Source organism: Oryctolagus cuniculus, chromosome 14 (assembly GCF_051225735.1).
Source record: "Oryctolagus cuniculus isolate XC-2025 breed Fujian yellow rabbit chromosome 14, ASM5122573v1, whole genome shotgun sequence".
Lineage (NCBI taxonomy): Eukaryota > Metazoa > Chordata > Mammalia > Lagomorpha > Leporidae > Oryctolagus > Oryctolagus cuniculus.
Genome location: NC_142880.1, coordinates 77633966 through 77778144, shown reverse-complemented (window position 1 = coordinate 77778144; position 144179 = coordinate 77633966). Strand labels below are relative to the sequence as shown.

The 144179-nt window shown below is 42.2% G+C and overlaps 1 protein-coding gene and 1 long non-coding RNA gene across 7 annotated transcripts; both read right to left on the bottom strand.

Annotated features, from left to right (window-relative positions):
* Positions 1 to 49351: 49351 nt before the first annotated feature.
* Positions 49352 to 56663, bottom strand: LOC149122394 (uncharacterized). Its single transcript, XR_016220753.1, has 2 exons — positions 56579 to 56663; positions 49352 to 50759 (listed from the first exon to the last, which is right to left on the bottom strand). It is a non-coding gene; the product is annotated as an uncharacterized LOC149122394 (long non-coding RNA).
* A 3781-nt stretch (positions 56664 to 60444) lies between these two features.
* Positions 60445 to 140077, bottom strand: GPBP1 (GC-rich promoter binding protein 1). Of its 6 annotated transcripts, none has more exons than XM_008262232.5 (13): positions 139951 to 140077; positions 137745 to 138706; positions 106023 to 106142; positions 91321 to 91444; positions 90971 to 91194; positions 87200 to 87266; positions 86140 to 86199; positions 72511 to 72695; positions 70836 to 70976; positions 68828 to 68995; positions 68123 to 68310; positions 64786 to 64888; positions 60445 to 61426 (listed from the first exon to the last, which is right to left on the bottom strand). In XM_008262232.5, exons 3-13 carry the CDS (start codon positions 106083 to 106085, stop codon positions 61268 to 61270), a joined length of 1482 nt encoding a protein of 493 aa, XP_008260454.1. In that variant the 5' UTR covers positions 106086 to 106142; positions 137745 to 138706; positions 139951 to 140077; the 3' UTR covers positions 60445 to 61267. The 6 variants fall into 6 exon arrangements, with proteins under 6 accessions (XP_008260454.1, XP_008260453.1, XP_069912824.1 ...); XM_008262231.5 differs by having other exon boundaries at positions 137760 to 138706; XM_070056723.2 differs by lacking the exon at positions 86140 to 86199.
* Between the last annotated feature and the right edge of the window lie 4102 nt (positions 140078 to 144179).

Below are 144179 nucleotides of genomic sequence, written 5' to 3'. Positions count from 1 at the left end.
ATGTCTGCTATTTTGGGACTGTTTTGACATCTCCCAGGGATTGTAAATGTCCTTCTTTGTAGCAAACTGCACCCAAGGTAGTAGCAAAATATAAGGCACAGCTAAGCAATTATGCTACTGTGAGAATATGCTCTCAGCAGGTGAGAAAGTAAATGTGGGCAAGGTAATTAGGAAAGAAAGCTAGCAATGAGGGGAAACCTGCCTCTGAAACAAGGTGAGGAAATGCAGACTTCAAGTAGACACCGCTTAGTTCTCATGCAGAGAATAAATAGTGAGAGGTACATGATAAGATTAGCTGTCTTCTTACCTGGAGCTGACCTTGTTACAACCTTGACTCAAAGATCTACTTCACTTACTTTGTATTGAGAGAGAATGAGGAGAGTTTCTTTGTTTCTGAGAGTTCAAAGTGAATCAGTTGATCTTTTACTTTACTGGAATGAGAAACAGTGAACTACCAAGTGCCTTTTGCTGCCTCTGCAAATGGTTAAGTGATTAATAAAGCAGGTCTACAGGTGATCTCCCAGCACGGCATCATTTGGAAGCTTTCGCCCTGTGCACTCCCAAGGGTCATCACATCTTAAATTCTACCTGTAGAGCCACGTGGGGAAACTGCTGCTTCTTTTCAGGGGTTCCTGCTTTAAAATGCAAAGGTCAGGTTTCAAGTCTCAACTCAAACACAATCTGCAGGAAGGTAGCTTCTTTGAATCCACTCCAAGCCTCACCCGCCATACTGACTGCCCTGGGCTATAACATATAACCCTTTCTTGTTGTTCTCATGGCTCTTACAAGAAAGAGTGACCCTACCTCCCCCTTTTCACCATTCTGCTGTAATTTCAACACCTCATTTCATTCTCTAAAATATCCAAATTTGGATTAAAATTTCTGTCCACTTACTTATTCATTCTTGCCCTCTGCCCGCAGCACAAGGCCTTGAACTTGCCACTAGAACACAAGGACAGAGCCTATGTGGTCTTTCTTCTCTTCCAGTGACTGGAAACACTTGGCATGTGGCATATGTCAATCATTTTGTCAGGTAAGAAGTTAGAAATTAGCCTATATGAGGCCAGCACTGTGGTGTAGCAGGTAACGTGTGGCACCAACATCCCTTATGGGTACCAGTTGAGTCCTGGCTGCTCCACTTCTGATCCAGCTCCTTGCTGATGTGCCTGGGAAAGCAGCAGAAGATGGCCCAAGTCCTTGGGCCCCTGTACCCACATGGGAGACCTGGAAGAATCTCCTGGCTTCAGTCTGGCCCAGCCCTGACCATTAAGGTTATTTCATGAATGAACAAGCAGATGGAAGATTTCTCTTTCTCTCTTTCTCTCTCTCTCTCTCTCTCTCCCTCCCTCCCTCCCTCCCTCCCTCTCTTTCTTTAACTTTCAAATAAATACAACAAATCTTAAGAAAGGGAGGGAGGGAGGGAGAGAGGGAGGAGGGAGGGAGGGAAGGACGAAGAAATTAGCCTATGTGCATGAGAGGGGCCTACGGAAAAAAGGCACTGTGGAAGGGACAGCAATGTGGCAGCCTTTAGCAGCCTCAGAAGCATACCCTGGAAGCCGCCCAGTATCTTACACTACAGGGTCTGGCCCAAACCCCACAACTTCACAGGTGGTCCCGGTCTTCCTTCAGGGAATGCAACCTAGGGGAATCCTCCCTACCCAGCTCCCAATGGGCTCCCCAGTCTAACCCTGGGAAGAACTGTACTGAACTCACACCCAGCAAACCCTTTGTCCAGGAAGAGGAGGAGGAGGGGAAGGAGAAATGGTGGGAAGAACTGGACCCTATGCCCTTATATGCCCCAGTCTGAACACAGACTGTGCACTCAGCTCTCAGCTCTCCCCTGAGCTGCCCGGGCCAGCCTATCAGGTGTATTCTCTCCACTAAACTATGTAACCTTGATTTCTCCAGTCTGAAGGACTGGGCACTCTCTCAGATTCTGTCTGGAGAGGTGTCCATCTGGTCTGACAGATGCCCTACCCCATTACACCTTGCTACCTTGCTACCTTGCTTCCCACTCCTCTGTGTCTCACATCTGAATTCTTTCTCTTTTTTTTTTTTTATTTTTGACAGGCAGAGTGGACAGCAAGAGAGAGAGACAGAGAGAAAGGTCTTCCTTTGCTGTTGGTTCACCCTCCAATGGCCGCCGCGGCCAGCGCGCTGCGGCCGGCGCACCACACTGATCCAATGGCAGGAGCCAGGTACTTCTCCTGGTCTCCCATGGGGTGCAGGGCCCAAGCACTTGGGCCATCCTCCACTGCACTCCCTGGCCACAGCAGAGAGCTGGCCTGGAAGAGGGGCAACTGGGACAGAATCCGGCGCCCTGACCCGGACTAGAACCTGGTGTGCCGGCGCCACAAGGCGGAGGATTAGCCTAGTGAGCCGCGGCACCAGCCTGAATTCTTTCTCACACAAAGACAAGAACCTATCTCACTCATCTCCACTAACAGTTTGTCTTGTTGAACTTAACTAAACTGAATTGAATTGTCATTAACCACCTACTGCCCAATCACTGCTCACAGAAAGGAGGGGTCCCCGACATCAGAACACTAGGCCACGTAGGGTAGAAGAGCCCACAAACACCGGCAAGCACTGAGGACGGCTGTGCCTTTTGCACCTCCCAGCCTGCCAGGCAGTCCTTCCCCATCCACCAGCTGGGCAGCAAACTCCCAGGCCCTTCTGTAAGGATCCCCTTCTCAAGCACTCTAGGTCCAGAGATCACATGTGGCCACCAGATTCAGGTTCTGAAGGTTCCTTTTCCCTCTCTTTTTTAGATGGTTACTGTCCTGTTCAATTGCTTCTCTTCCTGACACTGTGCTTCTTGGTCTCTGTGATTAGATTAAATTTAGTCGCCCCTGATTGCTAGCATTTAAACCATGTAGGGCAGGTGTCCAGCATATCAGTAAGCTGCCAATTATGATACCTGCATCCCACATTGGAATACTTGGATTTGACATCCAGCTTTGGCTTCCTGCTAATGTGGACCCTGGAAGGCAACAGTGATGGTTTAAGTGGTTGGTTCCTACCACCTATGTGGAAGACCTGGTTGTGTCCCCAGATTTTTGTTTTTGTTTTTTGACAGGCAGAGTTAAACAGTGAGAGAGACAGAAGAGAGAAAGGTTTTCCCTCTGTTGATTCACCCCCCAAATGGCCGCCGCGGCCAGTGTGCTGTGGCTGGCACGCTGCGCCAATCTGAAGCCAGGAGCCAGGTGCCCCATCCTGGTCTCCCATGTGGGTGCAGGGCCAAGGACCTGAGCCATCCTCCACTGCCCTCTGGGGCCACAGCAGAGAGCTGGACTGCAAGAGGAGCAACCAGGACAGAATCCAGCGCCCCAACTGGGACTAGAACCCAGGGTGCTGGTACCACAGGCAGAGGATTAGCCTAGTGAGCCACAGCGCTGGCCCCAGATCTTGGCTTCAGCCTTAACCCAGTTCCAACCCTCAGAGGCATTCAGTGAGTGAAACAGCAAATAGGAAATCTCTCTCCCTCTCTCTAAAATAAATTGGGGGCTAGCATTTGAATCATATTTAACATGCTGTTTGGGTCTCCTGCATCCTGTATCAGAGTGCATTTGAGTTCCAGAGCAGCTTTGAGTCCTGGCTCTGTTTTCAATTCCAGCTTCTTGCTGATGCACATGCTAGGAGGCAGCAGGTGATGGCTCAAGTACTTGGGTCCCTGGTATGCATGTCGGAGGGCCAGATCAGTTCCAGGATCCTGGCTTCAACCTGATCCAGCCCTGGATGTGATGGACATCTGGGGGATGAACCAACACTTGAAAGCTCTTTCAAATGATTTTTTTAAAAAAGGTGAATTCAATCAAACTAAAAATATAAGAGAAAGAAGAAAAAAGCATTCATTTCCCAAAGCATAAGTAAAGATCTGTCCTCAAGAGGAAAGTGACTCTGCAATAGTTATGGGTTCTCAAACTGCCTCTCTACACAACTGGAGATGGAAAACCTACAGGTGGCATGTCCTGAATGAGAGGGGGGAGGAGGGAGGGAGAGGAAGGGGTGTGAGAGGAATGAGCTGCTTCTCCTGATTTCTGAACGTAACAGTGTTCTTATCGTAAACAGCAGAGCACCCATGAAATCCCTGCAATGCTTCAGGAAATCCCAACATACAACAAAAACACAGCCCTGAATTACCCAGTCAATGAGTATTACATGAGCAGGTTCTATATGGGTCACAGCCCTGAACTGGTTGGTGAGAGACACCAAGAGAGTAAATTACAGCTCCCACCATCAAGAGACTCGCAAGTGGCTAAACATTGCAATAGATTAGGGATTTCCAAAGTGTGATCCAAAAGCTAGCAGCATCACATGGCAACTTGTAAGAAATGCCCACTCTCAGGCCCCAGCCCAGACCTACTGAATCAGGAACTCAGTGTGGGTCAGCAATCTACTGCAGTAAACTGGCCTACAATTATCTTGCATGCTTTAGTTTGAAAGCCAGTGGAGTAGACATAGGGAAGAAGTTCAGAACTGATTGTGCAGACCAACAATTTGTGTCACATAGCAGTGTAGAAGTAGCCACTTGCTTTGCCTGAGCTCCAGCTCAAGTCTGGAGAGGGCATTATGTTCCCTCCTCTTTGCCACCAGGGCCTTTCCTGACACTGCTCAGGCTTGGAATTGGGGCACCAGAGTGAGACTGCAGTAGTGTACTGCTAATAGTATACTGTGCTCGATAATATACAGGATGGTGGAATTTAAGGGAGCTTACTGCTGTAGTCTAAGGAAAGGTACTTATAAAAAAAGTGGAGAGAGTGCCATTTCAGGGAAGTCTTAGGAAGCAAACTGCAGAGTAAACTTCCCAAAAATTAGAAGGACACTGCAGACCTATGTGGGGGTGTCCAGGTGCACAACTCAGGACCCCAGCAGCCCAGAGCCTCAGCACCAGCCTAGGAGAGTGAGGTGAGACCATTCTGCAGCAGCCCAAGCCACTGGCAATAAAGCGGTGGGAAGAGCCTGGCATGAGCCTAGCTTGAAGCCCAGTGGGAGACAGTGTACTCACCAAACTAGAGGAGAATAAAAGGTGGCATATTTCTCTCTCCCTGACCACCTTGCATTTGCATCCTATAACAAGCCAAGAGGTGATGGGCACAATTTTGGACAGACATAACAGCTGCCCCAGCTCATGTCCATGTGCCCAGCAACCATGCAAGAGGAGATGCCTGAGTCTGGCTGGGAGAACTGAAAAAGGCTGGGTACTCATAACTATGAGAGAATTGTGCACCAGGACTGTGAAAACACTGTGGCTGGGTGGGAGGGCACAGGATGTGGCTGGTACTTTGGGCAGTGACTGTGGATGCTCTCATATGTTCAGGGCTCCCTGATACACAGGTGAGGGACATTGCTGTGCAATCTGTATTCAAACCAATGACTGCACAGATCCTTTGTGTGGTTCTTGGGCCAGATGGAAGAATATTATACCCACTGGAGCTAGCACCCAGATACTGGTCTACTTTGAGGAGATGAGGTAAGTATGAGACAAGGCCAACAGAGTAGAAAAATCCCTTCTGATTTAAAGAAAAAAAAGAAATTTACCACATCCAACCTGGGTATCACCTTGGATACTCCCTTTACTCTGGAGCACTGAACAGAGCTCCTTGGCCCCACCCACCACACATCAACTGTAATTGACCAAAAAAGTGGATACTCCACTAAGCCACAAAGGCATAGTACAAAGATAAAAGCCATCATAGAGGAAAAAAAAAAGCAAAACAAAAAGTATCTCTATAAATGTCAAATAATAAATGCAGCAATTCAAGAAACAAGAATAAGGAAGACAATATTATGCCCCCAAAAGAACACAATGCCTCAATACTAGAATGTGAAGAAGACGACATTGAAAAATGCCAGAAATGGAATTCAAAAACTTGATCATATGACTTCTTAAAAGTTATCAGGAGCAAATACATGAACTAATGAAATCCATACATGAAAGAAAATTTTCCCCCCCATGAAATTGAAATCTTAAAAAGAAATCAAAATGAAATCTTGGAAAAGAAGAATTCAATAGAACAAATAAAGAATGCAATGGAAACCCTTAACAACAGACTCAGAGAAGGAGAAGAAAGAATATCAAATTAGAAGACAAATCTGTGGAAATTTTACAGTCAGGCCAAAAACAAAAAGAAGAAATTAGAAAACTAAAAAAACGGTTGGAGATTTATGGTATACTATCCAAGAACCCAACATATGGGTCTTAGGGTCCTGAAAGTGTGGAAAGAGAGAATGGATTAGAAGGCCTTTTGGTGAAACTACAAAAAATTTCCCTAATTTGGAGAAAGAGACATTTAAGTACAGGAAGCACATAGAACTCCTAACAGACATGACCAGAAAAGATCTTCAATATGACCCATTGTCTCCACAGTTAAAAAAAAAAAAGGTTCTAAAATGTGACCAGAGAAACATCAGATTATTTTCAGAGGATCTCCAATTGGACTCACAGCTGACTTCTCATCAGAAACCCTAAAGGCTAGGAGAGCATGGTGAGATATATTACATCTTAAGACAAAAAATACTGTCAACCCAGAATACTGTACCCTGGAAAACTCACATTTATGAATAAAGGTAAAATAAATACCTTCTGTAACTAACAGAAATTAAAAGAATTTTTTACCACCCGTTCAGCCTTATAGAATATTCTTAAGGATGTGCTACACACAGAAACATTGTCATCACTATGAAAGACGGTGAAGGCGGCCGGCGCCGTGGCTCAATAGGCTAATCCTCCACCTTGCAGCGCCGGCACACGGGGTTCTAGTCCCAGTTGGGGCGCCAGATTCTGTCCCAGTTGCCCCTCTTCCAGGCCAGCTCTCTGCTATGGCCCGGGAGTGCAGTGGAGGATGGCCCAAGTCCTTGGGCCCTGCACCCGCATGGGAGACCAGGAGAAGCACCTGGATCCTGGCTTCAGATCAGTGCGATGTGCTAGCCACAGCCTCGGCGGCCATTGGAGGGTGAACCAACGGCAAAAAAAAAAAAAAAAGGAAGACCTTTCTCTCTGTCTCTCTCTCTCTCTCTCTCTCACTGTCCACTCTGCCTGTCAAAAAAAAAAAAAAAAGGTAAAGGCAAAAAAAATCTCTCAGTAACAGTAGAAAGGAAATCCAAAGTTAACAATAGGAATATTTATTGGGAAAATGCAGGGCCAACTCATTACCTACCAAAAATCACCTTTGATGTAAATGTTCAACTCTCCAGCCAAAACACACACTGGCTGAATGGATTTAAAAAACAAAATCCATCCATTTTCTGCCTACAAGAAACACATCTCATCAAGAAAAATACACAGACTGAAAGTGAAAGGATAGAAAAAGATATTCCATGCTAGCAGAAACCAAAACAGAACTGGTGTAGTCATCCTAATATCAGACAATTAGACCTTAACACAAAAACTGTTAAAAGAGACAAAGAAGAGCACTATGTAATGATTAAGAATTCAATTCAACCGATGGAGTAAATAAAGGGGAGAGTGATCCAACATGGGAAGTGAGATACTCAGCAGACTCATAGAATGGCAGATGTCCTAAATAGCACTCTGGCCTCAGAATCAGCCCTAAAGGCATTCGGAGCTGGCTGAAAAGCTCATGAGAGTATTTCAGGCATGGAAAGCCAAGACACTCTGGCAAAAGATCTCTGCGAGTGAGATCCCAGTGGAAAGAACAGGTCATCAAAGAAGGAGGTACCTTTCTCTGAAGGGAGGAGAGAACCTCCACTTTGACTATGACCGTGTCTAAACAAGATAAGAGTCGGAGAACTCAGAGGGTTTCCATAGCCTTGGAAACTCATGACTGGAGCATAGGGAGATTACTGATGCCATAGACAGGAGTGTCAATTGGTAAAGTCAACAACAGGAGTCACTGTGCACTTACTCCTCATGTAGGATCTCTATCCTTAATGTGCTGTACATTGAGATTTAATGCTATAACGAGTACTCAAACAATATATTTCACTTTGTGTTTCTATGGGGGTGCAAACTGTTGAAATCCTTACTTAATGCATACTAAACTGATCCTCTGTAAAAAAAAAAAAAGAAAAAAAAAAAAGAAATTATCAATTCCCAACTTGACTCTCACTGGGATTAAACATGACAATAGGTCTGCTCTGATTTCATCATCATTTAAAAAAAATCATCTATTATTTTTCACTTTATGTTTCTGTGTGGGAGCAAACTGTTGAAATCCATACTTGATGTATACTAAGCTGATCTTCTGTATATTAAGATAATCAAAAATGAATCTTGATGTGAATGGAAGGGGAGAGGGAGTGGGAAAGGGGAGGGTTGTGGGTGGGAGGGACGGTATGGGGGGGAAGCCATTGTAATCCATAAGTCGTACTTTGGAAATTTATATGCATTAAATAAAAGTTTAAAAAAAAAAAAAATGAATTCAATTCAACTGGAAGATGTGACTATTGAAAACATATATCGGCCGGCGCCGCGGCTCAATAGGCTAATCCTCCGTCTTGTGGTACCAGCACACTGGGTTCTAGTCCCGGTCAGGGCGCCGGATTCTGTCCCGGTTGCCCCTCTTCCAGGCCAGCTCTCTGCTGTGGCCAGGGAAGGCAGTGGAGGATGGCCCAAGTGCTTGGGCCCTGCACCCCATGGGAGACCAGGAGAAGCACCTGGCTTCTGCCTTCGGATCAGCGCGGTATGCCGGCCGCAGCGTGCTGGCTGCAGTGGCCATTGGAGGGTAAACCAATGGCAAAGGAAGACCTTTCTCTCTGTCTCTCTCTCTCACTGTCCACTCTGCCTCTCAAAAAAAAAAAAAAAGAAAGAAAGAAAACATATATGCACCTAATTACAAAGCACCTGGCTATTTAAAAGAAATATTAATGGATCTAAAGGGACACATAGACTCCAATACAATAGTAATGGGGGAGTTTAATACCCTACTTTCAGCAATGAACAGATCAACCAGACAGAAAATCAGCATGGAAACAAGAGTTAGTCGACACTATAGACCAAATGGACCTAGCAGATATCTACAGAACTTTCCATCCTACAAATGCAGAATACACATTCTTCTCACCAATGCATGGAACTTTCACTAGGATTGACCACAGGCTAGGCCACAAAGCAAGTCAACAAATTCAAAAAAATCAAAATCATACCATGCATCTTCTCTGACCACAATGGAATGAAGCTGGAAATTAACAACTCAGGAATCTCTAGAACATATACAAACACATGGAGACTTAACTGCTCCTGAATGAACAATGGATCAATGGAGAAATCAAAATTTTCTGTAAATAAATGAATATGAGATTACAACATATCAAAACTTATGGGATACAGAAAAAGTTCTGTTAAGAAGAAAGTTTGTTGGCCGGCGCCGCGGCTCACTAGGCTAATCCTCCGCCTAGCGGCGCCGGCACACCGGGTTCTTGTCCCAGTCAGGGCACCGGATTCTGTCCCGGTTGCCCCTCTTCCAGGCCAGCTCTCTGCTGTGGCCAGGGAGTGCAGTGGAGGATGGCCCAGGTGCTTGGGCCCTGCACCCCATGGGAGAACAGGAAAAGCACCTGGCTCCTGGCTCCTGCCATCGGATCAGCGTGGTGCGCCGGCCGCGGCGGCCATTGGAGGGTGAACCAACGGCAAAGGAAGACCCTTCTCTCTGTCTCTCTCTCTCACTGTCCACTCTGCCTGTCAGAAAATTAAAAAAAAAATAAAAATAAAAAAATAAAAAAAAGAAGAAAGTTTGTAGCAATTGGTGCCTATATCCAGAAATTGGAAAGGCATCAAATAAATGAGCCATTAGGCAAGCAAAGAAAATTAAAGGGATACAAACTGGGAAGGTTGACGTCAAACTATCCTTATTTATAGATGACATGATTCTATATATAGGAGATCCAAAATACTCCACTAAAAGACTATTGGAACTCATACAAGAGTTCAGTAAGGTGGCAGGATATAAAATCAATACACAAAAATCAACAGCCTTTGTATACACAGACAATGCCATAATGAGGAAGAACTTCTAAGATCAATCCCATTCACAACAGCTACAAAAAAAAATCAAATACCTTGGAATAAATTCAACCAAGAATTTCAGAGATCTCTAAAATGAGATTTACAAAATATTAAAGAAAAAATAGAAGAAAATAAAAAATGAAAAAATCTTCCATGTTCATGAATTGGAAGAATCAATATCATCAAAATGTCCATTGTTCTGAAAGCAACTTAGAGATTCAACATGAGCCTTGTGGCGCCGGCACACCGGGTTCTAGTCCCAGTCGGGGCGCCGGATTCTTTCCCGGTTGCCCCTCTTCCAGGCCAGCTCTCTGCTGTGGCCAGGGAGCGCAGTGGAGGATGGCCCAAGTGCTTGGGCCCTGCACCCCATGGGAGACCAGGAAAAGCACCTGGCTCCTGGCTCCTGCCATCGGATCAGCGCGGTGCGCCGGCCGCAGCGCGCCAGCCGCGGCGGCCATTGGAGGGTGAACCAACGGCAAAGGAAGACCTTTCTCTCTGTCTCTCTCTCACTGTCCACTCTGCCTGTCAAAAAAAAAAGAGAGAGAGAGAGAGAGAGAGAGAGAGAGAAATTCAACATGATACAAATCAAAATACCAAGGACATTCTTCTCAGGTATTAAAAAAAATGATGCTGAAATTCATATGGAAACACAAGAAACCCCAAATAACTAAAGCAATGTTATGCAACAAAAACAAAGCCAGAGGCATCATAATACCAGATTTCAAGACATACTACAGGGCAGATATAACCAAATAGCCCAATACTGGTACAAAAGCAGATGGATAGACCAATGGAATAGAATAGAAATGCCAGAAATTGACCCATGCATCTACAACCAACTTATATTTGACAAAGAACTAAAATCAATCCCTGGAGCAAGGACAGTCCTTTCAACAAATGGTGCTGGGAAAACTGGATCTCCATATGAAGAAGTAGTAAGTACAACCCCTACCTTAACCTTACACAAAAATCCACTCAAAATTGATTAAAAACCTAAACCTATGACCCAATATTATCAAATTATTAGAGAACATTGGGGAAACCCTGCAAGACATTGGCATAGGCAAAGAATTCATGCAAAAGATTCCAGAGGCACTGGCAATCAAAGGCAAAATTGACAGATGGGCTTACATCAAATTGAGAAGCTTCTGCACTGCAAAAAAACATTCAGCAAAGTGAAGAGGCAACCAACAGAATGGGAGAATTTATTTGTAAACTATGCAACTGATAAAGGATTCATAACCATAATATATAAATAGATCAACAAACTCAACAATAACAAAACAAACAATTCAGTCAAGAAATGGGCAAAGGACTTATCAACAAACTCAACAAGAAAATAACTCAGTCAAGAAATGGGCAAAAGACTTAAACAGGCACTTTTCAAAAGAGGAAATCCAAATGGCCAACAGACACATTAAAAAAAATGCTCAAGATCACTAGCCATCAAAATGCAAATCAAAACCACAATGAGGCTTCACCTCACCCCTGTTAGAATCAACAAAAAAACAACAACCAACAAATGCTGGTGAGGATTTTTGGGAAAAGGTACCCTAATCCACTATTGGTGGGAATGCAAACTGGTAAAACCACTATGGAGACAGTATGAAGATCTCAGAAATCAGAATACAGACCTACCATAGGACCTAGGCATCCCTCTCCTGATAATTTACCCAAGGGAAGTGAAATCAGCATATGAAAGAGTTATCTGTACACCCATGTTTATTACAGCTCAATTCACAATAGCTAAGATATGGAATCAATTTAAATGGCCATCAACTTAAGACTGGATAAAGAAATTATGGCATATGTAAACATACTAAACAAAATGAAATCCAGTCATTTGCAACAAAGTGGATGAAACTTGAAAGTATCATATTAAGTGAAAAAAGCTAGTCCCCAAAGGGTAAATATCATAAGTTCTCCCTGACCTGTGATAACTAACAGAGCACCTAAAAGGTAATCTATAGAAGTACAATTGACACTTGAGAAGCAATAACTTTGAATAGCCTTTGTCTTGACTACTGAGGAACAGTTTGTTTTTCTTAAACCCTTTACTTAAAATAGAGTTAATCATATATATATAAGGTTAATTGAAAATATGGGACATGTACTCTATAGAATACTATACAGCAGTCAAAAACAATGAAATCCGGTCATTTGCAACAAAATGGAGGAATCTGGAAAACATCATGCTGAATGAATTAAGCCAGTCCCAAAGAGACAAATATCATATGTTCTCCCTGATCGGTGACAACTAACCAACTACAAAAAAGGAAACCTGGTGAAGTGAAAGGGACACTATGAGAAACAGTGACTTGATCAGCCCTTGTCCTGACTGTTGATGTACAATTTAATGCTTTATCCCTTTTAGTATTTTTTGTTCTAGTTAATACTATTGGTTGAACTCTGTAATTAACACACAATTATTCTTAGGTGTTGAAATTTAACTGAAAAGTGATCCCTGTTAAATATGAGTAGGAATAAGAGAGGGAGGAGATGTATAATTTGGGACATGCTCAATCAGACTTGCCCCAAATGGTGGAGTTAGAAATGTGCCAGGGAATTCCAATACAATCCCATCAAGGTTGCATGTACCAATGCCATCTCACTAGTCAAAGTGAACAATTTCAGTTCACAATTGATCACACTGATAGGTCTAAGAGTCAAAGGGATCACACAAACAAGACTAGTGTCTGCTAATACTAACTGATAGAATAAAAAAGGGAGAGAACAATCCAACATGGGAAGCGGGATACACAGCAGACATGGCAGATGTCCTAAACAGCACTCTGGCCTCAGAATCAGCCCTTAAGGCATTCAGATCTGGCTGAAGAGCCCATGAGAGTATTTTAGGCATGGAAAGACAAGACACTCTGGAAAAAAAAAAAAAAAAAAAAAAACACAACAAACCACAAACCTAAATGAAAGATCTGCGAGTGAGATCCCAGTGGAAAGAATGGGCCATCAAAGAAGGGGGTACCTTTCTCTGAAGGAAGGAGAGAACTTCCACTTTGACTATGGCCTTGTCTAAATAAGATTGGAGTTGGCGAACTCAAGAGGCTTCCATAGCCTTGGCAACTCATGACTAGAGCCTAGGTTGATTACTGACGCCATAAACAAGAGTGTCAAATTGTTAAGTCAACAACAGGAGTCACTGTGTACTTACTTCTCAGGTGGGATCTCTGTCCTTAATGTGTTGTCCAATGTGAAGTAATGCTATATGTAGTACTGAAACAGTATTTTATACTTTGTGTTTCTGTGTGGGTGCAAACTGATGAAATCTTTACTTGATATATACTAAATCGGTCCTCTGTATATAAAGATAATTGAAAATGAATCTTGATGTGAATGGAATGGGAGAGGGAGCGGGAGATGGGAGGGGTGCGGGTGGAAGGGAAGTTATGGGGGGAAAAAGCCATTGTAATCCATAAACTGTACTTTGGAAAATTATATTTACTAAATAAAAGTTAAAAAAATAAAAAATAAAGTTAATTGAAAATAGATCTTAGTAACAAGCAATAATGGGAATAGGAGGAAGAGGGGTAGGAGAGTGGATGGGAGGGGGTGTATGGTGGAAACAATCACCATGTTCTTAAAGCTGTGATTATGGAATGTATGAAGTTTATATTCCTTAAATAAGAGTTTTCTGGAGGAAAAAGAGAAAAAAACTACAAAAATAAATCTTATAAATTAAAATAATAATAATATACTCTGTTCCTGCAAGATTTCTAGGCAGCAGTGAAAGTATGCACAGTTGGGCTCTGGTGGGCTACGCCTAATGTGCTTAAAGAGATGATACCAATACTAAACCATTTCAGCAAAAAACTGGGGGAAAAAAAAAAAACAGAAAGTCATGTTGCATACGTGAAAAGCAAACAGTTAGGGCCGGCATTGTGGCACAGTATGTTAACCCTCCATCTGTGATGCCAGCATCCCGTCTCAAAGCACAGGTTTGAGTCCCAGTTGTTCTGCTCTCCTTACAGGTCCCCACTGATGCACCTGAGAACACAGCAGAAGATGACCCACGTACTTGGCTCCCTGCCCGCCACATTGGACACTTAGATGGAATTCCTGGCTCCTGTTGCAGCCATCTGTGGAGTGAATCAGCAAATGGAAGTTCTCTCTCTCTCTCTCTCTCTCTCTCTCTGTCATTCAAATAAATAAAACAAAAATCTTTAAAAAAAAATTGAACCTCAGAAGTTTAAAAAAAAAAAAAAAGAACCAAAATCAGAAATAGTGTCCTGGAGGGCTGGCACTGTGGTGTACAGATAAAGCCGCTGCCTGCAGTGTCGGCATCCCATATGGCGCCGACTCAAGTCCCAGCTGCTCCACTTCTGATCCAGCTCTCTGCTGTGGCCTAGGAAAGCAGTAGAAGATGGCCCAAGTCCTTGGCCCCTGCAACCTTATGGGAGACCTGGAAGAAGCTCCTGGCTCCTGGCTTCAGATGGGCATAGCACTGACTGTTGTGGCCATCTGGGAAGTAAACCAGCAGTTGGAAGACCTCTCTACCTCTCTACCTCTCTACCTCTCTCTCTCTCTCTCTCTCTACCCCCGCCTCTGCCTCTCTGTAACTCTGCCTTTCAAATCAATAAATCTTTTAAAAATAGTGTCCTGGATTATCAGCAGATTGGAGAAAGCTAAGCAATGATTTAATGAACTGAGATATATCAGAAGGAATGCAAGACATAGTAAGGATGGATCAGAGACATGAAGGACTCAGTAGGAAGATCAAACATGTTTAATTGAAGACCCAGACAAGAGGAGTGAGAATCAGCAAGAAGCAAATACACCCAGGTGACTCCCCTTTCTGTCATGTGGAATGACTGCCCATGGGCTCTTGAAAGTGATTCTACATGCTACCACTTAGTAGCAGACACCGTGCCTGAGGGGGTTGGAGAGAGACCCATCACATTGATCTGTTTCAAATAAATACTTTTTTAATCAATACAATTTAAATAGTTCAAATATGTAAATCATTTCCTGATGGCTGCTTCAAGTAAAAAAAAATCAACATCAGTGATGAGTTACTGCATTATCCCAAAAGGAATACTCTAATGAAGTTCATCAAACACATTTATATAAGAGTGTTTCAAAAAGTTCATGCAAATAGAATTTAAAATAAATTTATTTTTGATGCAACAGAGTCTTGAATCTATGCATGGTTTTTCATATGTATTTTCCATGAGCTTTCTGGAGACTCCCATATAGTATGAGCAAGCAAATCTAGAAAACTGGGGGAAATGTTGTATGGGAGTTGATGTGGACATATTAATTGGCTGTGCCTGAAGGGAAAAACAAGGAGGGGCCCACAGCACAGTCTGCCCACATGGTCCCCACAAACAGGCCCACAGGGCTCAGGGCTGCCCCATTCTGAGACGGCCTCTGGGCAGAAGCCGAAGAAACTGCAGACCGCTGTGGTTCACACGGAACAGATGTGAGCTCAGAGTTGGTGGTAGGGCAGCCCCCAGTTCATCGTGGAGCCTTTGTTGGCAACTACTCAGTCAGGGCTTTAAGGAACGGAGCAGTCAGTCAGCAACTCAGGAAAAGCAAGCAGAGAGAAGACTTAGGCACACCTTCTAGGAGATGGTCTGCACAGAGCCGGGGCCCTTGGGAAGCAGGCGCCTCCAGCCTTGGCAACGAGCAGACCACCCTGTGGATGGTAAGTGTCGTTCATCTAGCATCTTCATAACTCATGAGCAGCTGAGTGCTTGCAATACACACATGAGAGACTCGGGAGTCACCATAGAAAAAATGCCAACACCATGGCTTGTGTTACTGTTTATTTACTTGTTTATTTATTTATTTACTTGTTTATTCTGCAGGTATAGACAAAGGTCAACTGTTCATCCAACTCACTTTTCCCTCCAGGATTGAATGGGACATTGAAACAGAAACACTGCACAGCCTTTATTCTATGCTCAAATCAAAACACTGTAAAAGACAACTCCTAAACAAAGCAGAAGCTGGTAGATGAGTGGATTCTCAATGTAAACAGAAATTTCTCACCGGGTATTTTGCTATATTTGAGGAAAAGGCCAGTGCAGCCCTGAGGCCAGGTTCCAATGGAATATAGTGAAATGGTCGTGTTTATCACGTCTGTGCCGTAGGTTTCAGCTGGAGGCTGATGACTCAATAAGAATGATGCACTAATCTTTAGAACATGTGAAGACCCAAAACGTGACCAGAAACAAGATGACGCATCCCAGTGATAAGGAACAGTGCTCGCAGTCCAAGAGAAAACCTGGGGTTTCCAAAAAGGAAAAGGCAGTGGATTAAACGAGTCCTTGGTTGTTTTTTAGTTTTGACAAAACAGTTTATTCTAGATGTAAACAACCCCCTGCCATGATGTGAGCCTAAAAATTTTTGTATATTTTAACTAGAAAGAGAAACTAACCAGAAATGAAGAAGATAAACAGATTGGTTCAATAGATTGTCATTTTCTATGCAAACCCACAGGCGAACTGTAATAAGCCAGAAAAAGCAGTTCCAACAGCCCTGCCTCATCTCAATGAGTATCTAGAAGGAAAGGAGTATCTTCTTATCTAGTGAGAAGAGCACGAGGCAGATGGCTCAAAATCCTACCTTCACTCCTTGCCTGCCTGCTGTGCCAGTGGTGCACACAGCCTCCGACACCATGGGCTGGTTGTAAATTGGGTCTGATCTCAATGGGCTCACATCTTAGTAACAACAGTGAAGGGCAAGAGGTGCACACTACCACCCACTTAATCCTCACTGCAGCTCTGGGAAGAGGGCACTGTTCTGCTGGTCAGAGAGTGGGCTCCCTGCCACCGGGTGTTGGTGGAAGACCCAGAGCTGGGGGCTGCCAGCTCACCAAGTCCCTCAGAGCAGTGCTTCCCAGCATGTGGCCCACACATGGGACCCTGGGTGAGAACTGTCAAACAGCTATTTGGTGCAGCCATTGAAAGGAAACCTTCTGAAACTTCGATAGCGATTTGATCTTACTACAGTATCTGTTAAAATGGCATAGTGTTCTAAATCAGATATGTATTGGGTTTTTTTCATTTCATTGTTTATAAAGGTCAAACTTCGTTTTGGCACAAGGACCAGTGTGTGATGGGTTGAGACGTTCTTTAAGCTGGTCCTCCACCATAAAGAGTGTGGGGGACCACAGGGTCCCACCTGGCTTCTGGAGCACTTGCTGCTGGGGGCAGAGCCTGGGTCCTGAGAAGGAGCCACCTCCCCACTGCGAAGGATCCAGGTTAGCCTCCTGTTTGGGTATCATTAGACTAGGAAGAAAAGGTGCTTCTGCTTCTTGCAGCACTTTCATTAGCATGCAAACGCTAAAAGGGCCTGCACACGGTCATACACTGCCTGCGCTTCCCTTTGGGGAGAGAAATGTGAGGAGCACCACATTCCCTGGGAACCACAGCAGCCTGCCATGTGCATCTCCAGGCCCAAATTGCCTCTCCCAAGAAATAAGCTGTCTGTGCCCCATCCTCTTGTAAAACAGGACCCAAGTGCACCAACCCCTCTCCTCCCTCCAGAAAGGAAGAACGGAGCATGGAAAAGGACCCTCAACATCCGAGGCAGGAAAGGCTTGACTAAAGGCCTGAGACAGGGCCGTGCAAGTCCCCAGCCCCGCAGGGAAGGGACGAGGAGGACACAGCCAGGGCGGCATTCTCCAGACTCTGCTGTGTTTCCTTAGAGAGTCAATCCCAAATAAACCAAGGCGGAGCTTTTGCATCTCTGAAGACACAGAGCACCACAGAACCTGACATTTACAGAGAAGGCAAACAACTGTGATGGGGAAGGTGTCCGCTGAGGGGCTTTGGACCACAGTGCACATTTTCTTAGGGGACAAGAGGGACATCGGTGAAAGGAGGTTTGGAGCGGAGTTGGCTGAGGCCGAGAACATACAAATGTGGCTAGGATGGTTCACAGGAAGGGATCAGCAGAAAACCTGAGCGGTCATTCACCAGGCACAAACCCAAACCAATCTAGTCTGTTGCAACCTTAAACAGTAGGAGCCTAAGGGGGAAAATCTGCCCCCTCCCACTTGCTTGAGCAGTGAGAGAAACAGGGCAAGATTAATCTGAAGGTCATGGCTCTTATCCTTAGCATCACCCCAGGAAATAATCTCCCCCTGAAAAGTAGCAATTAGCAAAGGTGAAGAAAGTTAACACATTTTGCCAATCCTCTTTACCAAGACTGTCCCGCCAGTAGGTGGCAGAGCAGTGACTGGCACTAGGACTTCCCTGTTTCCAAGGCACTTTGCAAATCCGTGATTTGATTCAATGTCACCCATTCTCTAGGTTCCCATGTCCTGCAGGTCTCATTCTGTCACCTGCTCTCATTCTGTCAACTACTATCAGTCTTTGAGATTTCAAAAATAAACAAGGGCATTAATATAACCTAACAAAGCACCTATTACCTAACTGGTTCATGCTATAGATTGTGTGTGTGTGTGTGTGTGTTTGCTATTGTCCATATAACTTTCTTGGCAATTTTTTTTTACCAGTTCATAATCCAAAATGGACTTATAAAGACTTTACATCATCATGCTTTTCATAAGTTTTTGGTGAATAAGTGAACGGATGTCAGAAGGTACCCTAGCAATGATCTGCTAATATTCTGGGGAGCAAACAGAATCAGCTGGCATGGATTGAATATCCTTCTTCCCACTCCCATGGTGAATACATTCCAGGGGCCCACTTCTAGAAATTCCACCCTGGAGGAGGAGATGGAGCCTGGGGGTCTGCTACCTTCAAGGCAGAATCAAGTACACTTCTGATTCAAGTCACTGCCTAGGCCAACTTCTTCATCTTTACAAATAAGGAAACAGAGGTTGTGTGACCTGTTGAGGTCACTTAGCTCATGGGAGAATGATACCACATCCCAGAATTCCAAGTTCCAGTGGTGCCTCCACTAGAAGCACCTACCAGAAAACATCACCAGGAACCAAGACCCGATGAGTCCTGGCTGAAAAGCTCCATCCTCACACCAATAATAATTATCTTTGGCCACTTTATACAGTCAAAATACAGCACATCCTCTTTTTTATTATGGAAATTTTGCAAAGACATCTGAGATAATAATTCCCAGAATTAGCAGAGCGAACTAGGGTGATTCAGAATAAAATATCTAGGCAAGAACCAGTTAGCATTAGTCTACACTGAAGGCCCCCCTGGACAGAGCAAGGTCAGCCCCGTCAACAGCCTCCCCTGAATAAGACTCCCTGAGTCCTTCCACCACCTGGGGAGGCAGGTCTCAGTAGAAGCTGGACTCACTTAGAGACCCGGTAGGTAGAAACCTCAAGAAGCAGGAGATGAACTGTTCACAGGGCCACTTCCCAGGGAAGGCAGCAGGACCTCAGAGGGCCAGCACTAGCAGTCTGTGGGGGAGTGAGGAGGGCTCCCCGGAAGCAGCTCTTTGTGTGAAATTGAGGGTTGTAGGCGAATGTGCTTCACCAGAAGCCACAGGGATATCAGGCTAACGCTGAGGAAAACACTGAAGAACAGACAGGCTGAGGAAAACACTGAAGAACAGACAGCACAAAGATTAAAACTGTCATTCAGGTAAATGCACCTCTGACTTCAGGGCAGCCCCTTTTAGTACTTACTTAATAAACCAACCATGTTTCTAGGAAAACAACCTTTTGGCCTTTACTTGTGCACCTCTTTTAAATGGTGGTTTGCTGCCCCCTTGTGTCCATTTTCTTTTATTAGAAAAGACATTGTCAAATGCTGATGGAATCCTTTCCCTAACCTCCCATCTTCTCTGAAGAAAACCATTTTCATTGCAATCGCCAAATTAAATCATAAATCATGAAAATTACAGACAAGGGTCTTTTTACCAACACATAACATGGAATTCCAAGATGGCAGAGTCGGGGGTGGGGGAGGCTTACTGTTCTAGTCTAGGAGAAGATAGTTTAAAAAAGTGGAGAGTGCAGTCTTGGAAGAGTTATGGAGAAAATGGCAGAGGAAATTCTACACAAATTAGAGGGATAGAGTGGACCTACATGAAGGGCGTGGACACCCACTCTCAGGAACACAGCAGCTGAGAGCCTCCACAACAGTGTTGGAAAATGAAGTGAGACCAGACTACAGCAGCCCAAGCCACTGGTGATTAGGCTGCAGGAAGAGTCTAGAGGGAACACAGCTTGGAGTTCTGTGGGGGATAGAGTACATGCCAAATTAGAGGAGAAAAAAAGTGAGGAGCACATTTCTCACTCCTCAATCACCCTGCAATGGCATCCTGTAACAAGCCGATATAGCGGGAGCCCAGGACTGGATGGTTTTACTGCTGAATTCCACCAGACTTTTAAAGAACTAACTCCAATTCTTCTCAAGTTATTCAAAACACTTGAAAGGGAGGTAATTTTCCAAAATTCTTTCTATGAAGCCAGTATCACCTTAATTCCTAAACCTGAAAAAGTTGCAACAGAGAAAGAGAATTACAGACCAATTTCCCTGATGAATATAGACTCAAAAATCCTCAACAAAATTCTAGCCAATCAAAACCAACAACACATTGAAAGATCATCCACCCAGACCAAGTGGGATTTGTCCCTGGTATGCAGGGATGGTTCAACGTTTGTAAATCAATAAATGTGATACACCACATTAACAAACTGCTGAACAAAAACCATATGCTTATCTCAATAGATGCAGAGAAAGCATTTGATAAAATACAACACCCTTTCATGATGAAAACTCTAAGCAAATTGGGTATAGAAGGAACATTCCTCAACACAATCAATGTAATTTATGACAAATCCACAGCCAACATTCTATTGAATGGGGAAAAATTGGAAACATTCCCATTGAGATCTGGTACCAGACAAGGATGCCAACTCTCATCATTGCTATTCAGTATACTCCTGGAACTTTTAGCCAGAGCCAATTTTTTCTTTTTTTTTTTTTTCTTTATTTGACAGATAGAGTTAGATAGTGAGAGAGACAGAGAGAAAGGTCTTTCTTCCATTGGTTCACCCCCCAAATGGCTGCTATGGCTGGAACTACGCCAATCCGAAGCCAGGAGCCAGGTGCTTCCTCATGGTCTCCCATGCTGGTGCAGGTGTCCAAGCACTTGAGCCATCCTCCACTGCCCTTCCAGGCCACAGCAGAGAGCTGGACTGGAAGAAGAGCAGCTGAGACTAGAACCCAGCACCCATATGGAATGCCAGCACCACAGGTGGAGGATTAACCAAGTGAGTCATGGCGCCAGCCCCAGCCAGAGCCATTATGTAAGAAATAGAAATCAAAGGGATATAAATTGGGAAGGAGGAAGTCAAAATATCCCTATTTGCAGATTACATGATTCTATATATAGGGAATCCAAAAGATTCCAAGAAATTATTGGAACTCATAGAAGAGTTTGGTAAAGTAGCTGGATATAAAATCAATACACAAAAAATCAGCCTTTATATACAGAGAAAATGCCACAATGATAATGAACTTCTAAGATCAATCTCATTCACAATAGCTACAAAAGAAATCATACACCTTGGAATAAATGTAACCAAGATCTCTACAGTGAGAATTATAAAACATTAAATAAAGAAATAGAAGATACAAAAAATGGAAAAATCTTCCATGTTCATGGATTAGAAGAATCAATATCATCAAAATGTCCATTGTTCTGAAAGCAATTTACAGATTCAATGTGATACCTATCAAAATACCAGACATTCTTCTCAGATTTAGAAAAATGATACCGAAATTCATATGTAAACACAGGAGACCTCGAATAGCTAAAGCAATCTTACACAACAAAAACCAGGCCTGAGGCTTCATAATATTTTCAAGATATACTACAGGGCAGTTACAATCAGAACAGCCTAATACTGGTACAAAAACAGAAGGAAAGACCAATGGAATAGAATAGAAACACCATAAATCAATCCAAGCATCTACAACCAACTTATATTTGACCAAGGAGCTAAAACTAATTCCTGGAGAAAGGACAATCTCCAACAAATGGTGCTGGGAAAACTGGATTTCCACATTCAGAAGTATGAAGCAAGACCTCTACCTTACACCTAACACAAAAATTCACTCAACATGGATTAAAGATCTAAATCTACAACCCGACACCATCAAATTATTAGAGAACATTGGGGAAACCCTGCAAGACATTGGCACAGGCAAAGACTTCTTGAAAAAGGCCCCAGAGCACAGGCAATCAAATTCAAAATTAACAAATGGATTACTTCAAAATGAGACTTTTTGTATGCATAAAAAACAGTAAGGAAAGTGAAGAGACAACTGACAGAATGGGAGAAATTATTTGCAAACTATGCAACCGATAAAGGGTTAATAACCAGAATCTACAAAGAATTCAAGAAACTCCACAACAACAAAACAAACAACCCAGTGAAAAAATGGCAAAAGACTTAAACAGACAATTTTCAAAAGAGGAAATCCAAATAACCAACAGACACATGAAAAAATGTTCAGGATCACTGGCCATCAGGAAAATGCAAATCAAAACCACAATGAGGTTTCACTTCAACGCAGTTAGAATGGCTCATACAGAAATCAACAAACAACAAATGCTGGCAAGGATCTGGGGGAAACGTACCCTAATCCACTGCTGGTGGGATTGTAAACTTTTTTTTTATAGGCAGAGTGGATAGTGAGAGAGAGAGACAGAGAGAAAGGTCTTCCTTTTGCCGTTGGTTCACCCTCCAATGGCCGCCACAGCTGGCGTGCTGCGGCTGGCACACCACGCTGATCCGAAGGCAGGAGCCAGGTACTTCTCCTGTTCTCCCATGGGGTGCAGGGCCCAAGCACTTGGGCCATCCTCCACTGCACTCCCGGGCCACAGCAGAGAGCTGGCCTGGAAGAGGGGCAACCGGGAAAGAATCCGGCGCCCCGACCAGGACTAGAACCTGGTGTGCCGGCGCTACTAGGTGAAGGATTAGCCTATTGAGCTGCGGCGCCGGCCTGGATTGTAAACTATTAAAACTACTATTGAAGATAGTATGGAGATACCTCAGAAATCTGAATATAGACCTACCATATGACCCAGCCATCCCATTCCTGGGAATTTACCTAAGGGAAATTAAATCAGTAAATAAAAGAGTTATCTGCCCTCCATGTTTATTGCAGCTCAATACACAATAGCTAAGACATGAAATCAATATAAATGTATTATAAAGAAATTGGATAAAGAAATTATAGGAGGGGATAAAGAACTGGATAAAGACTGGATAAAGAAATTATAGGAGGGGCCGGCACTGTGGCACAGCAGGTTAATGCCCTGGCCTTAAGCACTAGCATCCCATATGAGTGCCAGTTCAAGACCTAGATGCTCTACTTCCTATCCAGCTCTCTGCTATGGCCTGAGAAATCAGTATAAAATGGCCCAAGTCCTTGGGCCCCTGCACCCACATGGGAGACCCAGAAGAAGCTCCTGGCTCCTGGCTTTGGATCAGCACAGTTCCAGCTGTTGTGGCCAATTGGGGAGTGAATCATCAAATGGAAGACCTCTTTCTCTCTCTCTCTCTCTCTCTCTCTCTCTCTGCCTCCTCTCTCTGTGTAACTCTTTCAAATAAATAAATAAATCTTTTAAAAAATTATAGGATAGGTACACTATGGAATACTACACAGTGATAAAAAAAATGAGATCTAGTCATTTGCAACAAAATGGATGAAACTTGAAAAACATCATTCTTAGTGAAATAAGCCAGTCCCAAAGGAACAAATACTGTATGTTCTCCCTGATCTGTGAGAACTAATGGAGCACCTAAAATGAAATTTGTAGAAGTGAAATTGACACCTTGAGAAGGGATTACTTGAGCTTCCCTTGTCTTGACTGTTGAGGAAGTTTTGGTTTGTTGATTTTTTTTCTTGCTTCTCTTCATAATATTTGATGACTCTTTACTTAACATAAAGTTAATCCTATGTGTATAAATTCAATTGAAGATGGATCTCATTAAAAAAATAAGAGTGGGAATAAGAGATGGAGAAAGTAGTTTGTAACTAAAGCTGTATAGTTCTGCATACATTCCTACAGACTTACTTCTAAGGGTACAATTCAAAAACTCATCATGGGACTCCAAATCCCATTATTTGGGTGATAAAAATATCATCTTAAGTATTAAAGTGATCATATTATGTGTTAATGTGAACATATAGATAGGATTAGGTGTTAAAGTGATCATATAAATAGGATCAAGTGTCTGGTGATAATAGACAAAATTAAAAAGGAGAGAATGTTCCAACACGGGAAGCAGTCCACACAGCAAACTCGTAGAATGACAATCGCTTTAAGCAGCACTTTGACCTCAGAATCAGCCCTTAAGGCATCCTGGTCTGGTTGAAAAGCCCATGAAAACATTTCAGGCATGAAAAGCCAAGACACTGTGGCAAAAAAAAAGTCCTATATGAAGGACCTCCGTGGGTAAGACCCCAGTGCAAAGAAGTTGCCATTGGGGCCAGAGCTGTGGCATAGCAGGTGAAGCTTCCACCTGCAGTGCTGGCATCCCAAATGGATGCTGGTTCAAGTCCTGGATGTTCCACTTCCAAACCATCTCTCTGCTATGGCCTGGTAAAGCAGTGGAAGATGGCCCAGGTCCTTGGGCCCCTGCACTGTGTGGGAGACAAGGAAGAGGCTCCTGGTTCCTGGCTTTAGATGGGCACAGCTCCAGCTGTTGAGGCCAATTAGGGAGTAAGCCAGCAGATGACAGACTCCCCCCCCACCCCGCCTCTGCCTCTGCCTCTCCTTCTCTCTGTAACTCTTTAAAATAAATCTTTAAAAAAGAAGTGGCTATCAAAGTAGGATGCACTTGGGGCTGGCACTGTGGCTTAGCTGGTAAAGCCACCACCTGCAGTGCTGGCATCCCATTTGGGCACCGATTCGAGTCCTGGCTTTTCCACTTCTGATCCAGCTCTCTGCTATGGTCTGGGAAAGCAATAGAAAATGGCCCAAGTCCTTGGGCCACTGTACCCGAGTGGGAGACCCAAGGGAACTCCTGGTTTTGGATTGACTCAGCCCCTGCCTTTGCAGCCATTTAGGGAGTAAACCAGATGATGTAAGACCTCCCTCTCTCTCTCTCCCTCTCTCCCTCTCTCCCTCTGGCTCTGACTCTCAAATAAATAAATAAATCTTTTTTAAAAAGTAGGATATACTGCCGGCACCGCGGCTCACTAGGCTAATCCTCCGCCTAGCGGCGCCGGCACACCGGGTTCTAGTCCTGGTTGGGGCACCAGATTCTGTCCCGGTTGCCCCTCTTCCAGGCCAGCCCTCTGCTGTGGCCAGGGAGTGCAGTGGAGGATGGCCCAGGTGCTTGGGCCCTGCACCCCATGGGAGAACAGGAAAAGCACCTGGCTCCTGGCTCCTGCCATCGGATCAGCGCGGTGCGCCGGCCGCAGCGCGCCGGCCGCGGCGGCCATTGGAGGGTGAACCAACGGCAAAGGAAGACCTTTCTCTCTGTCTGTCTCTCTCACTGTCCACTCTGCCTGTCAAAAAAAAAAAAAGTAGGATATACTTTTCTCTGAAGGGAGGAGAGAACTTCCACTTTGCTTATGGCCTTGTCTAAATACTGACAGAGTTTGTGGATTCAAAAGGCTTCCATAGCCTAAGCAGCTCATGTCAAGAGCCTCAGGTGGTCACTGATGTCATACATTAGAGTGTTAATTGTTAAATTAACATAAGTTACTGTGCACTAACTCCCCATACAGGACCTCTGTTCTCGATGAATTGCATTATGAGAGTTAACTGTAAAACTTGTTCTTAAACAGTTTGTGTGTGTGTGTGTGCAAATTGTTGAAATCTTTACTTTGTATAGAGTTTGTCTTCCGTGTACAAAGTTGATTGACAATGAATCTTAGCAGAGAATGGGACTGGATAGAGGAGAGGGAGGAGGTAGAGGGGTAAGAGTGGGGGGTGGGGGCAGGTATGGTGGGAAGAATAACTATATTCCTAAAGTTGTACTTATGAAATTTGTATTCATTAAATAAAAGGTTTCTTTGGGTGGGAAAAAAACACATAAGACACATGTCACTTGATACAGAAACATTCTCAGGGCTGGCACTGAGGCACAGAGGGTTAAAGCCCCAGCCTGAAGCACTGGCATCCCATATGGGAACTGTTTTGAGTCCTGGCTGCTCCACTTCTGATCCAGGTCCCTGCTAATGCACCTGGGAGAGCAGCAGAGGATGGCCCAAGTACATGTGCCCCTGCACCCATGTGGGAGAGCTGGAAGAAGCTCCTGCCTCCTGGCTTCAGATTGGCTCAACTCTGGCCACTGCAGCCATTTGGGGAATGAACCAGTAGATGGAAGACATCTCTCTGTATCTCTGCCTCTCTCTGTAACTCTTTCAAATAAATAAAATAAATATTTTTTTAAAAGAAACAAGCATTTTTGTGTATTTTTTAACTTTTCTTAGGTACTTATTTTCACTTTTATTTCAAAGATGGAGAGACAGAAAGATCTTTCATCTGCTGCTTCACTTGGCAAATGCCTGCAAAACCCAGGGCTGGGTTAGGCCAAAGCCATGAGCCAGGAATTCAATCTGGAACTCCCTCATGAGTGCCAGGGACCCAAGTACTTGAGCCATCATTTACTGCCTCCCAGGGTCTGCGTTAGCAAGAAGTTAGATCAGAAGCAGAAACAGAACTAGAACCCAGACACTCCAATATGGAATGCAGGCATCCCAATAGGTGTCTTGAACACTGCATCAAAAACCTGCTCCAAAAACATGCTCTTCCTGCCTTCCCCCAGTCACCACTCACCAAAGAGCCAGCAGCAACAAGGCGGGAAAGAAAGCAAGGGAACACATTATAAAGCCAGAACTACAGCAGTCACCACACAGAGTACCCAACAGGGTCCCCCTGAACAGAGGGTCAGGCTCTTCCCCAGAGGTTTCCAAACCAGGCTAAGCCTCTGGGGGCAGTGTTTCCCATGCAGAGCCCTGGGCCTTGCCCCTCAAAGCTTCTGAACATGCAGGACTAGGGCATTTTCAGAAGTTCTCCAAGTAGCTCCACTACACTTTCAGGTTAGGGGACCACCGAGCTATTCCATTAGCAGGGAGTGATGGGTGCAGAACAGATCCAAAGGAGGGAATTTTGTTGAAATTAAATGCTCTAACTATTTTAATGACCTGCCAGGACAGGAATTTGTACAGAGGTTAAGACATGACATTGGGACACCCATGTCCCATATCATAAAATTTAAAATAAGAAATTAAATTTTAGTAGCAGAGAAAGAAAAATTGTGGTTTCAGATTCAGGCTGGAGCTACTGCACCATGAGATAACATTTGGATGTGGGAAGTAGAATCCTCAGTGAGAGGAGCCATGTAGGAGGGAGACTGGGCACTGAAGCACTGTGGCCCAGGCTGCTCAACCATCCCAAGATGTTTCAGGGCCCACAGATGCGTCCTCATTCCTAGATTTTTCTCCTCCACAGCCAGGCGGTCCCCAGTCCTGTTCCTCCTTGTCAAACTCTCTGAAATTTGACCAAGAGAAGAGGCCTTTGCAAACAGACACCCCTTACAGAGCCACCTACTTAAAGATACTCTGCTGGCTCTAGCTCTGGGGTTTCAACAGATTAAGTTCCTGGCTTCTGACTTCAATCCAGCCCAGACTGAGCTGTTACAAGCTTTTGGGTAGACACCAGTGAATGGGAGCGCTCTCACTCTCGCTCTCACTGTCTCTCTCTTCTCCCTGTGTGTGTGTGTGTGTGCATCTGCCTCAAAAAGAAGTAAAAATTTTAATGCACAAGCAGAATGTCATGTTCCATTTATGCTGTTTATAACAGAACAACACAGACTGGGTAATTTATAATAAACAGAAATTTACTTAACTCAAGCCTCTGGAGGCTAAGAGTGCATGATCAAGAAGTTGCATCTGGTGAGGGCCTTCTTGCTGTGTTGTAAAAGGACAAAACATCCCATGGGAGAAAGACAGAGGAAGTGGACGGGAGAGGGAGGAGGGGGGAGGCGTGCAGAGGAGCTCACCTTTATCAAGAATCCCATTCCTGTGATAACTAACCCACTCCTGTGATAACTAACCCATTCTCAAAATAACTAATCCACTTCTGTGATGACTAACCCACCCCCAAGACAACTAACCCGCTTCTGTGATGACTAACCCACCCTCAAGACAAATAACCCGCTTCTGTGATAACCCACCCCCAAGACAACTAACCCGCTTCTGTGATGACTAACCCACCCCCAAGACAACTAACCCACTTCTGTGATAACCCACCCCCAAGACAACTAACCCACTTCTGTGATGACTAACCCACCCCCAAGACAAATAACCCGCTTCTGTGATGACTAACCCACCCCCAAGACAACTAACCCACTTCTGTGATGATTAACCCGCCCTCAAGACAAATAACCCGATTCTGTGATAACTAACCCACTCGAAGATAACTAATCTGCTTCTGTGATAGCTAACCCACTCCCAAGACAACTAACCCACTCCCGTGATAGCTAACCCATTTCCAAAGTAACTACCTTAATCCACTCACAAGAGCAGAGCCCTCATTTGTAATCACCTCTTAAAGGTCCTACCTCCCAACACGGCAGCATTGGAGATAAAGTTTCCAACACATGAGCTTTGGGGATGTAATCAAAGGACAGCACAAACCTTCTGGAAGGAAAAAAGAAGGTGACACACAAAGGATCAAGAGTAGAACGCCACCAGACTTCTAAAGTGAACATGAGAGGCTGAGCCATGTGAAGAAGTTCTACAGAAATAGATGTTTAGCTAAAATATATACTGAGCATTAACACGTGTCCAGAACCGTGAGGAACTCAAAATACTAACTATGCCCCCTCTCTGGGGAAATTCCTGAACAATGTGCTCCAGAAAATGAGGGCATGAACCTAAAAGAGGAAACTATGGGATAGAGGCAAGGGAGATCCAACAAGGGGAAGTGGAAAGGCAAGCTGGGGCGTGAGAGCTCTCTCTGTGCAGGTGGACAGCAGCTCAATGCAGAGCAAGGGATTCCGGCTGGGGCAGGGGAGCAGATGTGATACACTCCTCGCAACTGGCATCCAGCAAATCTGATTATTTATATGGAAAGATCAGGGGCAAATACACTAAAAAACTAAGCCAATGAAAATGTGAGGCATTAACTCCAGGAAAAAAAAAAAAAAACATTACCTAAGAAAGAAGAAATGACTCCAATATTTAATTCAACACTGAATAATATTGTCTACCAAAATAGTATTAATTAACCAAAAACACTGGTGTCAGGAGACTGGAGAAGGGAGTGAGGATTTTCACTTCCCAGAACATAAATACAAACCCACAAGGCAGGTGTTGGGACACAAAGGGGTAAGCCACTGCTTGGGATACCCATATCCCATATCTGAGTGCCAGTTTGAGGCCTGGCTGTTGCCCATCCAGCTCCCTAATGATGATAAACCTGGGAAGCAGCAAGTGATAGTCCAACTACTTGAGTTCCTGCTACCCACATGAGAGGCCCAGGTAGAATTCCTGGCTCCTGACTTCAGCCTGGCCCAGCCCTGGTTGTTGTGGGCATTTGGGGAGTAAATCAGTGGATGGATGATCTCTGTCCCTGTCTCTGTCATTCTGCCTTTCAAATAAGTACCTAAATAAATCTTACACACACACCCACCCACACACACACACACACCCTCATTTAACCCTACATTTATAAAACAAATAACCTCCCATGATAGAAAGCCATTAGCTAATGTATCAGATTGATAAATGAGAACCATGACTTTAACACATTGCCTCTGAGGGAGAGGTGGGATGGCTATCTGAACTCCTGTTGGATGCTTTCTGGATGTTGAACCATGTGAACGTATTGCTTTTCTGAAATCACCTCATTTGATAAAAGACCCAACCAAGTGAGGGAAGCAGGAGACTGAGAAACCAGGTGGGGAATAAAAACATTTCCCACTAGGTACCCTATTGTACTTTTAAAATCTGTACTTTGTCATTATATTATTTTTAAATACATAATTCTAAAAAAACAGACATTAAGATTGATTGCCTCTTGGAAATAGGATTAAGAGAACAATTGTTCTTATAGACAGAAAACTTTGATACTAATTCTTCAGTATTCTTTGATATTATTTTTTAAGATTTATTTATTTATTTGAAAGAGTTACACAGAGAGGAGAGAGAGAGAGAGAGGTCTTCCATCTGATGGTTCACTCCCCAGGTGGTCACAACAGCCGGAGTTGCACCGATCTGAAGCCAGGAGCTTCTTCTGGGTCTCCCACGCGGGTGCAGGGGCCCAAGGACTTGGGCCATATTCTACTGCTTTCCCAGGCCATAGCAGAGAGGTGGATCAGAAGAGGAGCAGCTGGGACTAGAACCGGCATCCATACAGGATGCCAGCGCTTCAGGCCAGGGCGTTAACCTGCTGCACCACAGCGCCGGCCCCCTTTTGATATTATTTTAACAAGATTCATATATCATTCTATATACAAATCAAAATTACTTCTTAAGAAAGCAAAAGCTGTAACATTTCTTCTTGAACATCAATTTCAAGCAAAGGTGATTGCGACCTCTCCCATACCTGAAGTTTCCAGTCATAGAAAGCTCTTTGGCTCCCTCTGCTGGTCAGTGATGTCCCTATAAGACAACGCTGGAGTGTCAGCCAAGAAAATACTCTGGAAAGCAAATCCATTGACTGAGGAGTTTCATTCTCTACAGATTCCATAAAACTGCCCAGGCGTGTTCTGCATCCACTGAGCATGTCAGAGAAAGACGAATTTTCATTTCACGTTCCTGTGAATCCCAGAGGCCTTATTTGCCTTCGACCAGTCCAGATTCTCTATGCACAGGATCTGCGTCTAAGGAGTCAACCGACCTCAGATCAAAAATATGCAGGAAAGAAATTGTGTCTTTACCAAACAGGTAAAAACTTCTTGCTGCTCCTCCAGGAACATCACAGGGTGGCTGTTTATACGACATTTACATTGTGTTAGGTGTCAGGTGCCATCTGGAGCTTTAAGGTATCTAGGAGGATGTGCAAAGCTTAAATGCCAACACTACATCACCTCACTGAAGGGATCTGGGCACTCTGGAAGCACTCAAACAAAATCATTTGCTCAAGCTCAGAGATGCTTTCGTCTCATGCCAGAACTGTTGAAGGAATATCAGGTAGGGGTGGGCATTCGGCACTGTGGTGAAGATGCCACCAGGGATGCCGCTGCCATGTCACGCCTGGTCCCAAATTCCAGCTCCACTTCTGATGCCAGCTTCCTGCTGGTGTGCACCTGGGGAGGCATCAGGGGATGGCTCACGTGGTTGGGCAGCTGGGTCCCTGCCTCCCAGCTTTGGCTTGGCCCAGCCTCAGCTGTTGTAGACGTTTTGTGGGGTGAACCAGCCGATGGGTGTGTTCTCTCTCTCTCTCTCTTTCTCTCTTCCTCTCTCTCTCTCAAAAAAAATTAAATATATAAAAGAACACCAAATGGTGAACCTGCAACCTTTCTTAGGTTGTAGAGAGAAATTCCAGATAGAAACCAGCTCACTGAAGACACAAGACTCATCTGAAACTACTTCTCCAGCCCCTGCCCAGTGCAGAGGGCTCCCTGGATAGAGCCAGGCCAGGTGGAGATCCCCTGATCTTCACTCCATATCTGGAGGATCGAGAAGACTTGAGATACTTCTTTGGATTTTTTGTTTTCAATTGCCTACAAATATACTTGCTTTAAATGTTGGACAACTTTTTAATCTCCTTTGGATTATGGAGTGTCAATTGCCACAGCCTCTTTTCTTTTTTAAATTTCATGCTGAAATGCCTAGCATTTTCACTGTTGCTAAAGCAGCAAGAATAAGTGTTAATCAAGGTTTTCCAAGAGCAGCTACAGTGGCATTGCTCCTCATTTGAAGAATAGCTGTATTGGAGGTTATTTATGCTATGGCATCCTGTGCAGCAACAACAAAAAAAAATAAGGTAGTTTATTTTCCCTAACAGAAATACATACCAAAAATACTGTGGAATACAAAAGTATATTACAGAAACACCCATACAACATAGTATCTGTCGCTCCCCCTCTTTGTGGAGGAATGACACAGGACCCTGTGCTGTTCTTTTGTCTGCTCGGCCCTCCCGGGTTTGCTGCTGGTTCTTCCCGGGTTGGCTACCATCCCTTCCACCTCCGTGGAAGGGCGGTTCCCCCTGGCCACTTTTCCCCACTTCCGCGGGGGAGCGGCACACCACCGGCCGGCTCTCTCGGGGGCTGCACAGATGTTCCCCTTAGATGTTCCTCTTAGATGTTCCTGGTGCATGTTGTCTCTCTCCTCCTTTATAGTCCTCTTCCACCAATCCCAACTCTGCTACCCACATGCCGAGTACACTGCTCTCCTCCAATCAGGAGCAGGTCCTACAGTTTATTGGTTGAACTGGAGGCAGCTGTGTAGAAGCTGTTTTCTCCTCTCCCAGCGCCATATTGTGGGAGAGCAGATGCATAGAATAAGTCTTAATTCCAGTAACTTAGTCTAGTCCGGGTTGCTCCCCACAGTATCAAAGTTTTGTATATTTTTTAAAGACTCATTTACTTATTTGAAAGTCAGAGTCACACAGAGAGAGGTCTTCCATCCACTGATTCACTCCCCAACTGGCCACAACAGCCAGAGCTGTGCCAACCTGAAGCCAGGAGCCAAAAGCCTCCTCCGGGTCTCCCACATGGGTACAGGGTCCCAAGGACTTGGGCCATCTTCTGCTGCTTTCCCAGGCCATAACAAAGAGCTAGATCAGAAGTGGAGCAGCCAGGACCCAAACCGGTGACGATATGGGATGCCAGCACTGCACCTGCTATGTCACTGCGCCGGCCCATGTATTTTTTTTTATTTATTTTCACTTTGTTTGAAAGGCAAAACAAAAGAGATCCTTTGTTCACTTATTCATTTCCCAAATGCCTACAAAAGCCAGAGCTGGACTATGCCAAAGCCAGGAGCCAGGAGCTCAACCTGAGTCCCCCATGTGTGTGGCAAGTACCTGGGTATTGCACCATCATCTGCTGCCTTCCAGGGTGCACATCAGCAGGAAGCTGGACAGGAAATGGAGTGGGCAGAACTGAAGCAAGCACTGTGATGTGGAATGTGGGCTCCCAGGTAGCAATGAACTACTGCACCACAGGCCAACTCCCAAGCGTCTTCTAAAATTCTATGAATTTCCTCCTTGTCCATATATAACCATCCTAATCATGCACAGGAAATGTCGACGTTTAATAATAACTGGCTGACAAGGGAGAGAGGGGAAAGAGACAGGAGTGGTAGTCAAAGGAGCAAGCCTTGGCTCTGAAGATTTGTTTTCCTGGCTCTAGATCAGTTCAGCTCTGGACGTTGAAGCCATTTGGGGATAAACCAGAGGATGGAAGACTTGTCTGGGTGTATGTGGAGGGGGGGTGTTCTCTACTCAGCACTAATAAAATATTACGGTTATTTTTTAAAAGTTTTTTTAATATTTATTTATGTGAAAGTCATAGTTACACAGGGAGAGGGAAAGAGAGTGCGTCCATCCATTGTTTCATTCCCCAGGTGGCCACAACAACTAAGGTGTCGCTCCCCCTCTTAGTGGAGGAGCGACACTGAACCCTGCCTAGGCTTCCTATCCGAGTCACGGCACCATTATGTCGCTCCCTGTCTTCATGGAGGAACGACACTAAACCCTGCCTAGGCTTCATTTCCGAGTCATGGCACCATTATTTCACTCCCCCTCTTCGTGGAGGAACGACACAGGACCCTGCGCTGTTCTTTCGTCTGCTCGGCCCTTCCCGGGTTTGCTGCTGGTTCTTCCCGGGTTGGCTACCATCCCTTCCACCTCCGTGGAAGGGTGGTTCCCCCTGGCCACTTTCCCCACTTCCGCGGGGGAGCAGCACACCACCGGCCGGCTCTCTCGGGGGCTGCACAGGTGTTCCTTCAGATAGATGTTCCTGGTGCATGTTGTCTCTCTCCTCCTTTATAGTCCTCTTCCACTAATCCCAACTCTGCTACCCACACGCTGAGTACGCTGCTCTCCTCCAATCAGGAGCAGGTCCTACAGTTTATTGGTTGAACTGGAGGCAGCTGTGTAGAAGCTGTTTTCTCCTCTCCCAGTGCCATATTGTGGGAGAGCAGATGCATAGAATAAGTCTTAATTCCAGTAACTTAGTCTAGTCCGGGTTGCTCCCCACAGATCCCCCTTTCTTTTTATTTTTTGGCGTTGATACGCGCCTGTCTTCGGTGCCCCGCGGCACACACTCTGCTCTGCTTGCTAGAGTTGCCCACAGGTGCTTACAAGCCCTACCAATCAGGCAAACCGAGTCCGGGTCCTCTCTTCGCCATGTTGTGAGGAGGTTTTTAGGCGCTGATGCGTGCCTGTGTTCGGTGCCCTGCAGCGCATGCTCTGCTCTGCTAGAACTGCCTGCAGGTGCTTACAAGCCCTAACAATCAGGCGAACCGAATCCGAGCCTTCTCATTGCCGTATTGTGGGGAGACTTATTGGTGTTGATAACGTGCCTGTCTTCGGTGACCTGCAGCCACCCACAGGTGCTTATCATCTTACTAATCAGGCAGACCGAATCCAAGCTCTCATTGCGGTATTGTGGGGAGACTTATTGATGTTAATTCGTGCCTGTCTTCGGTGACCTGCAGCGCATAAGCTGCTAGCCGCCCGCAGGTGCTCACCACCTCCCTAATCAGGCAGACCAAATCCAAGCTCTCTCATTGCCATGTTGAGGGGAGGCCTTATTTTTCTCTATTTCTCTATCTCTGGGCATTCCTATTTCTCCCATTTTACTTCTATCTGCCAGCATTCCTATTTCTCTCATTTTACTTCTAAATTTCTGTTTCTCTTATCCCCGCGGCTTCCCGGCGCCCGCCCCGAGGCTGCTTCTCGGCGCCTCACCCCGCGGCTTCCCGGCTCTGAGCTGCTTCCCGGCTTCATGCGCTCTCCGCGGTCTCCACGCCCTTTGCATCCGCACCACGGCCCTCGCACTAGCCCCACGTTCCCTATCTATTCACGCCCTGCGCGCTCTCTCTGCACGCGGCGGCTTCCGCGAGTCACACAGCGTAGCTTACGTTTCCGCCACCACAGGTATTCAATCTAAGTTCCCCGGGCTAACCTGGCGAATTCAACCTAGCTTACGCGTCTCCGCCTTATGGTTTGGCTTCCCGTCTTTTGCTCCCTGGGCTAATCTGACGGATTCCAACCTGGCCCACGTTTCTGCCTCTGGTTTAACTTTTCGCCTTTTGCTCCCTGGGCTGACTTGAAGAATTCCAAGCTGGCTTACGTCTCCGCCTCGGCCTGCCCCCGCGGCTTCAATTTCCCTAACATTTTTCTCTACCCGGTATGTTTCCCTAACTTTTCTTCCAACAACAATATTCCCCTCTCATTTCTCCCGGCTTCTCCCCACAGTCCGCATCCAAGTCCAAGCCTCCTCCAGGTTTCACTTTCGCTTTCAATCTCCTAGCTTCCCCGCCATAGTCCGCATCCGTGTCTATGAAAGCTTTCACTTTCACTTTCAATCCTAACTTCTTTCCCACAGTCCATATCCGAGTCTATGCCTAGGCTTTCAATAGCTTCTTCCGGCACCTTTTCCGTCCGGCTTTCCCCTAGGCTCTTTGCTAGTCTCTCTCTCCGGTATTTTCCCACTTCTTCCCGTTTCTTCCCTCCTAGGTTCCCTATCTGAGTCACGGCACCATTATGTCACTCCCCCTCTTCATGGAGGAGCGACACTGAACCCTGCCTAGGCTTCATATCCGAGTCACGGCACCATTATGTCGCTCCCCGTCTTCACGGAGGAACGACACAGGACCCTGCGCTGTTCTTTCATCTGCTCGGCCCTTCCCGGGTTTGCTGCTGGTTCTTCCCGGGTTGGCTACCATCCCTTCCACCTCCGTGGAAGGGTGGTTCCCCCTAGCCACTTTCCCCACTTCCGCGGGGGAGCAGCACACCACCGGCCGGCTCTCTCGGGGGCTGCACAGGTGTTCCTTCAGATAGATGTTCCTGGTGCATGTTGTCTCTCTCCTCCTTTATAGTCCTCTTCCACCAATCCCAACTCTGCTACCCACATGCCGAGTACGCTGCTCTCCTCCAATCAGGAGCAGGTCCTACAGTTTATTGGTTGAACTAGAGGCAGCTGTGTAGAAGCTGTTACCTCCTCTCCCAGCGCCATATTGTGGGAGAGCAGATGCATAGAATAAGTCTTAATTCCAGTAACTTAGTCTAGTCCGAGTTGCTCCCCACATAAGGTTGGGCCAGGCCAAAGGCCTGAAGCTTCTCCTTGGTCTCCCACTCGGGTGCATGGGCCCAAACACTGGGGCCATCTTCCACTGATTTCCCAGGCACATTAGCCAGGAACTGGATCAGAAGTGGAGCAGCAGGTGCCCATATGGGATGCCGGCACTGCAGATGCAGCTTAATGAGCCTAAAGATTTGCTTTCAGGGCTGATGCTATGGCGTAATAGGTTAGGCCGCCACCTGCAATGCCAGCATCCCATATGGGCACCGGTTCAATTCCTGGCTCTCCACTTTGATCCAGCTCCCCGCTGATAGTCTGAGAAAAGCAGAAGATGGCCCAAGTGTTTGGATCCCTGTCACCCACGTGGGAGACCTGGAAGAAGCTCCTGGCTCCTGGCTTCGGCCTGGCCCAGCCCTGGCTGTTGCAGCCACCTGGGGAGTAAACCAGCAGATGGAAGATGGATCTCTAAGATTTATTTATTTTATTTGAAAGGCAGAGTTACAGAGAGGCGGGGTGGGGGTTGTTCTTTGATCCACTGGTTCACTCCTCAGATGGCCACAACAGCCAGAGCTGTGCTGATCCAAAGCCAGGAGCTTCTTCCAAGTCTCCCACATGGGTGCAGGGGCCCAAGGATTTGGGCCATCTTCTACTGCTTCCCCAGGCCATAGCAGAGAGCTGGATTGGAAGAGGAGCAGCCAGGACTCGAACCGGTGCCCATATGGTAAGCCAGCACTGGAGGCGGTGGCTCCACCTGCTTCGCCACAGCACCAGCCCCTAAATTTTTTTTTTCTTAAAATGAAAAGTTCAGTTGTCTCTAGTGACTTTTTGTACCAGGAAATATGTATATGGCACGTACACCAATGTCATTCATACATAGTATGGTGAAGAAATGCAGATGCTAATGGAGAAATACACACTTTAAGGAGAGGAAAATGAAAACTATTTCTCTCCACCTCTGGCGGTTTTCTGGCATGCTGGATCAAAGAGTGTCTAAACTCATGGCTTGGTTGGACAATGAAGGCTGCGTTCCCAGTCCCATCCCCCACAACACCCGAAGGCTCCGCACCCCAGCAGTTCTGTATCCAACACCAGCTCTGCAAAGCAGAGCCCACAGATCAACCCCCCAGCAAGGTGCACAGGAGGGAAGCGGGCCTAGGCTATCAGCTTAGAGTAAACTGCCCACTCCACACACGCAGGTACCCAAACCAACCACCCAGAAACTGAAAAAGCCCTCACACTGGGACGTGTGCTCGGTGGATCATGACCCCTCCCCTCCAAAGCATCCGCAGCCTTAATGGCCAAAGCTGTGAATACGTTTCCTTCGATGGTGAAAGAGACTTTTCAGACGTCCATTAAGGACCTCGAGAAAGGGGCTTTTCCAGCTGGGTCCGGGTAATCCCATGCTCCTTCTACCAAAGGAGAAAGCAGGAGAGGCTGGGGTCGCGACTGCGGGCTTCGCAGGAGGCACAGGGCCCTGCGCCGAGGAACGCAGGCGGCCTCGAGAACTGGAAACGGCAGCCCAGAAGGAGCCACGGCCTGTCGACACTTCCAATTTGGCCAGGGGAATCCAGTTCAGATGTCTGACCTCTCAGAGTGTGAGAGCAATGAATGTGTGCCGTTTTACGCTTATGTTCCGTTGCTACTGCGCTAAGGGCCTTCCTGCCCTCATCTGCCCGGGCTGGAAACGCGCCCAGGGGCTCACGGCCCGGCTCCGGCGGTCAGCACGTGCATGCCAGGCCGGTGTGGGCAGAGGACACCAATCCTGGCCCTGAAGTGTCCCGAAACTATCTGGAAGGCAGGATCTCCGTTCAGCGCCCAGGGCCACCAGGAGGGGGCAGCCTGCCCTGAACTGAGCTGCCTCCACACTGTGGTTTCCAACTTGGATCCATCGGAATCTGCAGACAATGTCAGAGTCCTTGTGGTTTGTTTGTTTGTTTGTTTCACCATATAGCCTACATAATTTCTAATTCACCAGATTCTCAGTCCTATGTTTTTGTCATAATTCTTCCTAAAGATCATTTTTAAGTTATTTTTGAAGACTCGGAGACTATACCAAATCGTATGACAGTCTGAGAACACAAGAGAAGTAACTGTTTAATGAAACGGACAGTTGTTTCTGTAAATAAAGTTTTATTGGAACTCACCTACACCCAATTGTTTACATTCTGTCTGTGGCTGCTTTCCCGCTGTGGAGGCAGTTGACAGGCAGCAACACGGATCAGAGTCAACAAAGACAAATTTTTACTGCTTGGTCCTTTAAAGAAAAAGTCTGCCCATCCTTGCCTTGGAGGGTCACCCCCTTCTGACTCAGGCTGGGAGAGTTGGCTTCATCAGAACAGGGCGATTTGGAAGGCAGGCTTAACAACCCACAGCAGTGAAGAACTGGTAAAGGCTGTGAGGCCCAGTATGCCCTGTGTTGCTGAGATACTACGAGCAAAAGGAAGACGTGGAGAGGTTGTTTAGCCTACCGGTTAAAATGGCAGTCAGGACACCTGTGTCCCGTATTGGCCTGCCTGGGTTCAATTCCTGGCTCAGGCTCCTAACTCCAACTTCTTGCCGATGTAGCCCCTGGGAGGCCAGAGGCAAATGGGCTCCTGCTACCCATGTGGAAGACTTGGACTGCCTCCCAGCCCCCGCCCCTGCCCCAGCTCCCAGCCCCACCCCAGCTCCCAGCACCACCCCAGCCCCCGCCCCAGTCCCCGCCCCAGCTCCCAGCTCCTGCCCAGCCCAGTTATTGGGTATTTGGGGAGTGAAACCATGAAACAGAGGATAGGAGTTTCTTTCTCTCTCGGGGGGGGGTGGGTGTGTGGGTGTGGGTGTGTGGCTGCCAGTTTCAAGGCACAGCTTGGTTCATTTAGGATAAAGAAGCATTAAGCAGGCTTGTAGGCAGAATGGAGAGAAAAAAGCGACCAAAGCCTTCTCTCTCTCTCTCTCTCTCTCTCTCTCTCTCTCTCTCTCTCCCAGGCCTCAGAGACAGAAAGCAAAATCTTGCAAAGGCTGAGCTCCAACATGGGAGAAACAGTCAGGGGCTGGTGCTGAGGCTGAGCCAGTAAAAGCCCCTGCCTCTGGCACTGGCATCCCATGTGGGCAGCAGTTTGAGTCCCGGCTGCTCTACTTCCAATCCAGCTCCCTGCTAATGCTCCTGGGAAAGCAGTGGAAGATGGCCCAAGTCCTTGCGTCCCGGCACCCACGCAGGAGACCCAGAGGAAGCTCCCGGCTCTTGGCTTCGGATCTGCCCAGCTCCAGCCGTTGCAACAATTTGGGAACTGAACAAGCAGGTGGGAAACCTGAAGTGAGTGCCCAGCCCCCGCTGTTGCAGGCATTTGGGGCGTGACCAGTATGTGTGAGTTTTGTGTGTCTCTGCCTGGCAAATGATTTTTTTACCTTTTAAATAAAGAATATCCATATTACAAATGTACTTGGCTGGAGATTTCACCCCTCGAATTTTCCCTGGGCATAGAATTTTAGTTCTAAATTTTCCTTTCAAGGAGCTGGCGCTGTGGCGCAGCAAGTTAAAGCCCTGGCCTGAAGCGCCGGCATCCCATATGGGCGCCAGTACTAGTCCTGGCTGCTCCTCTTCTGATCCAGCTCTCTGCTATGGCCTGGGAAAGCAGTGGAAGATGGCTCAAGTCCTTGGGCCCCTGCACCCACGTGGGAGACCCGGAAGATGCTCCTGGCTCCTGGCTTCAGATCGGCGCAGCTCTGGCCGTTGCGGCCATCTGGGGAGTGAACCAGTGGATGGAAGACTTCACTCTCCCTCTGCCTCTCCTCTCTCTCTGTAACTGTGACTTTCAAATAAATAAATAAATAAATCTTTAAAAAAAAATTTTTCCTTTCAAATCACTTTGGCAATCCTCCAAGAAGAAAAAAATCTCTCCCAATTTTTCACATTGCCCTGAACCTGAACGGAACAAACCTAAAGTAAACAACTCACTCCTGGTCCTCCCCACCACACAGCCATGCCTGGGCTTTACAGGGGATTGGTTCCAAAACTCAACACAGACACCAAAAATCCAAGGATGTCAAGCTCCTTCTGTGAAATGGCATGGTATTTGCATATCACCTCCACATAGCCTCCAGTATATGTTAAGTCTCTGGGTAACCTGTAATCTCTAATGCAATGTAAATGCTATATATAAATAATTATTATATTGTTTGTTGTTTAGGGAATAACAACAAGAAAGGGGGGAAAGTATACAGGTTTTATACAGGTGCAGTGTTTTTTCCCAAATAGTTTGGACTCACAGTTGGTTGAATCGGAGCATTTGAAACCTGCAGATACAGAAGGCCAACTGCACTGGCTGCTGGGGTCTCTGAGAGGCAGGGAAGTCTTTGAACCGTCTGGAGAGTGAAAGACATTCGGTGCACTGAGGGGAGTCATCAGATTTTCCAAATCCCCACATTCTCCACATCTCTAAGAAGAGTTCCCTGTGAGCACAGGAGAGAGAGAGAGAGAGAGAGAGAGAGAGAGAGAGAGAGAGAGAGAGAGAGAGAAAGAAAGAAAGAGAGAGGGAGGAAGAGAGAGAGAGAGAAAAGAGAAAAGAAAGAGAAAGAGAGGGAGAGAGAAAGAGAGAGAGAAAGAAAGAGAGAGAGAGAGAAAGAGAGAGAGAAAGAAAGAAAGAGAGAGAGAGGAAAAGAGGAAGAGAAGTCATGAATTGGAGCTGGCACTGTGGCCCAGTGGGTTAAAGCCCCGGCCTGCAGAATCAGCATCCAGATTTGAGTCCCGACTGCTCCACTTCCAATCCAGCTCCCTGCTAATGCACCTGGGAAAGCAGTAGGAGATGGTCCAAGTGCATGGGCCTCTGTACCCAAGTGAAAGACCCAGAAGAAGCTCCTGGCTCCTGGCCCAGCCCCAGTCATTGTGGCCATTAGGGGAGTGATGGAAGACCTATCGCTCTGTGTCTCTGTGTCTCACTATAAGTCTGCCTTTCAATTAATAAAATAAATCTTAAAAAAAAATACATGAACCTCCAAATTCACAAAGTAAAATCACTCACCTATTTTGGAAGGGGCATAACAAGAAAAAACTTAAAGTAGAAAATACAAAAATTGGCTTTGCATTCCTAAAATGAAATAAATGCCTCTCTCACAAGAAATGGCATATTCATCAGGAGGTAGAGTGGTGAAGACTTGAATGAAAAGCCAGAGCTTTTAAGCTTAAGAGCCATGCCAAGTACACAACTTCTGGGGGAACCACTCAAATCTTAGCAACAGGAGAGACAGTGAAACAGCATGGTCAGCTCAATATAGTGAGAAACTAGTTTCAACTTGTATCATACTGAAGCAGGAGGTAGGGGTAGAATTTATTCAAATAATTTGTTTGAAGGGCACAAGATAATTTGAAGTGGAAGAAAAGTCTTACTAAAACATGGAAGTGACAACCTAAGCCCAAATCCGGCTCAAGATTTTAAATAGCATCCATTTTTTTCTAAGTTGCTTTGCAATATTACACCACTTGAGGGCGCCAAAGCCTTAAAAGTTTTTTTCACACTATTCTGCTGACAAAAAGTTCTTCATGGGCCGACATAGTAGGTTTAGCATGGTGCCAGCATCCCAAATGGGCACCAGTTCGAGTCCCAGGTGCCCCATTCCCGATCCAGCTCCCTGCTGATTTCCTGGGAAAGAAGATGGCCTAAGTCCTTGGGCTCTTGTACCCACATGGGAGACCCCCAGAAGCAGCTCTTGGCTCCTGGTTTCAGAATGGCTCAGCTCTGGCCGTTGTGGCCATTTGGGGAGTGAACCAACAGATGGAAGATTCTCCTGTCTGTAACTCTGCCTCACAAGTAAATAAATAAATCTTTTTAAAAAAAAATTCTTCAAGTTCTTTTCATGACCATTAAGCACTGCTACATATTGTATGGACAAAGATCTATATGAAGATGGGTGGAATATGATCACTGGCCTCAAAAGTGTGCAGGGGCTCTCAGAGATACACAGGAGAACACCGCTGCGGACTAGCTAACCAGCATTAGGTATAAGCACGTCTGTCTGTCTTTGACGTTGGTTCCCCAAGTACAGCCCAGACTCCAGTGATCTCCAAGAGCCTTCAGAGTCAAAATTTTCATCATAGTCGTAGCATGCTTTTGCCTTCTCCACTTTCATTCTCTCCGGCATGCACAGTGGAGTGTTCTAGGCATTTGACAATGTCGTTGCTCTGCTGACGTACTACTGTTAGTTTTGAGGGTTTTATTTTTAATTTGTAAAGTAGTAGGTTTACAGTATAAATGCATATTTTTAGAGATTAATTCAGTTTATTTTCTGTACTTCCATATCTTCATTTATATCCATAATGATCTCTGTAACTTTATTATTCAGTAACTTATTTGAAACACATTTTTAAAGATTTATTTATTTATTTGAAAGTCAGAGTTACAGAGAGAGAGAGAGAGGTAGAGAGAGAGAGAGAGGTCTTCCATCCACTGGTTCACTTCCCAATTGGCCGCGAGGGCCAGAGCTACACCAATGCGAAGCTGGGAGCCAGGAGCTCTTCCGAGTCTTCCACGTGAGTGCAGAGGCCCAAGAACTAAGGCCATCTTCTACTGCTTTCCCAGGCCATAGCAGAGAGCTGGATCGGAAGTGGAGTGGCCGGGATTCAAATCAGCACCCATACCGGATGCTGGCACTGCGGGTGTTACCCACTATGCCATAGCAACGGCCCTGAAACTTAAACATTTTTCTTGGATCTCTATAAGAAACACTACTAAATATACACTCATATCTTATTCTCCATTGATATTTTGCAATGGTTTAAAATCCTGGGGAGCGCTCCTAATTTTAATTTTTATAAAAATATTTCATAATATTATATGCTAAAATTAACAGAAATATGATTTTTATTTAAGAATAGATCATTGGCTTAAAATAGGGCCAAAGACTGGTTTTATCCATTGATAGCAGCACCATCATCATCTAAGGAAGTTGAAAGACATGAACCAGCACCAAAGTGCTTTCTAACTCACAGAAGGGAGGAATCCACCTGAATAAACCGGGCAAAACCATAAACAGAATCATGGAGACGGCTCTCATCATGGCTAATTTTAGGTGTCAACTTGACTGGAGTCAGGGATACCCAGATCGCTGACAAAACACTGTTCCTGCACGGGCCTGGGGCATTGGAAGCCGTGGACTCAGTAGGGAAGACCTGCCCTCCCCACTGTGTGGGCTGGCACCATCCAACAGGCTGTGGGCCCCGAGAGGACAGAAAGGCAGAAGAAATGGGAGTTCTCTTGCTGTCTTCCGGGGATGGGACACCCTGATTCTCACAAGCTCCTGTGGCGTAGCAGGTAAAGCTGCCGCCTGCAGTGCCAGCATGCCGTGTGGGCGCCCGTGAGTCCCAGCTGCTCCACTTCCGATCCAGCTCCCTGCCAATGCACCTGGAAAGCAGTGGAGGACAGCCCAAGTCCTTGGGCCCCTGCACCCACAGGCGAGACCTGGAAGAAACTCCTAGCTTCTGCCTTTGGATCAGCCAGTTTCAGCCAGTGTGGCCACTTGGGGAGTGACCAGCAGATGGAAGACCTCTCTCTCTATGCCTCTGCCTATCAGTAACTCTTTCAAGTAAAATAAATAATTTTTTTAAAAAACCTCATCACAACTATTTTACAATATTTGTATTTGTTCCCTGGGGCAGCCTTTATAAAGTGCCACACTGCAGGGCACTTGGTAATATAAGCCATTCCCCTAATAAATCCTATCTATCTCTTTCTATCTATCTATCTATCCATCCTCCATCGCTGTCATCTCTGTCTCTATGTCTTGCTATTTATCCACCCACTGTGTTGGTTCTCTCTCTCTGGAGAATCCTGACGGACACAGCTGTCTTCTCTTGACTATAAACTTTAATATCTTATTGTAACTTACCCAGTGCAACAGTTTTTGAAGATTTATTTGTTTGGAAAGCAGAGTCACAGAAAGAGGGGGGAAGAGAGAGAAAGATCCTCTATTCACTCATTCATTCTCCAAATGGTCTCAACACCCAGGGTTGGACCAGGCTGAAGCCAGGAGCCAGGAATTTTTTTCTTTTTTAAGATTTATTTATTTATTTGAAAGTCAGAGTTACACAGAGAGAGGAGAGGCAGAGAGAGAGGTCTTCCATCCAATGGTTCACTCCCCAGATGGCCGCAATAGCCGGAGCTTCTTCCGGGCTCCCACGTGGGTGCAGGGGCCCAGGGACTTGTGCCATCTTCCACTGCTTTCCCAGGCCATAGCAGAGAGCTGGATTGGAAGAGGAGCAGCCGGGACTATAACTGGCGCCCATTTGGGATGCCGGCGCTCCAGGCCAGGGCATTAACACACTGCGCCACAGTGCCGGCCAGATCCAGGAATTTCATCCAGGTCTCCCATGTGGGGGCAGGGACTCAAGCACTTGGGCCATCCTCCACTGCCTTCCTGGGCCACAGAAAAAAGCTGGACTGGAAGAGGAGACTAGAACCCTGAGTGCCGGCACCGCAGGTGGAGGATTAGCCTAGTGAGCCGCAGCGCTGGCCCATGAATTGCATGGTTTTATTGGGAATATTGTGTTGAATAGTTGTACCTTCAGTGGAGAAGAAATAGGTAAAATTGCTGGTGCCTTAACATGAATTAAAGTAGGGGCACCAAGTAGAAATCATTGTTGGGACCCGCACTGTGGCATAGCCAGCAAAGCTGGTTCAAGTCCTGGCTGCTTCATTTCTGATCCAGCTCTCTGCTATGGCCTGGGAAAGCAGAAGTGACCCAAGTGCTTGGGCCCCTGCATCCACATGGGAGACCAGATGAAGATCCTGGCTCCTGGCTTCAGCCTGGCCCAGATCCAGCTGTTGCAGTAATTTGGGAAGTGAACCAGTGGATGGAAGATCTCTGTGTCTGCCTCTGCTTCTCCTTATCTGTAAATCCACCTTTCAAATAAATAATTTAAAAAAATAAAACATTACCTTTTCATGCTCAGATAGGTATAATAGTAAAGGGGGAAATGCCAGCTTAAGAATGTTCTGTAGGCCGGTGCCGCGGCTCACTTGGCTTATCCTCTGACTGCAGCGCCAGCACTCTGGGTTCTAGTCCCGGTTGCTCCTCTTCCAGTCCAGCTCTCTGCTGTGGCCCGGGAAGGCAGTGGAGGATGGCCCAAGTGCTTGGACCCTGCACCCACAAGGGAGACCAGGAGGAAGCACCTGGCTCCTGGCTTCGGATCGGCACAGTGCGCCAGCTGTAGCGGCCATTTGAGGGTGAACCAATGGAAAGAAAGACCTTTCTAATTCTGCCTGTCCAAAAATATATATATTCTGTATAAAACATACTGATTTTATTAAGTCTCAAATGTTATGTACACATATTTTTAATATTCCCTGTGAAGCCATAGGACATATACCTAAATATCCTAAATTATACTGTTATATTGTTCAGATTTTGCTTTTTAGAAAGCATAAGGTAAACAATTTATATAAGAACATCTAAGATGCAGTTTCATTACTTACAACTTAAAATGTATTTATTTTCATTCATTTGTAAGGCAGAGGCAGAGAGACCAGACAGACAGATCTTCCATCTGCTGATGCACTCCCCATCTGCACCAGCTGGGGCTGGGTCAGTCTGAGGCCAGGAGGTGGGATTCCACCTGCGTCTCCCACAGGGGTGTTGAGGCCCCACACTTTTGAACCATCACCTGCTCCCTTCAAGGGTGTGCATTAACAAGAAACTGGATTTAGAAGCAGAGCCAAAACTCGAACCCAGGCACTTTGATATGAGATGCAGGAGTCCCAAGCCGTGTCTTAACCACTGTGTTGAATGCACATCCCTACTTAGGACACTTTGTTGAGTCACCATGAAAACTGACAACTTTCAAAGTGTGAGTTAACATATTTCATTAACTTAAGACCTTCCCAAGTGCAGATCCTGTGCAAGATTTATTAAAACTGCTCACCCAGTTCCTGCTTGAATACAGCCACTACTCATTCCATTCTCTCTCAAGGAAAATTTTTTTTTTTTTTTGAGAACTCCATTAGAAAGATTTTTCATTCAGTGCGTTGAAATCTCTCTCTCCAACATCCTTTGATTGGCCCTGGTTGCTTCATTTAGGTCACCTGCTAGAGTAAAAAGGATATTGCTGTAGACTGAGTATAGTTGCTCATCCAAATTCATATGTTCAGCACTACACGTGCAGTGTGATGGTACTTGGAGGTGGGACCTCTGGGAAGTGGTAAGGTTGTGAAGGCAAAGCCCTAGTAAGTGGGATTAGTGTCCTTATAAAAGGGCTCCAGAGCGCTTCCTTTACCCTTCCACTCTGTGAAGACACACGAAGAGGCAGTTACCTATGATCCAGGGAGTGAGCCCTCGCCTGCTGCCACCTTGATCTTGAATTTCCCAGCCTCCAGCACAGAACAATATTTCTGTTGACCATATGCCACCCAGACAGGCTATGCTAACTTTGTTACACAGCCTGAAGAGCATGAAACAAATGCTAAATTAGGAAATCAGAACTCCAGAGCATTCACACACTTGCGGGGTGACTCTGAATTACTAACCTCCTTGAGTTTCCGTTTATCAAAATGAAGATTAATACTTTCAATCATCCTCCAGAAGTTAGTGCAAAGGTCAGGGGATACTATGTTTAAAATTCCTTGGAAGGGGCCTGCGCTGTGGCAGATAAAGCCACCACCTGCAGTGCCAACATCCCATATGGGCGCCGGGTGAGTCCCAGCTGCTCCACTTCCAATCCAGCTCCCTGCTATGGCCTGGGAAAGCAGTGGAAGATGGCCCAAGTGCTTGGGTCTCTGCACCCATATGCAAGACCCAGAAGCTCCTGGCTCCTGGCTTCGGATCAGCCATTTAGAGAGTGAACCAATGAATGGAAGACCTCTCTCTCTCTTCCTCTGCCTCTACCTCTCTGTAACTCTGCCTTTCAAATAAATAAATAAATCTTAAAAAAAAAAAAAACTCCTTGGAAAATATAAAAATGGTGTTCACCCATCCACATAGCATACATTATTGAGAAAGGCACCTGGCTAGATTTCTCTCCATGAAACCACACAGGAAGGAAGAGAGCATGGACTAGGTGCCAAGCTCTCACTAATGGCTTTACACATTGCTGGGTTTGCTTTGTTCTGTTTCACTTTGCTTTTGAAGTCTCCCCAACAATTTTATGAGATTGCTCCAGATAGTCCCCTCTTTTTTACCTAAGGAAACCAAGGTCATATTAAAAAAAAAAAACTGTCTAGTTAATCCCTCTTTTCCTAAAAACCTTTCAAATAGGACAGCTTCCCCTCCTGCTGTGTACTTCCACTTCTTTTGGGGACCCCTGTACACACACCTATATTTCGCCCAGCAAAGCCTAGCCAGAAACCTGGTCCAGAATCCTTTAGTCAAGGATTGAACTCTTAAAGAAAAAAAAAAAAAAAAGATTTGAGAGGCAGAATTACAGAGTCTTCCAACTGCTGGTTCATTCCTCAAACAGCCACAATGGCTAGAGCTGGGCCGATCTGAAGCCAGGAACCAGGAGCTCCTTCTGGGTCTCCCATGTGGGGGCAGGGACCCAAGCACTTGGGCCATCTTCCACTGCTTTCTCAGGTCCTTAGAGAGGAGCTGGATTGGCACCACAGGTGGAAACTTAGCCTGCTATGTTACAGCATCAGCCCCAAGGATTGAACTCGATTGATGATGGAACCTTGGAGACCCAAAGATGCCGATACTAATCATATTCAGCAAGACAAGCATCATGAAGTAATAACATACTGGCCAGCCAAGAGAGACATGCCACAGAAATCTAATCTCTAATCACAATTATTGCCAAGTCAAAAAATGCAGCTTCAGAATTTGTCAGCTACAATTTCAGCAGAACACTGGTCCACCAAATCCAAAGTTAAAATCCAAGGCAAACAACCAGTATGACTTTAGGATAATTTTAACAAAATCATATGTTATAAAGCACAGAGATGTGGTTTTTACTTGTTAGCACATTGAAAATGGACCATCCACATGATCACGGCCACCTTCCAAGGAGCTGCTTGGATGGGCTCTGCACTCACTAACAACAGCCAGTACGTAGTGCAGGCACATAGAAGGCGTTTAGTCACTGTGTGAGTGATGCTGGCGTTGCAGCGAATGCTTAGGGCATTTTTGGAACTATGCTTTTGGAGCGTCTTCTGGAGTCAAGACTTGTTTTACATCTCTTTGAGAGTAGCACTTCTTGTCCTTACAGGACACAGTTTAGCAAGTTGTGGGATTCTTTCTCTCACTGTTAAACAAACCCCAGAAAAGTGCATAGGACATACACAGTCAGGCATATTTTAGATATCAATTCACTACCTTTTTGCAATGTCCAAAGTATCAACTCAAAGCAAAACAAATTTTTTTTAAGATTTTTTTATTTGACAGCATTACAGAGAGAAGGGAACACACACACACACACACAAATTTTCAAACCACTGGTTCACTCCCCAGAATGGATGCAACATCTAGGGCTGGTCCAGGCTGAAGCCAGGAGCCAGGAGCTTCATCTAGGTCTCCCACGGTGGTGGCAAGTGCAAAAATACTTGGGTCATCCTCTGCTGCTTTCCCAGACACATTAGCAGGGAGCTGGGTCAGAAGTAGAGCAGCCAGGACTCGAACCAGTGTCCATATGGGATGCTGGCATCACAAGTGGCAGCTTAAACCACTACACCACAATGCTAGCCCCAATATTTTGGCTTTTTGAAACAAATTTTCAGGTTCTGAGAACCTACATAACTCTGCAGATAATCCACACTTAACTTCCCTGGACTTAATTATATACAGATAAACATACAGAAATATGGATGAAAGAGTATTTCCTGCAGAAGAGTCACATTTTCATACCATCGATTCTCCTCATTAACTAGCATCACCTTTTGTTTATAAAAATTGCTCAATTATTCATTTAATTTTTTTAGTATGAATTACTTTGCAAAGAGAAGAGAGCATGGCTTTACTTATTAAATTTGCAGTTCTGACTCCCACACAGGTTAACAATGAGGTAAGAGTATGAGTTGTCCACATCGCACAGCAGTGGGTCTGAAGCTTGGTGACAGCTCCAGGTAGGGGCAAGGGTAGGGAGTGACATACCCAGGACCCTGGCCAGGTTGCCCTCAACCCTGGCATGCTCTGCCCACAGAGTCCAATCCAGCTCTGGAAAATGAAGCTTTTGAGAACCTGCCTGTGCACCCTTCCTGGGAGGAATGTGGTCTCTTTGAAGAGGCTCAGAGACATCTGTGCCTCAATGCGATGCTGGAGAGCTTTGCATAACATCTCTTGTTGGGCTGTTGGTATGGCAAGGACAATCTTGTTTTTGTGGAAGAACTTCATGAGTCAGGACTCCAAGGCTAGACCCTTCAACCCAGAAGGCTCACCACTGTGAGCTGTGTTGTTTCGCCTAAGAAAGATACTTTGCATCTGGGTGAGCATGAAGAAACACACAATGGGCAGGCACTGTACACACATGGGGCATTTAGGCAGAATTCTGTTTCAGTGCACATCTTTCCCAACACAGAAAGGGGGACAGTGCAGAGAAATCTTGTGGTAAAGACACGGACAAGGGTACTTTTGTGAAGCCCTTCAGGGAGGTTGGGAATGACTTTGCAGCCAACATGTGCCTTCTCAGCATCATGCCACCCAGAGATGCCAAAGAATGTGCGACACACAGAAACACAGAAAGAAAACAATCATCGTGAAAGAATATGAAGACATAAAATTCCCCAGTAGAAGTACAAAAGAAATCCAAAGTAAACGATAGGAATATTCACAGAAAAATGGCAGGGCCAACTAGTTACTTATCAATAGTCATCTTAAATGTAAATAGCAGCTGGTGCTGCGGCTCACTAGGCTAATCTTCCGCCTTGCGGCGCCGGCACACCGGGTTCTAGTCTCGGTCAGGGCGCCAGATTCTGTCCTGGTTGCCCCTCTTCCAGGCCAGCTCTCTGCTGTGGCCCGGGAGTGCAGTGGAGGATGGCCCAAGTGCTTGGGCCCTGCACCCCATGGGAGACCAGGAGAAGCACCTGGCTCCTGCCATCGGATCAGCGAGGTGCGCCGGCCGCAGCGGCCATTGGAGGGTGAACCAACGGCAAAGGAAGACCTTTCTCTCTGTCTCTCTCACTGTCCACTCTGCCTGTCAAAATAAATAAATAAATAATCAAACAAACAAACAAATAAATAAATGTAAATGGCCTCAACTCTCCAGTTAAAAGATAGACTGGCTGAATGGATTAAAAAACAAGACCCATCTATTTGTTACCTACAAAAAACACATCTCATCAACAAGATACAGACTGAAAGTGAAAGGACAGAAAAAGATATTCCAAGCAAACAGAAGGGGGGGGCAGGAATAGCCATCCTAATAACAGACAAAATAGGCTTTAACACAAGAAGTATTAAAATAGACATTGGCCGGCACCACGGCTCACTAGGCTAATCCTCAACCTGCGGCGCTGGCACCCCGGGTTCTAGTCCCGGTTGGGGCGCCAGATTCTGTCCCGGTAGCTCCTCTTCCAGTCCAGCTCTCTGCTATGGCCCGGGAAGGCAGTGGAGGATGGCCGAAGTCCTTGGGCCCTGCACCCACGTGGGAGACCAGGAGGAAGCCCCTGGCTCCTGGCTTTAGATCAGCACAGTGCGCTGGCTGTAGCCGCCATTTGATGGGTGAACCAACGGAAGGGAGACCTTTCTCTCTGTCTCTCTCTGTAACTCTACCTGTCAAATAAATAAATAAATAAATACACATTCTTCTCACCAGTGCATGGAACTTTCTTCAGGATAGACCACATGTTAGGCCATAAAGCAAGTCTCAGCAAATCAAAACCATACCATGCATCTTCTCTGATTACAATGGACTGAGTCAAAACTGACTCAAAATTCTCAAGAGCATATACAAACACATAGAGACTAAACAGCATGCTCCTAAATGAACTGTGGGTCATAAAAGAGAAATTTAAAAATTTCTGGAAATAAATGAAGATGACAATACTTCATATCAAACCGTATGAGATGGGGCCAGCACTGTGGCACAGTAGGTTAATCCTCTGCCTGTGGTGCCGGCATCCCATATGGGCACTGATTCTAATTCCAGCTGTTCCTCTTCCGATCTAACTCTCTACTATGGCCTGAAATAGCAGTGGAAGATGGCCCAAGTGAATGGCCCCTGCACCTTTGTGGGAGACTTGAGGAGGCTTCTGGCTCCTGGCTTCAGACCAGCCTAGCTCCAGCTGTTGCAGCAATTTAGGGAGTGAACCAGCAAATGGAGGACCTTTATCTCTCTCTCCCTCTGTCTGTAACTCTACCTGTCAAATAAATAAATCTTAAAAAAAAAAAAAACTTACGGAGATACAACAAAAGAAATGTTAAGAGGGAAGTTTATAGCAATTAGTGCCTACATCAAAGAAAATGGAAAATCACCAAATAAACAAGCTGTCAATGCATCTCAAGGAAAACAACATGGAAAACAACAACAAATCAAATCCCAAATTAAGAGATAAATAATTAAAATCAAGGAAGAAAGTGTCTGCTAATAATAATAGATAGAACTAAAAGGGAGAGAATGATCCAACATGGGAAGCAGGCTACACAACAGACTCATAGAATGACAAACACCCTAAACAGCACTCTGGCCTCAGAATCAGCCCTTAAGGATCTGGAACCAGACAAGGATGCCCACTCTCACTATTGCTATTTAATATAGTTCTCAAAGTTTTAGCCAGAGCCATCAGGCAAAAAAGATAAAAAATAAAATAAAGTGATACAACTAGGAAAGGAAGGATTGCTAGCTGTCAGGGAAATTCAAATCAAAACCACAGTGAGGTTTCATCTCACTCCTGTTAGAATGGCTCTCATACAGAAATTAACAAACAAATGCCGACGAGGATGTGGGGAGAAGGGTACCTTAATTACTGTTGGTGGGAATGTAAACTGGTACAACCACTGCAGAAAACATTATGGAGATATCTCAGAAAGTTGAACACAGACCTACCATATTACCCAGCCATTCCACCCCTGGGAATTTACCCAAGGGAAATGAAATCATCAAACAAGACTTATCTGTACCTTATGTTCATTTCAGCTCAATTTACAATAGTTAAGAAATGGAATCAACCAATGTCCATAGACTGAAGATGGAATAAAGAAATTATGGTATATATACATTATGGAATACTACGCCCATGTGGGAGACCCAGAAGCTCCTTGTTCCTAGACTCCTGGCTTCAGATTGGCTCAGCTCTGGCCGTTGCAGCCATCTGGGAGTGAACCAGCATATGATAGACCTTTCTCTATGTCTCTCCCTTCTACTGTCTGTAACTCTACCTCTAGATAAACAAAATCTTAAAAGAAAAAAAAAAAAAAAAGGAAGAGGGAGGAGGAAGAAAGGCAGGAGTATGGGTGGGTGGAAGTTATGGGAGGAAGAATCATCATATTCCCAACTCTGTATATATTAAATGCATAAAGTTGTATTCCTTACACAAAATTTAAAAAAAGAAAAAAGGTAAAAAATAAAATAAAAATCTCTCCTGCCCTATTGATGTTATTTAAGGATGTTTAAAGACAAATAGAAGGAACACGAAGTCTCCACTTTTAACAACATTGATGGTTCTCCACTGCCTGTAGGATAAAATCAGTTTGATCAAGATGTCAGGCTCTTTCATGACCTTGCTCCTGTTGACTTACCAGCCTCATCTCCTTCCCTTACACTTATACTTATTTTGAACTCCACAGGTTTTCCTGAACCCAACAGGTTATAGCATGCCTTTGCCAATGCCAGTTCTTTAGCCTAAAATTATTTCCTGCCATGTTGTAAGCCTTAAAGTTTGTATTAAAATTCAATTATATCATCCTCTGGAAAGCTTTCCCTGAGCACCTCTGCCGTGTGTTAACCCTGTACACTGCATACCTAAAAACTCATTTGCAACCCTCTATTCTACAAGGCTATGACAAATTTCAGCTAAGAGTTATCCATATGCTGTATACAATCAGGGTAGGGCATGGTCTAGCCAAGGGTTTTTTTGTTTTGTTGTTTTTTTTTTTTTTTTGAAGATTGATTTTATTTATTTGAGAGTAAGAGGTAGAGACAGACACCTTGCGGGTGCAGGGGCCCAAGGACTTGGGCCATCCTCTACCGCTTTCCCAGGCCATAGCAGAGAGCTGGAGTGGAGGAGGAGCAGCCAGGACTAGAACTGGCACCCATATGGGATGCCAGTGCTTCAGGCCAGGGTGTTAACCTGCTGCACCACAGCGCCAGCCCCTAGCCAAGTTCTAATTTCTTTTATTCTTCTGCATTGGGAAGTTTCCATTAGAAGGAATATTGCCCAAAAAGTCATGGATTCTATCTGGATGTAACCTATGGCACTCTCTCCATTCTGGATCATAGCCCTTCCTCTCCAGGCATGTCAGACAGAACAAGCCATTTGGACTTTGACTCCGTTAGCCTCTATGCAGCCCTGCCTTCAGCCGGGTCCACTGGGATCCTCAGACCTGCCTGCAGCAACTTGTTTTCTATGGATTTGGATCTCTGTAGTGGCTGAGTAAAAGGATTCTTATCTAGAATCCCTGGATTTCGGGTCCAATACACTGCTCACAGCTCCCACCACCTAACCCCCACCTCCTACGCTACCACAGAGCTCTTTTCTTCATTCCCCACCCCAGGAAGAATTTCAGGACTGTATTCTTCACTGTGCCTATTCTGAAGCCAGCACTGATACTAACTTCATCTTCTTTCTGCTTTATGGTCTCATCAGCATCCACAGACCCTCAACTTGCCTTAAGACTCCTGTCTGCTTGATTATTTCCTGTTGCTTCTAAGACTATATTCTGGTTCTCAATTTATGTTCAGAACAAAGATGATACATAGTTTTTACAAATAACTTCTCCAGGCTGGCGCCATGGCTCACTAGGCTAATCCTCCGCCTGTAGCACCCGCACTCCGGGTTCTAGTCCCGGTTGGGGCGCCAGATCCTGTCCTGGTTGCTCCTCTTCCAGCCCAGCTCCCTGCTGTGGCCTGGGAAGGCAGTGGAGGATGCCCCAAATGCTTGGGCCCTGCACCCACGTGAGAGACCAAGAGGAAGTACCTGGCTCCTGGCTTTGGATCGGCGCAGCGCACCGGCCACAATAACCATTTTAGGGGGTAAACCAACGGAAGGAAGACCTTTCTAACTCTGCCTGTCAAAAAAAAAAAAAAAAAAAAAAAAAAAAAAAAAAAAACACACCACAACAACAAAAAACAAAAAACAAAAACCTTCTCCAACTAAGAGAAAGATAAACTGTAATTTCCACCAAAGGAAGGCATAGGCTCTTCCTTTAAAATGAATGGTCTAGAAGCCGGTGTTGTGGCACAGCGGGTTAAGCCACCTCAAGTGACACCAGCATCCCATATAAGATTGTGGGTCCAGGGCAGAACTATTTGGCTTCCAAATGCCCTTGGGAAGATGGCCAAAGTGCTTGGGACCCTACTACCCATCGTGGGAGACCAGGATGGAGTTCCTGGCTCCTGGCTTTGGCCTGGCCCAGCTCTGGCTATCATACCCATTTTGAAGAGTGACCAGCAGAACGAAGATCTCCTTACTCTGCCCTTTGCTCTTTCAAGTAAATTACTCTTTAAAACAAATGGTCCATTTTAATGTTGGGCACAATCCAACTGAGAAAATGGTTTTGTCTTTATGAACACTGAAAGTATGGGCAAGTGTTGTGGCACCATGGGTTAGGCTGACATTTGGGATGCCTACACCACATATGAGATTGTCACATTTGAGCCCTGACTACTCTGCTTCTTGCTAAACACTCTGGGAAGCAGTGGGTCCTTGCCATTCACTCATTTTAGTTCCCGGCCCCTGGTTTCAGCCTGGCCTACCTCTGGCTATCTGGGAACTGAATCAGCAGATGGGAGTCTCTTTCAAATAAAGCATTTAAAAACAAAATGTGCAAACTGCTATTAGTCAAATATGGAGGTAGTTTTAAAAGGATGCTATTTCTCCAAAAAAAAAATGAGACCATTTCTATTTGACTTCTATTCTGCCAACATTCTGTACTTCAAACATATTTACTCTTATTTATTTTGGGAAAGGGAAAGAGGATAGGGGATGAGATCTTCCATCCACTGTTTCACTACCCCTAAATGCCCATTAACAGCCGGGGCTGTGCCAGGTTGAAGCCAGGAGCCCAAAAACCAGTCTCCCATGTGGTCACCAAGATTCCAAGTACCTGAGCCATTACCTGCTGCCTCCAGATAGTTCAAGACTCTGATGGAGTTATGGGTTTGATTGATCCAGCCTAGGATATTTTGAACAGCAACAAAAAACCATACAGGTAATGGCGTAAGGATCAAATACCACAGTTCTATTTCCAGTTGTTAAGTTTTCAAAGTTTTTTAAAAAATATTTTATTGTTTAGAAAAGTAGAGTTACAGAGATGGAGAGACAGAGAGAGAAGTCTTCCAGCCACTGGTTCACCCTCCAAATGACTGCAGTGGCCAGCTCTGAGCAGATCCAAAGCCAGGAGTTTCTTCTGGGTCTCCCACATAGGTGCAGGGGCCCAAGGATTCAGGCCTTCTACTGCTTTCCCAGGCCAGACAGCTGGATCAGAAGTGGAGCAGCTGGCACACATATGGAATGCTGGCGCCACAGGCAGAGGCTTTATCCCACCATGCCACAGTGCCAGCCTCAAAGGCGATTTTTTAAAAATCTCAAACAGGGACTAGGAAACTGTTACCCTTAGGTGGTCAGTTTCACTGCAGCACACATTTGTTTAGTATGTGCCTGCTTTGATGTGGCAACTGCATACTTCAGTAATCCCAACAGCAATCACATGGTGTTAAATATTTACTGTTTAGTCCTTATGAAAAAGGTTATCAATACTCAATTTAACCTTCAATAACTTCCAATAAATAAAACCTGAAATAAAAAAACCCTGCATCTCTCTCAGTAGATGGTATAAAGCCTCTGTGTCTCTAGACTCACTTCCAAGTACCCAGGTTTTATCTGTTATGCCCAATGACTTATTTTACTACTTAATTCACCAAACCAAATTTTTAAAAAGCACTCTTTCAAGGGGGAAATATTAACTCCAAAAAAAAAAAAAAAACTTTTCATCTTCTCAAGACACCGCCTTATAAAAGCAATTACATCTTGTTATTCAGGCTGAAATAAAATTTCACTGGGTAACCACTGCTAGCTCTCTCTCCTTTAAAGAAAATGTTAAACTAGGACCAACGCTATGACAAAAACATATTTCCTATTGAGAAAAGGCATATACCAGTATCTAAGTAAAAACTATTAGTCATCAGCTTCTTAAACAAAAACTGACACCTACGACTTAATTCTCTTAAGCCATCAATGTCACCTAGACCTAGTAAGCTTCTTTTAGGGTATCAAGTGCCATTTAAAAACAGGAACTGAAGTAAGGCTAAAGGGTTGTTTCCCTCAATTCTCCAGCTCAACTTGTTCATCTTCAGCTTTCCAGAAAACAAAAAAACCTGACAGAAATTAATGGAGGTCCCAAGTCAAATCCTCGCTTAGCATTGTGGTACTTACCTTATTTCCACAAAAAGTAGGAAGTGATATGAGTATTTGAAGCAATTCTATTAGTAGAGGCTTGAAAGCATGGAAGCCCATTCCTGTAAATAGTTCACAAGAGTATGATTGGCCATTAATGTTCAATGACTACATTCCATACAACTGATTCTCATTTTAAAGAGTGAATAAAATCAGATTATCAACTTAGTTCCTAACTGAGGTACAATGCCAAATAAAATCAGCAGAGCTCAGAGTTTGGCCTTAATTTTTTTAAAGATTCAACTATTTACTTGTAAAGCAGAGTTAAGAGAGAGATGAATCTTCCATCGGCTGGTTCACCTCCCAAATGGCTGCAACGACCAGGGTTAGGCAAGGCTGAAGCCAGGAGCCACATCCAGGTCTCCCATGTGGGTGCAGGAGCCCAAGATCTTGGGCAATCCTTTGCTGCTTTCCCGGGTGCATTAGCAGGGAGCTGGATAATAAAAGGAGCAGCCACAGCTCCAACCAATACCCATATAGAATGCCAGCATTGTGGGCCATGGCCTTAGCCCGCTGCATGACAGTACCACCCCAAGATCTTGGTTTTAATTCATCTTAAGAACTAAGATGCTCCATGCCATTCACAACCATTTAGAATAGTAACTGACTGTTAACTACTGTATGCCTGCTATTGGGGCTTCTGGTGAGTAACAGTGCTATCAGCAGTGAAATGAAGCTAAAATTGATGGAAGACTTCTAGTACTAGTGAGGATTTACACCAGGTGCTTTTCATGAGATTTTCACCTTCACAATAACCATGTAGAATAGGTATCAATGTCTGGAGACACTAAGTTTCTGGATTAAGGTCACAGCTAACAAAGGGCAAAGCCAGTTTCAAATCCAAGAATGATTACTTTCACTTCATGTCAATACATTAGGAATAGTTTAACTTAATAGTTATCTCTAAGAAAAGCTCCCCTAACTATACATTTCAAAATTCTGAGACAAATTTCCAGATCCACACAATTATTTATTTTTATAACACTCAAAGTTCCCCCTAGGAGTCTGATTAAGTTCCATTGTTTAGCACTAAGGAAAATGAGGTAGCCAAAAATTCCTCTGCAGCACTGGAGGCTTTAGGGATTTTGCTGTTAACTAATATGTCCTGCTCACGTCCTCCAACAACAGCCAATTAATCCTTATGACATCAGGGAAAAGAACTGTCCAAAGCAAAAGTCACAATACTCAGCTTACACTTGGTGATAGTCTGTAAAGGCTCCAGCAATACATCCTTATCATGTAAACCAAAATTAAAATCTCACATTAAAAACAAGGGGGGAGGGTGCCAAGGAGCAGCATGGTGTGGTGCCTAAAGCTGCTGCCTACACCACCAGCAATCCCATATGAGCGCCTGACGGAGTCCCGCTACTCCATTTCTCATGAAGCTCCCTGCTAATAGGCCTGGGAAAGCAGCAGAGAATGGCACAAGTACTTGGGCCTCAGAACCCCCATGGGTGACCTGGATGATGTTCCTGGCTTCTGCCTGGCTCAGCCCTGGCCATTATGACCATTTGGGGAGAGAACCAGCAATGGATGCTCTCTCTCTGCCTCTCCCTCTAACTCCGCCTTTCAAATAATCTTAAAAAAATAAATAAATAAATTCAGGGGCTGGCAGTGTGGCACAGTGGCTTAAGCCACACCTGGAATGCCAGCATCCCATGGCACCAGTTTCAAGTCCTGGCTGCTCCACTTCTAATCCAGCCATCTGCTAATGTATCTGGAAAAGTAGCAGGAGATGGCCCAACTACTTGGGCCCCTGCCACCCATGTTAGATCAGGATGAAGTTCCAGGCTCCTGGCTTCGGCCTGGCCAACCCCTGGCAACTACAGCCATTTGGGGAGTAAACTAGTGAATGGAAGATCTAACTCTGTCTTTCAAATAAAATAAAGTTTAAAAAAAAAAAAAAAAACCCAACCCACAAAACTACACAAGCATGTACCTTTTCTAACCTAGTTATCTGGATTCTAATGAAAACACACCTCAAACAACTGTTTCAAATTTATAAAACATTCTGGAGCATACAAGAATCTGATGTCAGGTTAAGGATATGGGAGGGTTGTCTTCAAAAACAAATCACAACATATTCCTAAAATAAATTTAAAACAAGCTTATATAGTCAAACACTAGCAAAAAGACTAAAATTTTTTAGGAACCATATTCTTCAGCATAATGAATTTTAATATGTACCTGATATTATTAAGTTAATCTAAATTTTAAGCAAGCACTTAAGTTTGTTATAAAGAACTGTTATTTATGAATATTAAAATTATTCTGTTATCTTAAAAATCACAATATACAATTTTTGAAATCCTACTTTAAATCATTACCAGAAGAATTTTGTTGGTTACATTTTTTACAAAAAAGAAAAATTCAGGGCTAGAGTGTTTAGTAGTGAGAGGGAGGGATTCACAAAAGTGGGAGCACCAAGAATTCAGGAGAGTGGAAGAAGAGGGAAAGGGGTTAATATAGATGTCCACTACCTTAGTTGTGGTTTATGGGTCAGAATATCAAGCTTTATGCTTTAAATGCTGTATTGATTTAAATTTATTCCTCAATAAAGTGGGTGATATTGGGGGAGGGGGCAGGGAAGATTAGCTTGAGGTGACCAAAACCACGTGTTTTTCAGACCTCCATGATCCACTTCTGAGTTCAGAACTCCAAACTAGATCTACACTTAAACTAGTACGAGTTCTTAGGGGACACCTTTACAACATTTCAAGCTCTTTGTCAGCTGCCTATCATTTAAACAGCAAGTTAAAACTATGTTAAACTTTAACAATTCTCTTAAATTACATGTGTATAGCTCCATCCCAACTAACCTTGCTAATGCTACCGCTTAGTATGCAGAATAACCCGTATCATTGTACTATACCATATTTGAAAAGTAACCTGCTTAACACATCTCATACCATAATTCATGAAATCACAATAAACATAAACTGCTAGTAAATGGGAATAAAGACAGGAAACACCTTCTGGTTATAAGGTAGAAGCTGGAAAACAAAAAATTACAGAATCTTTTCTAAAATTATAAAACACAATAGGGTGGATTTTGAATGTAAACCACATTTCTTAGGTCCCTTCTAGTTCTGTTAGTAAATATACAGCTTGCATCTGATAAATTTCATTAATCCATTAACCAAATAATGCAATCTAAGAGTCCCAAAGACATTCATTTATGTCATTCCAACAGCAATGTCAAAGTGTGCTTTAGCATCTCTTGCAGCTAAGGCGACAGTTTGGTCAATCAGGCTGAATTGTGGCAAACTTTGTAACAAAGGCCTATTTTAAAAATTAAGATAAATTTAATATTTTCTGTTACCATTCTAACTCATTCTCAGAAGCTCTGTCGACACGGAAAAGTGTTGCTTTTAATTTCCTTATCACCACCTATCTGATGACAACAACAAAAAAATACAGTTTCTGGACTCTAGCAGAGTACTGATGTGAGAACTGCAGTAACACTGAAGTCATTTGAGAAAACACAATTTTAAAAAACCCAAGTCTTAGATCAATCTGATGTCAAAACTTCAATTATGCTCTAAGATTATTCTCTTTACAATCAGAATACATTTAAAAATAGGATAATGGGGGAAGCTAAAAGCAAACAAGACTAAACAAAACCACCAAAAATAAAAATACAAATATACAGAGAGCAAAAATACTCAATAAAACAGAAACAATCTAAAATTGATGTGCAAATGAAAACAAGGTAGTTAACATTCATTCATTCAATAAGCTTGTGCACTGATAAAGGCTTAATTTTCTTTTCCTAACTTTAGAAAGTGAATACAATATGTTCTATTTAGAGACCAATACCTTGAATACTCCAGAAAACAACAATATTCTGAAAATCCAGTTTATTTTCCATGTTGTGGACAGATCCAGTCAATGTGATCAGTTTTTTTCTGCATGTGTAATAATTTATCAAAATAAGCTTTCCCACAAGACTCTTGCATCAACTCTGAAAATCCTGGTCTGATAACATAACCCAAATAAAGCTCTTGAAAATCACCTCGTAAAATTTGGAGTGTGGCAAGTCTTTCCTGTAACATTTACTGCACTACAAGTGAGTAAAGAGCAGTTTATATTTTCAAAGGTGACTAGCACAGCAGTTGAGTTCAGGAAATTAATGTTTTAGTGCACTTTGCTCCAGTTTTAGCCAACATGCTACCATTTTCCTTGTTTTTTTTTTTTTTCCCCTCCTGCAGTGGGGAGACACAAAGTGGACTTGAAGATTTTCATTGTAAGAAAAAGGTATGACTCTGCAAGCAAAACAGTTAAGCTGCCTTTTTTTTTTTTTCTTAAGACCTGGACATTTTAAGACAGAAGCTTTGCAAAACATTACACAATTTTTATTATTAAATGAGAAAAATCTCATTTGTTACATCGTCACATTGCTAGTCAGAGAAATGCTGCAGTGATGAAGAAAGTCAATGTTGGATCAACCAAAGTCCTCATTTCTACAACATTCATTTACAAAGAAATAATGTTCAACATAGCCCAACACAACATTCTTGGTTTTCTTCATATTGAAGTCCCCCCAAAAAAATCATCTTCTAATGGGGTATTTTACTACATAAATTATAGTTCTTCATTTTTACAATTCACCCCAAACTGTATGAGAGATGTTTCACACTAAAATTTCTAAAGCTGTTAGGAAATCCTTTACACATCGTCGTCATCTGATGTGTCACTGCTACTTGTCTCTGTTTCATCATTCTCAATCGTGGGTTTGAAAGTGCTGTTTTTCCAGGGTCCAAACTTGAAGTCACAGATGAGGCCATTTTTCAAAATACCATTTTTTCTCAGACCATTCTTCTGTAACTAAAATGTCAAAAACAAAATAAAATAAACAAATTGTCCCTCAAGGGTTATTTACCCACTAAGATTATCACTGTTATTAAGTATAACCCTGAGTATGATACAAGTTGATAAAATTAATAGCTGTACCCTGTCCTGGAAATTCCAGAGATGATGTCTTGTTTTTTTTTTTTTTTTAAAAAAAAAAAAAAAAAAAAAAAAAACACACAAGCTATGCAGATACAAACAGGAAATTGATCCAACTGACCTAGCAAAATATTGCCTAGGAATAAATAAATTCTTGGGGAGAATAGCATTTACCATTTACCAAACCACTGTTTGTTGAATGTGGTAGAAAGAACATAGATTTTTGGATATGGACAAGATAGATGTGAATCTTAACTTCATCATTCATACTAAGGTACTAAGTAAACCTTTCCAAATTTTCATTTAATTTCCTAAAATGAACACTGTAATAAATACCAGGTGAAATCCAGCATACATATTAGCAACTATTAAATTACATGTTATTTTTATTCTGACCTAAATTAACATAGTATAGTCTGCTTTATTCATACTTTGTAAAATAAGTAGCATGAGAACTACAAAGTAACAACATCAAATAGAATCCTTTGCTTAACCATGGAGACTAAGATACTGAAAAAATAATGGTCCTTTTTCCTAAATACGGTAAGTTAGAACTGAAGAATTACTATTCTATCAGGAAGAATGGGTGCCAGTCACAGAGCAAAAAAGATGGTTGGCCCCAATGCAAAATAAGCTACAAATGTGAAATTAACATTTAACACCCATTGCATTAACTCCTTTTGAAAGCCATTCATGAAAAATGGGACTCTGGTCAACTGTCATGTCAAACTCTAAATCCACTTAAATAAGTTAATATTTGAAACTTTCTATATGTTATCATAAAGATTACAAGTAATCTGCAGAAGTCCAAACCTGGAAGTACTACTTAAATCATGGCTTACATTATTATATACCTTTAAAATTAGGAACAATAAGCCGAAGACATGGTCCTAGCACTGTCTCTGTCACCCACGGGAGACCAGGATGGAGTTCCAGACTCCTGGCCCAGCCCCGGTTGTTGCGCCCACTTGGAGAATGAACCAGCAGCTGGAAGATCACTGTGTGTCTCTTCTCTTCTCTTTCTGTAACTCGGCCTTTCAAATAAATAAGTAAGTCTAAAAAAAAATACTGGAGCTGGCACTGTGGCATAGTGGGTAAAGCCACCTCCCATAGTGCCGGCATCCCACATGGGTGCCAGTTCGAGTCCTGCCTGCTCCACTTCCGATCCAGCTCTCTGCTACGGCCTGGGAAACCAGCAGAAGATGGCCCACGTGCTTGGGCCCCAGCTCCTGGCTCCTCACTTTGGATCAGCTCAATGGCAGCCGTTGTGGCCAATTGGAGAGTGAACCAGCAGATGGAAGAGTGCTCTCTCTCTCTCTGCCTCTCTTTCTCTGTGTAACTCTTTCAAATAAATAAATAAATCTTTAAAAAATTTTTATTTAGTTGCCCTAAGATCCACTAATTCTACTACTAGGTATATAATATACCCAAAGTACTGAAGCCAAGGACTCAAACAGTTATTTGTACTACTTTCCTTAGAGCAGTATTTATAGTAGCTAAAAAGAAAAGCAACCGAAGTATCCATCAACAGATAAATGGATAAATAAATATATATACATAATGTAACATTATTTAGCTTTTTTTAGAAAGAAAGACAATTTTGACACATGCTACATGGATGAACCTTGAGAAGAAATACATAAGGCTAAGTGAAATAAGTCCATCACAAAATGACAAATATTACATGATTCCACTAATGTAAGCTATGGAAAACTGTCAAATTCATAGAGATAAAAACTAGACTGGGGGCTTTCCAAGGATGGTGCAGCAGGGAATGTTAAGCTATTGTTTAATGGGTATAGGGGTGCCGGCGCTGTGGCACAGCAGGTAAAGCTGCCACCTGCAGTGCCAGCACCCTGTATGGGTGCTGGTTCGAGTCCTAGCTGCTCCACTTCCTATCCAGCTCTCTGCTATGGCCTGGGAAAGCAGAAACTGGCCCAAGTCCTTGGGCTCCTGCACCCAGATGGAAGACCTGGAAGAAGCTCCTGGCTCCTGGCTCCTGGCTTCAGATCGACCCAGATCCGGCCACTGTGGCTATCTGGGGGATGAACCAGCAGATGGAAGACCTCTCGCTCTGCCTCTGCCTCTCTGTAACTGTAAATAAGTAAATCTTAAAAAAAAATAAAATAAAATTAATGAGTATGAGGTTTCAAGTTGGGAAGATGACAAATGCAGATATACATTGGGGATGGTTGCTTAACAGTGCCACAATGCTTACTGACCTGTACAATGTTAAAATGGTTAAGTCATGTGAAGTTTTTAACTTCAAAAACTTTAAAAAGTTCAAAAAGTACACTGGGATGATCACTATACTACATTCATCCTTTAAAATTTTTAATTGAGATGCTCAAACTCACTGTATTACAAAATTAGAAATGACTCATTTCTTCAAAGATCCGATTCAAAACACTTCTGAAGTGCTTTGAAGATCAACAAAATCAATTATAATGTCTCCGTATAGAAAATCAAGAGATGTATAACCAGAGTAATTTAAAAAATAAAAAGTATCTCAACTTCCTGATGCTCTAGCAAACATTTCCCAATATTCTCTGAAAAGGAAAGTTATGGGGGCAGATGTCTGCCCTAACAGTTAAAGACATCCAAAACTCACACTAGAATGACAGGGTTCAATGTCAGCTCTGGCTCCTAACTCCAGCTTCCTGCTAAGGCATTCTCTGAAATGCCGTGGTAATGACTCAAGCAGTTAGGTCCCTGTCACAGACATGGAAATCTAAACCGAGTTCCTGGATTCTGGATTTGGTTTGCCCTGGCCCAGCTACTGTGGACATATAGGGAGTGAACTAGCAGTTGGAAGCTAGTGTACATGCTTTCTCTGTCTCTCAAATTAAAAAACAAAAAATAAAAAAATAGTGGAAAGGAAGGTGTTTATGGAGAAGTAAAACCAGATGCTCTTGGAATATGGAATATTCTTGTGCAAGGTGAAGATGTTTGGAAAGCTATTGATGCTCTCTACTTGTCACCCATGCCAGAAATAAAATTAAATAAACAAAACTGACAAATTATAGACACTAATTTCTATGTAGCGCACACTCAAAAGTTTAAAGCTCATTGCAGAGCTGTCTAAAAACAAAGGCAATTATGATCTATTATGTGATGTCTAACAAATTACTAAATGAAACTATAACACCCCTCACACCATGCCTACTTGTAATTATGCTCCTCTATTTATGGAAGGGCAATCTAAAAGTAAACTTGCATAATTCAGCTTATCTTACCTGTTCACTAATAACTTGGAATTCTCTCATCTCATCCTCAGTTAAGGGAGCACACGTTTCATCATTTTCACTATCTTCTTGCCAACCCATCTCTTTTAACAATCTACAAAGGGATGAAATTAAGTTCAATTTAGAGCTTCTCCTGAGTAGAAAATTCCATTATATTTATATATAACATATATATTATAAATTCCATTTATATTATATGCAAAAAAACTTGATCCAGGATCCATTATACAAAGTCTCTAAGACATATCAACAGATGTTGAGTTTAAGCCTAGAATCTGCAAATAATAAAACAGGTTAAAATTAAGTCTAATAAATTTTGATAATAAAATAAAAAGAAACTGCTTAACTGCCCAATCTGCAGTCAAATGATTTCTGGGCAGAAAACTTATAATAGGAGAGACCTGAAGAAAATCTAGTAAATTCTTGTACAAAAAGTAAAAGCAATACCCCTCCTCTTTTTCTTCAATTCCACCATACTCTACTATATTCTTAGCTACTTACTAGGTTTTCTACTTTATGAAGAAACAAGCTGGCATAGTTTACCTTATGTTGTATTTTATAATCTATTAACATTACCTCTTATAGGCATGACAAAACAAGCATCATCCACAACATAATGCAATTTGAGACACATTCAGTAACAAAAATGACTTAACAGATATTATAGAGAATATAAATAAAAATGCCAAATATGGCTATACCATTTTCCTTCCAATTTTGAAGAAAAAAAAAAGGGGGGGAGGGGGTGTGCTGTGGCGCAGCAAGTTAAGGCCCTGGCCTAAAGTGCTGGCATCCCATATGGGTGCTGGTTATAGTCCTGGTTGCTCCTCTTCCAATCCACTCTGCCATGGCCTGGGAAAGCAGTGGAAGATGGCCCAAATCCTTGGGCCCCTGCACCCACTCAAAGAAGTTTCTGGCTCCAGATCGGCACAGCTCACAGCTCTGATCCGAAGCCAGGAGCCAGGTGCTTCCTCCTGATCTCCCATGCAGGTGCAGGGGCCCAAGCATCTGGGGCATCCTCCACTGCCCTCCCGGGCTACAGCAGAGAGCTGGACTGGAAGAGGAGCAACTGGGGAACCTGGTGCCCATACAGGATGCTGGCGCTGCAGTCGGAGGATTAACCAAGTGAGTCACGGCGACAGGCTCAGAGTTTCTGTATCTTACTTATATCATACTGGTCTGACAAAGTTTTGTTTAAAATTGCATTCCTGAGGTCTTCTATATGCCTATTTACAACTACTCATCTTTCACTTTCAGCCTGCCATATATTAGCTACTGTAAACTTTCAGCTGTTAGTGACCATGAACAAAAGATGATGGCATGGGGCTGGAGCTGTGATGTAGTAGGCTAAGCCACAGCCTGTGGGGCCAGCATACCATATAGATGCCAGTTAGTGTCCTGCTGTTCCTCTTCTGATCCAGCTCTCTGCTAATGGCCTGGGAAAGCAATTGAAGAAGCCCCAAGCACTTGGGTCCCTGCACCAGCGAGGGAGACCAGGAGAAAACTCCTGCCTCCTGGCTTCAGGTTGGCCCAGCTCAAGTTGTTAAAGCCATTTGGGGCCAGCAGGTGGAATGCCTCTCTCTAACTCTGTCTCTCAAAAAAATAACTCTTTTTTTAAGAAGGGGCCGGCACTGTGGCATGGAGGATAAAGTTGCTGCCTGAAGTGCCAGCATCCCATGTGGGTGTCAGTTCGAGTCCTGGCTGCTCCACTTCTGATCCAGCTCTCTGCTATAGCCTGGGAAAGCAATGGAAGATGGCCCAAGTGCTTTGGCCTTTGCACGCGTGTGGGAGACCCAGAAGAAGCTCCTAGCTTCAGACTGATGTTGCTCTCACCATTGCGGCCAACTGGGGAGTGAACCAGAGGATGGAAGACCTCTCTCCCTCTGCATCTCCTTCTCTCTGTGTGTAACTCTTTAAAATAAATAATAAATCTTAAAAAAAAAAAAAAAAAAGGCCGGCGCCACGGCTCACTAGGCTAATCCTCCGCCTAGCAGCGCTGGCACACCGGGTTCTAGTCCCGGTTGGGGCACCGGATTCTGCCCCAGTTGCCCCTCTTCCAGGCCAGCTCTCTGCTGTGGCCAGGGAGTGCAGTGGAGGATGGCCCAGGTGCTTGGACCCTGCACCCCATGGGAGACCAGGAAAAGCACCTGGCTCCTGCCATCGGATCAGCGGGGTGAACCAACGGCAAAGGAAGACCTTTCTCTCTGTCTCTCTCTCTCTCTCACTGTCCACTCTGCCTGTCAAAAAAAAAAAGAAGAAGAAGAAGAAGAAAATGATGGCTCAAATTGCCCCTGCCACCCAAGTGGGAGACCCAGATGGAGTTCTTGGATCCTGGCTTTGACCTGGCCCAGCCTGATTGTTGCAGGCATTTAGGAACCAGCAGATAGAAAATCTCTGTGTGTCACTCTACCTTTCAAGTAAATGCAAAGAAATAAACAAACATTAACAATAACAACAAAAACCTGAAACATTTTGCCTTTAAAGGGATGGCTGAGGAAGTAAAAGGTCACCTTAAGTCAAATATAAATAAATACATAAAATAAGGAACTCTTAGCAACTTGATGAAAATTATTAAAAAGGCAGTGAGTGTATTTTAGAAACTCTGTCTCCCACAGATAATGTATAAATGGCCAGTAGGAACATGAAAAGACATTCAAAACTGTTAGACATTAGAGAAATATATACTAAAAACCACAAAAAAAAGGCATTATCACATACCCTCAAGAAAGCTTATAAGCAAAGGCAGATGATACCAAGTATGGGTGAGAAACTGAAACTTTCTATATTGCTGATGAGGATACAAAACAGTGCATTTTGAAAAATAGTTTGATAGGTTTTCAGAATGTCAAACTTAATTGCCATATGTACTATCAAACATCTTAGGTATTTACTCAAGACAAATAAAGGGAACAAAGTACTGACATGTACCACAACACAAATGAATCTTGAATGTGCTATGTATAATGAAAGATGAAAGAGAACAAAAAATCACATTCTGAGTGACTACACTTATATGAATAGCCAAAAAGGCAAATCTATGGCCACAAAAATAGATTACTGGCTGTCTAAGACCAAGTGGAAACAAAGAGAAAATGTAAATGGGCTTGGGACTTTTTTCTACAGTGATAGAAATGTTTTAAAATTAGATTGTAGTAGCAGTTGCACCACTGTGAATGTATTAAAAATCACTGGTATCTGTACACTTAAAATGGGTGAGACTTACACTATTATAAATCCTATCTGAAGCCTATTAAAAAATAAGTCACTAGAACGCCATATAGAAATCCTGAATATTTAAAATGCCAGAAAAAAAGTAAAAAATACTAACCTGTGTTCTGCCTCAAGTGAACTTGAAAGAACATCAGTTTGTGGAAAGGTTGAAGAGCGAATGATCTGTTGGGAAATAACCGAAGCGTTCCCATTCTCCTGTGGAATTTCATTTTCATCAAAGTTTCGGTTTATATCCCTTTCTTGGTGAGTACTATTGCTGTTATGCAAATTAAATGATTCGTCATCCTGATTTTTAGGGAATAAAAAAAATGAGTTCTAAAGAGTACAGTTATTAAAAACTTCAATAGATCATGGCTAGATTTCCAATGAGAATGCACTAATGTAATACATTTTATCATTAGGTTTAGGAAACATTCTCATCAAGGAATCAAAAACTAAGCTGAACAGGATACTCAAACCTCTCTGGTCCTAAGTCTTCAGATCTATTCAACAAAGGCAAAAAACAAAACAAAAAAAAAAAAAAAACCAAAAAAAAAAAAAAAAAAAAAAAAAGAAGGCAAGCAGGATGAAAGCAGGGAAATCAGAAGGAAAGAGATATGAAGACAACTTATTTTAACACTTATTTTTGCAAAGTAACTACATAATTAGAAAAAACTACTTTAGAAAGCAAATCATATTTATATAAATCATTGACCTTTTCAGAAAATTGAAAATTCGATCAGAGTAATTCATGGTCCTAAATATTTGCCCAAATATTTTAATGACATCTTAATAGGAAGTCAAGTAATAAAAATTCAATTACCTTCTCTGAGCCAGCATGGCTCTCATCTTCATGTTCCTCTTCTACTCTGTCCCTTTTCAATGCTTTCAAAAACTCACTCTTTTTATCAGTACGCATTCGAGTCAATTTGGTTAGGCGAGGTTGCTGATTAAGTTTGTCAACAGGTGAAGAGGAATTGGAGCGATTACACTAAGGGAAATTCAGAAATACTGATAAATATGTAGCCAGGGAATCAGTATCAATATAAAGTTCACAATTACCACAGCTTCCTATTTTACCTTTATTCACAATGCAAAACTGTTTTTAAGGTCTATTTTTTAAACCTATTTCTCTCCATTCCTCCCTTTTCTTAACTACTGAATTAATCAGTGAGTTTGTTTGCCCTAGAAACAAAGAAAGCCTGGAAATATTCAGACTCAGATTCAAATTACGAGTTTACTTGATAAATGCAGCACAGAATTGCCTAAAAATTTCTATAAGAGCACTTTTAAAACTTCATGAAAAATGGAATAAAAAGACAATGCACATTTTCCACAAACTTCTTGAAATACCCTTGTACACGGAACAGCAGTTTTTCAAACTGTATTCCACATTCCAGAGTTTACACAATAGTTCAAATAAGATTACACACGGTTTATCTGTTGGATTTCACCAGGAAAAATTTTCTAAGATACGGAAAGGAGGGGGAAAACTGACATTAACTGATTTCTTTCGGTTATAGTTCCTTGTTTTTTCTTTTGACAGTGGAATACAATAGACAATGTCAACAACTGTCATGGGATTTTTTATCTGTGGAAATGAACAATAATACTTAATTGCTGGTCTTAATACTTGAGCATTATAACTAACCTAAGCACAATGAACCAGCTAAGAATGTTTGTTCCCTTACAGCTCAACAATCCTACAATTGAGAACACAAGTAAGAAATAGTGTATAACAAGGTAAAAGCCAACGCCTGCATCAAACACTGACATCCCACATGGGCCCCATTTCGTGTTCTGGCTATTCCACTTCCAATCCAGTCCCTGATAATGGTCTAGGAAAAGCAGAAGATGGCTCGTATGTTTGTGCCCCTACCACCGGTTTGGGAGACCTAGATGAAGCTCCTGGCTTCCACATTGCCCAGCAGAGGCCATCTGCAGAGTGAACCAGCAGATGGAAGATCTTTCCTCCCTCTCTGTAATTCTTTCAAAATAAATAACTACATCTTTTTTTAAAAAATGTACTTTCTGAATACTTTAAATAGCAGTGAATATAGTATCAACAATGAATATATTCAACTAAAGGAGGACTCTATAACCAGCAATGACCAGCTTCAAACACACACTGGATGGAAGACTCTCTCCTTCTCTCTTTCAAATAAATAATCTTTAAAAAAGAAAAGAAAAAAAAAGTATAGTGTTCCAGTATGGTACCTAAGGCAATTTCAGGTAGAACACTATGTTCTTAAGTGTCCTTGTACTGTGGACTAGTCAGGGAACTCCCTGATTCAGGAGTTTCAAAAAATTGGTCAAATGAAAACCACTTTTAGCTATCAGGTATTCACTCAGTATAATAACAATATGTACCTTTCTCTCTTCCTCTCTCCCCACCTCAGCAAACACTTTTATGTCCATCATCCCCCAAAGCAGATAATTATATCGCGTTATTCATTGTTTCAATACTCATTATTAGTATTAGATTGAAACATCCTACAGCATAACTATCATAAATATCAAGTAAAGCTTATTTTTCTAATGATATTTCTCTTCAAAATGACTCTTTCTGATGATGAGGGATTTATATTATTTTTAGTTTACTTCTCAGTTTGCAACGTCTTCATTTATAATCTTGAAAATTAGTCCTAATTTCCCAAAGTGCAAATAGGAGAGTGTGACTCAAGGTCTCCAAAGAACTAAATCTCACTTTAATCTACTCATTTAGCAAAGTTATATCTTTTGTTTTATATTATCATGATTAGATTGTTATCTAATTATTATTGCCATGATTAGAATGTTACATTCCTTAGAAATAATTTTTAATGCCATACCTCCTTCACTGAATTTGCTGATGAACTTAAATTCTTGGCAGTTGATTTAAAAGCATTGAAGTTGCCAACACCATAAGCAGACTCATGAGAGAAAGAAGTTCCAACTTTATTTTCTTTAGTTTGGCTTTTCCATTGTGTAGGCTAAAGAAACAGAAACATTAATGACTACCAAAAAACCATTCTGCTGATCAAAATAGTTTTCCAACTGATACTTCATTATTCCTACATGGTTCTCTGTTGTTTCCTTTTTCCAAAAAACCAAAAGCTTAGTATCCAGTTAAAAATACCGGGATAGGGGCAGGCACTTGGTGTAATGGTTTAGATACCACCTGGGGGGCTGGCAGTGTGACACAGCAGGTTAAGCCGCAGCCTGTAGTGATGGCATCCCATATAGGGGCTGCTTCTATTCCCAGCTGCTCTATTTCTGAGCTAGCTCTCTGCTAATGTGCCTGAGAAAGCAGTGGAAAATAGCCCAGGTGGCTAGGTACCTAGACCCACATGGAAACTCGAAAGAAGTTCCTGTCTGACCCAGCTCTGGCAATTTGAGGAATGAAACAGCACGTGAAAGATTTCTATGAAAAGGGAAGAAAAGGGAAGAAAAGGGAGGAGGGAGGAGGGAGGAGGGAGGAGGGAGGAGGGAGGAGGGAGGAAGGAGGAAGGAGGAGGGAAGGAAAGGGAAGGAAAGGGAAGGAAAGGGAAGGAAAGGGAAGGAAAGGGAAGGAAAGGGAAGGAAAAAAGACAAGACAAGACAAGACAAGACAAGACAAGACAAGACAAGACAAGACACTCCTTGGCACACCGAAATTCGGTACCAGAGCTCCTGGATTCAAATCCCAGCTAATGGCACACCCTGATGACTGCTCAAGTGGCTGGGTTGCTGCCACTCACATGAGAGACTGGGTTTCTGGCTCCCAGCTGTAGCTGAGTGAGCTTTTGGGAACTGAACCAGTGGATGATAGCTAATGCATGCCTATGTGCATGCATCTTCTCTCTCCCTCATAAATTTACTCTTATTCTTTTTAAAGATTTGTTTATGTGAAAGACTGGGGGAGGGGGTGATAAAGGTATCTCTTCCTTCATTCACTGGTTCCTGCCCCAAATGCCTACAGCAGTCAGGTGGGTGCCATCCTGGTCTCCCACACGGTTAGCAGGGGATTAAGCACTTAGGCCATCTTCTGCTGCTTTCCCAGGCACATTAGCAGGAAGCTGCATCAGAAGCAACACTGATACCAACATGCTGGTGTCAGAAGCAGCTTAACCCACTGCACCACAATGCTGGACCCTAAATTTAGTTTTAAAAACTGGAAAAAAAAAAAAAGTCTAAGTCACTGCTGTTTCAAATTTTGTAAAGTTAGTTAGGTTTTTTCCCTGATCATATAAAAGCACATGAGAATTTTAAAAATTTAAAACTCAGAACCAAGTAAATGGCATTATTATTATTAACCAAATCACAAGTACATTTGAGAAAACAAAATATAAATTTCATTTACTACTAAAAACATACATATCATGGAAAGATAACTAACATTAATAGCACACAAATCAAATCTGCATCTAGAAATCAACACTTTATAAATACTCCCTTATATTTTCATGTAAAATTTTTAATATTTTCACCCAAAGTTAATAATTTGATACCAATTCAAGACTTGACCTTTAACAATTTAGAACTTACTTTTGTCGGCGGAGCAGCAGGTTTAGGGACTAAGCCTTTATAAACACTTGGACCAGTTCCGTTCTTAACTGGTTGTGACTGAAGATTTCCTACTACTTGGAATCCAGAGAGCTGTAAATCTTTTGAATTACCTTTCTTAATTACCAGCATTCTCGGAGCTCTAGATTTAGGATTCGGAGGATATTCTGCATGAATAAAGTACGAGCAGAAGTTATGTCATTTCAAGGGTTAGCATAAAATTAAAACCCATCAAAAGAATGTATATTCCAAGTCTTGACTGCATTTAAACATAGCAGCTGTTCTGTAGGTAAAATAATTAAGCTAAAGAAGTACAAATCATGTAAGTATTCCTGATTTCAAAAAAAAAAAAAAATGGAGCTAAAACATAATCCCACAGAATATACCAAGAATTAAGCAATGTCAAGTAATACAGATGAATTCTACCAGATAGTGGCCCAGAATGTTAACACCCAAATTTACATTTTAACTTTTCCACTAAATTTATGAAAAACTGAAAACTTCAACCTACGACTCTTAACATTTAGAATGTAAAATACATTTGTATTTTCTCCTTCCTGATTTTGAAAAGATAATAGAAATTTCTGATTTCTTCTCATTCTCTGTATTCCACTTTCAAAGTATTAATAAAAAGGCAAGGAACTACTGTCCCTCTATTTCCAAATATCTAATAGTTATGACTAATAAAAAGAATTCACAATACCAATTCAACTGAAATTCTTACTGATCATCTAACTGTATTTAGGGCATTGTGTGAAGTACCAGGCAACCAAATTCAACACTGGCTTCTGAAGACAGCTGTGGTATTACAAAAAACTGCTACACCCCAACTTCTCAAAACTACTGCAGTTGTTAAAAATAATCAAACACTACCTTTTCAGTTTAATCATTGTGTATACATAACCAACTAGTTAATGCACGAACATGTTTACAATTACATAACTGCAAATTTCAGTATAATAAAAAGATTAACTTAAGGCAGCATTTGGTTCAGAGGTTAAGATACCACTTGGGAAGCCCAAATCCTGGGCCCTGAGAGGCAGGATCCCTGACATACACTTAAGAGACCCAGACTGAGTTCCGGGCTCCTGGCTTTAGGCTGGTCCATCCCTGGCTGTTATAGACATTTGGGAAGGAACACGAACACACACACACACACACACACACACACACACTCTCTCTCTCTCTCTCTCTCTCTCTCTAAATGATGACTCTTAGGAATCTAGAAAGGCTCCCGGGTTCATCTGCGGCCTCAGATTCTTCCCCAAAAATAAATAAATAAAATAAAGCTAGTATGGTGCTTCACCTATTGCCATGATGAAAGATGAAAGAATGGCCTGGAACAAACAGAAAGTGTTTAATTTTCCCAAAATTAAACACATGTTAATCTATTAGAGCAAGCATTACAACTTCTTAGCTGCCTAATATAAATATTGTAGAAAGACATCTTCAGGCATACAACCTGCTTTTCTAAATATAGGTAAGGAAGTTAACAACAAAAAAGAATAAAATCTCAACTAGAAAACAATGAATACTAAATTATACTAAACAATGTAAGTTTTGCAATGTGCTTTTGGTAATCATGATTAAAGCATAAATAAAATAAAATAAAATGCATTTTTAAAAGATTCTTGAAATTAATGAACACTAAAACATAAAAGGCAATCAGCCTGCAACTCAAAATCTATTTAAAACACAGGAATCTAAGGATGACTAATGCTGGGAAATATCAAAGGCATTAAAGAGTTTCCAAGTTCTTCTATCAGGGGTATCCAGATGTGGGGTGGAGGGTAGTCCTATCAGAACAGCAAAATTAAATTAAAATATGACTGATGAAGACTTCCAGTTTAATACATCTGAATAAGCACAAAGTTTTTCTTCTCCCTTCTAGACTCTTACATTAAAATTACTATAATGGAGGCAGTGAATCAAATCAAACATAGGAGTAAGGTCAGCAGCAAGGGAACGGTCTCAACACGCACTTCTACCAGGAAAAGCAAAGAAAACAAGTTCAGCTTTAGAGTGTGTGCAAAGGAGCCTAACAATTGAGGAGGGATCTAAACTGTCCTAAACAATCTTGGAGAGACTGGAATTCTAAAAGGCTGGATATGGAAAAGGGTAATGATGGGGCCAATGCTGTGGTGTAGTGGATAAACCTGCCGCCTGTGGCGCTGACATCTCATATGGGCACCAGTTCAAGTCCCGTGTGATCCTCTTCCAGTTTAGCTCTCTGCTATGGGTGGGCAAGCAGTAAAAGATGGCTCAAGTGCTTGGGTCCCTGCACCCGTGTGGGAGAACCAGAAGTAACTGGCTCCTGGATTCAGATCAGCCCAGTTTCGGCTGTTGCAGCCATTTAGAGAATAAACCAGCAGATGAAAGACCTTTCTGTCTCTAAATCTTTTGTGGGAGGGGGGTAGTGGAAGTGAAACCATTTCAGGCAAATAATATCAATTCACCAAGATTTCTTATAGAATATGCTTCATGGGCTGACACTGTAGCATAGAGGGTAAGCAGGTAGCACACAAGTGTTTGGCCCCTGCCATCCATGTAGGAGATTTGGAAGAAGTCCCTGGCTGCTGGCTTCAGCCAGGCCCAGTCCTAGTGGTCATGGCCACGTAGGGAGTGCCATCTGGGGAGTGAACCAGTGGACAGAAGATATTTCTCAGTCTCTAACTCTTTCAAATAAATAAATCTTTAAAAAAAAAAAAAAGAAGAAGAAGAAGAAGAATGTGCTTTGGGCAGCAGAAGGATAATAATCCCATGTGTTATACTGAAAGAATAAGCATTATTTTTCATACATACGTACACACTGAACAATACTAGAAGGCAGGAGGACTTGAGCCTAGTGGTTGGGATGCCTGTGTCCCACACACAGGAGCACATCTGAGTCAGGGCTCTAGCTCCTCACTACAGCTTTTTATTAATACAGACCACGGAGACAGAAGTGAGAGCGCAACTGAATTCCTGCTATAGCCACAAGGGAGACTTGCACTGTGTTCCTGGCTCCTGCTTCAGCCATGCCAAGCCACTCATAAAAGGCGCAGTGGATTAAAAGCCACTATCTGCGGTGTTGGCATCCCATATTGATGCTGGTTAGAGTTCTGGCTGCTTCATTTCCAATACAGCTCTCTGCTAATGCACTCTCTGCTAATGCACCTGGGAAAGCAGTGGAAGATGGCCCAAGTCCTTGGGCCCTTGCACCCATGCTGGAGACCAGGAAAAGCTCCAGGCTCCTGGCTTCAGCCTGGCCCAGCCCTGTCCATTGAGACCATGTGGCAAGTAACTAGCAGATGGAAGATTTGTTTCTCCTCTCTGAAATCTGTAAGTAAATCTCTATTAAAAAAAAAGATTTATTTATTTATTTGAAAGGCAGAGTAACAGAGAAGCAGAGAGAGCTAGTTTAGTTAGTTTTGCATCTGTAGGTTCACTCCTCAAATGGGTACAACAACTGGAGCTAGGAGGATCTGAAACCAGGAGCTTCTTCTGGGTCTCCCATATGAGTGTAGGGGCTCTAGGACTTGGGCCATTCCTCCACTGCTTTCTCAGGTCACAGCAGAGAGCAGGACTGGAATTGCAACCGGCACCCATATGGGATTCTAGCACTGCAGGCAGTGGCTTCACCAGCTATGCCACAGCGCCATTCGTAAATAAAATCTTTCAAAAAGCCACACATTTAAGAAGCAAACAGGTGGTTTAGAGCTATCTACTGTCAGTTTTTCTTTGTTACCCAAAATAAAAACTAGAAGGCAGAAGAGATGGAGAGTAGATGAGCAATGAGGTATATTCTTTAAAACAATATAGTTTCTGATTATAAATTTTATCTTTCCTAAAATGTACATTCCCAGCACTGGTTCGTATCCCTGCTGCTCCACATCTGATCCAGCTCCATACTAATGTCCTAGAAAAAGCAGCAGAGGATGGCCCAAGTGTTTGGGCCCCTGCCACCCACACGGGAGACCCAGAAGAAGCTCCTGGTTCCAGCCTGGCTCACCCTAGCAGCTGCAGCCATCTGGGTTGTAAACCAGCACTTTGTCTCTTTGTCTCCTGCCACCCCCCAACCTCTGTCAGTAACTCCAACTTTCAAATGAATAAAATCTTTAAAAATTTTTTATAACTCTCTCTCTGCCTCTCCTATCTCTGTGTAACTCTGACTTTCAAATAAATAAATAAATCTTCAAAAAAATTTGTAACTACATTCCCAGGAGCAAGAGATATTCCAGATGTTTCCTTTATAAGATCTTTAATGCAGAGAATGAATGGATTATCCTATAAAGAAAGATAAAGCCTAAGAAATCACTCATAATAAAAGAGGAGGTAGCAAAAAGACAAAGGTTCCTAAAGAAAAATGAGGAGGGAAGAAGCAGATAGTGTTGCTATGCTCAAACACTCGTATTTAAACATAATAGCACAGAGGTTAAGAATTATGTACTTTTGTACCAGATTTATCAGAATCTGAAACTAGCTCAAAACCTGCTAGTTGAATAATCTTGTACAAATTAGTTTCTCATCTATAAAATGGAGAACAGCTCTTAGTCATTGTGAAATGTTTTATGTATTTAAATAGTTCCTAAAAACTATACAAAAAATTCATATAAGATCTTCAAAATAGGCTTCCAATTATAATTAAATTTAAAGGTGTCCTCATTTTAAAAATATTCATTCAAGGGGAAAGCAAGGGATGGAGAAAAGGAGTGAGACCTGAGGGGCAGAGATAGAGGGCTTTCATCCTAACTAGTTCATTCCTCACTGCCTGCAATGGAGGGAGCTGAGACTGGGCAAAGCCTGGAGTTGAGAACAAAATCCCAAGTCTCTCACATGAATGATAGGAACCCAATTACCTGAGCCATTACCCTTCCTCCCAGGTTCTGCATCAGCAAGAATTTGCAATCAAGAGTAAGAGCTAAGAGAAAAGAACCAGGTTACCCTGAGTGGACTTCAGGCATCATAACCAGTTTCTTAACCACTAAGCTAATGCCCATCGCACAGGTATCCTTTCAAAAGAATTTGTGGTTAGGGGCAGTAGCTGTGGTGTATCAGGTAAAGCCGCCACGTGCGTAAAGGGCATAAGGGCACTAATTTGGGGTCCGTCTACTCCACTTCCTATCAAGATCCCTGCTAGTAGGCCTGAGAAAACTGTGGAAGACGGTCCAGGCCATCACAGAAAACAAGTTAGAATCAAAATACCACTGACATCTCTGATCCCCATCCTATTTTCTTTCATTACACTTCTCATTAGCTTTTTTTTTTGGGGGGGGGGGGGATTTATTTTTATTTATTTGAAAGAGTTAGAGAGAGAGGTAGAGACAGAGAAAGGTCTTCCATCTGCTTGTTCACTCCCCAACTGGCTGCAACGGCCGGAGCTGCACCGACCCAAAGCCAGGAGCTTCTTCGGGGTCTCCCACATGGGTGCAGGGGCCCAAGCACTTGGGCCATCTTCCAATGCTTTCCCAGGCCACAGCATAGAGCTGGATGGGAAGAGGAGCAGCCAGGACTAGAGCTGGCACCCATGTGGGATGCTGGTACTTCAGGCCAGCGCCCCCCATTAGCTATCTTTCACACTCAAAAGCATTTCTGAGTCAATCAGCATGTAAGCTGTGTTATCCTTTGTACTACCTACCACCTAGAAATTCCTTTTTCGCTTTTTAATGAATCTAAAACTATAATCTCCTCTGCTTATTGGATCTTGACATAATTAGCTGATACTTACTAAAAACCTACATCATCATTAAGGACTTTCCACAGTAGAAAACTGAAGCTTAAAAATACCTGTCTCACTATGATTTTTGTAGATATTCTTATCCTACAAATGAAGAAATTCTCTCAAATTACAGATTAAGTAATCTGCCCAATTGAATATTGGGCCCAAATCTGATTCCAAAGTTAATGCTCTTACACTCCCCTTATTACTGTGGAAAACATAATTTAATCCTATGCCAGATATTTCAAAATGTCTCCATTTAAAAACATCCTACTGATATGGGCAAAATAAATGTTTATTATGGAGTGACATCAGGGTCCCCATACCACGATGCCAGTTACTGACTTTGTCTCCTCAGTATCTTAACATGAGGTAAAGAGAAAAGACAACTGACAGGCAAAAGAATTTATTTCAATTAAGTTTTCAAATTACCTTGAAAAGAAAGCTTGGTCACCTAAGGAAATAACCTACCCCCACAAAATCAATCTCTCTCTCACACACACACACAGAGAAAAATATTCAATTAGCAAATAAAAGTGCTATTGTGAATATCAGATACAGAAAAACAATTTGCTGAAGAAAAACAAACAGGAGGCTGGGAGCTAGTGACTGTGGGAAGATTCTGTGCCAGGACAATGAAAAAAGGCTGTGTGGGAGGACTCACAGTGTGGCTGGGACTTTGGACAGTGACTGAAAGAGACTCCACATGCTCAGGGCTTTTCAGTTACCTGGTGAGAGACACTGCTGGGAAATCTGAGCTTACACTGAGGACTACACAGATCCTTTGTGTGGTCCTTGTGACAGAGCAGATGAATATTATACCCACTGGGGCTAGAACTCAGGCACTGGTCTCCTTTGAGAAGAGCTCAGTTGAGCAGAATAAACTTCACTTCTGATTAAAAAAAAAGGGGGGGGGGGTTTACCACACCAAAACTGAGTGTGTCATCTAAGACACTCTCTTCACTCTGGAGAAATGAACAGAGCTCCCTGGCCATATCCACCACAAGACTCTAGATATTCACTCCACTTAGCTACAGAGACATAGTACAAGTATAAAAGCCAAGAGCCACAGCAAAGAAAAACCAACAAATATCTCCACAAATGCCAAACAATACAAACACACCAATTCAAGAAACAACAATAAGGAAGACAACATGACGCCTCCCCAAAAGAACCCACTTCAATACTAGATTATGAAGATTATGAGACTGAAGAAATGCCAGAAATGGAATTCAAAAAATTGATCATAAGATTACATAGAAGTAATCAGGAGCAAATGCACAAACTACTGAAATCTATACAGGACATGAAAGAAAATTTCTCCCACGAAATTGAGATCTTAAAGAGAAATCAAAATGAATGAAGGATTCATTAGAACAAATAAAAAATGCAGTGGAAAGTCTTAACTATAGAATCGGTGAAGGAAAAGAAAGAACATCCAACTTAGAAGACAAAGCACAGGAAGGTATATAGTCAAACCAAATACAAGAAGAGGAAATAAAAAACACTGCTGGGAATCTATAGGACACTATCAAACAACCCAACATATGAGTTCTAGGAGTTTCTGAAGGTGTGGAAAAAGAGAAAGGATTAGAAGGCTTTTTAAATTAAGTAACAGAAAACTTGCCCTAATTTGGAGAAAGAGATGTCCAAGTACATGACGCACATGGAACTCTTAATAAACACGATCAGAAATTTTCACCACAACATATTGTAATCAAACTCACCACAGAAAAACATAAAGAAAAGATTATAAAATGTGCATGAGAGGAATGCCAGATTACTTTCAGAGAATCTCCAATTAGACTCACAGTGAACTTCTCATTAGACACCCAATAGGAGAGAGAATGGTGAGATATATTCCAAGTCTGAAGAGAAAAAAAACTGTCAACCCAGAATACCATACCCTGTAAAGGTCTCATTTATGAATGAAAGTGAAATAAAGACCTTCTGTAACAAACAGAAATTAAAAGAATTTGTCACCACTCATCCAGCCGTACAAAAGTTGCTTAAGGATGTGCTGCACACGGAAACATAGTCATCACTATGAAAGAAGGTAAAGGACATTTTAAAAAAAAAAAAAAAACACAGGAATATGTTTGGGAAAATGGCATGGCAAAGTAGTTACTTATCAATAGTCACCTTGAATGTAAATGGTCTCAACTCCCCAGTTAAAAGATATAGCTAGCTGAATAGATTAAAAAACAAAACCCATCTATTTGGTGCCTATCAGAAACACATCCCACCAACAAAGACGCACCCAGACTGAAAGTGAAAGGATGGAAAAAATATTCCACGCTATCAGAAACCAAAACAGAGCTGGTGTAGCCATCCTAACATCAGATAAAATAGACTTTAACACAAAAGGTGTTAAAAGAGACAAAGAAGGGCATTATGTAATGATTAATGGATCGATTCAACAGGAAAATGTAACTATTATAAATGTAAATGCACCTAATTACACGACACCTAGCTTCTTAAAAGAAATGTTAAGGTCTCTAAAGAGAGACATAGACTCCAAGACAATAGTAATGGGAGACTTCAACACCCCACTTTCAGCAATGGACAGATCAACCAGCCAAGAAACAGCAGATTTAATCGACACTATACACCAAATGGACCTAACAAAAATCTACTGAACTTTTCATTGTACAATCGCAGAACTGTCATAGGATAAATCAAAAAACTTTCTGAAAACAAATGAATAAAGCAACACAACATATCAAAACTTATGGGATATAGCAAAAGCAATGTTAAGAGGAAAGCTTATAGCAATAGGTGCCTACATCAAGAAATTGGAAAGGCACCAAATAAATGAGCTATCAATGCATCTCAAGGATCTAGAAAAACAGCAGCAAATCAGACCCAAAACTATTAGGAGACAGGAAATAATTAACATTAGAGAAGAAATCAACAAAACTGAAACAAAAAAAATCCAAAATATCAGCCAAACGAAGAGCTGCTTTTTTGAAAAAATAAACAAAATTGACAGACCACTGGCCTAACAAACAAAAAAAGGAGACCCAAATCAATAAAATTAGAGATAAAAAAGGAAATTTGACAACAGAAACCACAGAAATAAATCATCAGAAATTACTACAAAGAGCAGTATGCCAACAAATGGAAAACCTAGAAGAAATGGACAGATTCCTGGACACATACAACTTACCTAAATTGAGCCATGAAGACATAGAATACCTAAACAGATCCATAACCAAGATGGAAATTGACTCAGCAATAAAGGCCCTCCCAACAAAGAAAAGTCCAGGACTAGATGGCTTTCACTGCTAAATTCTACCAGACATTTAAAGAACTAACTACAATTCTTCGTAAATATTCAAAACAACTGGAAGGGAGGGAGTCCTTCCAAACTCTTTCTATGAAGCCAGCATCACCTTAATTCTTAAACCTGGAAAAGATACAACAGAGAAAGAGAATTATAGACCAATTTCTATGATAAACATAGATGCAAACTTCCTAAACAAAATTCTCACCAATTGAATCCAACAACCCATCAGAAAGATCATACACCCAGACCAAGTGGGATTTACCCCTGGTATGGAGGGATGGGTCAATGTTCACAAGTCAATCAATGTGATACAACACATTAACAGACTGCAGAACAAAAACCATATGATTATCTCAATAGATGCAGAGATAGCATTTGATAAACTACAACACCCATTCATGATGAAAACTCTAAGCAAACTGGGTATAGAAGGAACATTCCTCAACATAATAAAGGCAATTTATGACAAACCCACAGCCAGTGTCCTATTGAATAAAGAAAAGTTGGAAGCATTTTCATTGAGTGGTTTAAAAAAAAAAAAAAAAAAACTGGTTATTTGAAACAAAATGAACAAATCTGGAAAGCATCCTACTTAGTTAAATAAGCTAGCCCCAAAGGGCAAATACCTTCTGTTCTTCTTGATCTGTGAAAACTAAAAGAGCACATAAAATGAAACATGTAGAAGTGAAATTTACACTTCATGAAGGGATGATTTGAGCTGCCCTTGTGTTGACTATCAAGAAAAGTTCTGGTTTTTTTTTTGTTTTGTTTTGTTTTCCTACACACTATTTGTTGAACTCTTAAATTTAAATTTAACAAAGAGTTAATTATATGTATATAAAGTCAACTGAGGATGGATCTCAGTAAAAAGTAAGAGTGGGAATAAGAAAGGGAGGAGGAAGTTTGTAACTGTAAAACTGTATAGTTCTACACAAATTCCAATGGATATAGTTTAAAAACCTGTCCTGGGACTCCAAATCTCATTAAGCTTGATGATTAAAAAAAAATGCTATCTTAATTTTTGAAATGACCATATTAAGTGTTAAAGTAAATATACAGATAGGGTTAAGTGTTAAAGAGATCATGTAAGTAGGATCAAGTGTCTGGTAATAATAATAGAATTAAAAAGGAGAGAATGTTCCAACATGGAAAGCAGTCCACACAGCAGACTCATAGAATGACAATCACTTTAAGTAGCACTCTGACCTCAGAATCAGCCCTTAAGGCTTCCTGGTCTGACAGAAAAGCCTGAGATCATTTCAGGCATGGAAAGCCAAGACACTGGGGGCAAAAAAAAAATAAAATAAAATAAAAATAAAAATAAAAAAAATAAAATCCTACATGAAGGACCTCACTGGGTGAGACCCCAGTGGAAAGAAGTGGCCAAAGAAAGATGTACTTCTCTCTAAAAGGAGAAGAAAAATTTCACTTTGCTTATGGCCTTATCTAAACACTGACGGAGTTTGTGGATTCAAAAGGCCTCTATACCCTCGGCAGCTCATGTCAAGAGCCTTGAATGGTCACTGACGTCATATATAAAAGTATTAATTATTAAATTAACAACAGGATTCACTGTGCACTAACTCCCCATGCAGGACCTCGGTCCTAAATGAGTATCACGAGAGTAAACCGTAAAATTAGTTCTCAAAACTGTGTGTCAGTGCGCATGTGCACGCAAATTGTTGAAATCTTTACTTAGTATAGAGTTGGTCTTCTATGTACAAAGTTAATTGACAATGAATCTTAACGGAGAATGGGACTGGAAAGGGAGAGAAGAGAAGGGATGGGAATGTGGGTGGGAAGGTGGGTATGGTGGGAAGAATAACTATATTTCTAAAGTTGTACTTAAGAAATTTGTATTCCTTAAAAAATAAAAAAATAAAAATATTTATATCACATTTATATGTTATAATAACTATTAATATTTTTCATTTAATGAATTCCCAACATGACTGACTCAAAAAATTAAGCTAGGGGTCTGTAATGCTGCCATCCCAAATGGGCACCAGTTGGGAGTCCTGCCTGCTCCACCTCTGATCCAGCTCCCTGCTAATAAGGCTGGGAAAGCAGTGTTGGATGGCCCAAATCCTTGGGCCCCCAAAATCCATTAAAAGACAGATGAATCTCCTGGTATTTATCTGGCCCAGCTCTGGCCAATGAGGCCATTTAGCGAGTGAAGCAGTGGATGGAAGAATGTTCTGTTTTTCCCTCTAACTCTGCCTTTCAAACAAAAAGAAAGAGAGAAAGAGAGAAAAGAAAAAAAGAAAGAGAGAGAAAGAGAAAGAGAGAGAGAGAGAGAAAGAAAAAAAAGAGACAGAAAGAGAGAGAGAGAGAGCGAAAGAGAAGCTGCTGCCTGCAATAATGGCTACCACATTGTCACCAGTTTGATTCCCAGATGCTCCACTTCTAATCCAGCTCCCTGCTAATCCTTGTTAAAGCAGTGGAAGATGGTCCAGAAAACAATCTATCTTCATGAACTGGTCACTAATTTGCTTTGATTCAGAAGGCCAAACAAAACAAAAAAAAACCTTGGGGCCTGCACTGCAGTACAGTGGGTTAATGCACTGGCCTGAAGCACCGGCATCCCATATGGGCACCAGTTCAAGACCTGGTTGCCCCACTTCTGATCCTCTGATCCAGCTCTCTGCTATGGCCTAGGAAAGCAGAAGATGGCCGAAGTCCTTGGGCCCCTGCACCCACATGGGAGACTCGGAAGAAGCTCCTAGCTCCTGACTGACACAGCTCCAGCTGTTACAGCCAACTGGGTTGTGAGCCAGCAGATGGAAGACCTCCCTCCCTGCCTCTCTCTGCCTCTCCTCTCCTCTGTGTAACTCTTTCAAATAAAAATAAATCTTAACAAAAAAAAAAAAAAAGCCTTAACAATGAAACCTTATGCTCTTAAGTAGTATAGTGAATACAAACAAAAATTAAGACAATCTGTCAAATTGCCAAGTAATATACACAAACATAAACACAGCCAAAATAAGACTCTTAATTAATGACTACTGGCCAAAATTTTTCATTTAAAAAATATTAAATACTGTTAAGTTCTGACAATATGTTTGATAATAATAGGCCAATGACATTAAAAAAAAAAACAGCCAATAGGACTTGCAATACCACTAAAGTCATTAGTCACTATTTCTCCAACTGCATACACTAAAGTATGCATCACTCTCTTCCTTACCTTGCAAATGCAATCATACAATTAAATTACTTTAAAATTCTCAGAGATACAAGGAACTTACCTTGCAAATGCAATTATACAATTAAATTACTTTAAAATTCTCAGAGATACAAGGAACTACCTTGAATTCTTGTATTAGAGTGTAATTAGTAAGAACATTAGTTTTACACACCAAATAGCTGTGATACTTATTAAGATAAAAACACTACAGCGGGCAGGTGCTGTGGCTCACTAGACTAATCCTCCGCCTGCGGCACCGGCACCCCAGGTTCTACTCCTGGTTGAGGCACCAGATTCTGTCCCAGTTGCTCCTCTTCCAGTCCAGCTCTCTGCTGTGGCCCGGGAAGGCAGTGGAGGATGGCCCAAGTCCTTGGGCCCTGCACCTGCATGGGAGACCAGGAGGAAGCACCTGGCTCCTGGCTTTGGATCAGTGCAGTGCTGGCCGTAGGGGCCATTTGGGGGGTGAACCAACAGAAGGAAAACCGTTCTCTCTCTCTCTCTCTCACTAACTTGGCCTGCCCCCCACCCTCAAAAAAAAACCAGGTCACAAATATAATCTGCATGAAGGTGTTTCCAATAAAGCCAAGTAAGTTAAATGAACTGAATTTACGTAAATATTTTAAGTGGCTTAATTATACTTTCCCTCAAGATTGCTGTTTTTTGATTGGGAAATTATGTTTAGATTTTTGCCAATATGTTTAGATTTGCCAATATTTGATCTACAAATAATAGTTTCAGGGACAAGTTGGTCTTTTTACACATATTACATTTTCTGAGTAAAGTTTTACTTACCTGGAAGGAAGTAGCACTAACAAAGTTCTATTGAAGGCTTTCCTAAAATTCTCTCCTCTTCCTCAGGAACATAGCTATTATAAATGTTGCAATAGGGAAAACAATACTTTGGAACCCAGGGGGAAAGTCAGAGGAACAGTGAAGTGTGACACAATGAGAGTTTAATTCTATTCCCTAAGGGCAGTAGTGGGAATTTTTAACAACCATGACGCAATTAACCATTTTCCCTTTTTTTTTTTTTTTTTGTTAAATTCAGACACATTTCTTATTTTACCTAAACACAGTAAAGAGTACATTTTCCTTTCAAATACCTTTTCAACTAGTACTCAAAATCCTTAGACCAATCTTGAAACAGTAAAACCAAAAATCTTTATATTAATACATTTTAGTCTCATTATTTTCAAAGATGTCTTTGTCTTTAATTTATTTCCAAGATTATTAAATCAACCAAGGATCAGTACCAATAGTTATCTATAGCTATTTTTATATGACAAATGCTGACATTCTTGATTTTATTTACTTTCATTCTAATCAAATCGAAATTATTCCTAATTTCTTAGAGATTCTATTTAACACCTTCCAGGTGGTTCTATATTCTTATGCAATCAGCTGTTCCCAGAAAAACTGAATAATAAGGAAACATACCTAAGAGAGGAGCTTGGGAGATTTTTTTGGTTGGGTATGTGTGTGTCTGGGCGTGTAGGCCTGGGGAGAGTGGTAGAAATACTAATTTGCAATACAGAAAAAAACAATTCCATTCACATGGTTCTAACAAGTGTCTGACCAACCCCACCCCCACCCCCACCCTCAAAAAGCCCTTAAATAAAAAGGGAGATCAAAAGAAAACAAAATACCCCAGAGATTCATCCCAAACTCCAATAAAGAACAGTATAGGAAGTGGCAAAGTTTAAAATAATGCCTTTATTGTTAGGATTATTATGCTGTCATAAGCCACAATCCTTTCATTTGAATAAGTTGCTGATTTTCAACAGGAAAATACAAGTGAACCTGTACAAGTTCCAAAGTAGATACAACACCTTTGAATTTGGCTTATCAATTAATTAAATTCATTTTTCAAACATTAAATCTTGTACTATAAAATTTATCCATTATTTTAAACTTTTCAAAAGCTATCTAATTTATACGTTTAATCTTCTGTAAGGAGTTATCAAATTAAACCCAACAGTTTTTCAAAAAAAGGGAGTACCAGAAACACTCACTAAGCCTTCAAAATCAACACTATAATTTCAAATATAGACTAGTTCCACAAGCAAATTCATATAATTTTTACAGTATAACTATAACCACTTTCATAAAGATTAATTTCAAGTCACATTATAATCACAAGTACTTAACTTTCCAGTTGACTAGTTTTCAACTTTGAAAAATTAGGAATTTAAGCTAAGATTTTTTGTGTTTTTAAATTAGTCTGCTTTTTAAAGATGTCGATATATTACATTAACTTACCATCATTTTCAAAAAACTAATGCTCAAATTATTTTACTAAGAAGTGAAAATCAACTATTTCAAACTTTTCTTCTACCATAAATCTTTTGGAAAAGGTGTTACGTTTTGTTGTAGCTTAGCACAAGGAAACATTTTAAAAAAGAATGTTTTATTCTAGTTTTATTTCCAAAAATACCCAAAAGTCATCTACAAATATCAATATTTTGTACCTCTCAAAAGAGAATAAAAAATTACTTACCCCATACACCTGCAGCTAAAGATTTATTCTGATTTGGTTCTCTCTCATATTCAGGATTTAATGATGGCTAAAAGAAAATTTGAACAAAAAAATTCAAATAATGAAATACACTTTAAAAATAAACCTTTTAAAAACAATCTTAAAATTATACATGTTGTAAACAGAGGAATCTGATATAATCAATTCTATTCATAATCCTGGTTGACAGCTTATTCTGCTAACCATTAAAATTTATGCTATCAGCTCAGTATGTGGCACAGCAGATTAAGCCCTGGCTTGCAGCATCAGCATCCCATACAGAAGTGAAATTGGATTTCCAGCTTCTCTACTTCATATCCCGCTTCCTGCTAATATACCCTGGGAAGGAGGATGACCCACCTTCAAAGGGAGATCTAGATGGAGTTCCTGGCTCTTGGCTTCTACCTGGCCCAGTTCTGGCTGTTTAGGCTATTTGGGAAATGAACGAGTAAAATAGACCTTTCTTCTTTCATTCTTTCAAATGAATAAATAAATGCTTTGGGAGAAATAAATTAAATAGTTAGTTGCTACCTTAACCACTGATTTGAGAAAATGAGTCTGTTTTAAAATTATTTATTTGTCTGAAATGCAGAGTGACAGAGACAGAGAGAGAACTATCTCTCTTCTGCTGGTTCATATCCCAAATCCTCACAACAGCCTGGTCTGGGTCAAGCAAAAACTAAAAGAACGCCATCCTGGTCTCCCACGTGGATAGCAGGGACCCAACTTGCATCATATTTTGCTGCCTTCTAAGGCACATCAGCAGGAAGCTGGATTACCAGTGAAGCAGCTGGAACTCCCAACAGGCACTCCAGTATGGGATACTAGCATCGCAAGTGCAGCTTAACCCACTGCACTACAACACTGCCCTAAACCAAAGTCTTGGAAATTTATTCTCATTCATGACTATCTGAGGGAAAAGCTTGAGGGAAGAAAGAGACAAACTCAGAGAATATATATCAGTTTTAATCAATCTGAGATAGAAACCTCTTTAGCTCAAGATCAGACAGAGAAGAGAAAGATTAGACCATTTCCCAAATCCATTAGGTTTTCACTACTGTATATTTTAGTTAACGGACTCATTCTCATAGCAAAATGCACACTTTGATTTCAAAATTGATCCAGGATCATTAAAAAGAGAAATTGAATGCTTATTCTAAAATTAATCTTGGTAGTTCCTCTCCAGAATCCTGAATTTCCAGTATTATATCAGATATTTTTCATATTATCCAGCAATGCAGCCTGCTTCATTTAAAGAAGACATTCAAAATTCAGCCGGTGCCGTGGCTCACTAGGCTAATCCTCTGCCTGCAGTGCCGGTACACCAGGTTCTAGTCCCAGTCGGGGCACCAGATTCTGTCCCGGTTGCCCCTCTTCCAGGCCAGCTCTCTGCTGTGGCCAGGGAGTGCAGTGGAGGATGGCCCAAGTGCTTTGGCCCTGCACCCGCATGGGAGACCAGGAGAAGCACCTGGCTCCTGCCATCGGATCAGCGCGCTGGCCACGGCGGCCATTGGAGGGTGAACCAACGGCAAAAGGAAGACCTTTCTCTCTGTCTCTCTCTCTCTCTCACTGTCCACTCTGCCTGTCAAAAAAAAATTTTAAAAAATTAAAAATTCATACATGTTGAAACAAATCCTAATACAAATATTTTAATCAACTACAAAAGTAATTATTAAGGCTATAGTGACATCACAGTAAAATTCTCAGTGTAAACATGCATACTAGTATGTTTTCATATAAACAAACTAAATAGCATGAAAATAATTTTAGCAGTGATTATATATGCGTTGTAAAATATGCCATACTATTATGATAATCTACATCTATTTTATAGGATTATAACTGATTTTGGCAATCTTGAGAGTTGGGTTGGTTATTAATAGTGAAATAACAGCAATTAGTTTTTACTGAGTTCTTACTAGGTGTCATGCACTGTTTTGAGTGATTTACTTGCAATTACTCATTTAACCCTCACAATAATGTCATCATTCCCAGTGTTTCTATTATAAAATCTCATTTATGATGACTATCAAGAGAAAAAAAGAAAGTAAAATTCAAAAGCATTGAGATTCCAATGCTAACAGGATGTAAAAATAATCTTTTTTTCCTCTTTCCTCACCACTCCCATGCCCTAACTCCAGTCTATCAATTTTGCCTCTAGTCAAACCCTCCATCCAAACTATTTCTAAATCATATCCAAAAATCACCTCATCACTTTCTCCTAAACTACTGTTTCAACTCCCTAACTAATTCTCCTTTTCCCACTATGATCCCACTATGATTCTTTTAAAAACTAAAATCACATCATGACTCCTCCCAGAGAGGCTTCCCACTGTATTTGCAATTCTTCTAAAATTCTTGCCTTGACCTATTTGATGAAAACTCTTTCCTGTCTGTCTTACATGGTCTAATACTAATTAATTACTCTTTATCCAAACAAGCCTTGATTTTTTTTTCTTTTTTATTTATTTTACAGGTAGAGTTACAGACAGTGACAGAGAGAGAGAGAGAGAGACAGAGAAAAGGGTCTTCCTTCCGTTGGTTCATCCCTCAAAATGGCCACTACAGCCGGCACTGCACAGATCTGAAGCCAGGATCCACACGCTTCCTCCTGGTCTCTCACGTGGGTGCACGGGCCCAAGCACCTGGGCCATCCTCCACTGCCCTCCCGGGCCACAGCAGAGAGCTGGACTGGAAGAGGGGCAACCGGGACTATAACCAGTACCCATATGCGATGCCAGCGCCACAGGCGGAGGACTAGGATTAACCAAGTGAGCCACAGCGCCATCCCCTAACCATACAAGCCTTGATTTTATTCCTTAAATTTACATGTATGTTCCCACCTTTGCATTCTTCTACATTCTTCTCAGTCCTCCTGTAGCAGGTGGATCCAAATTAAATGTCATTTTCCTAATGAAATATCTGACCTTCCAACCAAAACCAACATCCACTCACTTTCTGCCAAAATTCTCTCTAGAATATGAATTATTTTTTTAATGTTCAGAATAGGGACTTTATCTGTATTATTCACCTATTTATTCTGAGTGTCAACAGCAATGGACTCTCATGGAACTCTTGAAATATATAGTAAGAATTAACAATGAATATATACAAGATAAAGTGCGAATTCTCTCTGCCTACTGTACTTAAGGCTTTTGAATTATTCAGGAATGAATCACAAGAACTAGATAAATAGGTAAAATTTTCTATAACTTGAAAAGCACAGAGTTTGGGTAAGCCACATGATGAGATTTAGGGATAAGGAGAAACAATAAAGAAAACAACTCTTTTAATTAGCTCATACTTATTTCTAACACTTCTTGAGTTAACATTGTCTGACCTAAGATGATAACTATTTTGATTCCCCTGACCACAAAGAAACTTCTGAATAGAGAAACACCTGTATTTTGGGATTAGCTTTAGTCACATATTAATAATAAAGTATTATTTAAATACAAAAACCTAAATAAAGTACGTTGGTAAGATATTATTTCTAAAGTTTTATGATGGATTTGCAAATAAGCTACCAGGCTCAGATACTAGTTCTACGGGATGAAGGAAAGGAATTGGGTAGAAAGAGTGAACAAAAATCACTTACAAAATGTAAAAACTAAAAAATAACTGGGCAAATGCATACGAAGTGTGATTCCTATTTAAAAAACGATAGATATTAACAGAACTTCGTAAGAGTTCCTGGGTGCTAAAATAGCACTGGCAGAAACATCATTTGTATTAAAATTATAAGATACTTACAAAATCCTCAGCCTCAAACTGCTTGCGTTCTCGCTTGTCTTCTTTCCTCCCACTTTCATTGTCAGGTATATTGTTTTCATGTAATCCTTGGCTTCTTCCAGAATGAAAAATACTGCTACGAGAACGAGAACTTCCACCATGGTATCCCCCTCGATGATTTATGTTTTCTGTACCATTTCTTCCATGTGTACGCCATCCATTTTTTTCTTTCCTTCCAAAGTTACCTTTATGTGATAATAGTAAAGTAATATAAGTTCAGATAGTAATGCCTAAAGACTAAATCATAGTCAAAACATTCTTAAGAGGCCAAGAAAATTATCCTTAAACTATCATTTCTTAGCATACTTTACCTCCAGTAGAACGTCCAATACCAGAATCAAAACCATCTGATGAGTTGTGTCGTCGACGATTGACATCATACCGACTTTCTGTCCATGAGAAGTTTTCAGAATGCTTTTCAAAATTCAATGACGACTGAAACAAATTACAAACAGATTCATTATATACTTATAAAACCTAAACAAGATTAAAAACTAGTAACACTCCAAATTAACATATTTCAAAGAATCTTAAATAGTGAAAAGGGATTTTTTAAATTATTTTCAGGGTATGTGATAGCTGGTATCTATCTCTAAATACGACATATTTACTCTACTACTGGTCTATTTTCTTAGACCTTACAAGCATATCTTTCTGAAAGAGTTCAACAACTACATTCATTTTTCCTAAAAATTTTAAGATGACATACAGGGGCCGGCATTGTGGCACAGTTGCCTGTGATGGCAGCATCCCTTATAGGTGCCAGTTCAATTCCTGGCTGCTACATTCCAGCTCCCTGCTAATGGCCTGAGAAAAACAGGAGGTGACCCAAGTGCTTGGGTCCCTGCACCCATGTGGGAGTCCCAAAAGCTCCTGGCTCCTAGCTTCCTCCTGGCCAGAGCTGGCCATTGTAGATGCATCTGGGGAGTGAGCTAAAAGATTGAAGATTCTCGCTCTCTGTCTTGTGTGTCTCTGGCATCGGATAAAAAACATCTCTCCCTCTCTCTCTGCCTCTCTGTTTTTCAAATAAATGGGTAAATCTCAATAATAATAAAAGATGGAACACACTTGCAAGGAAACAAACTAAAATAGGATGCATGTGTCTACCTGAGTTTTATGAGCTATTCTGGTCTATTACTGAACTTTTAGTAGGGAGGAAGCTGTGGAAGCCCCCCGCTTTGTAGCCAGACAGAAATATGGATAACCTAAGGACCCAATACTTGCAAATGGTGTCTGGTGAAAAGGCAATCCTATGAGACTGGGCCCTTAAATCTATGGTGCTTGATTGCACTATGGGTAGTGCCATAATAGACTATCAATCTCTGGACATGCGTACAGTATCAGAATAGATATCTGGGGGCCAGATTGTGGTGTAGCAAGTAAAGCCGCCCATACTGGCACCAATTTGAGTCCCAACTGCTCCACTTTCAACCCAGCTCCCTGCTAATGGCTGGGAAAAGCAAGCCTGAGTTATTTGGCCCCTGCCACCCACGTGGAAGACCCAGAAGAGGCTCTTGGCTCCCAGCTTTGCTCTGGCCCAGACACAGCCATTGTGGCCATCTTGGGATGAACCAGGGGACAGAAGATCTATCAATCAGTCTCTCTCACTTTCAAACAAATAAATGTGTTTAAAAAAAAAATGGTGCCTGGAGGGTACAAAATACCTGTGTACCTATCCCTTTCTCTCCCTGTACCTCAAACACCAGTTGTTTAAGGTCGAAGTTTAACATGCAGCCGGTGCCACGGCTCACTAGGCTAATCCTCTGCCTGCAGCGCCAGCACCTTGGGATTTTGATAGGGTTTACTCATGAATCTGAGGAGTATCACTACCTAAACAATAAAGTCAACCAATTCTTAAACAAGGTAGGGCCAGTGCCATGGCTCAATAGACTAATCCTCTGCCTGCAGTGCTGGCACCCCAGGTTCTAGTCCCAGTTGGGATGCCAGATTCTGTCCCGGTTGCCGCTCTTCCAGTCCAGCTCTCTGCTGTGGCCCAGGAAGGCAGTGGAGGATGGCCCAAATGCTTAGGCCCTGCACCCCATGGGAGACCAGGAGGAAGCACCGGGCTCCTGGCTTCGGATCGGCAAAGCACACTGGCTGTAGCAGCCATTTGGGGGATGAACCAATGGAAGGAAGACCTTTCTCTCTGTCTCTGTCTAAATCTGCCTGCCCAAAAAAAAAAAAAAAAAAAAAAAAAGTTTAACATGCCAGGGAACTTATGGGGAAGACTAAAACTTACATAGCTGTTTTCCACAAGCATCCAAATCACTGTTCTACCTACTCCCTAAGGAGGATATGGCACTAAGCACAGAGGTAGCTAAAATGATTGAGGAATGGAGAAATATCTAGGGCAGTGTGGTTCATGGAGACAGAAGTGAGTCAAACCTGGGTGTTTGCTGAACCCAGAGTGAAGGAGGCAACAACATGCCTGGGTTGAGGTGCCAGAAGAGAAGCAAACAGCCTCTAAGCCACCCATGAAATCCCCTAAGAGCTAGTACACCCTCTCCCCCTCCCCATATTCCCAGCTGAAGGAATTATGTAATCTCATGAAAGCTTTTTGTTTATAGCTCCTCACAGGTATGCATTAAACTCTCTAGTTTGTGTCAATTTAGAGAGAAAAAGTCCCTCAATTTGGCTGACAGGATTTAGACAAACTCCAGCAGCAGGAAAGAGAAATTGACCTGGAAGATGAGGCATTTATTACAATTCAATGTACTGCTTTCGTGACTTTTACTGGTACCAATGTTATGTGCTTATATTGAAAATGTTCATGCTGACAAGTGATCCTTCTTCCCTTCCAAGAGGTTCAGCAGAAACAGTCTGGAATCTTAGGAGAATCCCAGAACCTTAGTCTGGTGTATTAACAGTTCAACTAACTTAAAAGATGGTACTGACTGGGCAGCAGCAGCCATAAAGCCCCAATAACTATGGAAGATCAAACAGGTAGGTGCCAGTCAGCACAATGGGATAAAATGAAAAGTTGTTACCCTTACCTTGGGTAATATTTATAAGGACTAGACATTTTATATTTCCACCGACTCTTGGAGTATTACCAACAGCCTCAGTCTTATCTGTCACCTGAAAAAATACAGGCTAGCAAATTACGGAGCCACCTCTACAGAGTCACATACCGAAAAGGTGCAGCTGCTGAGAGTCTACATCGCTCATTTAAAAGCTCAAAATAAGGGCCTATTCTCTAATGAGTGATTGTCATCAGAAGTAAATGACTTGAATGCTAATCAAGTCAAGCATAATACCTGGATCTATCATCAACCAAAGATGAAACACATCCCCTATCACAGACTAGCCACAGATAAAGGGCTTTCCCTGTGATTCAGAAGCCATCACTGTATGCCGATTTGTGGCAACTGCCAAAAGTTCACCAAATTTTCTTGTAATGAGGCCACATTACACAGTGAGAATTACATCATATTTTTACGAATTCTTGAAGCAAGTTATTCAGCAATACCGAAAACTTTCAGGTCACAATGTTGTTGTTAAGTATGATAGGCTAATTCTAGAACACACTACTGTGCCCTTTTAGTTAACCCAAATCATGTTTTTTGCTTTATTGACCACTGACAGTATGTTAACAACATACCTTTTGTCAAAAAAGATAACCTTCAATGGGCAAATTATATTCAACCTATCCAATGGACATTCCATGTTCCCTACCATCCACAGGCATTTAGTACTGTCAAGCATTATGAACAGCCTCCTCAAAATTCAACTTTATAAACAAGTGAAAACTTTACTTTGCTCACCTCCCCACACCTTAATAAGACAATCTGGCCAATGAAAGAAGCATAAAATCAAAGAGATTATCTACACATAACCAACTACTTTGTGGATGCAAACAGTATGAAAGAAATGTTACGTTATGAGATTACAGACATATTTCAAAACCTGAGGATTATGCTCATTGAACAACTCTGGACAGGATGTTTCTTTCTTTCCCTGAAGAGCAATTGGATTTCAGGCCACCCCTCTGGGCGAAAATTGACCAACATGCAACCAAAGAGATTCAAACTTAGTGTGATTTAGCCACTGGATTCTGCTACACTGACTTGTTGTTAGTTCATGAAGACAATGACCACTGATTGAGTACACTGCTCATTTAATACCCTTACAGTAACCAGTGTGGAGGAAGGCAGAGGATATAACGGATCCGTGTAAACTGCACAAAAGTATCCTCAGCCCACTCACAAAAAACTTATCTGGGTAATAAGTCTAGACGCAAATAGGGGAATTAAAAAATCTGCAAGGTGAAGTTAACGGCACTGAAATGGGACACACCAGTTTCATAGACAACACTAACACACTGCTAGAATTGGCACCCCTATTCATATACTTTGCCTAGGCATAGTCAGTCCTTAACTAGTGTACTGTGCCTCATACAATCATTAGCAGCTTCTGAATATGCATTTAAACTCCCTTGAATGGCACACCTCTGTTTCATTATGACTGATAAAAATTCATATTCTTTTCCAGACACCTGAGAAGTCTTAGGTTAAAGCATGTATGGCAATTCAAGTCCCAACTACTTTCTAACACTGTCCTTGTTTTCTTAGCCAAACCAAATGTTAATACTAATCCAATTAGTCTAGCAAAAAAATCCCAAATGGAGTGATGTTTGCCCCTTTCAAGTGGTATGTTTCCCCAAGTAGAGAGCGCAATGAGCCATGGAATGTCTTTCCTGAGAAAGAGCATTGCTTTCTGGCCACATATATAAATAAAATTTCATATATATATACATATATAGATATACATATCTATATCTACATAGAAACAGATATAAATTATACTCCACCATGGCACTGAACATCCCTGCACACCCCTGCTTCTTTGTGAAGGATGCTCTTTGCATGAGCAGTTATTATCTGTAACACTGAGGAACAGGTAGCCTTCTCCTCTAGAACAGCAGACTTACCATGAATGTGGCTGATTCCCTAAACTCAGTGCAAAGGTAACATCCACCTGGGCCCCTCCTTGTCAATTCCCAAAGGTTTTAAGGGATCTGAAAAACCAGTGCCAGCATCATGTGTATGCTGCTAGCTATGCTCTGAGTAATAAAATTAGTGTCTCATGTCTTATGCAAGCATCCACGAAACTTCAGATATTAGCCAAATTTCTGTTACTACAACAAAATATATGAAACAGGCTAACTCTATAAAAAAGTAAATTCTGGCTCACAGTTCTGAGGCACAGGTATACCTTGGGTCTCATCTGGAGATCATCTTCTAGCTGAAAAGTCCTGGGGCAGTATAGAGTATCACATAGCAAACGCCAGAGAGCGTGCCTATCTGTAACTGTTTAGATTCTCTCCTCTCCACTCAATAAAGCCACCAAGATTCAACCACAGGGCTCACTTTGATGATCTAATCACTTCCCGAAGGCCTCTCCCCTGGCACACAGTGAAAATTTTTACCCTCTTGATACTAAATGGGATATGGTTCCCTGCCAGTGGCCTGGGAAAGCAGCAGAAGATAGCCCAAAGTGTTTGGGCCCCAGTCACCATGTGAGAGACCCAAAGAAGCGCCTGGCTTCACACGGACCTAGTTCTGGCTGTTGCAGCCATTTGGGGAATAAATCAGTGGACAGAGACCTCTCTTTCTCTCTCCCTCTCTCTGTAACTCTGCCTCACAAATAAATAAACCTTTAAAGAAATTTATGGATTAAATGTCTGGGGAGGGGCCTCAAATTTCATTCAAATGATACCACAGGAGACTGGACTGTAGCCGCAAAAAAGATAAAATCCAAAACCCTTCAAAGAATCTGACACATAACCAACATAGTAAACTATGAGTAAGAAGTATAATAAGACTGGGGAAAAAAAAAAAAAGAAAACTAGTATCATTTATAAACACAATGATTATCTATATAAAAAATCTGACACTTACACAAAGTAAAAATGAGATACAATTATCTGCAACCAAGACTTTAGTAGGACAACCTTTAAAAATAGTACTTAAGGAGCTGGTGCTGTGGCTTAGCAGGTAAGGCTGCCGCCTGCAGTGCCAGCACCCGATATGGGCGCCACCCAGTTCAAGCCCTCACTGCTCCACTTCTGATGCAGCTCTCTGCTATGGCCTGGGAAAGCAATGGAAGATGGCCCAAGTCCTTGGGCCCATGCACCCAAGTGGGAGACTCAGAAGAAGCTCCTGGCTCCTGACTCCTGGCTTTGGATCAGCGCAGCTCCGGCAGTTGTGGCCCATTGGGGAGTGAACCAATGGATGAAGATCTCTCTCTCTCTCTCCCTCCCCGCCCCCCCCGCCTTGCTTTCTCTGTGTAACTCTTCCAAATTAATACATAAATCTTTTAAAAAACAGTTCTTAAAACAACAAGAAGTATCCTAAGATGCTGAAATACACCTACCGAAACACAAGAAAAATTGCCAAGAAAAAATTTAGCTTTAAAAAACATGAGGTCGGCGCCGCGGCTCACTAGGCTAATCCTCCGCCTGCAATGCCAGTACACCAGGTTCTAGTCCCGGTCGGGGAGCCAGATTCTGTCCAGGTTGCCCCTCTTCCAGGCCAGCTCTCTGCTGTGGCCCGGGAGTGCAGTGGAGGATGGCCCAAGTCCTTGGGCCCTGCACCCGCATGGGAGACAAGGAGAAGCACCTGGCTCCTGGCTTCGGATCAGCGCAATGCGCCGGCCATTGCGCGCCGGCCATGGTGGCCATGGAGGGCGAACCAACAGCAAAAAGGAAGACCTTTCTCTCTGTCTCTCTCTCTCACTGTCCACTCTGCCGGTCAAAAAAAAAAAAAAAAAAAAAAAAAAACATGAAAAATTATTACATTAGCTTTCCATTACTGCAAAGAAATACCTAAGACAAGGCACTTATGAAGGAAGTAGGTTTATTTTGTCTGTTTTAGAGGTCCAACATCAGGTGGACTCCCCACGTTCTGTGGTCTGGTTAGGTCAGCAGATGGCAATGGCAGACGGCGAGGAACAGAATGTACTCACCTCGGCCTAACCCAGGCTTTTATTATCAATCCTCTTGTGAGAGCTATGTTTTGAAGGGCAGATTCCCAATGATCTAAGAATCTCCAAGTAAGCCCATCTTCTAAACACCATAATTGCATTAAGTATTCATGTAAGATTATGCTAGAGTTTGAACTTTAAATGTCTGAATGAATTTGGGAGCCATATCCCAGTTAAACTAAAATAATGAGCTATACACTTAAAAACATAAATACGGGGCCAGCACTGTGGTACAACAGCAGTCTACGTTGCTGGCATCCCATATCAGAGCATGGGTTCGAGTCCCCAATGCCCCTCTTCTAATCCCATTCTCTGCTAATGCATCTGGGAAAGCAGTGGAATTTGGCTTTTTAGGCCATTTGGGGAGTAAATCAGTAAATAAAAGATCTCTTTTCTCTGTCTGTCTCCCTCCCTCCATTACTCAGCCATTAAAATAGGCAAAAATAAATCTTAAAAAATAATACACTAAAGAACACATATATGTGTGTTTCCTAAACAAGTATTTTGAAAAGCAATTCAAAAGAAGAATTAAAGAACATGAATTGGCAATTCACAGAAATGTAAACCCAACGTGCAAGAAACAGCAAAAATGCATTTCATAAAACAGTTTGGCAAAAATCTGAATGCTGGTATTTTGACAAAGTTCTGGCAAGAGGATAAAGAAAATGGTTAGACATAGCATACAGAAGCCTATGTATATTAGAAAATGACATAGGAGAGGAATCTAGCAATGTCTAGTCAAGTTCCATTTTTTACTTCTAACTGCAGCTTTCAGCGTTATTCAAAGTGAGGTATACAGAGAAGACAGAATCAGCATCACTTGGATGTCTCTATAATTTGGGGACCCAGCAAAGACCGAATGAATCAAAATCTGCATTTTAACAAAATTCTTCCAAGCAATTTTCATTCCCATTAAAGTCCAAGAGGCAGTAGTCTAAAAAATCTTATACAGCAACAAGGAGACATTATAAGAATATTTAATGTTGTATTCTTTATAGTATGTAGTGTTATAAAAATTGAAAGGTAAATGAATAGAATGTAGTATATGGACACAAAATATAGTACTACACAAAGTTTAAGATAATCACACTAAGTCTACAAACATGGAATATATCTAAGAGACATAACACGTAAACAAGAGCAGAAATATGAATAATCATTTATATGAATTTAAAGTACACAAACACTTTTTTTTTTTTTTTTTGACAGGCAGAGTGGACAGTGAGAGAGAGAGACAGAGAGAAAGGTCTTCCTTTGCCGTTGGTTCACCCTCCAATGCCTGCTGCGGCCGGCGCGCTGTGGCCGGCACACAGCGCTGATCCGAAGGCAGGAGCCAGGTGCTTCTCCTGGTCTCCCATGCGGGTGCAGGGCCCAAGCACTTGGGCCATCCTCCACTGCACTCCCGGGCCACAGCAGAGAGCTGGCCTGGAAGAGGGGCAACCAGGACAGAATCCGGCGCCCCGACCGGGACTAGAACCCGGTGTGCCGGCGCCACTAGGCGGAGGATTAGCCTAGTGAGCCGTGGCGCCGGCCCAAATAAATAAATATTTTTAAAAATACCTATTCTGTATATTTGTACATTAAAATATTTCATTGAACCCTCCTACATAGTCAAATCAAACAAGCTGCAGGAAAATACTTGCAAGGTAAACAGCAAACAAGGCCCTTAACATGAAAATAGCCATTACAAAATCACTAATGATTATATTAACTAACAGTTCGCAGAGCCAGTTCCTCCAAAAACTGGCCACAAACAATGCAAGTCAACACAAAAAAATATTTTCTCATTTAATTCCTGGAAGATTTAGAAATAAAAAACATGCCCAGTATTATCAAAACTGAAAATTATGATGTGATTATAAAATTGGCAAAAACTTTTGATCACCAGCTAAGCATCATCTACAAAAATGTACAAACTTTCTGACATGACAATTCTATTGAAAGGAATTTACCCTACAAATAAATTCAAGAGATACCCAGATACTTCTGCAGTCTAGTCCACTAACACATATGTCCATTCAATAAAAAAACTGCATGGTTACTGAAACAATAGTAATTCGCTGTAAGTGACTACAGAAAGATACTGGTCTTGGCCAGACCTTAGGGGATATAAAAATGATAGGCCAAACTCAAGGATTTTTCAAGTCTAGTCTAGTAAAAATATGACTATACAAATTTTTATCACCTAACTTAATGCTCAATCTTAGCTACTAATTACTCTTATTGTCTTTATTTATCTTATTATCTTTACTAACTGTAAATCCTTTTCTAGAACTCTGAAAAGATATTCCTCAGAATTTAAGCCTGTTGTTCCTAGTTTTAACTTATGTTATGACTTAAGCATTGCTAACTTTGTAAGGAGTGATATTTTGTGAAGTCTTCCAATGAGAAAATTTATTTTTAAAAATAGAATAAAACTTTTTTTTTTTTTGGGTTGTAAGGCAAAAGACTGTACTAAAGCAAAGAAGATTAAACGGATTATGTGCTAGATTCCAAGAACAAAAGACAAGCATATATCTCAGATCTGCACATCAGGGTTGAACCAGAGAGAGAGATGTTACACGTTCTTGGAGGTGACTCATGAGCTGAGTAATAAAAGATGAGTCAGTTAGCTAGGCAAAGTGGAGGACAGAATGTATTCTAGCAAAAGGGCCAAAGATGTAAGAGAATTCAGCTAAAAAAATGCAGGTCATCCACCTTCAACTAGGTAGGCACTACACTATACAATGTGACAAACTGGACAATTTTTTACTTCTCTCAGGAAACTGAGGGAGCAATCATGCTCATCAACCTGCACCTATTTTCATGATTAGCTCAGAACAACTCTAAATCAATCAAGGCAAAACAAGCACAACTTCACAATTACAGTAGGCTAAATCAGCAAGCCTATGTTTTTCCAACTATAATCTGCATTCAGTGGAAAACATGCAGCAAAAGAGTGACACATCAGATGAAAAGCAAACACCAGAAGGACATCAATTCAAAGAGTATAGTAACCAAAGCACCAATCACTACATCAGCAGTAGTGAAAGAAAAGGATTCTCACAGAATATGCCAAGGACTGATCAAAAGAACCTAGAAACGGCAACACAGAAGACACATTCAGGATTCAATCAACTCCACTGATCATTCGCAATAGGGTCACTCAAAAAGGGAAACAGATGTGGGGAGTGAATGAAGACTTAAGTTTAGAAAAATTTTGAAACACTTATGGAACTCTAAGTGAAAATGATAATGCACCGGCTGTTCACCAGCAGTTAGTTCATACATTAAACTGCATTATATATAAATAATTTTGATGGGCCGGCACCGCAGCTCACTAAGCTAATCCTCTGCCTGCAGCATCAGCACCCCGAGTTCTAGTCCCGGTTCAGGTGCCAGATTCTGTCCTGGTTGCTCCTCTTCCAGTCCAGCTCTCTGCTGTGGCCCGGGAAAGCAGTGGAGGATGGCCCAAGTGCTTAGGCCCTACACCCGCATGGGAGACCAGGAGGATGCACCTGGCTCCTGGCTTTGGATCAGCGCAGGGCGCCGGCCGTAGCGGCCATTTGGGGGGTGAACCAACAGAAGGAAGTCCTTTCTCTCTGCCTCTCTCTCACTAACTCTGCCTGTCAAAAAAAAAAAAAAAAAAAAAAAAAATTTTGATCAGTGTTATGCCTGCAGGGTAAAATGTTACAGTAATGCTTCTCAAAATCGTGTATTGCTGTGCCCTCTCCCTCTCCCTCTCTCTCCCTCTCTCCCTTTCCCCTGCTTCCCCCCAAAGCAGGGCCAGCATTGTGGCATAGCAGATCCCAAATGAGACCAGGCTGCTCCATTTCCATTCCAGATCCCTGCTGATGACCTGGGAAAAGCAGTGAAAGAAGATGGCCAAAGTAACTGGGCCCCTGCACCCATTTGGGAGACCCAAAGAAGCTCTTGGCTCCTAGCTTCACCTGGCCCAACTCTAGTTATTGCAGTCATCTGAGGAGTGAAACAGCGGATGGACAATCTCTCTTGATCACTTGCTCTTTCTCTTCCTGTATAACTCTTTCAAATAAATAAATCAGTCTTTTAAAAAAGATCAAAGAGAATTTTCTAGCTACCTAAATTTTTCTGTATCTGGAACTACTTCAGCATATATTCAACTAAAAAATATTACTTAATGGAATAAAAGATCATGAAAAAAATATTGTTGCATCACAGACATTCATAGGAAGCTTTTATTTACATCAGCATGCAAACAAAACACTATGTAAAATTTATTGCTCACCATGGAATATAATCAATAGTTCACAAACCACTGCCTTAAGGCATGGACATCAGCCACATGCACTTTAAAATTTCACCACATGATGGGGCTAACATTCTACAAGTCTCAGAAAACTACCTAAGTGCAGTTCTGAGGTTATTTTTACTCTAATTTGCATCAATTTTCAAAACAAAAAATGTAAGATTGACATTAAACTGAAATAGAAACATAGTAGTAATTAATGATTTACCCATTTATTGAGGACAAGATTAAAAGTATAAAAACAATATAGGCAAACAATCTCTGGCAGAGAAAAAAGTTAATTACAAATAAGAACCCATAGTGATTCTGAGATGAAAGGATACGCCAGAAAAAAGGTGAACAGAAAGAGGTATTACTAAAAGGCATGTGTTTGGGGCTTGCGCTGTGGCGTACTGGGTTAAGCCTCCTCCTGCAGTTCCAGTATCCCAAGACGGCAGCGGTTCTAGCCTTGGCTGCTCTTCTTCTGACCCAGCTCTCTGCTATAGCCTGGGAAAGCCAAGTGGAAGATGGCCCAAGTCCTTGGGCCCCTGCACCCATATGGGAGACCCGGAAAAATTCCTGGCTCCTGGCATCCGATCCAGCCGTTATAGCCATTTGGGGAGTGAACTGACAGAAGGAAGACCTTTCTCTCTGTCACCCCCTCTCACTATCTGTAACTCTACCTCTCAAATCAGTAAATAAAAAAATCTCTACATACAGAGCATTTATAAAATCAGCATATTCATAAAACACTGTAGAAAACATTAAAACTAGTATCTGCCTCAACAGTGCATGGTATAACATGAAAAACATTTGGTCTTTGTCTCTGGTTCCTGGTCATAAAGCTCCTCAGAGATAGGAGTATTGTTTTCATATTGTTTTTCTTAATGAACCATTTATGTTACTGAGGTTACACAGGGTAAGGGCCTCTAGATAGCCTCTTGAAGTTCAACTGCCCTTCCTCCCCTATATTGCCCCCTACCCATCTTTTCATCTGCATCCTTGTAATAAACTGGCAACCTTAAATGTTTGCAAATTCTGAGATATCAAGCAATATTTGAAGTAATCCTGTTTTGTGGCCAGTTGTCTACACTTGCCTTCAACGCTTGGGAATCTAGTTTTCTGGGATTCAGCCTTTGACCTGTGGAAGTGCCACTATGTCCAAGTGGACAGTGTCAGAATGGAACTGAATTACAGAATACCTACTTGGTGTGCACTGGAACACTGATGATGTGTTTTATGGGATGGGGAAATACATCTGGTCATAGAAATTGATCTAAAGTGGAAAAACTTTTTTTTCCTTTTCTCACACGGTTTCTAATCTAAACAACAAAATACCTAAACAAAGTACTTTCTAATGAAAATAGCTTGACTGAACCAAAAGAATAAATTATCATGAAAAAATCTCAAAAGTGCAAAAGGTCATTAAGAATTTCTTTTCTGGAAATAAAAAGTTAGATTTATTTAATTATATGGGTTCCTCTAATTTTCTAATTGTTTACAAGCAAACAGACAGTTATATCTATGTCCACCTGTAGTTTCTATGTTTACACTAGACAATGCTGAAAAAGGTCCATCAAAAGTTTCCCAGTAACAGTTCTGTTCACAAGTATGATGAATTATTATGACTTTTATCAAAAGAAAAATATTGGGTATTTCCCACTTTACAATCAGACTAGTACTTTAAAGGAAATCACTAATATATTTTCTCCTAAGCATATCTTGAAAATAGAGTACAATTTCAATACCTTGCAACAGTCTTAAACATTAGAAAATTTGTGAAGTATTCAACTTTTGTTTTTAAGTAAAATGAGCATTTCTTTTTTTTTTTTTTTTTTTTTTTTTTTGACAGGCAGAGTGGACAGTGAGAGAGAGAGACAGAGAGAAAGGTCTTCCTTTGCCGTTGGTTCACCCTCCAATGGCCGCCGCGGCCGGCGCACCGCGCTGATCCGATGGCAGGAGCCAGGAGCCAGGTGCTTTTCCTGGTCTCCCATGGGGTGCAGGGCCCAAGCACCTGGGCCATCCTCCACTGCACTCCCGGGCCACAGCAGAGGGCTGGCCTGGAAGAGGGGCAACCGGGACAGAATCCGGCGCCCCGACCGGGACTAGAATCCGGTGTGCCGGCGCCGCTAGGCGGAAGATTAGCCTAGTGAGCCGCGGCGCCGGCCAAAATGAGCATTTCTTTCATTAGTCCTGATAAGTAACAATGTTGCAATTTCATATTACTTTTGAGATTTCAGTCACAGAGCATTCAAAGCCTTATTAATGTTGGAAAAAGCCTTCCAGATAAACAAAAGGACTTCAAAAATCCCCAATTTTTAAAAACATTTTATCTACAAGTAAAAACGAAGGCAAGTCTTCAGAAGACTACAACAGAAATTATTAATGTATTAGCATGTGTATATATATGTATAAATATAGACACATTTGAGATTTGAGATTTGCTATTTGCTATATGTGCCCTTAAGACAATTTTCAGAGATTTTAAGTATTTTTAATAGTTTTCACCAGCTGTGTTTTTTAAAGAACCACTAAAACTGTAAGAATCTGATGGCATTTGAGCCACAACCCACCATTCATCCCTTCCATCCACTGTAGGCAGCTGGGATCCAGAAAGGACAACAACCTTCCCTTTCAGTTCCTAAACAAGCAGTACGGCTCACTGGCAGGGGTGGGCTGCCAGTATTTCTCATCTGCTCCAATTCCAAATGAAGAAGCTAAATATCTGATGAGTACAGTCAAGAAATAAGATCCCTTTCCTCTACCCATCCCACATTCACAAGATCAAAGTCTGCCCCAGACTCATCAGTCCAAGAATACTAAGACCCCAGCTGTCCTCTAGCTGCTTACTTTGGGGCAGAGATTGAACACTGAGTAGTAGCTCAGAATTTTTGCCCAAGGTGAGGAGAAATAGTCCTCAAAAGAATCAACTTTATTTGAAACAAAGTATGAGAAAGCCTCAGGATGATCTCAGAAATATTCTGGCAGTAAGAAAACAAGAAGATGGTAGCTCCTCTCAATGAAGAGCAGCAATTAGGCCAGCTAATGCAGAGAGATCCAGGACAAAGAGGGTCATGACAGTTTTGCAATAGTGCCTCAAAAACCACCCCCATCCTAGCTAAATTGGATTACAAAAGAAGAAATCCATGCCCCAGGACACTGCTGAAAAGAATCAGCAAGTAATGGAGCCTAACAGATGGAGTGATACCAAAATGGTAGACAGCTTTACCAAGAGATCAGGGGAACACAAAGAGAGCCATGATGAAACCACACATCCCACAGGATGACTAAGCCCACACCCTTCATTCTAGAACATAATCATTTCACTTTTCTTCTGTGAATGAAGGTCAATATTTTAAATCAGAATGGCAAGAACTAGGAATAATTCTAATTCACCACATTTATATTTATCTTAAATATTTTGGTAAAATATCTTGTAAACTGTAAACTACACCATGTATGTGGGGTATCATTATTACTTACCAAGCAAGCAATATAATATAAAAGCATTATAGAAAAAAGATGTGTAAGTAATATTCAAAGTATCTAGTATGAATTACAGTTTGTGGGCCTTTGATTACTACAAAAGATAACTGAAGTAAATGTTTAGTATGTTGATGGTATACTGAACACTGACAACTCACAAAATCAGTAAATATAAAAAAATCACTTGGATGGTAACAGAAACATACTATACTGCAAAGACATTAAGCCTTCACATTTTAATTACATTTGTGTAGAATGAGTGAAAGAGTAGACAAAGAGAGATGCAGGAAAGAGTACCTTTGTTGATGATGGTGGAGTAGGAAAATTAAGCCAGGCTGGAGCAAAGTCATGCTGCGCCATTTAGGTCCAGTCTCTCCAACACAGTGAAACAAGGCTTCAACACCTCATGGCAAGTCCCTGTCACACATAAAAATGGAAGGAATTAGACCTGTAGCTCCTGGCCAAAATTATCTTGTTTTACATATATATATATATGTATGTATATATATGTACACATGTATGTGTGTATATATACATACACACACACACACACATACACATATATATACTTTACAGTGATCCTACCAGTATAAGGTTCTACTCATAACTGTTAACAATTATAGAAGACCATTGCTTTGTACTAAGTTCCTGCACTATGCTCCAACAGACCAGACTAAAAACCAAAATGGCATTGCTCATATCCACATCAAACTGAAACTAAGTTGTTATCTCACCTTCCCAGAAATCAAGGGAGAGATAACAGCCAAATTTCCCAAACAGGTCAGTTTCAAACTAGCACATGGAAGCTCTATCGGCTTTAGTACTTAACAAAATAATAAAAATAACCTGGGGTAAACTGATTGTTAGCCAATCAGGTATTTTTCTATTCTTCTGTATCTAACCATATTATAAGAAAACTTACTTTGAAATGACGAACCCACTTTCTGTTTTCTGTGGTCCTTCTCTGTTCAACTTCTTGGCCCATCATAACACTTACTATTTTATATAGAATAAGATATTGCCCAATTCTAGAGTAACAAAGTCAACTGAGTTCTTTAAGTTCAGTGGAATTTGCCCTTTGACATCATGAAAATCTAGAAAAGCAAAACTACAGTAAAACAAAGTAGAAGTAGGTCAATTAGGGAGATAACCACAAGGAGCAAGAAGAAATTTTTTGGGTAAATGGGCATTATCTTGATTATATGGTCATTATACAATACACATTTGTCAAAACTCAAGAAAATTACACACTCAGAACTGGAGACTTATAAAAGCTACTCTTGTGACCAGTGCTGTGGCGTAGCAGGTAAAGCCACAGCCTGGAGTGCCAGCATCCCATATGGGCTCCAGTTCGAGTCCCGGCTGCTCCACTTCTGATCCAGTTCGCTGCTATGGCCTGGGAAAGCAGTAAGACGGCCCAAGTCCTTGGGTCCCAGCACCCACATGGGAGATCTGGAAGAAGCTCCTGGCTCCTGGCTTCAGATGGGCATAGCTACAGCCATTCTGGCCAACTGAGGAGTGAACCAGTGGATGGAAGACCTCTCCCTTTGCCTCTCCTTCTCTGTATAACTCTTTCAAGTAAATAAATAAATCTTTAAAAAAATAAATAAAGGTTACTCTTAAAAAACAAATTAACCAAACAGGTATCAAATGTCTCTTGATAAGACACAGTATGAAACCCAGTATCACCTAAAATATATGCTTGCCCCTACTCCAAATTTAAAATCTGATCTACATACTAATTTGCAGTAAATTAGAGGTATAAGGTGAAGTACATCAGGGGAAGAAGTAACTCACTAAATCCAGAGATCACAAGATATTCTAAAGGTCAAATGATTCTTTTTATTCAACAAATAAATGGCTAATCAAATACAATATGTTGATCTTGTGTGCATTCTTACTCTAACAAACCAAGCTTAAAAAAAGATAATTACGCTTCTAATTTTCCCAATACAAAGAAATGATAAATGTGTGGTGATGAGTATGTTAATTACTCTGATTTGATGATTATACATCTTACATACATTTGGAAATATCATACTGCATCCCCCAAAAATAGGCAATCATTATGTATCAATTTAAAAAAAAAAAAAAAAAAACAAGAAACATCAGAAATTTGAGCTGGATATAAAATGGACTTAAGGACCTAATAATCATTTTAGATGTCATACTGGCATAGCATTTATGATTCTTTTTTAGATGATATATTGAAGTCTTTACAATGGACTTAATATATCTGGACTTTGCTTAAAATAAACCAGGGGGCAGGGATTTGGCCAAGTGGTTAAGTTGCCATGTGCAATGCTTGCGTCCCCTTTCAGAGCACCCATAGGAATGTCTGGTTCTGGCTGAGTGCCTGCTATTTTCCCATCCAGCTTCTTGCTAATGCAGCAGTGGATGGACCAAGTACTTGGGTTCCTGCCACCCAAGTGGGAGAGCCAGATCTGAGTTCTGGATTCCTAGCTTTAGCCTGACCCAGCCCTGGCAGTTGCAGGCATTTTGGGAGTGAACCAACTGTTGGAAGATCTCTGTCTCTCTGCCTTTCAAATAAAAAATAAACAAATAAAATAAACCAGGGTGTTCTGAATAGAACCACAGTTTTAAAAAAGGTTGTTCATCTCTTTGTTGATGCTACGTGCTAGTACATGCAGATATACAAATACTCTTCTTTGTTTATATGCATGTTTGAAAATTTCAAGTTTTTTTAATAATCAATCATAATGAAATCATATTTTCAAACTACTGTTCTCCATCTGAACTTATGCTTTTCTCAACTGTATCAGTAAGTTTCAAGTTGCCAGTTCTACTTAAATGTAGTAAATTTATAATTTTTTAAATGAGGAAGAAGTCAACTGGACATTGTTCTCATTTCAATACAGAGTTCAATATTCCTAAATCAAATTTTTAAACACTAAAATATCTATGTTCACTAATAACAATTTATGTTTACAACTGCATGATAATCTCAAAGTGAGATTTTAATAACAAAATGTTTAATATCCCTGTTAATCTTATATTTTCAGCATGAGTCTTCCAAATATAAGTACTAAGGAGAATTTTGTAAAATAAAACCATGCCAATTTTCCAAAATACTTAAAAAAAAATCGGAATCTCTGAAATAGTGATTTTATTTTCCAAAACTGTGCTAGTATATTAAAACAAAGATCATGAGTAACCAGATGTAACTAATAAATGCAGGGGCTGGCACTGTGGCATAGCGGGTAAAGCCACCACCTGCAATGCTGGCATCTCATATAGTTCAAGTCCTTGCTGCTCCATTTCTGATCCAGCTCTCTGCTGTGGCCTGGTAAAGCAGTAGAATATGGCCCAAGTCCTTGGGGCCCTGCACCCACATGCGAGCTCTGGAAGAAGCTGCTGGCTCCTGGCTTCGGATCAGTACAGCTTTGGCAGCTGCAGCCGAAAGAGGAGTGAACCAGCAGATGAAGATCTCTCCCTCTCTTTGCCTTTCCTTCTCTCGCTGTGTATCTCTGACTTTCAAAGAAATAAATAAATCTTAAAAAAAAAAAAAAAAGAAATGCAAAAGCTTAACAAGCAATAGAAGTCAAAGTGTATTTAAATGCTAACTGTTCACAGGCTAGAGAGAAGGAAAACTCTGATTCAATGTGAAAAACCCAAGATGGAATTCCAATAAAATGCTCATGAAACAGGCCCAAGTTTTAAGAGCGTACCTAACAGAAAGGTACACAAGTCTTCCACTCATCCTCAGTTTGGCTTTTAGTGGTTTCAGTTACCTGTGGTCAACTGCAGGCGAAAAATACTACATGGAAATTTTCAGAAATAAACAATGCATAAGCTTTAAATCCCAAGCCTTCTGAATAGCGTGATGAAATCTCACAGCATCTTGATCTCTCAAACCTAAGATTTGAATCATCCCCTTGCCTAGCACATACACATCATATATAACCCTACCAGTCCATTAGTCACTCAGCAGCCATTCTGGTTATCACATCAACTGCAGGTGTACTGCAGTGCTTATATTCAACTCATCTTTACTTAATAATGGCCCTAAAGAGCAAGATTAATAAGGCAGGCAATTTTACTACAATATATTGTTGTAATTATTCTATTTTATTAGTTATTGTTAATCTCTTACTATGTCTTATTAACTTTATCATAGGTGTGAAGGTATAGGAAAAATACAATCAATACAGAATCAGTAAGGAGGTTTCAGATTTGAGAATGTATCCCCTTAAAGATAAGATACTACTGTATACTATGCAGGCATTTTGAAGTTCTGTTTTTATTTGCAATACATTTTGAAGTCTTAGGAAATAAAGGTAAAATTTTTTAGAATTTACAAGGAATTTTTATATTCTCCCTTTCAACATGAAGCGAGATAAAGTGTTTTGTGATATAGTTTTCCAACAATTTTTAGTCAGCAACTCTTACAAAAATTCGTAAAACATTCCAGAAAGCCTAATAGCAGCCAGGAAATTTCAGGCCTCTCTCTCTCTCTCTCTCTTTTTTTTTTTAAGGTATATACTAGAAATTATCTCTAGAGGGAAGCCACTAAAATCATCTATTCATTTCTGCAATGTATTTAATTTTAATCTAAATAGTTCCTAAAAACAAAGTATGAAAAGCCACTGGGAGAAGTTAATTCATATCCTTAAAAAAGGAAAAGAGCTATTCTACATAATTTTTATGGCATTTAACAACTATGTATAAAGGCAAGTTAATTTACACTGTTTTACCTGTTTTGCCCAATCTCATTTTCATCTTATCTTCTTTTCCCTCTATAATGCACCATACCTTCCCATAATCCCTAAATTTTTTTCAATATTTTTCAGCTAATTGTGTTGTTTTATTTGCATTTATTTTATAAATACAACTTTAGGAACATATTGATTCTTCCCACCGTACCCACCCTCCACCTCTTCCCTCTCCTGTTCTCTTTTCACTAAGATCTATTTTAACTTTATACACAGAAGATTAACTATCTTTGAGAAAGAGTTCACCACTTTTTTATGAAAAGGGAAAAAAAAATTTCCTCAACAGTCCAGACAAAGGCTGTTCAAAGTCATTGCATCTTGAAGGTAATTTCATTTTTATTTTTTTTAGAAACTTAATTATCTTTAAAGAACCCAAGAATGACACATCTTTTGCAAGCACTTAGACGTAACTGTAACTTATGAGACTTAAGAATATCCTCTATTTAATATACTAAAATAAAGTAATTCTTTAGAACAAGTTTGAAAGGCAGTTATAGGGCAGGGCGCAGGGGTTATCTTCCACCCACTGGTTCACTTTCCAAATAGCCTCAACAGCCATGGTTGGTCCAGGCCAAAGCCAGAAGCCTCTTCTCTGGGTCTCCCACTTGGGTACAGAGACCCAAGCACTTGGGCCATCTTCCGCCGCTTTCCCAAAAACATTACCAGGAAGCTGGATGAGAAGTGGAGCAGCTGGGTCTCAAACTGGCACACATACTGGCCCCTAGTTAGCCCATTTTAATGTTATTTATTAGCTTGCCAGGGATGCTTTAACAAAATAAATGGGCTGAGTGGCTGAACTAACAGAAATTTATTTTTTTCTCCCATTTTTGGAAGTTAATCTCCAAGTACTGTTACATTCTGAGAGTTTGAGGCTGTAACCTCAACATAAGAATTTGGGTGTAGGGATCAGTGTTGGGGCACAAGGGATAAAGCTCCCACCTGCAGTGCCAGCATCCCATATGGCACTGGTTCAAGCCCCAGCTACTCCACTTCTGATCCAACTCTCTGCTATGGCCTGGGAAAGCAGTGGAAGATGATCCAAGGGCTTGGGCCCCTGCAGCCACATGGGAGACCTGAAAGAAGCTCCAGGCTCCTGGCTTAGGATCAGCGCAGCTCCAGCTGTTGCAGCCATCTGGGGAGTTAACCAGTAGATGGAAGACCCCTCTCTTCTCTCCCTTCCTCTGCCTCTTTGTAACTCTGCCTTTCAAATGAATAAATAAATCAATTTTTAAAAATGGCCCAAGTCTTAACAAAAAAAAAAAAAAAATGGGCCCCTATACTCATGTGGAGGACCTGGAAGAAGCCCCTGTCAGATTGGCCCAGCTCTGGCTGTTGCAGTCATCTGGTGAGTGAACTCGAAGACCTCTCTCATTCTGTCTTTCTGTAACTCTACCTTTCAAGTAAATAAATAAATCTTTTAAAAAAAAAAAAAAAAAGGAAAAAAAGATTTGGGGTGTGTGGAGGGGTAGGTGGGGCAGGCACGGGGTACAGTAGATTAAGCGTGGCATTGTCATTTCTTGTGGGTACTGGTTCGAGTCTTGACTGCTCCTCTTCTCATCCAGTTTCCTTCTAATGCACCTGGGAAAGTAGAAGAAATTGCCCCAAGTACTTGGGACCCTGCCACCCATGTGGGAGATGGAGGGAGTTACTGGTTCTTGGATTCAGCCTGGCCCAGCCCCCATGGCCATACCTTTCCCATATAGTCTTTAAATAAATAAATTTTTAAAAGAGGGGGCCTGCGTTGTGGCATTGCGGGCAAAGCAAATACCTGAAAGGGTGCCAGTTTGAGTCCCAACCTTTCCATTTCCTATCTAGCTCCCTGTTAATGCACCTGGGAAAGCAGCTAAAAGACAGCCCAAGTGCTTGGGCCCCTGCACTAAAGTCAGAGATTCTAAAGAGGCTCCTGGCTCCAGCCTGGCCTAACCCTTGCTGTTTTGGCTATTTGGGGAGTGAATCACTGGATGAAAAATCTTTCTCCCCCACCCCATTCACTATGCCTTTCAAATAAATAAATTTTTTAAAAAGATAAAAATATATATTCTTTAAATTGAAAAACAGTACACTTTGGCCAACAGTAACAAACATATGGGACTTCTTTTATCTTATAATATTTTATTTCTGAGGCAATCAAATCTGTCCACATTCCATCAGAATGAACATCAAACTAATTCTACTGGAATGAACATCAAACTTACTGTCTTTCTAATAGTTCACATTTCAGATAACTTTTAAATTGGCTTTAGGATCCAGCCCTATGGTGTAGTGGGTGAAGCTGCCACCTGCAACACTAGCATGATATGGGCACTGATTTGAGTCCCAGCTACTCCACCTCTGATCCAGCTCCCTGCTAATGGCCAGGGAAAGCAGTGGAAGATGGCCTAAGTACTTAGGCCCCTGCTACCCTTGTGGAAGACCCAGAAGAAGCTCTTGGCTCCTGGCTTCATTCTGGTCCAGCCCTGGAAGACATCTGATGAGTGAACCAGTGGATGGAAGGTCTCTCCCTCTTTAACTTTGCCTTTCAGATAAATAAATCATTAAACAATAATAACAAAAACAGACTTTAAAGATCACAAAGCCCATCAGAAACACCAAATCAACCCAAAATCAACTTACAACTGTGGAATTCTACCACAGGCAGCCTACAAAGTACACAAGCTTCAGAGTCAAACAACTGTTTATTCAAATCTTAGCTCTCAAGCAGTCACTAGGCTAGCTGACTTTAGTAAGTCAGTATCAGTGTCAGTTTCTTCTTTCTTAAATCTAAGACAACTATTACTTATCTGGCAAGAGTCTGCCGGAAAACAAAGTTCTTTAAAAACACTACTGCCCAGGGCCAGAGCTGTGGCACAGAGCGTAAAGCCTCTGCCTGCAGTGCCAGCATCCCATATGGGCACCAGTTCATGTCCCAGCTGTTCCACTTCCGATTCAGCTTTCTGCTATGGCCTGGGAAAGCAGTAGGAGATGGACCAAATCCTTCGGAAAAAGCTCCTGGCTCCTGGCTTCGCATCAGCACAGCTCCAGCGGTTGCAGCCATTTGGGGAGTGGATGGAAGACCTCTCTTTCTCTCTCTGTGTAACTCTGCCTTTCAAATAAATAAGTAAAATCTTAAAAAAAAAAAAAACACTATTGCCCTTTACTAGAAACCTTTGAATACGGGTAAACAGCAAAACAGCTAGTACGCCTTCATTATGATTGCAAGAACCACTCTTTCCACCATCTTGGGATTTGTGGAAGCCTTCTGGGATTAGGACTTTTAAATGGCAAATGTGTATCAGAAGACTGTGGCAGGTCATTTTGCTAGATATAAAGCAAGATCTCCAAACCAAAGGGAGTATACAGTGCTTCTCAAAATTGAAGGTTTACTCTTGAGATGCAACTGGGCAAGAGATGTACAGATGTGTACAAAGCAAAGGACTAAAGTTTTTGTTTCCTGGCAGCAAACCCAATAAAATCAGAGTAATCTAGGAAAAGTTACCTTGTGCTCACAGAAAAAGTAGCATGCTTTGTGCCAAATTCTGAAGCAACCTTCTGGCAAAGGCCACTGGACAGAGAATCTATGTAATGCTGTAGCTCTCGAGGACTTAAAACTACTGAAAAGTAAATAAATAAAACTGGATCTGTTCTCTCAAAAAAAAAAAAAAAAAAAAGGATGGCAAGTGCCAGAAGAGTCAAACTATTCAAATTCACTCCTTTCCTTTATAACACAAGCTGTAGATCAGTAACACACTTAGTGTAAACTTGGTGTGATTTACTAACAGATTCCATTTTAAAAAGTTGGGTCTTTCTCTTCCCAACAGGCCTAAAGCCATGATGTGGGACTCAGCAAAGGAAACACAGTACCCAGATGAGATATTAGGAGCCAGAGAAGGGGTAAGAAGGTGTCAGTACAATTAAGTAGACTAGCACAATTTGTCAGAGCCAAAGCAGGACAAGAAATGAAATCTGCCCAGAGAGAGACAAAGAAATGGGAAGCCTAAGAGTAAAGAAAGCATTCAATCACATGGAAAGAAGGGATCAGCTAAAATGGTGAGTCAGAGCCCAAGCTGGGAAAGGAAGGTGTCCATGTAGGAAATATGGCAGAAACAAGAAAAGACTGGTTACATACCAGGGAATCGATCAAACAAATAAACACAGAATAATGAAAGCCAAGTTTCATGTACTCAGAGAACAAAGTTACTAGTAAAGAAAAACTAGAATGAAATCTGTGGTGTTGCAACATGTGAATATGACATAAGCTCATATATACGATGCTAATGTTCATATATACCATAAAGGTAAAACAGTTCTGTAAAGTGTGTGTGTACACCTTCCCCAAAAACACAAGACACATTTTTCTCAACCCCATATGAAATATTCTCCAGATTACTTCATGTCAGGTCATAAGAACAACTCTCAATAAATTTCCAAAGATTAAAATCATTCAATTATTCCAGTCACAATGGCATGAACAAATCATAAATGGAAATCTAGGAAATCGACAAAAATGCAGAAATTAAACCACACAATCAATCAACACATCAAGGAAGAAATAATAAGGAAAAGTAGAAAAGTACATTTGAGGTTAACTGAAAGGAAAACCTCTTAATGAAACTTTTTTCCCACCCCATCCCCACCCCAATTCCTACTCTCCCTTCCTCAGCGTCCCCCAATTTCCCTCTTTTAACAAATCTTATGGGAAGAGGCGAAAGTAGTGCTTAGAAGGAAATTTATAGCTGAAAATTCCTACGTTTAAAAAGAGCATCTCAAATCACTAACATAAGTGATTTATATTTTAAAAATATATATTTTTTATATTTTATATTTTAAAAAACTAGAAAAAGAAGCTGGCATTGTGGCACAACAGGTTAAAATTTCATCTGCTCCACTTTCAATCCAGCTTAACACTAATGTACCTGAAACAGCAGCAGATGATGGGTTAAGCATTTGGAACCCTGTCACCCAATCTGAGAGACTCAGATGGAGTTCCAGGCTCCTGGCTTCAGCATGGGCCAGCCCTGGCCTTGTGGCCATCTGGGGAGTGAACCAGTAATGGAAGATGGCTCACCTCTCTGTTGTCACTCTGCCTTTCAAATGATTAAGTAAACCTTAGAGAAAGGAAGAAAAGAGGGGGAGGGGAGGGGAGGGGAGGGGAGGGAAAAGAGCCCAGAGCCAGCATTTAGCTCAAAAAGCTAAGCTGTTGCCTGCAATATAGGTATCCCACATGCGAGCAACAGTTCAAGTCCTGGCTATTCCCTTCTGATTTAGTTCCCCTGCTACAGTGCTTGAGAAAGCAACAGAGGACAGCCCAAGTCTTTGGGCTCCTGCCACCCACATGGGAGACCTGTATGGAGCTCTGGACTCATGGCTTTAGCCTGGTCTAGCCCTGAGGGGTGCATGCATCCTCTATCACTCCCCAAAGTAAGTACAAGAGAGTAGGAAAATGGGGAAAAAATGAAATCAAAAGCTGGCTCTATAAACATAAAACTAGAAAAGAGACTCAAATCACTAGTCACAAATAAGAGAAAGGATATTACTACTTATCTCACAAGAATAAAAAAGGGATGTAAGAGAATGACCAAAACAATGTCAATAAAATAACCAAGATGAAATGGAAGACTTCCTACAGACACAAACTACCAAAACAGACTTCAGAATAAATAACAAGTTTGAACACTTCTATTGCAAGTATCCTCCAACAAATATTCTCTAACAAAGGGAAATCCAGAAACAGATGGTTCCACTGCTTTATCACCAAACCTTACCAAATACTTTAGAGAAACACTTCCTATTTCTATGAAGCTAGTATTACTGAGACCAAAACCAGACACCACAAGAAAACTATAAATCAATGTTACTTATAAATATACATGCCAAAATCCAACAAAATAGGCCGGCGCCGCGGCTCACTAGGCTAATCCTCCGCCTTGCGGCGCCGGCACACCGGGTTCTAGTCCCGGTCAGGTCTCCGGATTCTGTCCCGGTTGCCCCTCTTCCAGGCCAGCCCTCTGCTGTGGCCAGGGAGTGCAGTGGAGGATGGCCCAGGTGCTTGGGCCCTGCACCCCATGGGAGACCAGGAAAAGCACCTGGCTCCTGGCTCCTGCCATCGGATCAGCGCGGTGCGCCGGCCACAGCGCGCCGGCCGCGGCGGCCATTAGAGGGTGAACCAACGGCAAAGGAAGACCTTTCTCTCTGTCTCACTGTCCACTCTGCCTGTCAAAAAAAAAAAAAAATCCAACAAAATAGTAGCAAACCAAATCTAGCAGCATATTAAAAGGACTAAGCACCATACACAGTGGTGTTTATCCCAGGAATGCAAAAGTGGCTCAATACATGGACACCAATCAACACACCACAATAGTTAACAAGAAAAATGTCACATGAACACAATGTCAGAAAAAGCATGACAAAAATCAAATATATTTTCGTTTTAAAACACTCAACTAATTAAGAATATAAGGTAATTTGTTGAAACTGATAAAGAACATCTATGAAGAACCCACAGCACATCATACACAGTGGCAAAAGACTAAAAGCTCTCCCTGTAAGATAATGAGTTAAGACATGGCTGCCTGCATTAGCCACCTCTATTCAATGTCATACTGAAGTTCTAGCCAGAGCATTATGTGAAATTATTCCTATTGAGAGATGACATGCTAAGGCTCATTTAAAAACAAAAAGCATTTAGAGATAATAAATTCAAAATCACTGCAGGATACAACATCAACATACAAAATCTATTTTATATGTATGTATTTACTAGCAATAACAATCCAAAAAGGAAATAAAGAAAACAATGTCTCCATAATGCCATCCAAAAGAGTAAAATACCTATGAATAAATTTAACCAAGAAGGTACTGTACACTAAAAAGCACTGCTAAAAGAAATTTTAAAAAAGATCCATGTTCATGGATTGGAGAATCCATGAACAATTGTTAAAATATACCTACAGCCAATTGATTTTCGACAGGAGTGCTAGGACCATTCAAGAATTTTCAACAAATGGTACTCAGAAAACAGGATATCCACTGAACCTCTACTTACACCATCTCCAAAACTAAAAGCAAAATATATCGAAGAGCTAAACCTAAACACTGTAGGAAAACGTAAGAATAAACCCTGGATTTGGCCATGGATTCTTGGATATGACACCACCACCATGAGTACAGAGAAAAAAAGATAACATAAATTGGACTTCATGAAAATTTAAAACTTCTTTGCAAAAACATTAATTAAAAAGTGAAAGATACAACTGACAGAATGGGAAAAAAATATGTGAGTATTTTATCTACTAGGAGTTAGTATCCAGAATATACGGGAACTCTTATAACTTAAGAACCTAATTTTTCAAATGGGCAAAGGCCCTGAAGAGATATTTCTCCCAGGAAGAGCTATATATAAATGACCAATAAGCACAGGAAATATACTTAATATTATTTGCCATTAGGAAAATGCAAACTGAGACTACAGTAAGATACTACTTCCATACACAGTGGTGTATGGGTGTATGAATGGCTATACAATTTCTTAAAAAAAGGAAAAATAAGTGTTGGCAAAGATGTAGGGAATCTCTTTGATAATTCCTCAAAAAGTTAAATAGAATAAACATATGACTCAGTTAACACCATTATTAGGCATAAACCTAACTACTGAAAATGGATACTCAAATAAATACATGTACCAATGTTCACAGCAACACTATTCACAACCAAAAGGTGTAATCATCCCAAATGTCCATCAAAAGACAAATGAGAAAACAAAATGTAATGTATGAAGTATATGTGTATATACATGAATTACATGTGTGTATATACATATATAAACATATGTGGGAACATACATATACACACATGTGTATACACATACGTACACACAGTGGAATGTTAGTCATAAAAGCAAATCAAGTGCTGCTGTGTGCAGTAACATGAAGCTTGAAAACATGCTAAGTGAAAACAGCCAGACATGAAGATCATATACTGTATGATTCTATTAACAGAAATCCCTATACACACAAAAAGCAGATTGGTGGCTCAGACAGTTGGGAGGGTAAAATGGGAGAAGTGACTGCTTAATAAAGCATTTTCTTTGGGGATGATGAAAACATTCTGTACCTCATTCACAAAAGTGATCATTTCAAAACACTGTAAATAAACTCAATGCCAATGAATTATACACTTTAAATGGCTACCTTTGAGTACAGTAACTTTCACCTCAACCAAAATAAGTAATGAGAATACTATATTATAACCCCTTGAATAAAACAATGAATTCAGTTATACATGAATAAACTGTATAAATTTTAAGAACAAGGAATAGGTTATTTGTACTATTTCTAAGTAATAATTTCCCACAGCCTTGCAGTGAAATACCCTAGCAAATACCACCTTAATCAACAGATCAAAGTAAACAACAGTGAAAAACAAGTTGACATTTTCTGCCACTAACAGGATGCAAGGAGCAAAACAAGCACACAACAGTCTAGACAAAGATGCAGAACCTCAACCTAAGCATCAGAAATGCCGACCTGATATTAAAATAACTGGTCCAAAATCTTCAAAAATGACAAGGGATAGAAGAAAAACAATTCTTAAAAACCAACCATGAAATATTTTTGAGTCTTCTTTTAAAATTTTTGAAACCCATTCTGCCATGTTATTCCACTGAACTAATTGTGTTTGCTTGACTGTTTTAATAAAGTAAGTTTTGATTAATATTTAGTAGATATCTACTTAATGCTAAGTGATTTTCAGAATTCCTGACCCTCCATCTGTACAGATTCGAATGGATTTAAGGATAACAAAGGTATCTGTTTTTAACCAAATGTTCTTATCAGCAACAGCAATTAAACATGCAGAGGAGGAAAACAACTTTGAACACCGGCCTCTAAAGGTAGCAAAAACAATTACATTGCTTGCTAATATTTTAGAGTTTTGGTCATGAAACAAAATATTCAGTCTTAGCCTGTTATTGTCAAACACAGCTTAAATATAGATCAGACCATCTAAAATACAGGACACCATCAATCAGAAATTCCTTAACTTTAAAAACATTCCGGGGCTAGCATTGTGGTGTGGGTGGGTAAAGCTGCCACCTGCAACTGCAACAACCCAAATGGGTGCTGGTTCTTAACTCAGTTGTTCCAATTCCCTTCCAGCTCTCTACCAATGGCCTGGGGAAAGTAGTGGAAGACAGCCCAGGTGTTTGGGCTCCTGCCACCCATGTGGGAGATCTGGAGGAGGCTCCTGGTCCCTGGCTTTGGCCTGGTCCAGGCTGAAGGAGAATCTCTCCCCTGGCCTCCAGCCTTCCCTCTCTCTCCCTCCCTTTTCCTCTTTCTCCCTGTCTCTCTGTAATCTTGACTTTCAAATAAATAAATACATCTTTTTTAAAAACTCCATTTTGGCATCAGCGTTATGGTGCAGGTTAGCCACACCTGCAACACCAGCATCCCAATTTAGAGTGCCGGCTGGAATCCCAGCTGCTCCACTTCTGACAAAGCTCCCTGCTAATGTGCCTAGGGAAGCAGAAGATGGTTCAAGGGTTCGGGTCCCTGCTACCCAGGAAGAGACCCAGATGAAGTTCCTAGCTTCTGGCTTTGGCCTGACCCAGCCCTGTCATTGGAGAGTAAACTTCCAGATGGAAGATAGGCCTAACTTTGCTTTAAGTTATAAATAAATCTTTTTTAAAAATTTAAAAATTCAATTTTAATGCTCCTTTTACCAAGAATTTTGTTAGACCCCTATTCTCCTCAACTTACCTAACTTATCTATGCTTTTACTTACATGGGAAAAAAAATATAATATGAACATTATAAAAACTGCTATACTTGTTTAGTTGTTCCATATGAAGATCACTACATATGTATATAAATAGATACGTGTTCATCACTCCAAAAAACAGCTTTATTAAGGAGAAAAAACAACTTTACACTCCAAGAAAAAGGAGACTTTTAATTTTCAATTTTTAAGATCTATAGGCCGGCGCCGCAGCTCACTAGGCTAATCCTCCGCCTTGCAGCGCCGGCACACTGGGTTCTAGTCCCAGTCGGGGCGCCGGATTCTGTCCGGGTTGCCCCTCTTCCAGGCCAGCTATCTGCTGTGGCCAGGGAGTGCAGTGGAGGATGACCCAAGTCCTTGGGCCCTGCACCCGCATGGGAGACCAGGAGAAGCACCTGGCTCCTGCCATCGGATCAGCGCGGTGCGCCAGCCGCAGCGCACTGGCCGCGGCGGCCATTGGAGGGTGAACCAACAGCAAAAGGGAAGACCTTTCTCTCTGTCACTTGCTCACTGTCCACTGTCAAAAAAAAAAAAATCTATAAAAATGCAATACACAAAATGACTGCAGAATTTCAAAACTTAGAATGAAATGATTTTACATAAAACTCATCAAAATATTTTATGAATTAAACTTATGTTCTTCATAAAAAATGAAGCAAGCTAAATCAGTCTATGGAATCTAAAGATAATTTTTATTTTAGAATTATACTCAAATACTGTGGGTTAACTGGGATGAAATGTAATTCAAATCAACTTATTTACTTAACAAAGAATATGAGCTAAGCACTGGAAGATATATGGCTCAGGAGGGCAAATCCTGCCTCATAACAGCTAACCAACTAATAGAGTTAACAATAATTGTAAAACATGGTGGTTGCTGCCTCAAACCCTTTCAGAAAAGATGTGTGTATAATCAGTTTTTATTCTATGATGTACTTTTCCATAAGAACAGTGTCAATATTGTGAGGGATCAAATCAAATAAATAGGCTTTATGAAAAATGCTGGGATCAATTTAAATGACAAAGGGAAAGGGACAGAATTACAGAAGATTTCAGTAATTTATCCCTAAGATATCCAATCAATGAATGACAGAACCTGGACTTTTTTTTTTTTTTTTTTTTTTTTTGGACAGGCAGAGTGGATAGTGAGAGAGACAGAGACAAAGGTCTTCCTTTTTTCCGTTGGTTCACCCTCCAATGGCCACCACGGCTGGCGCACCGCGCTGATCCAAAGGCAGGAGCCAGGTGCTTCTCTTGGTCTCCCATGGGGTGCAGGGCCCAAGCACTTGGGCCATCCTCCAATGCCTTCCCAAGCCACAGCAGAGAGATGGCCTGGAAGAGGGGCAACCGGAAAAGAATCCGGAGCCACGACAGGACGGGGACTAGAACCCGGTGTGCCGGCGCCGCTAGGTGGAGGATTAGCCTATTGAGCTGCGGCGCCGGCCAGAACCTGGACAATATTAACCCAGGTCCTTCTACCTCAAGTCATACTTTTTCACTACTATTATCACTCAAACTTTCTGGCAGAAATTACTCAAAGTGGCCAAATCCATTCTCCTGTACCCTTCCAAAAAATGTTAAGGACATAACCAAAATACCTTTATTCTTAATTCTATTTTATAAATTTAGGAAATTTCTGTATTTGTACAACAATACATCCATCTTATGAAGTAGTGATTCCCAAGAAAAATAACCTTACAACAAGAGATGCCTGGTTTAACCTGTGAGTTTCATCAATCATGAGAAAGTACTGGTGTATTATAGCCGGCGCCGCGGCTCACTAGGCTAATCCTCCGCCTAGCGGCGCCGGCACACCGGGTTCTAGTCCCGGTCGGGGCGCCGGATTCTGTCCCGGTTGCCCCTCTTCCAGGCCAGCTCTCTGCTGTGGCCCGGGAGTGCAGTGGAGGATGGCCCAGGTGCTTGGGCCCTGCACCCCATGGGAGACCAGGAAAAGCACCTGGCTCCTGGCTCCTGCCATTGGATCAGCGCGGTGCGCCGGCCGCGGCGGCCATTGGAGGGTGAACCAACGGCAAAGGAAGACCTTTCTCTCTGTCTCTCTCTCTCACTGTCCACTCTGCCTGTCAAAAAAAAAAAAAAAAAAAAAAAGAAAGTACTGGTGTATTATAAAAAACTACAGAGATGGTTTAGTTCAACTGGAATAACAATATGTAAAAAAATAAGCTTAAGTCTATACAGCTTCAGGATGACCAAGAACTATCATGCACAAACGACAATTATCTCATATGCTACAGAATTTAACTTTTTTAAAGACAGTGGTTAATATAATTACCAAGGAGCTACTAATGTACCATCCCTTAAGATAAAAAGGAAGCATTCATTATTTAATATTTTCAAATGTATTTAGCCTAAGGCACAAAACAGTAAATCTTTTTGTTTTAATTAAGCAACAATGAAATCATCTCCTCAAGCACAAATACAGGCAGGAAATAAATTATAACTGTTTTTCCCTGCCTGCACCCATGCCTTGGCTGTAGGATTCTAAAGCTGAAAAAAGGCAGGGCCATTGCTGCAGTGCAGCAGGTTGAAGCCCTGGCTAGTGGCCTGGGAAAGCAGTGGAAGATGGTCCACTTCCTTGGGCCCCTGCACCAGTGTGAGAGACTCGGAGGAAGCTCCTAGCTCCCACCTTCAGATCAGCCCAGCTCCAGCCATTGCGGCCATCTGGGGAGTGAACCAGCGGATGCAAAATCTGTCTACCTATAACCTGTCTGCCTTAAGACAGACAGAAAGACAGGAAGGAAGGAGGGAGGTAGAGAGGGAGGAAGAAAAAGAAAAGCAGGCAGGCAAGGGTAAGGGAGGGAGAGATGGCAAAGGAACAGTCTTTTAAGAATTTAAAGGAGTTATTTTTAAAGATTTATTTATTCATTTGAAAGGCAGAGCTACAGAGGGGCAGAGAGAGAGAGGTCGTGCATCCACTGGTTCACTCCCCAGGTGGTCGAAATGGCTGGAGCTGCACCAATCCGAAGACAGGAGTCACGAGCTTTTTTCTTGGTCTCCTACACGGGTACAGGGGCCCAAGGGCCTGGGCCATCCTCCACTGCTTTCCCAGGCCACAGCAGAGAGCGGGATAGGAAGTGGAGCAGCCCAGGCTTGAACCGGCACACAAATGTGATACCAGCACTGCAGGCGGCATCCCTAGTAGTATTTTTTGTACAAGCCTCTTAAAACAACTAAATATTCAAAGGTAACATCCTTTCTAAATGGTACTAACCCATTCTGCTACAAATGTATAGGGAACAAACAGGTCTAATTACCAATCTCCCAACACATCAAGGAAATAGCAAAGAGATCAACCAAATACTGCTTAGTATATTCCAGGTATATCTAAATTCAAAAACAGAAAATACTTTGGGGAGTTAGTACCTAGAAAGCCTTGAACAGCAAAAGTTAAAAGAGAGGGGCTGCTGCTGTGGCACAGTGGGTTAACGCCCTGGCCTGAAGCGCTGGCATCCCATATGGGCACCGGTTTGAGACTTGGCTGCTCCACTTCCAATCTAGCTCTCTGCTATGGCCTAGGAAAGCAGTCCAAGATGGCGCTAGTCCTTGGGCCCCTGCAGCCAGCTCCTGGTTTTGGATCAATGCAATTCCGGCAATTGTGGCCAACTGGAGAGTGAACCAGCGGACAGAAGACCTCCCTCTCTCCCTCTGCCTCTCCTCTGTGTAACTATTTTAAATAAATAAATAAATCTTTAAAAAAAAAAGAGAGAGAAATTAGAAATTAAATTCAGTAGGCAACTATTTAGACAATTTAAGGTTGCAATTACACATCTGAAAATGTGCTTTCAGAAAATAAATCAATCTGGTAGCAATATATAAAATGAATAAGGTGAAGGGGCAGTCACCTGTAAATGCTTATCTCATTCAATCCATTAAAGAATACTGCCCTTTTTTTTCTTTCCAGGGCTAATCAAATACCTCACATTACTGGTATATCTTGTAACAAACACTACAGCTACTCCCTCTCAGGCTCGACTTATCACTGAATGCACATCGGGGAGGGAGGGGTTGTGGCTCAAGTAATTGGGTTCGTGCCACCAAGGTGGGGGACTTGGATTGAGTTGCCTGCTCCCAACCCATACCTCTCAATGTAAACCAGCTGATAAGGGAAGGCTCACTCACTCACTCACTCAAAGTTAAAAAGTATCAGGGGCCAGCGCTGAGGGCAGTGGGTTAAAGCCCCTGCCTGCAGTGTCAGCATCTCATATGGGCACCAGTTCCAGTCCTGGCTGCTCCACTTCTGATCCAGTTCTGTGCTAATGTGCCTGGGAAAGCAGCAGAAGATGGCACAAGTCCTTGGGCCCCTGAAACCACGTGGGAGACCTGGAAGAAGCTCCTGGCTCCTGGCTACAGACCTGAGGAGTAAACCAGTGGATCGAAGACCTCTCACTCTGTCTCTGCCTCTCTATAACTCTGTCTTTCAAATAACGAAATAAAAATCTGAAAAAAAGTTACCCAGGATTTACAACACTACTGATTACTATTGTTCATAACAACAACCAAAAAACAAGCCTTATCTATTGTACATCAATAGAGGTCTGGTTAAATAAATATACGGCCAATAAAGGTAACTCACCCAGGGGCCACCATTGTAGCAAACCTGGTCAAGCTACTGCCTGAACCTATGAAAGCAGTGGAAGTCAGCTTTTCACCTGAGCCTCTGCACCCACAAGGAGACCCAGAAGCAGCTCCTGGCCCTGCCTGGCCCTGCCTGGCCCAGCCCCAGCAGTTGCAGCCACTTGGGCTGGGAGTGAATCAGGCAGATGGGAGACTCTCTCCCTCCTCCTCTGTAACTCAGCCTTCAAATAAAATAAATCTTCTAAGGATGAAGAGTAAAGCATCACGCAACTATGTATGAGAAAGACGTACCTGTGCTTACAGTTGTACATATAGAAGTTGCTCTAGAAAAATATTTAAGAAACCAGTCGTGGGGCCGGCACCATGGCAGATTAAGTTAATCCTCCACCTGTGGTGCCGGCATCCCATATGGGTGCCAGTTTTAGTCCTGGCTGCTCCACTTCCAATCCAGCTCTCTGCTGTGGCCTGGGAAAGCAGTAGAAGATGGCCCAAGTGCTTGGGCCCCTGCACCCACATGGGAAACCCGAAAGAATCTCCTGGGTCCTGGCTTCAGATCGGCACAGCTCCAGCTGTTGCAAACATTTGGGGACTAAACCAACGGAAGGAAGACCTTTCTCTGTCTCTCCTCACTGTCTGTAACTCTACCTATCAAATAAAATAAATAAATAAATAAATAAATAAATAAATAAGAAAGAAAGAAAAGAGAGGGAGAGGGAGAGGGAGAGGGAGAGGGAGAGGGAGAGGGAGAGGGAGAGGGAGAGGGAGAGGGAGAGGGAGAGGGAGAGGGAGAGGGAGAGGGAGAGGGAGAGGGAGAGGGAGAGGGAGAGGAAAGGAAGAGAAACCAGGCGTGGTTTCTTCAGAAAAGAACAATTGCTAGGCTATGGGATAGGTGACTTTTCCCTAAAAACACTATTACCTTTTGTAACTTGCACTGTATACATGAATTCAAAATGACCTCAACGCTGGACACTGTGATACAGCAGGTTAAGCTACCACTTGGGACCACTGCATCACATAGCTAGGGGGCCAGTGTTGTGGCGCAGTGGGTTAAAGCCCTGGCCTGCAGTGCCGGCATCTCATATGGGCACCAGTTGCTGCTTCACTTCTGATCCAGCTCTCTGCTATGGCCTGAAAAAGCAACAAAAGATGGCCCAAGTCCTTGGGCCCCTGTATCTACATGGGAGACCCAGAAGATGCTACTGGCTCCTGGATTTGGAACTCTGCAACCACATCAGAGACTAGGAAGAAGCTCCTGGCTCCTAACTTCAGATCAGCTCAGCTCTGGCTGTTGCAGCCATTGATGGGATGGAAGACCTCTGTCTCTGCATCTCTGTAACTCTTTCAAAAAAGTTAAAAAAAAAAAAAAAATTTAGTCCCAGCTACCTTGTTTCCCATCCAGCTTCCTGCTAATGAGCCTGGGAAGGCAGCAAGGATGGCCCCCGTAACCGGGTCCCTACCACCCATTAAGAGAGACCCAAATGGAGTTTTCAGGTAGTTTCAGCTTGGCCCAGACTCAGTGGTTGCAGGCATTTCATGAGAGATCAGCACATAAGCATATTGCTCATTCTCTGTCCCTCCCTAAGTCTTTAAAATAAATAAATCGTTGAATAAAACATGTCTAACTATATGACAAGTTAATCCAGCACTAATAAGAAACACAATCCTTGATACGCAGTGAAAAATTTGGGAAATTCAAATGGTAATGACAATATTAAAAATATGTAATAAATATATTTATAATTTGCTAAGACCTCATTATCTCATTTAGTCCCTATCATATTCCCAGGAAGTTGACATCATCTTTTCACAATAAAACAGATTTTGATATAGATGTGAAGAACCTTTCAAGTTCCCAGTACCAATGCAATACCAGTCAGTGGTAGCTGAAACTCTTTTCTTTTTATTTATTTATTTTTTGACAGGCAGAGTGGACAGTTAGAGAGACAGACAGAGAGAAAGGTCTTCCTTTTCCATTGGTTCACTCCCCAATGGCCGCTGCAGCTGGCGCACTGCGCTGATACGAAGCCAGGAGCCACGTCTTTCTCGTGGTCTTCCATGCGGGTGCAAGGCCCCAGGACTTGGGCCATCCTCCACTGCACTCCCGGGCCACAGCAGAGAGCTGGACAGGAAAAGGAGCAACCGGGACAGAATCCGGTGTGCCGGCGCCGCAGGCAGAGGATTAGCCTTCTGAGCCATGGCGCCAACCAGCTGAAACTCTTAAGCACATGCATATATACATAACATAAATAGCCCAAGATACGTTTGGTAGAGAGCTTATCTAATATACATGAACTTTAGCCTTAATAACAGTTATAAATAATTCCCTAAATTGTGAGTTTTAGTCTTATTTTTCAAGCATTGTCTTTGAGCTATAGCTCAACCAAAATAAAACTGTCAATAGTTTAAACAGGTAAAATCTTGGTGACCTGGGCTGTCACCCCAGTCATAATTGGGTAACCCAACTAACCCTGTCCTCAAAACACACTATCCTCTCAGTAAATTAAGTACTTATAAGGTCTTTTTTTTTTCTTATAAGGTCTTAATAGGACTAACCTTAAGTATTTTCACTCTAGTCACCATTCCCACATGGTCCCTATAAAAAGGAACTCATTCTAATAGGAGAGAAACTAAAAACCCATTCATTTGAAAAATCTGAAACTACTACAGTTCAATGAAAAAGATTAAGGCCCCTAGCTTCCATGGGGAAAAGTCCTTAGATTATCTTCATTAGCAGGTTAATCTGTTTATCAAGTGTTCACCCTAGCTAGTATCCCAAAAACAATTTCACCCCTCAACTGACAACCCCCTGTAATGGCCAAGTTTATTTAGCATCCTTTTAGAGCTTTAATAAATAAGCCCCTTACAAGGTTATCTGTAACATGCTTTAACAAAGAACCAAAACAGTATCACACAAGAAATTTGAAATTCCAGAGGCCAGCACCATGGCTCACTTGGCTAATCCTCTGCCTGCGGCACCAGCATCCCATATGGGCGCTGGGTTCTAGTCCCGGTTGCTCCTCTTCCAGTCCAGCTCTCTGCTGTGGCCTGGGAGGGCAGTGGAGGATGGCCCAAGTCCTTCGGTCCCTGCACCCGCATGGGAGACCAGGAAGAAGCACCTGGCTCCTGGCTTCGGATCGGCAGAAGGAAGACCCTTTCTCTGTCTCTGTCTATAACCCTACCTGTCAAATAAACAAATAAATGAATCATTTAAAAAAAGAAATTTTAAATTCCAAAGATAAAGAAATTTGGGAATGTTTTATTTTCTTTTTCTTTAAATACACTACTATAAATAGTCATAGCTTCCTAATCTCTGAAAATAGTGAGTCTAAAATTCTGTTCACTCACATATTTCAGTCATTTCTTGAAACCTAAAAATATATGTATTTTAGAGGACAATCAACTTAGGTTTCAATCCCAGCAATTCAACAGTTTAAAACGGGGGAAAATTTAGGGCCAGCGCTGTAGTGCAGCGTGTAAAGCTGCCGCCTGCAGTGCCAGCATACCATGTGAGCACCGATTCAAGTCCTGGCTGCTCCACTTCCAATCCAGCTCTCTGCTATGGCCTGGGAAAGCAACTGAAGATGGTCCATATCCTTCAGCCCCTGCACCGTATGGGAGACACGGAAGAAGCTCCTGGCTCTGGGTCGGCGCAGCTCTAGCCATTGCGGCCATTTGGGGAGTGAGCCAGTGGGTAGAAGACCTCTCTCTCTGCCTCTCCTTTCTCTGTGTAACTCTGACTTTCAAATAAATAAATAAATCTTTTTTTTTTTTTTTAAAGGGGGGGGGGGGCGCAAGGTGGTTAAAAATTCTTAAAGGTAACAGTTATTAAATAAAGTAAGTCTATTACGCAATCCCTCCAGAAAGCTAACAGCAAATTCAATCTTGAATCTAGCAAAAAAAACTAGACGCTAACATATATATATATATATCATTTAAATCTAGGCATATAAAACAGCTTCTAAATGATCTAACAAATTAGCTTGGGTACAAGAAATCCTTTAACAATAGATTTGAACCACACCATAAGCAGTTAAACAGAGGTGCTAGAATGACAACAGCACTTACCCAATTCTAAATGAAAAAAAAAAAAAAAACTGATAATTCTTTTTTTTTTTTTTTTGACAGAGTGGACAGTGAGAGAGACAGAAAGGTCTTCCTTTTTGCCGTTGGTTCACCCCACAATGGCCGCTGCAGCCGGCGCACTGCGCCGATCTGAAGCCAGAAGCCAGAAGCTTTTCCTGGTCTCCCATGCGAGTGCAGGGCTCAAGGACTTGGGCCATCATCCACTGCCTTCCAGGGCCACAGCAGAGAGCTGGCCTGGAAGAGGGGCAACCGGGACAGAATCCGGCGCCCCGACCGGGACTAGAACCTGGGGTGCCGACGCCGCAAGCGGAGATCAGCCTACTGAGCCGCGGCGCAGGCCCCTGATAATTCTTATACTCTGCAACTGCACTAAGAATACAATAAACAAACGATACAAGGCATAAGGTCTCTGCCTGCAGAAATTTTATATGACAGAGATGGGCAACGCAGAGTAAGATAATTACATACTATGCTTTGAATGAAATAATAAGATAGTAAGTAGAACAAATGATGTGAAAGAGTGTAGAAGCAGTGGCACACTTTTTACAAGAGTAGCTAGACAAAGTCTGAGAAGGAAGACTTTCAGCTGAAACTAAATACTGGAAGAAGAGAGAAAAAGCAAATATAAAAGCCCAAAGACTGGAAGGAAAATGTCCAGTGTGTTAAAGGAAGAGATGGAAAGCCAAAGGCTAATGGGACAGTAAACAGGGTTGCAGAGAAAGTGAAGAAACAAATGCAGATTCTTTCATGCTAGAGTGTGCATGTTATTTTTAGGTCCAATGGAGAAGACTCTAAGCAGAAAAATTACACAATCTGATTACCATTTTTAAAGGATAATTCTCGGCCGGCGCCGCGGCTCACTAGGCTAATCCTCCACCTTGCGGCGCTGGCACACCGGGTTCTAGTCCCGGTTGGGGCACTGGATTCTGTCCCGGTTGCCCCTCTTCCAGGCCAGCTATCTGCTGTGGCCAGGGAGTGCAGTGGAGGATGGCCCAAGTCCTTGGGCCCTGCACCCCATGGGAGACCAGGATAAGTACCTGGCTCCTGCCATCGGATCGGCGCGGTGCGCTGGTTACAGCACGCCGGCTGCGGCGGCCATTGGAGGGTGAACCAACGGCAAAGGAAGACCTTTCTCTCTCTCTCTCTCACTGTCCACTCTGCCTGTCAAAAAAAAAAAAAAAAAAAGGATAATTCTCTCTGAATAATGAACTGTACTGCAAAAATTGCACAAGAAAAAAAGCTAAGCAGTTACCTCAAGAGTTCAGCTAAAGAAACAAAGCTTGGACAAGTCTAGTGGCAAAGGGATAAAAATCGATATACATGGAAGACTTTAAAGGTAGAACAGATATGCTAATGTTTTATATTTTTCCCAGGCACTTGAATAAAGAGGTGAATTTTACAACCATTTACTTAGATGGGAAAAGAGAAGGCATGGGGCTGAGGAAGAAGAGCATCCTTTTAGACAGTTAAATGTGACATTCAGAGGAAGTCAAGAAGGCATTTAAATTGCAAATCTAGGAGCCAGCATGATGGCACAGATGATCAAGCTGCCACCTGTGACACCAGCATCCCATATGAGCAAGGGCATCCTGTATGAGTCCTGACTGTTCCACTTCCCATCCAGCTCCCTGCTAATGGCCTAGGTAAAAGCAGCGAAGATGCTTGGGCCCCGTCACCCATGTGGAAGACTGTGAAGAGCTTCCTGGGCTGGGCCAGACCGTTTGAGCCATCTGGAAAGTGAAACAGCACATTGAAGATCGCGCTCTCTCTTCTCCTCTCTCCAAAACTCTGCCTTTCAAATAAGTAAATAAATTTTTAAAAAACAAAAATTGTGACATTCAGAGGATGCCTTCAACACCAGCATACGTTATCAGAGCACTGGTTCAGCTCCCAGCTGCTCAGCTTCAGGTCCAGCTGCTCGATAACACACCTGGGAAAGCAACAAAAGATAGTCCAAATATTTGGGCCCTTGCCACGCACACGGGAGACCCAGTTCTGGCTCCGGCCTGGCCCAGCTCCGACCATCCAGCGCCATCCGGGGAGTGAATCAGCCAATGGAAGATCTTTCTCTGTCTTTCCTTTTCTAGTTTAGTCTTTCAAATAAATCAAAAATAAATCAAGATGTCATTTAAATCTATAATACCATATCACAGATTACACTAAATATTATCCTAGGCATATAATCCCATGTGTTTCAACAACTTTTTATCAAAGATTTATTTATTTGAAAAGCAGAGCAGCAGGGAAAGGAAGATGACAGTGATCTTCCATGCATGGGTTCACTACTCAAATGCCCAATACAACCAGGACTGGGAGAAGCCAAGGCCAGGAACTCCATCCTGCTCTCCAATACAGGTTACAGAAGCCCAAATATGTGGGCCATCTTCAGCAGCTTTCCCAGACACATCAGCACGAAGTTGGATCAGAATCAGAGTAGCCAAGACTCAAACCAGCACTCCAACCTGGAATATCAACATTGCAAAAGGCAGCTTAATCCACTGCACCACAATGCTGGCCCATTTTAAATGTGTCACATACGATGCAATCTAACATATCTGGTTTCTACTTGGTCCTGTTCCTTCAACTTATATTGTTACCCAGTTTACAATCTCTCCCTCTGGGGGAATCATATGGTCTAAACCACTACCATCTGTGCAACCAGCCATAACATTACTAAAAATGTTTATTATCATTTTTCAATTTCAAAGCATTTTTGCATTCTTTGTATCACTTGATTCTAATGATAACCTTGTGAAGTACTACTTTTTCAAAAAAATAAAGTGATCTGGGGACAGCGCTGTGGAGTAAAGCCCCTGCCAGCAGTTCCGGCATCCCATATGGGTGCCAGTTCAAGTCCCCGCTGCTCTGTTTCTGATACAGCCTGGGAAAGCAGAAGATGGCCCAGGCCCCTGGGCCCTGGCACCTCATGGGAAACCCGGAGGAAGCTCCTGGCTTCGGATCAGCGAAGCTCCGGCTGTTGCGGCTATCTGGGGGAGTAAACCAGTGAATATAAGACCTCTCTCTCTCTCTCTCTCTCTCTCTCCCTTCCTCTCCCTCTCTGTAACTCTGCCTTTCAAATGAGTAAATAAAAAAAAAAAAAAAAAAAGCCCAATCTTTGGGCCCCTGCACCCATGTGGAGAACCTGGAAGAATCTCCTGGCTCTTGGCTTCAGATCAGCCCAGCTCCGGCTGTTGAGGCCATCTGGAGAGTGAACCAGCGGATGTAAGACCTCTCTCTCTCTCTGTAACTTTATCTATCAAATAAATAAATCTTTTTAAAAACATGCAAATTTAGGGGCCAACTCTGTGGTGCAGTGGGTTAAAGACCCAGCCTGCAGCGCCAGCATCCCATATGGGCACTGGTTCAAGACCAGGCTGCTCCACTTCCAATCCAGCTCTCTGCTATGGCCTGGGAAAGATGGCCCAAGTCCCTGGGCCCCTGCACCCAGAGGAAGCTCCTGGCTCCGGATCAGCTCAGGTACGGCCATTGCGGTCATTTGGGGAGTGAACCAGTGGAATGGAAGACCTCTCTCTACCTCTCTCTGTAACTGCCTTTCAAATAAATAAAATACATCTTAAAAAAAAAAAAAAATGGAGGGGCCAGCGCTGTGGTGTAGCAGGTAAAGTCAGCCACCTGCAGTGCCGGCATCCCACATGGGTGCTGGTACGAGTCCCAGCTGCTCCTCTTCCGATCCAGCTCTCTGCTGTGGCCTAGGAAGGCAGTACAAGATGGTCCAAGACCTTAGGCCCCTGTACCCCTGCACCCATGTAGGGGACCAGGATCCACGCAGCTCCAGCCATTGCAGCAAATTGGGGAGTGAAACAGCGGATGGAAGACCTAACTCTGAAATAAACCTTTAAAAAAAAAATGACTAAAATGGTCTATTTTGCTTATTTTACTAAAATTAACAATTCCATCAACACTAACCAGATTGGTGTCCCCTCAAAAAAAAAAAAAAAAAAAAATCCTTAACTCCACAGCTGGAAAGGTTTAACTTTCCTGAATCCATACATATTTAGAATATACTTTTTTCCCTAACCTCTTAATAGCCCAATCTCCTATCTGTTGAAGAATGTGGCTGCTTAGTTGGGCAACTATTGGTTTTGAAGAGCTTCCTACAACAGTTTTTTTTTAAACATGTTCACAAATTCTTTTATAAAAGGTAAAGCCAAATTCCTCACCATGATTTCAAGCAATTTAGTAACCGGCTTATAACAGAATGTGACAGAGTGACTATTGAGACCAGGTCATAAATGATGCTGCACTCTCCTCTCAAATCACTTGCTGTGAGAGTAATAACCATAACATTATAAAACAGCTAGAAGGACACATAAGGAACTCCAAACAACATAAACCTGTCAGCCCTATGCATATGCCATCTTGGAAGATCCTCTAGCCTCAGTTAAGCTTTCAAATGACTGTAGCCCTAGCCAATAACCTTGACTAAAATGTTATGAAGACCTGAAGAGAAGCTTCTCCTGAATTCCTGACCCACAGAAATCATTGTGATATAATTTGTTTTTTGTGGTTTTTTTTTTTTTTTAAACTCATTTACTGAACAGTATTTTGAGAGGCTGAAGTTGTGGTATGGCGGGTTAAGCCATGACTTCCAATTCCCGAATCTCAGTTGAGTGCTGGCTACTCTGCATTTCTGATCCAGCCTACTGCTAATGCACCTAGAAGGCAACAAATGATGGCCCCAGTAACTGGGTCCCCACCATCCATATGACAAACTCAGATGGCAGTCCTGGTTCCTAGGGTAGGCCTGGCCCAGCCCCAGCTGTTGTAGGTATTTACAAAGTGAACCAGAGGATATGAGATATCTCTTTCAATTAATTTTTTAAAAATTTTAAAATCCAGCAGTTTTCATAGTAAGTATTTTATCATGCACTTTTTGGAGATTCCTCAAATGCATGTATTTCATAATTTTCTTTGCACCAAAGAAAATACCTTTTAATTCCATACTCTACGAACTCTTTGAAGTACTCTTGTATTATTTATGGTCACTGAAAAAAAAACTAATTCTTTTCTCCTAATAGACAAGTGTAAAGATAACTACTACTGACAATTTTTCAGATTTATAATAAGTTTTAAAATTTCCAACTTCTGTTTCAAACAAAGCCTAACTTACTTGTAACCACAGTTTTTAACACTTATTCTTGCTTAGAAGAAAAAAAAATGTAAAAAACTTTAATATAGTTTAGATGGTTTAATCTGAAAGCTGAATTAAAAGGCAGAAATTCAAAAACCACAAACACTGCCTACCCACCAAGCTATAATCAGAAAAATGACTCAAGAAACTGAGGCCAGAGTTGCAGCATAGTGGGTTAAGCTGCCACTGGTGATACAAGCATCCCTTATCAGGCATCCCTTATCAGGTGCCAGTTCAAGTCCCACTCGTTCCTCTTGATCCAGCTTCCTGATAATGCACTTGGGAAGGCATCAGAAGATAGTCCAAGTATCTGGAACCCTGCTGGTCATGTGGCAGACCAGGATGGAGTTCCTGGCTCCTGGCTCAGTCCTGGCTGTTGCAGCCATCTGGGGACTGAACCAGCAGATAGATGGAAGACACCTCCCTGACCCCACCTTCCATGTCTCTCCCTGTCACTCTGCCTTTCAAATCAATACATAAATAAATTTCAAAAAAAAAAAAAAAAAAGGAAAGTCTAACTATTCTAATACATGGTACAATTAGCAAAAATGAAAAATGCAGGTAAAACTGTAGGAAAAAAAGAGCCCCAGTCACAAACCTTTTCAACAGAAATTCTTAACATTTTCTCTTGTGTCCAAGTAATGGACCTACTCCTCAGAAAACTAAGTGCCCCCCAAATTATTAATTTCCAGTAAGTCCCAGAAGCTACTGTTTTCCCACTCCTATCCATGTACTCAAAGAAGAATAAAAACAAATTCTAACATACATTTTAAAAATAAGTAAGACCATAACTGGTGGTAGAGGATTTTCGGAATGTTTCTCTGGCCACAGAAAAGGCTGAGAGCAGGAGAAAGGGACTGAAGGCAAAGGAGTTAACTAGTTGTTTCTTATGTCAAAGACCAAATAAGGCTAGTAAATGTAACTGGGAATAAGAAAGCAGATTTTAGATTACCATGAATAATATGCAGATTTTGCCATAACAGAAATAAGAGAAGGAAGAAAGTCTGAAAGACTATTATAACTACTAGTTTAACTGGTAAAATGTATTAAGTATAATCTTAAAAGTAGTATGATTACAATAAAACTTAACATTTTAGTACACTTCACAATTAACAAAAAGCCTCCATGGACATTATTTCCATTAGTGTACTGAAGAACCTAAGGCCAAAAAAGGTTAGATGAATACAAGCCTCCTTTCCATTACTCTTTTTCTACAACCCAGCCAGAAGCCCCATCCATTACCTCTTTTCCTACATAATTACCTTATCTGGATCTAAACTGTTGTACATTTTTGTCAAAATTAAACAAAAAAGATGACTGGGTCAAAAACAGATAACCTGACTTCTTTAGAATCTATTCCAACCTGCTTATTTTACTTTCAGACTAGAAGTTCCCATCCTCATCCTGGTCTATTTTAACTGATTGGTTTTTGCTCACTCCTGTTCTTTATTATTCCTTTCTACTTTAATTCTAATATATCAGCAACACTAATATGCATTTAATAGCACAACTGTGTAAGGAGGTTGTAAGTGAAATCCAAACATAACCTGAAACTGTATTTTAATTTCTGGCTAGCCAAATTACCACTCAAACAGCTATTAACAAATAGTAACAATAACAGTAGTTTCTCTTCTTTTAGCTTATCTCCAGGCTCTAACAGGAGTTTATACTCAACATTAAGCAAAGAGAAGAGGTGGATGGAAGGAAAATAAAAAATTTCAAGGATAATATCTAAACAGAACGAGTTAGTACAGCAATATGCACAAGAAGGCAGTGCTAAGTTTGGCATAGTGATTGAAAGTACACACTGCTCAGAGATTTGGTAAAGATTCCAATTCTAACCAAGTAATGTTCTCCCTATCTCAGTTTCCCTAAATTTTTAATTTTTAATTTACTATTAACAGTACAAGTCGTATTTCTTTGTAGGATTACTAGTAAAAATTAAGTAAAAAAAACACACATAAAGTACACAGAAAAACACGGCACCATCATCATCTGTGAATGTCAACCATTATATTAATTTTAGATTTTCTAGGGGGACAGCAACTGCCCCCATTACATAACAAGCAATACCATATATTTCAGTCTCCACAAAATAAAACACTGAAAATGTTCATCAAAACATTAAAGTAAATCCATCCTTAAACTTCTGTAAACAAAGTCAGAAAATGTCAGACTAGTCAAGGATCTAAGTTAATTCTTAAAAACTATCTCTGGAGTAAGCTATCTGGATAATACTGCTTGGGCTAATAATATCAACAGGGGCAATTTGAAAGAAAGCAATCATAAACAACACGAAAAAAGGTTATGTGATTTCAGTTCAAGTTCTTGATCACATTAGGTAAGGAACTTGAAAAGTCATTAAAATGAAATGTATTAAAATACAGGCTCCCCCTAGGGAAGGAGAGTAGAATGGTCTCATGAATTTTTATACAAATTCCATGTGTGGAAACTAAACTAGAAGTACTGTAACAGGTATAACACAAAATACACAGAACTTAGTCTATTCCGACAGAATGAGTTCCTGGACTTTCATCAGCTATACAGGAGGAGAAAATAAATCCCACATATGACTCTGAATCTGAGTATCTAGTTTCTTTTAGACTCCACCACATCTTTTGCCCTCCAGGAGTTAACTGAATTCAAAAATTTAGCTAAAACATCCTGTTTAGAAATAAATAAGCAATTGACAAGTAATTAAGCCATCTTCATAAAGGATATTTTCAAAAGATAACTAAATGAAATCAACTCAAATGAATTCTAGCTATACTGATTGATTCAGCAATACTAATTTCTCAAAAAACCAAATTTTAGGGATCATCTTCGAAACACTTGTACCCAAAGGCCTGATTCAAAAATATAGTAACTCAAGGTAACCAAAAACACATTCAATTCTGAAAAATACAAGCATCACTAAAAGATTATTTCTATTATAATACTCAACTTAAAAAAATGTGTTCATAAACTTTTTTTTTGGACAGGCTGAGTGGACATGAGAGAGAGAGAGAAAGGTCTTCCGTGTTCATAAACTTAATGCTAGCACAACCATACTAGAAAAAAGAAATGTACCCTCATTTTCTTAAGTTATTTTTAAGAGTTCTTATTTCAGTTTGCTCAGTTTCTCTCTGTTCCTGATAACCACTATTCTTTTTGAAACTAAAATCTTAAGGAGTAACGTGAAATACGAAATCACTTCAATACAATTTGTACAATGAAGTACAATGTTAGGAAGAGTTATGCCTTAAAGCAATTTCACAAAATATTAAAAAGCAAATCTCTATGAAAATGCTTCAAACTACATAACTCTACGCTGGAACACTAAAATCACATTTAGATAATAAATGGCCATCAAAACATACCCATTTACAATGTAAACTGGCTATACAGTCACATGAAATACTAGTTCGGTTTTGCTAGCCATTACTATGAATCTCTAATGCTTAAAGTGTATACTGACTATACAGATTTAGTTTCACACTTCAAAAACATAAAAACGTTTAAATTTTACTGTTTAAATCTGAAATATTCTTGAGCCTTGAATTTTTTTTTTCTGTATTACAATTTACTGACAGTAGTTAATAGTTGTTTTCAGAACATCCAGAAAACTAAAGTCAAGCAATACTACAAGAAACTAAAAGGTTTCCAAGAATTATCTAGCATAAATTTGACACTCATTATAGTTTACAAATGAACTTTTAATTTGCTCACCATAATAGTACTTACAAATTCCAACAGGACTGCACAGGAAGGTGTTGGTTTTTTCTCTGTAATCTTTATGTTTTCCAGTTTGATTTTTTATTTTGTATCCTCTGAAATAATATCCAAGTTCTTTGAAGATACTTAACCTATGACTATTTGACATAGAGTTACTCCAAGTCAGCTACCCATACTTCTGTTTTAAAGTTTTCATATGGCTATCTGCAGAATTAGCCAAGTTCCTTAGGTTTAAGATCAAAGTCTTCTTTATTATTCCATGTATTTGTCAGTTGTATTTATCCGCTCCAGATGAAATATCCAATTATGAGCCAAAAAGCAGAAACAAAAAGAAAATTTCACATCTGAAGAGCATTCCTAAATATCAGCAAACAGAGACACATAAGCTATCTCAATACTACCATGCTGGTGGGAAACTGCAACATCTTAAATTTCCATGTAAATAAAAGGTAAAAAGAAAAAAATTCTGTATCCTATTAATGTCTTCATTTAGAAAAGCTGTCCCATTGTGACATGAAGAAAGCCTGAGGTCGAAATTCTTAAAACTTTTAATAAAGGTAAAAATAAACTGCCACGAAACTTCAGCAATATTTAAACAGTAATCTGAAACTGCTGAAACTACTCAGTACACTAATCAAACATATCTTACAGTGTTGGCTGAAGAACACCAACAAGGGGTGGGGGGGAGGCAAAAATACCACCAGCAGAAATATTTTAACCACTTATATAATCCGTTTGAACAAAAATACTGAAGAAATGCCTGGGTGTCTTTTTAAGCAGCTTGTTGAACAGTTCACTACTGTCAATTCACTTCAGAGATGATTCGTGCCAATTTTAATAAACTTCTGGGGCAAAATTATCCAAAAACATTGTAATTCCAAAATGGCCACTTGAAATATCCGGGGCCTTTTACACAAAACCTAGAAGATGATCTTCATTATCTGTAATCCAATCACCTGCAAAAGTTATAAAAAAAAAATTACACACGAGTTCCGATTCGGAGCTAAAAATCAAACCCCACCTTAAAGAGTCAAGCTCTGGAGAGAAACTTCTGTAAAATCCTACTGCGGCCTGGCAAAGGGCTTTGCCCAAGCAGTCGGTCACTAAAAAGTCTACCCCATTAGAAAAAAGGCTGGAACTGTGCGTTGGGGCGTGGGGGGTGGGGAGGGAGGGAGAGAGGCGGCTTCGTGGAGGGCCACTGCTGATTTCAACCGGGAACGGAGTGCGGACAGACACTGGGAGATTATATAAGCAAGCGTCCTTACACTTTTTGAGTAAACAGTTCAACTATGAAACTAGCACACGAGCGTGCAAGAGGTCTTGTCTGAGTAGCCTGAGCGCACGGAAGGGAAAACAGAGACAGGTGTGCTGGCCCGGGGCAGCAGCGAGAGGAGGCTGGGTCTGCAGCGAGACAGACGCTCCTCCAAATCGCAAGGGCTCCCAGAGGCGGATTTTCCCCAGCGAGGCGGGAGAGGTGGCTGGGAAGTGACGGCGGACCGGCTGCGAACAGCGCCCGCCAGGGACGACTGCCCCGCTCGCCAGGGCAGCGGCGGGCGAAGGTGGCGACTCCCATGGCCGCGATGTTAAGCAAACAGCCTTCTCCCAAACCCGAGGGGGCGGAAGGCGCCGGGCCCCACTCGGAAACCACGGCGAGCGCGGTCCCCCCCCTCCTCCATCGCACGCAGCTCCCCTCAGACCCCACCGAGCTCGGGCGGCCGAGGGAGCCGTCGCCTCGGCCGCCACCAGGTGCCCCACACCCGGACAGGCGGAGCGCCGAGGCGCCGCGGGAGGAACCGCGAAGGCCCCGGCTCGGCCTCGGCTCCCTCACTCTGAGGGGAGGAGCGGTGCAAACACAGGCGGCCCGGTGCGGGAGGCCTGACGGAGGGAAGCCGAGCACGGAAGGCGTCGGACCCGTCCCCAGCCTCAGCCAAACACCCCCCCAAGCCGCCGAGGCTAAGCCTCCCACCCCTGCCCACAACCGCCGCCTCCGCTCCACCCGGCCCGAGTCGATAGCTGGAGGGGCCTCCCCGCGCCGCCCTCTCCTCAGCCTCCGCGCTCCCCGCCGCCCCCCCCCCCCGTCCGCGGGCAGCCTCACACCTCGCGCCGCCAACGCCGCTCCCGACCCCTCAAGCCCCAACGCCGACACGGGCACCCCCCGCCTCCCCCGGACTCCGGCGCGGAGCACAGAGGACGGTGTTACCTTCTGCCCCACCAGAGGTGCCCCTGGCCTGGGGGTACCGCTGCGCTCGATCCCGGGAGGAGGTTTTCGGTACTTTGAATAATCCCCTTTTGCCGCTTTTCCCTCCCCCACAACCAGTCTCAGTCCCAAAATGGCGCCGATCCGATCCGCAATGTTCTGGGCCAAGTCTCGCGAGATCGTGGAAGGTGGTGAGGCGGGGAAGGAACCAGAGGGGTTGAGGAGAAGGGCGGGAAGGCGGGGCGAGGAGAAGAAGGAGGGAGAAAGGGTGTGGAAGAAGCTCTGCGAACGAATCTGTGGGGCGGAGCAGCAGGAGGAGCGCCTCTACCAGAGAACCTTCTGGCCCAAGCAACCGCTCACGCCCCGGTCCGAGAAGCTCCGCCCTCTACGTCGAGCGACTGGGGGAAGGGAGGGGCGTGGCCAAGCCTGGGGGCGGGGCCCCAAGGAGCCCCCGGAGGCTGGGACGTGCTGGGGGCGGTGGCTCCGCGCGGTGACGTCAGGAGCAGCTGGAGTCGGGGATTACCCCCTGCTGCTGACGTGCGGACGGTGAACAATCGGGAACGTTCGGTGGAAGGGGGAATTCCCCGCCGCTCCCGGAGGAGCCCCTCCTCCCGCCCCTCCCCCGGCCCGGGCCGCCGCGAGCCCGCGACGGTGACCGGGCAGCGCCGCGCCGGCTGCCGGCCGCGTGGGCTCGGGGGGCGCGCGCCGCCGCCGCGTCTGCCGCGGCGCGAAACTCTGAGGAGCCGCGGAGCGCGGCGGCCGCCCAGGCGCCTGCGAGCCGGTGCGGGAGGGATGGGGCGCCCCGAAGCCGTGGCCCTGCGGCGCGCGCCGGGCACGAGTGGCCACTGGACACGGTTGTGCGGATTATCTCTCTCCCCTCACGCGACAGTGGGTGGGTTATTCAACAGAGGTCTCACGGCTCGTTTTCTGATGAACGGTGCGGTAGTGACAGTGTTTCCGGCGGTGGTAGCTTTGGCCTCACTCTGCAACCTGGGAAGCTGGCCTCCGGGAGGAAGCGGGCCCACGTGGAAGGTGGAGGGAGGCTGTCTTAACGAGGAAAAATCCGGAAAACAGAAAGTGTTTGGCTCTCCGCCCTCCCCCAGGCCACGAGAGCTGCCTGCGCGGAAACTTTATGGTCCTTTTATGTGCATTATGGGACTTGTAGTTTAATGGAGTGCTTCTGCAAGCCCCTGAAAGACCGCTGGAATGTAAACGCACCGAAATTTACACCTCCCAACCTTTTATTTTAGTCCTCGTCGGGCAGGCGGCCACTTTTGGCAATTAATGGATGCCCCGCTGGGCGTGAAGGAAAACGAATTAACACTCCTTGGATGCCTGTGTGTGCCAGGCAGGCTAATCCTTACAGCAACATCTGAGGCGGCTGCTTCTTCCCCCCGTTTGCGAATGCAGACTGTGCCGAGTAAATGTTTATGCGATATGCAAATTGGGTACCATAACTGGCCTATAACCAATGTAAACTCAAACTCTGGGTCTTTTTTTAAAAAAAATATATTTATTTTATTTATTTGAAAGATAGTTACAGAGAGAGGTAGAGTCTTAATCCTTGGTCTTCGCACCACACCACATTCCCCTGTTCTTGTCGGGAGAAGAGGACCTGGTTATGCTTTTCTTTCTAAGCACAACGTCAAACCAAGCAATAATAAAGGAAGAATTTGATTTAAAATTTTGATAAAACAAATTGCACCTTTATATGACAGAAGACAATATATTGAGAAACAAATAGCAAGATGGAGAAACAATTCTAAGGTACAACAACCACGTTAATATTTAATTATGTATGTTTGCTTACTATCCCTAGTATCTAATTTTGATTCATGTAACACATAGGTAAGTCAACAGCTCTTACAAACGATCAAGAAAAAGATAACCACACCAATTCTTTTAAAAACTCAAAGGACAATGCACAAGCTAGTCATGAGTCATGTATGCAGAGGTGATGAAATGTATGTTGATGTCTATGAATAGGTATTCTACCTCACTAGGAAAAAAGGTGAAATAAAGTAAAGCTAACAGTGATGTACCACTTTCTACCTAGCATATTGGCAAATATTCAAAAAGACAAGCCTCGATGAGCGTATAAAGACCACTTATTTGTATTAAACGTGTCATGAATGAAAATCTACAGATTTTCCTCCAGATCATTTGACTTTCATAATTTTTTAAATCTTTAAAAATACTTTCTCCAGGTATTTTACATCCTCAGATTTATTTTAATAAATAGGATGAGCAGGTGGTGTTGTGCAGGAAGCTGCTGCTTGCAATACTCACACCCCGCATCAGAGTGCCAGCTGAGTCCCAGCAGCTCCTCTTCTGATCTAGTGTCCTGCTATGGTACCTGGGATAGCAACAGGTGATAAGCTGAGTGGGGAGCCGGTGCTGTGGCGCAGCGGGTTTAAAGCTGTGGCCTGCACCAGCATCCCATATGGGCACCGGTTCAAGTCCTGGCTGCTCCATTTCCGATCCAGCTCTTTGCTATGGCCTGGGATAGCAGTAAAAGATGGTCCAAGTGCTTGCACCCTGGCACCCGTGTAGGAGACTTGGAAGAAGCTCCTGGCTCCTGGCTTCAGATCAGCTTAGCTCTGGGTGTTGAAACCACTTGGGGAGTGAACCAACAGGTGGGAGACCTCTCTCTCTCTCTCTCTCTCTCTCTCTCTCTCTCTGGCTCTACCTCTCTCTGTAACTCTGTCTTTCAAGTAAGTAAAATAAATCTTTAAAAAAAAAAAAGTAGTTGGGGTCCAGCCACCCATGTGGGAGATCTGGGTGGAGTTCCTGCCTCCTGGACTCAGCCTGGCCCCAGCCATTGTAGCCATTTGGTGAGTGAACCAGCAGAGAGTAGTGACCTCTACCTCTCTTGCCATTCTGCCTTACAAATAAATAAATTTTTAAAAAGAAAGTTTAAGGTATATCTATATAATAGAATACTTTTTTTAATAGTGTAAACCAACACATACTGACAAAGATGTTTGCTATGTTTTGCTAAGAGATGAAAGTATGTGGCAGGAGGCTGGTGTGTAGCCCAGTGATTAGGATGCCCTCAGCATACATTGGAGTGCCTGGGTGGTGCCAGTTATGACTTCTGACTCCACCTTCCTGCTAATGGAGACCTTCAGCAGCAGCCCTGATGGTTCAAGTAGTTAAGTTAGGCTTCTGCCACCCACATAGAAGACGTATGCCGAGTTCCAGGCGCCCACCTGGCCAAGCTCTGGCTCTTTTGGGGTTCGGAGAGTGAACCAGTGTATGGGAGAGAGTGCTTGCTTACTTGCTTGTTCATTTTCTCACTATCATGGTCACCATTGTGCTTTTTAAAAAGTATGTACATGTATATAAAAATGGGCCATACCTAAGGAACAACTTTAAAATAAATCAGAACGTTTTGCTTTATACACTGTATAACATTTGAATAATACTCTTTTAAAACAATTTAAAGTTTAAAACTTAGCTGTCTAACAATCTACAACAGTTGAGAAGCAGAATAAAATAATTTGACTAGGAAACTGAATCCTTCACAAATCTAATATTGCTTCTATTTCCATTATAATCCCATGTCTGCCGCTGTAACTAATTGCCCATTTCCACCTCTGCCTGGAAACTGAAAAGATGTGCAGGGCTTTCCTCATCATTCCTCCTACACTTTTTACACTCTTATAATTGCTTCATTTCCTACCTGTCTCGACTACGGAACTCAAAGATGCTTTAAAGTAGTGATTTTTATTCATATTTATTCATAGCAACAGGTACAGTTTCAACCATGGTGTAAATTCTCCAATGGCTGTTAAATGCATAACTTTCCCACCTGAATTCTTTGCTTTAGCCCACACTTTCTGCAGGTCTCAGAATTGCCCTTATCCTTGAAATACTGAAATGGAAATACCTCCTCTTTTAACTAGATTGCTTTTCTTCTTCCCACTGTCTCTCTACTTTGCAAATCCTTCTTATCCCTAGAAACCTTATTCAAGTAACACTCTTATCAGATAGAGCTCAGAACTTCTCTCACATGTTGATTTACACTCAGTTTTATCAGTGTTTTCTCTGTGTGTTCTCTGGTATGTCCTGTCTTTCAAGATGGCGAAACCAAAGTCAGGGAAACTTCTATTCATCTCCTGCCCTACCCCAGGCCTGAATAACTTGACTTTTACTAAGTATTTATTGAATTTCTGACAATGATGGAAACATCCAGAACCCTCCCAGTCCCTGTTCCCAAGCACGAGCAC

Bases quoted from the DNA above. Each gene is read 5' to 3' on its own strand.
- GPBP1 (XM_008262232.5), bottom strand. From the start codon at position 106,085: ATGGCGCAGCATGACTTTGCTCCAGCCTGGCTTAATTTTCCTACTCCA. The intron at 68,311-68,827 runs GTAATTGAATTT...CCTAAAAATCAG, and splicing joins GCCATGCTGGCTCAGAGAAG to GATGACGAATCATTTAATTT. The intron at 61,427-64,785 runs GTAAGATAAGCT...TTGACATTTTAG, and splicing joins TCCAAGTTATTAGTGAACAG to TTACAGAAGAATGGTCTGAG.